General features: G+C 33.0%; 6 protein-coding genes across 6 annotated transcripts; all 6 read left to right on the plus strand.

Moving 5' to 3' along the window:
• Positions 1 to 3969: 3969 nt before the first annotated feature.
• LOC128162972 (uncharacterized) lies at positions 3970 to 28605 on the plus strand. Its single transcript, XM_052826423.1, has 6 exons — positions 3970 to 4205; positions 15779 to 16039; positions 19336 to 19455; positions 20242 to 20490; positions 26703 to 26795; positions 28423 to 28605. Exons 1-6 carry the CDS (start codon positions 4121 to 4123, stop codon positions 28602 to 28604), a joined length of 990 nt encoding a protein of 329 aa, XP_052682383.1. The 5' UTR covers positions 3970 to 4120; the 3' UTR covers position 28605.
• A 7399-nt stretch (positions 28606 to 36004) lies between these two features.
• LOC128162120 (uncharacterized) lies at positions 36005 to 67747 on the plus strand. The gene is made up of 9 exons (XM_052825318.1): positions 36005 to 36014; positions 36391 to 36408; positions 39565 to 39825; positions 43124 to 43243; positions 45018 to 45266; positions 56420 to 56512; positions 61410 to 61588; positions 64644 to 64782; positions 66255 to 67747. Exons 1-9 carry the CDS (start codon positions 36005 to 36007, stop codon positions 66344 to 66346), a joined length of 1161 nt encoding a protein of 386 aa, XP_052681278.1. The 3' UTR covers positions 66347 to 67747.
• LOC128162975 (uncharacterized) lies at positions 53630 to 54866 on the plus strand. Its single transcript, XM_052826426.1, has 2 exons — positions 53630 to 53759; positions 53998 to 54866. Exon 2 carries the CDS (start codon positions 54003 to 54005, stop codon positions 54864 to 54866), a length of 864 nt encoding a protein of 287 aa, XP_052682386.1. The 5' UTR covers positions 53630 to 53759; positions 53998 to 54002.
• A 3326-nt stretch (positions 67748 to 71073) lies between the features above and the next one.
• LOC128162977 (uncharacterized) lies at positions 71074 to 91708 on the plus strand. The gene is made up of 8 exons (XM_052826428.1): positions 71074 to 71304; positions 72873 to 73133; positions 76638 to 76757; positions 78531 to 78779; positions 83438 to 83530; positions 85153 to 85331; positions 89561 to 89699; positions 91140 to 91708. The coding sequence occupies exons 1-8, from the start codon at positions 71220 to 71222 to the stop codon at positions 91229 to 91231; spliced, it is 1218 nt and encodes a 405-aa protein (XP_052682388.1). The 5' UTR covers positions 71074 to 71219; the 3' UTR covers positions 91232 to 91708.
• Positions 91709 to 103884: 12176 nt separating this feature from the next.
• On the plus strand, positions 103885 to 114618 carry LOC128162973 (uncharacterized). The gene is made up of 7 exons (XM_052826424.1): positions 103885 to 104064; positions 105625 to 105885; positions 106525 to 106644; positions 107398 to 107484; positions 108870 to 108962; positions 110556 to 110734; positions 111492 to 114618. Exons 1-7 carry the CDS (start codon positions 103980 to 103982, stop codon positions 111651 to 111653), a joined length of 987 nt encoding a protein of 328 aa, XP_052682384.1. The 5' UTR covers positions 103885 to 103979; the 3' UTR covers positions 111654 to 114618.
• A 123-nt stretch (positions 114619 to 114741) lies between these two features.
• Positions 114742 to 121065, plus strand: LOC128162974 (transmembrane protein 19-like). The gene is made up of 6 exons (XM_052826425.1): positions 114742 to 114943; positions 115552 to 115662; positions 116606 to 116743; positions 117358 to 117615; positions 118290 to 118505; positions 119768 to 121065. The coding sequence occupies exons 1-6, from the start codon at positions 114859 to 114861 to the stop codon at positions 119932 to 119934; spliced, it is 975 nt and encodes a 324-aa protein (XP_052682385.1). The 5' UTR covers positions 114742 to 114858; the 3' UTR covers positions 119935 to 121065.
• The last annotated feature ends 831 nt before the right edge of the window (positions 121066 to 121896 follow it).

The following is a 121896-nucleotide window of genomic DNA, read 5'->3' on the forward strand; positions in this document are numbered from 1 at the left end:
CGATAAATTCAGCCATTTTCAACGCATTAGTTTTAGTTGAGCAGTATATTTTTTGTTGTTGAAGCTTATTCCAAAGAATTCACAACAGATACTGACAATGAATATTACATAAATTACATTTTATTGAACTTCAACCGATCAATGGCACAGTTTCTTCTACAAGTGTGCATGTGTTTTCAAACACACAAAAACTTTAAATTTACGATACAAATGTGTTAAATTTTCGACTGACCTATGATTTACAATGTACCTTATTTCGTACCTCACTCAGTCTGTAGAAACATAAATTTTATTACAGGCACCTCAATATTCATCAGACAATATTTACTGCAGATGTTGACGCTTTACTTGCTGCTGACTTTCTCTCAAACACGCTAATCGACGTCGGATTGTAAAATTCACGTGCAAATCGAGTCGCCATTTTAAATGTTTATAAACTACATTTTACGATGTTTCAAAGATTTTTAGTTCAGATTTTTTTTTACATATGCTGTAAAACGTCTTATGGATTTCACGGCGTGTCAGCTCGTCTATCTCTAATTTGCAGCAAATGCTAGCTTTTTTGTGAGAAAAAACATGCGATATTCCATATACATTTATGGTACATAATGAACGGTAATGTAAGAGAGCATCTTTTCTTTGGTTTGGGGGCATTTTTTCACTAACAGATAACATTATTTACATATGTACGTAAACATCGCCCCGTTTGTTCTCAAATGATTCTTAATTCGCGAGTACAACTCTATTATGAACTTTCTTCGACATTTGTTTCCAAGTGTTAGCACCATTTTGTCAACATGCATTTACAAATAGGCGGGCCTATATAAATGCGCCAGTTTGTTGCGACTCGCAATTGAAATACACTCCGGTTAGAAAGTGTCATCACTTAACACAATGCTACATCGGCCGTAGCGTATACATTCATGCTATATTTGCGATAAATAACGAAACATGAAGGCAAAAAAATGTGCTTCATAGATGACTGTAGAATTCTGCTGAGCTACAGAAATATAGCTTTCCGAAAATATTGCCGGGATTTGCGAACCCTAGATCTATTGTTTAGTACATGCAAAGAATAAAATCAAAGAAGATAGGCGAATAAAGCGTGTAAAATGCCCATATGAGGAATGATTAGATACGGCAAAATTAAAATATCATTAAATCTGATACTTTTTTAAAAAATAATTAAAAACAATGTATATTTAACGTAACATCGGATTGTAATCTTTAAATATTTTAAATATACTTGCAATATATTGATTTAAACTGGCGTATGCGTGTCAAAACCTCCTAATCGTGTAATTTTTATAACTTCAATTCATTTTCTTTCATAGAGTGGGTCTGAGCTCAATAATTTTTTTTACAGTCTAAATGTGGTTTAATGGAATTTAATAAACCGATTGGACTCAACAAAAATGTGGAGAGATGACCCACTACAGTTCAAAAATGTCATTTTGTAGCTCAACAATTGAAAGTTTTAGAAATATAATACAAGTCCGAAAATTCGTGGTCATAGTCTCATATAGCATTTAAACAACGCACTTTGTTGTGAATGAAATGGCTCACCATGGTTAGAGCACCAGCCATTAGGAAACTTTATAGAACTTGGGTTCGATACCACCAAAACTTAAAAATTTATTATTTTTTTCTTATCTTTTTGAAATATTTCAAACTGAATATAGTTAGAAATTACCATTTTTTAAACTTGCATAATAACATATCAAATATATTTAATTGAAAAAATGCTTAATTTGAAATTGTATTTTACAACTAAACCAAAAGGGCAGTTGCGCCATCTTATCCCCCATCTTCTTTATATACACAGCTGTACGGTCAGAAAAACGTGCGTTTAGCTTGAATTTTGTTTGTTTGGTGTTTTTAAAAACTTATTTTGTATAATTAATCAATATTTGTTGTAAGTTTACTAGAACAGTTTAATGTAGCAAGTAATTTATGCATGTTAAAGTGTACTGAGAAGCGATAAAATATACATGTGACTTTCCCGAATTCATTCAAATGGTTTGAATAAATCTATAGCTAAATACAATAGAACAAATGTTTAAAACGTTGATTAATGAAACTGCCGCGACCGAATGTTGTATGATATTTTTTTAAAATTTTCATTCACTTTCGTTGTGAGCAAATGGAAATAATCCCCTAAAGTCGAAGATAAAATATTGATTTACTCTTCTGTTTCATGATGACGTGCATTCCAAAAGCAATACCAGTTTTATCAAACAGGTTCTTGTAAACCCATTCCGTTTTCTTTACACCTTAATGTATTAACTGACTATGAGGGAAAAAAAAGCAAATGTGATGATCCACAAGACTGCAACTTTTTCCCCGTGAAGAAAATGAGGGAAAATGCTGTCGAGAGGGACAATTAATATACTATATGTATGCCCAAATAGTTAGTAAAAATAAGTATTTTATCATACCAAAGCTTTATTTGTTCTCGTTACTTTGAGAAATCTACAATATATTTAAAGCACAATAGTCCAATCCACACTTTTCAAAAGTTGTTCCCATTTGCGGGGCCAACCCAAAGGTCAAAAAGGAATAAACCAAAATTCCCCTTCTTCAAACAATCAAATATTTGGGCGTACTGTGATGAAATCGCTTTGGATTTGATTTATTCATTCAATATGTGGTGGCAACCATTCAAAAGGGGTTTTAATGTCAACTGATATAGATACAAACATATTGATACAAAATATAGATACAAACTTCTATACGACAAAGACTACTGTGATAAATCTTTGGGTCTTTCCCAAAAGATGACGACCAAGAGACACAGCATTTGTAAAGTGTAGAGTGAGATCACAGCTACGATTTCCACAGAATTATCCATGTAGGAAACTCACGACTAGTTGTGCGAGTAAGCGTTAAGTATTAGTACATGAATGCGATACTGGCCGCGGTTTTCGACAAAAATAATTATCATACATCACTCATTGTTACATGTAATATGCCACTTTCAAACGACGCCACCGTCTAACAGTACTTTCAGTACTTTGATTTTGTTTTACAATTCACATATGTAACACCAATTGCGAGGATAAATGATCATTGCTAAGGATTCACGTAAGATCATGTTTATTGTCACTATGGGGTTTGATCATGTGACCTGCCCGTATGTTTATTCCGATATACATCCAAAATTGATACCTTATTTCTTAAAGAATGTCATCAAAACTCCTACAACGTTTGTATGTTTAACACTATGTATTTCATGACACATTTTTATTACAGGGTCAATCTGATGAATATATGAGAGTATACGAAAACGGATCGTAATTATTGAATTTTCAAAGAAATATAAATATAATGAGCAAAATTATAAATTTGTTATCTTATTTTCAAAAAGGCGATCATTTTAATGAAGCGCATTAACTCGATAAAATAAATTCAAAATCTATAGAACAAGTAATATGATAATCTAGCTGTCAATTCTTGAATAAAAACGACATCGATTTTAATTCATCCATTAAAATTTTTTTTTTAATTGAAATGAAATTTAACGAGTTTGATAAACATGCCACTGAAGAGAAATTATCTTTTGTGGAAAAACTTTAATGACCCTGAAAATATTCTTGGCATTTTGTTGTATTTAATATTTACTTGAGCAAGCCTTGTTTGCACAGCATTTTATACCCGTAATCAGGTAACGTAGCATAAGGATTACGACCCGTTTATAATGTTTATTTTCCATTAGCTACATGTACATCCAGAGTATTTCTTTTTTATGTACAACAGCTATTTGGAACAATTCATTGGTTTATCGACACGCTTGTAAATAAGAAAGTAAATAAGAGGAAGTTTTTATATTCGCTAATAATGTAATACGGTGAGCTTACGAAAATATTCATTTGGTGATTATATCATAGATACAAGGACATAAGAGAGCTATCATTTCAATTTCCTTATTCCTTCCTTTTCTGTTTTATCCGCTTCCATAATATTTTTAGATTAAGATTGTAAAAACCAAGTGAAACAACACATGGAAAATAAAGTATTTTTCATGTGAGTTGTGATATGGTCCATTAAAGATTTATTTTACTTTCTGTCGGCAAAACTTTAGATTAAAAAAACATTTGAGACTGTGAGGTTTAGAAGAATAATGAGTTTTAGTGCATTCATGACGAAAGCAACAACGGAAGTGCAGCAAATTACTTTGGTCACGTTCATTTTTATTTTACACCAAGGTAAGTCTTTATGTTAGATATTAGAGAAGTTTAGCAAACCAACGTGTACGCGTACGTGTACGTAAAGAAAGGAAAATATGTGCATTACGTCATCAGTTTGTGTAATGACGAATTGCTACACGTATGTACCCGAATGAACATACATGTAAATTGCAAAGTACCTGTAAGGACGAACTTGTAGATTCTGTTTCCTTGTTGCCTATTTATTTTAATAAATATGATAACATTTCTAAAGCCTAAATATTTAATGCGAATACTGATATCTGCAAGCATAAATTTTCATTACAAGTTTAATATGTTATTGGCATTTTATATGCAATGGTTGGTTATCTTATTAATTTGCGATTAATAAAAATATGCAGATAAGAACAATGATATTTATTAATATTAACACATGCAGACTTCTTAATTCTCGTTTATGACCAGCATTCTGAGGTTAGTAGGAGAGGATATCTTTAACTACATACACAGGATGAATGACCATCTTAAAGATAGCTTAAAGGTGCTTAAAGGTAGCTTAAAAACAATCGTTAAGCCAACTTTAAGCAATATGTGCTGTTTAAAGGTGACTTAAAGAAAGCGTAAAGATGGCTTAAAGGCAGCCTAAAGACTGTCTTTAAGCCACCTTTAAGCAACCTTGAAGGACAACGTATAGGTCGTTAATGTCAAAACTTTTTTAAGCCACCTTTAAGTCACCTTTTAGCCACCTTTAAGCCATTAGAAAAATTTAATCAATATTGTGCTTAATTTACCAGCAAATGTATTACCTTTATGACAGAAAAGGTATTAAAAACGGTTTTAGCTCTTGAAAATGAAATGAAAAAAAAATTCAAAACGCCCATGTTGAGGATTGAACCCGGGACCTCTCAGCGCCACTGTAACTCATATCTTATAGGTCGTTTTTATATCCTATAAATTAGTGGTTATTGATTCAATGTAATGAGTGTGTATTTTTTCCTTGGAAAATTTTGACTTCCATTCAGTTTGTAACAATCAATTGTTATATCTAATTTATAAGGAACAAGATACAGTATTGGCATTATTTGGCCGCAAAATTTACGATACTTTCAACGTCTTTGTCTGCGTTATTGAAGTTGTGCATTGTACTATTTCTGTTATTAGCGAAATCCTACAGGCACTAATATGACGTCATTTTTCATTATGACGTCACTAATGTGCGCTAAACATGGAATGCTCATTTAACGTAGCTCGCGGGTTTGCTGACGTCACAATAGGAATCGACGTAAAGAATTGACCGTCATAGTAAACTCATAATTTTATTTTTTAAATGACAAATGAGATATTTAGAAGTATAAAAGAAAATATTTTAAAAAGCTTATATGCGGTTTATGACTGTTTATACAAAGATTTATAATATCAAGTGCTGAAAATTTAAAGATGTCACATACATTGTCACATTTTGTTTTATAAAGATAAAGAATGAGTGTGCGTTAGAAATCTTCCATTTAAAGTCATGTTTTAAAATAGAATGTATGCATGAACTTCGCTTTTTTTTGTTTACAATTATAACTTCCGTAATTTGTGCTACCGATTAAATTCTTAAATTTCTTTTGGCTTGAGATAACTGTTTTATTCGATTATTTACTTATAATGTCAGTAGTTGCCTGGCATTTTATTTTTGCATTGATTGACTCAGAGTTTCATAAAAACAAAATAGCAATTTTCTGTATCTTACAGCCTTACATTAATTGCATTTGATAACATTCACAATAATGTCTAATAAGCATTTACATGTTCTAAAATGTGTTAAACAGATAGTCTTGTCAATAAATGCATTTCAATTTTGGTGTTATAAGAAGTAAGGAAATGATGACGTCAGGCTAACGTCGTAATGAATATATAAGGTTTTGAGAAATCTTTAAAATCTTTAAAGTTTTTTTGACAAAAATTGGCCGAGAACACATACTGATATTTTTTTATGAATCGATTCATAATTATCTCCTCTGTTTTTGTGTTGAGTATGATTAATTTCGTCTGAATCGTTTGGAGTATAGTTTTGTAATGCATTTCTCGGTTAAAATGTGCATTTTACTATATATTTCATTGAAATGGCGTTGCTTGATTTTATTAATGACACTGTATTTGAAACACGATAACATTATTACCGCGAACACGAATCTTAAATAAATTTTAGAAATAAAACAATAAAACCTATGGATCACGTGGACAAATTTTCAAGGTAGGTTTTCTCACAAGCAGGTAAACCCGCGAGCTACCTTAAATGCGTTACAATTTGATGTTTTATGAGTAGTTTTCGTTAAAATAAGACACTTTCACATGCGAAAACCACTTTTATAGTTTACGTACCGGCTCATGATTTCATCATTTATTCATACACTTGAAATGGTGTTGGTTGTCACGTGTGAACAATATGAATTTTTAAGAAAATGAATACAAAAAATGATATCTTACTGATGTCAATAACATTTTTATCTATTGTTATCGACGTCAACAACGCTATCGACGCTGAGTGAGAAGCTGATTAGTAGAATGCATTTAAAATTGACAAGTTACTATTTAGCCCTAAATATTGTTCCACTGATTCTTAAATCATGCATACAGTACAGCTTACGAACACGGACGGTGCGACACGGCTCAACAATGTGTAACACCCAGTGTATACATATATATATGTAAAAAAAAATGGAGGATTCAAGAACAATACTTTTTGGTTTTATTTAGTTATTTTTAACAGACTTGACTATGTATTAATTTACTAATTAAAGAGAAACTAAAGGGGAAAAAAAAAGAAAATAACAACAGCAAATTACAAGACAAACAACGCTTAAACCTATACGAGGGTCAATAAAAAAATACGAAGACTTTTGTCATAGCTATGTTACTTAACGTCATATCATTACTAAATTTGGTAGACTGTTAAGTATGACTTTCATGAAAAATATATGATAGACAGCCACATTGTCTTCGCATTTTTTGGTTGACCCTCGTACAATTGTTCCGGTGGATATCGCCGACATATTGAAAGGCTTAATCAAAACACAATATATGGTGGCATATCTCTGCCCCTTGTGTGGAAGTTATTTTTCTATCAAATATGTCGACATGCAAGAACATTTATCGACATGCAAGATAATTATGTTAACATGAAACACTATTATGTAAACATGCAATAAAATTGCAACCAGATAAGAATTATACAAAATCTCAAATATCACCCACCTGTGACATCCAAGAAGCTACACGCTACCTTTTTATGTCGACATGCAACTTATTTACGTCAACATGCAAGATAAATATGCTGACATGCAGCTTAATTATGTCAACATGCAACTTATTTATGTCGACATGCAACTTATTTATGTCAACATGCAACTTACTTATGTTGACATGCGAGATGAATATGTTGACATGCAACTAAGTTATGTTTACATGCAAGATAAATATGTTGACATGCAACTTATAAGTTGTATGTCAACACAACTAAGTTGCATGTCGACATAAATATGTTGCATGTCAACATAATGATCTTGCATATTAACATAACTTAGTTGCATGCCGACATAAATAAGTTGCATGTTAACATAAAGAAGTTGCCTGTTAACATAAATAAGGTAGCGTATCTAAAATCTTAGATGTCACATGTTAGCAATATTTGAGATTTTGTATAACTCTTATTTGATTGCAGTTTTCTTGCATGTCAACATAGTTATGTTGCATGTTGACATAAATATCTTGATTGTCAACATATTTATCTTGCATGTCGACATAAAAATAACTTGCACACAAGGGGCAGAGATATGCCACCATATGTTTAAGTCACTTTGTAACTATAATATAAGATCGTATACGCAGTAGTCTGATCAATTTAAATAGCGCGTAGAATTATAACGGTAGAACATATATTGTCTCCCGTAATATTTTCTCACGAACTTTCTTCAACGAAATCAAGCCCTGAGGTTATAAAACTTTTTCCAAACTCGCACTCCAACTCGTACTCCGTACTCCGAGTATGTGATCCACTGAGTATGACTCTAAAAACCAAGGCTATAAAAGTTTTGGAGTACATGCTCCGCTGAGTACTATTTGGAGTATGCTCCAAAAGCCGATCGATGAAATTTTACGTCTCTGGAGAAAGACAGAGATCGGTAATTCATGTAAATAGTCCTGGCATGTAGGCAAACTATACATGTATTCAGATTAATTATTCATCAACAAAATGTAACACATAATTTACATGTACATATTAACTTCTTCATCTGCAAGCATGGATATGTGTCTGCATCTTTAACTTTTTGAGCAACAAAGACAATAAATCCAGTGTAATTGGTAAAATTATCAACAAATTGTGTTTTTGTCAAATCTCTCTCTCTCTCTCTCTCTCTCTCTCTCTCTCTCTCTCTCTCTCTCTCTCTCTCTCTCTCTCTCTCTCTCTCTCTCTCTCTCTCCACTGAGACTCAGATAGTGATTCATGGATGTGATGATTAATTATAATTATGTTGTAAGGAACGATATGAATATAAAAGAAAGAAGTGAGAATTTAGACGGATATGAAGAGATCTAGAGTATTTTAACATAGAATTTAGTTCGATACATCTTAAAGGGACTTGGACACGATTTGAGATCAACAATTTTATTTTTATTTTCTATGTATAAAATGGTTTACTGGCGCATTTTAAATGATTGACCAAGATAGTGAATGTTAAAGTCAAGTTACAAGCGAGATACAGAAGTGAGAAATCATTGTAATGTAAACAAATCTCGAGTCTTATGGTGGTTTACCATGAATATAATGTAGAAAATTACCATTTCTTAGAGAAAATGACTTGCAAAAAACAATTTCAACTAATTCAATATCTTCATAAATACAATTATCAACAAAAGAAAGTTATACTTTATTAAAACTTACACCAATACAACATATATGTAAACAATGACAATAATCAAGAGAATTATGAACTCTGTATCTTGTTTATAACTTGATATTTGACTTTCAAATTTTGATATAGCATCAAAAACTTCTATATTTATCAGTTTAAATATTGAAAATTGAAAAATAGAATTAGAAAATTTTAAGTCAAATTGTGTCTAAGTCCCTTTGGGTTTTCTTGGCTTTTAAACGATTGTGGTATTTTACATGCCAGGAAAAGATCAGAAACGACGCCAATACAAAACTGGAAAGTCACTGCCCCAAAGTGGATATCTCTTAAGATATTTAGTTAGCAGTTCTTGTATTAGGAAAAACAGGGAAGAGTTTAATTCAAAAATAGAAACATATACTTGCGAAAATCACAAAAATACTGAGAGGATCCGTGTATTTCCAAACTCATATAGTATAAGTATACTAAGGAAATTATATGGGTATTCCAATTTGATTGCAGCATACTATATTTGCCTTAATTCTTGTGAGAGAAAAACATCTAATATCTTGAAGGGTGGAGTGGGGATGAGGTATGGAATTGCATCAATGAACATAAGCCAAAAGCCAAGGCCACACGTAAAGTTTCTCATTTCAATATTTTTGGGAATGTGCACGAGAGTTTAAGAAATTTCACTAATTGAAATATTTTTGAAATTTCCAATATGAGGACCACGTTAAAGCGAAACTACGTGTTCAAGGAAACTGTGTACTAAAGTTGTTGTAACCCTTTTAGTGGGGTTTTATTGATGGTTCAAGTTTTTCTCACTTAGTCAAGGCTTGAAAATGTGTGTTTAGTATTTATACATACACGTACTGTGTCATTTTTAATCTTAAGTAATGTCATTTGATATTTTTAAGCAAGCCTTTTCCTATTCATCTTTGAAATTTGGAAAACATGTGTTAATTTTTATGCATTTGACATAAATATTTGGTTACTTTTGATAAAAAAGGAATAACTATATGAATTATCTAAATAGTTACTTGCTAATAAAATAAAACAATTTAAGAGATGAATATTCCCACAGCTAAGCTATATAGAGAAAACTCTCACATGAAAATGCGAATAAGCTATTTTATCACAAGTAGTACATGTATTTTTAATCGATTGCATAGAATAACAATAATTCTCTCTCTCTCTCTCTCTCTCTCTCTCTCTCTCTCTCTCTCTCTCATAAATTCTAGCTTCTATCATGCGGGTTATGATTAATTAAAGTGTTACTTTTTTTTTTACATAAACAAGCTTTTAATTAACTGTAAATTACTCAAATTCTCAAGCAGAATATATACGTCGATCATACTTAATGTTTTCTATAACTGTGTATTTAAGAATAGAATTTGATGTCATAACACCAAATTTTATTTTTAAATATTCATATGTGGAAAGATACTAATATAATACTTATAAGTATTATGGGGTTATTTTGATAATGTTGGTTCCAGTTCGCCCATACTCTTAAATTCACCTCCATCATATCTAGATATGTCATTAATAAAATGGTATAAACTTTCCATTTTAATTCATATACATGTATACTGTATACAAGTATATGATTAAATTATAGCGTATAATACAGCAACGTTACAATATGAAAAATATTATATGTTTGCACTGCATTTTATTTAGATTAAATGTCTTTGAGTACGACTTTGAGAAAGCTTCATAGCTTACTCAGAAAATCGCCGTTTTGTACTCAGCCGGAGTACGAATATGAGAATGAGAAAGCTTTATAACCTCGATACCTTGAGTTCGAGTACGGTTTGGAGCACGGTGTACGATTTGGAGTACAAAATCGTACTCAAGAAAGTTTTATAACCTCGGGGCCAGATCTCTCATTCTCATTCCCTTCATACAACATGTTGTTTCTTGTTTTGAAAATATTTCCCCAATACGATATCTTTCAGATAAAAAACTACATGAAGGAAGCAATGCATTCTTTGAATTTGAAGGTTTTTCGGGGGGGGGGGTGTTTAACCATGCTTTCGTTATTGCTCACTGTACGCGTAGCTCTTATAAGTAAGTACGGGTAGGTCTGATTTGCAGATGAATATCTGTATGTGTAGCTTTGAACATTATATTGAGCTGTATTATTTTTGTTGAATGAAATTACGTTTTGTAAGACTCGTTTTTTTAAAGGCAAAATTTTTTTTTTTTTTTAAATCGGACACAAATGTATACAAAAAACCCAAAGCCCATTGATTTGTAAAATTATTTCCCGTGCTTGCGCGGGATGTCATCTAGTTATCTATACTACTATATAAAATAATAGAGTCGAGTTTTGGGGCTTTAATACCGAGAAATCGGAAGAGAACTGTCTTTTGTTTTATATAGTTTAACATCATTGGCACTTGAAGATTACCAATGTGTTTTTATATCCTCAAAATCAAGCTTCGCTAATTAATAATCAACGATAAGTCCTTTTAAAAATTCGGAAATCATCTGGATTTTTTGGATTTTACAATCTTGCGCATGCGCATTACATTCACACTAAATCATGGGAGGCTCTTTACTTTATGTTTCCACAATATCACGTTTGAATGGAGAAACTGAAACGATATTACAAATACGTGTAAATTTTCATTGAAGCTTTGTCATATACCGTAGATTCCTTTTTTTACGCGAGTACTTATTTCCGCGATTCAAGGATTCTCCATCAAATTCCGAGAACATAAAACAGTGATTGCCGAAATTTTATCAAAGTTTCATGTAGTTTACATATGTCGGAATATTAAAAGCGAGATTTTATAATTCGCGAGACGAGTTTCTCGCGATTTTACGCTGATATTAATTCCTCGCGTTTAATTAAGGAATTTATATTAGTTTATTCTGTTCATCAAAGGAAATACGGGAGATAATTCTAACTCGGTGCATTTAATTAGAAAAAACCCGTGAGTTCCGAGTGTCAACATGGTGGCGAGTAAAACACGTTTATGAAAAAGTGTTGAATTCTTCATTATTATAAAAAAAAGTTTTAGATGAAAGGTATTTACAGCCTCAAAAAGGTTTGTTATAAATAATTTGACTGTTATTTTTAATGCAGCTTCATTATTTTTCTCAAAAAATCGTTTTGGAGCGATTCTGCAATTTGTTGCTACATTACAGGTATATGTGAGGCGTTTAATTGTGGTGATGTCCTCTCCCGAGACACAGTTAGATTATTCTTACCAGGTAGAGTGTAGTAAAATCTATAGTATTTCTGTAGTCTTAAAGCTTAGTTATGTAAATGCAAACAATACGTTAATGTCCGATAAAATATGCAATGTCAACCCGTGCACGCACGGGTCTAAGTCTAGTTTTTATATTAATTAAAGGTTTTGATATCAATTGCGTATACAGTAAGTATATTATAGATAAAGTTTCTAGTTCCACTTGACAATATAAATACTTGAATCCAAATACTTGTGCTAGGACTCCGCTTTTAAATCTTATTAACCCAAAACCTATATAGTTGTTTTCAAAATAGCACTCGTGTACATATAGCAGCTATGTAAAAGGATGTGGAATGTCGATTAAAAACTATTAATTACAAATTGCTGCACCAAAAATATTTGTTTTCATCATTGCAATTTTTTGAAGTGATGAGTTCATTCATGAATACAATGGTCATTCAATTGGGTTAACTTACCATTACAAACCAATGCTTAATTATAGAACTACGCATACAGTAAAATTCTAAATATATGCTTAAAATTGCGTTACGCGTACAGTATGAAATAATGACAAATCATGATATTCTGAGGATTTTTTATAATTTTATTTCCAATGATATCAAATTATAAGATTATTCTCTTAAAGTATACATTTACAATATACCTCCACATGTCCCCTATTCAGTCGTAATATATTAATGTATTTCGTACAAAATAATCATTTCAATTTTGGAATGTGACCTTGGATATTGATTGTCATGTTGTATATTTTATTTGATAAAATGAAATATATCAGAAAGGACACTACACTGTGCATGTGGTATATTCGTTTTTATAGAAGGAATCGTAGAATCAGTGGATCGGTATATAAAGTTCCTTCCGTGATTTTGTCTTAAAGTTTTTGACTAAGTCTTTATAAGACACTTTAAAAGTTTAGATAAAGTTCCTTCCATGATCTTGTCTTCAGGTAGTGGCGTCGGAAGTAAATTGAAGGTGGGGGGTGGGCTAGACTAATCCTCAGAAATCTTGACAAGGAAAAAAAAATAATTCCCCAAATTATGAAAATCCTAATCCGTGGGGGGGGGGGGGGGGGGGGGTGTAGTATACCTATGACTCAAACTTATCATTATTTTTCCAAGGTAAAATTAGAAACAATTATCATTGATGCGATAAAAAGGTGGGGGGGGGGGGGTTGAACCCTTCTATGATGATATGTACTTAATGGTTAGTTCTAACTTTGCAAAAAAGTGGGGGAGCTAAGCCCCCCTCCCCCCGTTTTCGACGCCTATGTAAGGTTTATCAGACTTTTAAAACACTTAGATAGAGTTCCTTCCATGATCTTGTCTTAAAAATTTCCACTTCATCTTTATCAGACAATTTAAACATTTAGAAAAAGTTTCTTCCGTGATCTTGTCTTAAAATTTTTGACTTTATCTCTATCGGACACTTTAAAAATTTTGTTCATCATTTATTTGAAGAAACTGAGAGAGAGAGAGAGAGAGAGAGAGAGAGAGAGAGAGAGAGAGAGAGAGAGAGAGAGATGTCATTTGTAATTCACTAATATGTTTTCGTTTAAAGTAATGCACATTGTAATAGAATCCAACAAAGCAGTTTCAGTCCGCGTACTATACCTATCAATCAAGTTAGCCCGCGAGCTGCACCACGTGCTCTTTCCGTGGTAAAGTTTTTCAAGTCCGAAGAAAATAGAAATATGTTTGACAATAATTCATACAGTCCTTTTTAAATTATTTTACATCAAACTGATCATGTTGATTGCTTTTAGCTATCAATATATCATTATTGCCGATTATTCCTTTAAAAGTAATACTTGTTTACCCTGTGATAATAACATTTACACGTACAGGTACACATTACAACTGCTAAACATGAGCTGGTACGCGTAGTTCTAACTTGTAATCTACACGTACAAGTACACGTACACGTTGGTCTGCTAAACCTCTCTGTCATGACTAGATAGTTTAACTGTACTGTATTATTTAACATTTTCTGACATTTTGCACCTAAAATTTTAACATGTGGATTTATAAAAATAAACAAAAGTTATAATGAAAATCTTAATATCATATAGCAAATAATTTTGAGAGATAATAATTCATATCAACTTTTTTTTTTGTTTCATAAAAGGAAGGTTTTCATTGTCTGATTAGTACTGAACTATGTTCATATTAATTGTGTAAAATATAAACTCCACATTTTAATCGTGACACCCAATGTAACCATCTTGGTCCTAAACATTTGCTTTTCCATATCAATTACAACAATTATAAATGTTCACAATCATAACTTCGATGTTCTTCAGAAGATATTACTTTAAATTAAAAAAAAAACCACTTTCTCGACGGGGAAAATATAATAAATTATAACAATCTCAGGACTTGTTTATATTGTGAAATATTTGATATTAGTGGGTAACTATATAAATCTTAAAAGGAAATTATAGCTTATTGTTGACACCTCTTTAAAAATTGCATTTTTGCATCTTATGGTGAGATCGATATTGAGATTACAGGCCTTAAAATCCGCCGACCGCTTGTTGATTTAAAACAATAATAAGGCAGTATTTCCTAAGAAATTTGGCTTGCAACTAATGTGCATTTAACTTATCAAATTCCTGTGAAAATACGGTTTGTCATAAGATTTGTTAGCCATTTGAGTCATAGATGGGCATTGTTTCTTAGGTGAAATATGACCAACTATTTTCTCGCTTTACAGACAATTTTATTTTTCGATTCCTTTCAGGCAAGTTCGGTTACAGAATAAATTGTTTATGTGTCTTATGTTCGAATAAGTTAGATATGATATATTTATATCTATATTTCTTTTTGTAACTTCTAAACATGTCTACGTCAGTAATTTGGTATACGAAATTTAAAATTGTCACATAGTAGGCGATTAATCATTCAATTGAATAAAAGTATCATATCTATGTAGTGAAGTTCCAGTAATGAATACATATGAATCCATGTGAAAACAAACGTCAATTTTAAATTGTGGCTATTTCTCGGCCATCGAAAAATCATTTTTCTTCAAATCAATTATGAAGTCATAACGGTTCTAGCATCAAATAGGCACTTTGGAATTATTTACTAGATCTTAACCTGAAGAAAAATAGAATAAGGAATAGCATGCCTTTTTTATATTCTTTCTAAATTATATCCCTTTAAAGATGGGCTGGCCCGAGTTAAATTAAACTTTAAGTTTTTTTTATTTGTAGGATGATGCGTGTATAGTTTGGTTGAAATTTATATAGTAGTTCTTGATAAGTCAAAAATATGAAAAGGTTAACAGACAGACGGATAATTGGACAAACGAACATTATAAAATAGAGACATGAAAAGTTAACTTATACTTTCAGCTCAAGCTCAAAATGGATATATAAGCATATTCCAGTCGCAAATCAAGAGAAGATCCTTAACATACTTTGGACTATTTAATAACATTTATCGAAAAATAATGAAATTCAAGATATCTTTGGTGCATTTATCAGATTAATCTTATTTTGCAGGACTAGTAGGGTCTGAGTACATTGTGAATGTAGCGTCTCAATCCACATGGTTAAATCGTGGGGACAAGTATGTGGCGTACTGCAATATCCCTGGCCAAGATCCCCTCGACATTATCCAGAACTTGAAAGTCAGGTGGTTCCACAACGGTCGGGCCCTGACCAGTCTGTGTGAGTTCCTGTCATCTGAACTCGCCCAGAGGTATTCCTGCAGAGTTCTGTCACCACAGCAGAACAACATCAGCCTTAAACTCACTGTATCAAGTGAGTACGAAATAAACCCTGCAATTTAAAAGATCAGATTGACACTTTGGAATCGAGAGAGTTGAATCAAATTCTTTGGGGTAACAAATTATCTAAAAGGAAAAAAAGAATTGCGTCGATTTGATTTCGCACAATTCTGTAGATATCGGATACTGTGGCCTCCTTATTTTACGCGAGTACTTAATTCCGCAATTCAACTGTCAACTCACGAAAGCATGAAATCTCGAAAGCCAAATTTTTATTGTATTTTTATGTAAGTTTACGTATGTCCGAAAAATGAAAGCGAGATTTTAAAATTCGCGAGTTGTGCTTCTCGCGATTTTACGCGGATTTTTATTCCTTGCGTTTAATTCTACAGTATGTGGAACATTTTATCTGAATCTAGTTGGTTGGTTTGATTTGTTGAAAATAAAATGCAGAACCTTTGATATTGTAATTAAGGTCTTCCGTTTCCAACGGAAGACCTTATTGTTATTGCTTTGTTCCTTTTTTCCTATTATTAGGGTCTTCCGTCCAGCCGAAGACCTTTCTATTATTCTATTGTTTCTTTTTCACTTTTCTTATTATTCTTTTTTTTTTTAACGGTTTTGTGCAGACGATTTCTCAGGACGTCTCGATCGATTTCATTCAAAATTTCAATATAAACGTGTTTTTATCTAAAGCTGATACAATTTTTTTTATTTTTGAAAAAACACTTCTGGTCAGAAGTTATCGTCCGTTTACGATTTTAAAAAGTCAATTTTGTCTGTCGGGTTTCTCAAAAACAAGTAAAGATAAAAGGCTGAAAATTTCAGAGATGATAGATCTACCGTTTTTTTTTCTGGTGCACCTTGGTCAAGAGAATGTCCTACGGTTACTTCCGGTCGTCATCGGAAGGACATTTTAAAAATTGAATTTTTCGACTTTTTTCTTTTTTTAATATTTCTTTTTGAGTTTTTTACACCTTTGATGACCCTTTTACTGATTCAGAATATGTAATTTGTTTTAAAATCGATTAAGGCATTCTCGAGAAATTAAGCGTCAAATTTCTGAAGCGAGAGTCCGAGTAGCTCAGTCGATAGAGTCGTGGACATGGCCAAGGCGACCCGGGTTCAGGCCCCGAGTGCCGCAATTTTTTTTTTACTATTTTTCGCTTAGATCAACAGTTTTATCTTTGAATTGATAAGTTTGATCTAATCTATTCAAAAATCAGACGGAAGACCCACTCGTTGCTCGCAATAAGATCGTGTCTACTTATTTTGTTTTTCTTCCTATTTTTGTGCACGCGATTTCTCGAAACGGCTCGTCTGATCTCAATCAAATTTTCAGATATGATAGATATTGGTCTGAACCTGATTGGAAATTGTTTGTGTTGATGGCGTCACATCCGTTTTTGAGATATGGAGATTTTTCTAATTTTTATATGGGTATTTTGTCTTCTGTCGTTCTCCTAAAGTATAAGATTTATTAAGCTCAAATTTCTACAGTTGGTAAAGAAAAGATTGAAGTTTTGCATGATTGTTGTTTTGTATGTTTAGCACTACTGGCGCCAAAGCTCGCTAGAGCTCGAAAATTGACATTAAAAAAGCGTCGTAAATTTTTGTGCTCTTCTCTCTTTATCTCTTTTCTGGAAAATATTTTAATAAGACATGTAATGTGAAAAAGGTTTATATTTACAAGACCTTTTAGCTGATATAAAAAAAGGGGCTGGCCCCTCATATTAGGGACCTAGAAGGCTCTAAAGTCTTTTACCCATAGCTCTTCACCGAGGGATATTTTGTAATAGATTATTGAAGCAAATTTGTTTATCTTACATTTATGAAGCCTAGTACTATAACGATTTTCTCATGTGTTACGTAACTAAGGGGTTTTAGGGGTCAAAAGTCCAAAACTTTGATCACCTAATGGCTATATCTCAAAAAAAGAAAATATTTTGAAAGCACAATAAAGAAAAGATGCTCAAAATGATGTACTTAACAACATGCAACCTTAAAAATTTGGCTCAGTGGCCCCAATTAGGAGATAAGGGACCGGCCCCTAAAACATTCTTTCTCAGATATCTCAAGAATGGTAACGAATTTCTAAACACTTGTTGAACAAAATGTCTTTATAATCAAACGACCTTTCATTTGATACCATAAAAAGGGGCTGGCCCCTAATATTAGGGACTAGAGGGCTCTAAAGTCTTTTTCATATAGCTCATTACCGAGGGATATTTTGTAATAGATTATAGAATCAAATATGTTAATCAATCAGTTATGTAGCTAACAGTATAATGATTTTACCATGTGTTACGTAATTAGGGAATTTTAGGGGTCAAAAGTCCTAAACTTTGATCACCTATAGCTCAAAAAGAGAAAATATTTTGAAATGCAGTATAAAAGAAAAGATGCTCAAAATGATGTACTTAACAACATGCAACCTTAAAAATTTGGCTCAGCAGCCTCTAAAAGGAGATAAGGAACTGGCCTCTATACATTCTTTCTCAAATATCTCAAGAATGGTAACGAATTTTTAATCAATTGTTGAGCAAATTGTCTATAAAATCAAATGACATTTCATCTGATATCAAGTAAAAGGGGCTGGCCCCTTAATATAGGGACCTAGAGGGCTCTAAAGTCCTTTTCCTATAGTTCTTTTACCGAGGGATATTTAGTGATAAATGATAGAAGCAGATATGTTTATCTTACATTTATTTAGCCTAACAATATAACGATTTTCTCATATTTTACGTAATAAGGGCATTTTAGGGGTCAAAAGTCCAAAACTTTGATCACCTTTATCTAAAAAAGGAACAATATTTTGAAATGCAGTGTCAAAGAAAAGATGCTCAAAATGATGTACTTAACAACATGCAACCTTAAGGATTTAGTTCAGTGGCCCCAATAAGGAGATAAGGGACCGATCCCTTTAACGTTTTTCACAGATATCTCAACAACTCAGGAATTTCTAAACACTTGTTGAACAAAGTTCTTACACCTGAAACAAAATAGTATCTGGCCCTTAAAATTTAGACCATCTTTTTCTGATTTAAATCATGTTAAGCTGTTAAATAGCAAAATCAAGATCGAACATAGATCTCAAGTTCTAAAATCAGACGGAAGACCTCCTCGTTGCTCGCAACGAGATCGTGTCTAGTTACAATATTATTATTACACTTGTGCATTTATGCAATGTTGCAATATCATGATGCAGATTTCAACATATCATTGGGATTTTACAATAAACAGTATCTGCCCTTATGATAGGTCTTTTTGTGTACAGGGAGATTTTGATCAAGGATTCTTTAATATTGACAAGAATTTTTTTTTTGGTAGATGTTCAGAAAGCAGATGCAGGGAATCTAACCTGTGATGTGTATGAGAAGATCAAGGAGAATAACAATTGGGTCAGGGATAAATTGGTCGCCATAAAGTCACTGCCTATACAAGTCAGAGGTAAGAAGTAAGCTTCAAACGTTTACAAAACCTTCTAGAAAAGCTAATGGTAGGACTTAGGTGAGTCTACTTTAGAAGTACTGTAAACCAGAGATATGATTGTAAAACTGCGACCTTTTCATAAGCTTCTGTAGGATGTGATTTAGGAGAAATCAAATCTAGAAGTACTTTAAACAAACATTTATTACTCACTGTCAGACCTTTTAAAAAATACATTATCTTCTAAGAGGTTTGCAGTAAAAAAAAATCATCAAAATTTGTTAAGGCATAATATGGTGTGCATTATAGTTATAGGCAGGGGTGTTTATAGATAGAGAAATATTTTTCGATTAATTAACAGTCATTTTTGCTCTTGCTTCAATAAGTTATATTGTACAATTATAACCCTATAGAACCTATTAAGACTATTAATGCTTCCATAAATTACATTGTACTAAAAACCTTCTGTATTTTCATACGTTATGTTGTACTATCACTTTTATAGCACCTATCAAGACTAATTTCAGAAGTAATAATGATTTTTTAACATTACAGATAAAATTGTTTTTTCACCGTTACAGACCCAAATCATTTATTTTTACTATAAGAGCGCCTAATTTTGTATTTTCACCAATAAAGAGCCTAATTGTATGTGCGTGTGTGGGTTTTTGTTTTTTTACATTAGAGGGCCTAATATTGTATTACGACGATTAAAGGGTATAATTATGTGCGTATTTTTACTATTAGAGAGTTTTATATTGCATGTCTACCATAACAGACCCAAATATTGTATTTTCACCATTACAGAGCCAATCAAAAGTATGATGTTCAGGTTTGGCGCCAACAAAGACGAATATCTCACCCGAGACAACAATGAGGCCATTCACCAAATGGAGGTCTTATCTGGCAAGTACGCCCCCTCTTGTGAGGCGATGGGTGGCATGCCAAAAGCCAATATCCAGATCATGATGGGCGACCAGATGATGCAGGGGAAGATCATGGACATAGAAAACAAGATGGGCACGAAATTTGTAGCCGATGCGACAGATTTCAGAGGTCAGTAGCTAACTTTGGTATTGTGATGGGGTTAGGTGTGTGTGGAGAAATGATTACTAGCCAACCCAACTGGTTGGGATCTTTGGGTCTTGTGGTATTGTTCAGGCCTTAAAAGCTGGCTTGTGTCTGTCCTTCTCTTCCTTTAACAAATTAGCGGCTCGTACGGCGGGCTATCCACTGTGGAGAATGTAACAAAATAAATTCAGGTGGTTTAATCTAAGTGGATTGATATTGGGTTCAGGTACTGTGGTTTCATCAATATTCTTTGAATGCCAATATTCTTTCATTTTGTTAAACAGTTCATCCACAAATTTTTTTTGACGAAATGCAACATCAAATATCAAAGGACTATGTGCGGTATGGTCAAATATCTGCCCCCGATTTCAACCAATCTTTAAATAGTATCGTATAAAAATGAAATCTTCATAAATCATTGTAAAGAGGATGCCTATAACTTCAATAATTATTTTAGTCACATTGCTCACTCCCTGTTTATCTATGATGTCACCTAAATGACCTAATTCCCGCAAATTTGCAAACAAATGAATATATTCTCATTTTTGCTCTATATTTTGCATTCGGAAGTATAGAGGGCAGGTCTGCTCAAGTGCGATTTTAACATATGTTTTTCTTCAGATAGTTATACATATTATACTAAAAAATGGTACTTGAGCAAGCCTGCGCTCGATGTTTCCCAGTAGAATAACCATTGGAAAACACCCATATTTTGCTACAAAACATCAATTTATCAAAATAATGCAATATTCATGACGTCATTTCTACATTATGACGTCACTGTGGTGATAACCTTTTACACTTTTATTTCCAATATGATTTTAACTATCTTTCACCTTATTTTAAAGCTCTTTCTAAAACTTTGATTTTGGGGGGCAAAAATTGCATAAAACCGCACTTAGTCCTTTCTGGGACATGAAAGCGCAAAAGACTGGTACTTCTCCCTGGTTTCCGACTGCTATGCAAACGAGAGTTATTGACTCCCTCAGAATGGAACACCAGTCTATCGCGGTATTCAATTTCAGCTGGAGGCCGAGACAATGTTGAAACAGTATATTGTCTTAAGGTACAACACACAACATCAAGTGACCACAGCGGGCCCTGAACAAGCAACCTTTCAGATACAGCTTTAACTCCTATGACCAATAACCCAGAACAAGTTCATTTGCCATAAATTTGTATTACATGTACAGATCCTTGAATTTGCCTTCTTTTTTTTTTTAACTAAATCACAAATATTGATGCCCATGAATATTGATAAAGCCACATTATCAAGAAAGGATAACTTGCTGGTCAAACTCGTTTTGATCCTTTTGTCTTGAAATTACGCAAAATTAGACCAGATTACCCCTTGATTAGTCCCAGCAAGTTCCCCTCCCTATTTCCTGGTACACTATTAAAAAAGTTAAATACTTGCTTAAAAAGTATTGTTTATAAACAATTAGTTTAAGATCATGTTATCCTTTTGTTGTTTTTTTAGCTCACCTGAGCTGAAAGCTCAAATGAGCTATTCTGATCACATTTTGTCCGTCGTCTGTCTATCCGTCCGTCAGTCTGCAGCTGTCCGTCTTTCTCTGTCCGTCCGAAACTTTTAACATTTTGAACTTTTTCCCTCAAACCGCTCGGCAAATTTCAACCAAAGGACTATGTGCGGTTTTACAGTACCCGCAACGTTATTTTTTACAATCCTATCCTATCGTATCGTGTATCAATCCTATCGTATCGTGCGTGTATACTGTTCTATCGTGCGTTAATTCTATCCTATCGTGCGTGTATACTGTTCTATCGTGCGTTAATGCTATCCTATCGTACGTTAATCCTATCAGGTTTATCGTTTAATTTCAACAATTCTTCCGTTTATCCTATCGTGTTAATCGTTTCGTGCCTTTTCATAAGCAAGTAAATTTATTACTAAGTTGCAACTCGTTCGGTGCGCCGTATACGAATATTTATATAACAAGAATTGTAGAATCCTATCCAACATTCTGTCAGGATAATAATTTTTTTAATTTTTTAGATCAAAATTAACCAATATTATATGTAAATCATATCTGTTAACATTGAAAATGAAAAACGAAGTTCTTAGGAACAAGGTAACATATTTACCTGTATATCGAATATATTTAATCGTACGCAGAGTGTATCCCTGCGTAAACATTAACTTGTATGCAATATAATTTTGTTGCATCATATTTTACAGAAACAAAACTATTGATGATATAATTTATATTTAATTAAAACCTGAGTTGTATTTTGAACCCGTTATTTTCCGTGTAATAATTGATTTCAGGCTGAATTGTTCTCGGCAATCAGCTAGGGTGTGTGGTAATGAAAACAATGTTAACAAATCGTACGCAGAATGTGTATCTGCGTAAATATTTAACTTGTCTGTAATAATTCGTTTTTAATGCATCATTTTCTTATACAGAGAGAAATGTACTTATGATAGATTTTATATTTACTCGATATATATAGAGTTGGATTTATATTTTATTAAACCCGCTATTTTCCGAGTGATTTAATCTCGGGCTGAAATATTCGCGGTGATTGGCTAGGGTGTTCGGTAATGAAAACAATTTTAACAATACAGAAAATTTATTGATCATTAAACCTCATAATTTTAGTTGAAAAAAAATTAACTGGTCATTTTTATACATTCTATAAATGATGCAGCAATGATTAACAACTCGGCAATTGTTACTGAAAAGAAATTCCACGTTAATCTTTATTTGTACGTGTTCTCTCTCAAATTCTGCCATTATCAGTTTGTTCGTAAATATCGTTTAAAGCGATCATACGTTTATCATGAACATCGTTTATCTTTCTTATCGTGTATCAATCCTATCACATCGTGCGTGTATACTGTTCTATCGTGCGTTAATCCTATCCTTTCGTGCGTGTATACTGCTCTATCGTGCGTTAATGCTATCCTATCGTGCGTGAATCCTATCCTATCGTTTATCTTGTAAAAAATAACGTTGCGGGTACTGTATGCATTTTTTGCCCCCAAAATCAAAGTTTTAGAAAGAGCTTAAAAAATTAGGTGAAAGATATTTAAAACCATATTGGAAATAAGGTATAAAAGGTTATCACCACAGTGACGTCATAATGTAGAAATGACGTCATGAAAATTGCATTATTTTGATAAATTGATGTTTTGTAGCAAAATATGGGTGTTTTCCGATGGTTTTTCGACTCGGAAACATCGAGCGCAGGCTTGCTCAAGTACAATTTTTTAGTATAATGTGTATATCTATCTGACGAAAAATATATGTTAAAATCGCACTTGAGCAGACCTGCGCTCTATACTTCCGAATGCAAAATATAGAGCAAAAATGAGAATATTATCATTTGTTTGCAAATTTGCAGGAATTATGTCATTTAGGTGACATCATAGATAAACAGCAAATGAGCAATGATAACTAAAATCAAGATTAAAGTTATAGGCACCTCTATACAATGATTTGTGAAAATTTTATTTTTATACGATACTATTTAAAAATTGGTTAAAATCGGGGGCAGATATATTTGACCAAACCGCACATAGTCCTTTGGCACATTTTGATGGGAAGGCAAATATAAATTGTTACGGACCAGTATATTCGTATTTGCTGTAAATAATGCTGCAAAACAATGCATATTTTAGAATTGACGATTGCCGATCAGCCCTGGCTTTTATTTTGTCCCGGCCCGTTTTACCATTTTACCAAGACTCGTATTCCATACTTCTAAAACGAGGTTCTTTGTTTAAAACAGCCATGACATTATGATAAACGGGTCGATCTGACAATGATGAATTTGTTATGCAACAGTTCGCGTACCAAGGGATGCAAATAACATTGGTGCCGATTTTGTGAAGTAAATTGAGGCTAAATATTTCAATGCGATGACAGTTTTCACATATGACGGTGGTGTTAACTTGAATTGATTTTCGTTTCGTTTTCATTATTTATGGTTTGTAATCGGGAAACTATCGTTTGTATTTTGTAATTTTTACGTATCAAATCAAACAGAGACTTCGGTAAATCAAAGAGTTAACTGCTTACCTGAGCGAATTAATCAAAATCTGGCGTATTAACAAAGTACTAAAATACAATTCATTCTATCGGTAATTCGGTATGATCTTTTGCGTAATGTTGAGATGCTCAGCATTTTCTCGAGTTTATTAAGTTTAAATAGAGTTTAATATCCCTGACAGAAATATGTAGATATATACATGTATATGTTTCATTTTGAAAAATAAATTGTGCTCTTTATTTGTTATAGTGCATGTTTCTTATGTTTAATTGTTTACAATTACTATTTACTATCCATATTTGAGTGTTAAGCTTCGTATTATAAGCAAGATACAGAGATTAGATCACAATTCTATGTTTGTACACAGATCTGAGACCATTATTTTTTCTATTTTAAATGCTGAATAGGAAGTACTAAGTTAAAAATCTTATGCTGAATGTAATAAACTCCTGAGGCTCAAACCTAGCAGAATTGTGAGCTCTGAATCTTGCTTATTATTTTACGATTGACGCTGAAATTTTCGTTAATCATTAGAAATGTCTCGCTAAATGTGAGATACTCGTACAAAAGATTTAAAGGATGATATGCTGGATATAACTACTCTCGGGGGCTCCCTCTTTATACAATGAATAATGTGAACATTACATCAATTTTGATAGTTTTTCAGACACGAGTGAATAAAAACGATACCGTTAAAACAGTTTCCATAGGTCTGACACATTTCTGTTGCGGGGATAAAGAAAATATTGCTATTCTTAAGAAAAAATTACAGCGGAAAATTATCCTGGTTTGTAGCCATTTGTAATTTTTGAATAAAGATGAAAATAATGGGTGGGCCTCAGTAAAATAGAGAGATATGCCTGTCAATATTGTAACATTGATTTTTATAGTTCTTTAACACGTCACGTGACAACATTTTTCATTCCAGTGTATTCATCAATCAAGTGTGAGTAAAGTTATAAAAGTCACACGAGTATACGCGAGGTAAACAACAATCGTTTAATTATAATGGAAAAGAGAAATTAAATTTTTGAATGTTTTTAATTGAGGAGTTGAGTGCATTAAGGTACAATCTTCTTCTTCTCATCTATAGAATATTTAAAATAAAATACAACATCTATTATATTATATTTTTAAAAAAAATACAATAACTAGTAAGTAGTTTAGGAAGAAAATGTACCTTTATGCTCTCATATATATTGATCGCTTTATAAAGTGGGGGAAAAGGGGGGAGAACAAAAATATGGGGAATTGGACGTTAACAGTGTACCCTTGCCAAATGTTTAGTTTTATATCTTGCTTAGGATTTTCATATTCTGGGTAAAAATAGTATTCCATAAAGGTACAATGTCAAAGATTACTTGTATGCAAAAATAAGTGTAAATTTTGAATACTTTACAATATTTATGTTTTGTTATTCTATCGCGGGGCCATATGGCACAATATCTTTTGAACGTCCATTGTTGCTCAGGTGAGCGATGTGGTCCCATGGACCTTTTTTAAATTACTGCTAGTTTGTTATAATCTGTACATCATATATATCATGTAATATATTATAACATTGAATCATGATTTTTACAAGTATACACTCTCATAACTGCAGCGGTGTGTGCATACAAATTGAGTAACGCGCTAACGCGCGTTACTCAATTTGTATGCACACACCGCTGCAGTTATGAGAGTGTATACTTCCAAAAATCATGATTTGATGCTTATATTTACATTTTTTTAACTTCTTGCCTTGTCTGCAAATGTGATTGATACCTTAAAATTCCTATCTTATCCTAAGGGTTAGTTAATATTAATGGAAGAGCCACAGTAACAGCCACAAGCGTGAACTGATTTTCGCTTGTGACGTTGCAGTTTAAAGCGTTCAACGTTTGTGACGTCATAATAAAACTCGTCAATTTGACCTTTGACTACTTGTTGCATTTAGAGGCATTTAAAGATCACAGAATTTAATAGAAAAACACAGTAGAATGTAAATATATACTTTTTATTACCAACATAATACTGTTACTTTAACAATAATTGGAATAATTAAAAGATGTTATGAAAATGCTCATTACGACAATTGTTACTTATTTTGCATTAAATAAACATCCGTGTGTTGCTTGGATACTTTTAATAAGTGATTATATATTAAATTGAGATAGAAATTTGAATGTTGTTTTGTGCAGGCAACAGCCAAATTAATGTAACGTGTACTGCAGAAGTTGAAGGACTACCCAACTCAGAAATGCAACTAACCTATCGAGTAGTAGTCAGACAAAGTAAGTAGCTCTTTTAAATCATGTTATATTTATCAAACTGTAGGAATATGTCAATAATTTTTAAGCAATAGAAAATTTTTGTCAGTGAATACAGCGTTATTAAAAATTATCAATTAAATGTTTTCTTTTGTGATTTAAAGGTAGCGAATTATTAGAAAAAATGTTCTGCAATGTTTGATTTCTTTATTGATTTCAATAATCAAATAAAACATTTTATTGTTTATATTTACATTTTTTCTTTCACAAATTATTGAATAGATCATAAAAAGTAGGTACATGTAAAAGTAAATGAATTCTTATCAATGTACATTGGTACTTTAAATAAAAGAAATAGCCAAGTATTCTTACAATGTATACGGATATTTCAGACTGCCTCATCATGATTTTTTTGTTCAGCCCAGGATTTTTTTTTTTGGGGGGGGGGGGTTGCTCACCCCTGCAAATGTTACTGGCCTTTAAATTTAAACCACGTGGTTTTATTTTACCTTTTCAGTTTTGCAGTAATCTAGGTACTTGTAGTAAAATATAAAATCTATACGTTTATTGATTTTAAACATTAACTCCATTAATTGGTGGATAAAGTGAGTTTTAGAAATTAATGTGACAATAGAAAATATATTTTTTTTGCTCTCGCAACAATTAACATGCTTAGTAGCAACCCCCCCCAAGGATTAACTTTAAATCTGCGCCTGATCAATTAATAGCATCAGTAGTGAAACAGACTGTATTATTTTATGCAAAATGTTTTTTGAATTGGCTCGATATACTTAATTTTAATTCAAAACAGACACGCATTCTTTTTTTTTTAAAGAAATTTAAAAAAAAGAATTTTAATGCAGACCAAAAGCATCAAACATGGCTATGATTGTTTTATTTTCAATTACGAGTAGAATGGTTGAACACGAATAATAACTCTGTTCTGAAAATCATCATTTAGTTTAAATAACCGCTAGATGATGAATAAAGACAATATCCTAATATACGTTCATGTTTAAACATAAATTAAAGTAGGATATGATATGAAAAACGACCAGTATTTACGTATTTTGAGAATATTATCCGAACACATATACTTCCGCTCGAAATTTTACAGGAATTGAACAAATCTTGGGGAAGTCTCGTCTCGTTAACTTTCATTCGAGCACCTTTGGATTAATTACACACTTAACAACGATAGAGAAAACATTCTGAACACAATTGCAGCGGTGTGCTGAAGGTTTTGAATGATCGTTAAACTGGTTAGAACTCCATCCCTAAGAAAAAAAGGAAACATATTTAGTTGATGTAAATAAAAATTAATAAATGCAACTGCTGTAGGAAACAACGAGCAAAATTTGCATCTGTTGTCAATTACTAGTTCCAGAGTAAAAAAAGGAGAGAGTTTAAAGATACAGCGCTTTTGAAAATATTATATATGTGTTTTTCAGACATTTAGTTTAATATTTGGGATAAGAAGAATTGACAGAGTTGTGTGATAACTGAAACTGAAATTTGGGTTTCAATGACAATTGATAGATACTTAATTACCAAAGGAATAGTCCTACATATGGACATACAATATAAGTTACTGAAATTATACTCAGTTAAAAGAAAACAAAACTGTTGAATAATTCTGTTTTCTTTACAGGAGATCCTAAATTCAGGTGTACCAATACATCTGCTGCTGTTAACAACAAACGACACAATATTACATGTGAAGTGTATGATCTTGAGGGTATTTCTTGTAACAACATCTTGTGGAAGCGAGGAGACACTGGTGAAGATTATATTCCAGACAGCTATTTCAATTTCAATCCGGTGTCAACCTGAAAAATATCCTCGCAACCTTAAATTGCCATAATACTAAACCGCTTCGCGAATATTCTCACATGATAAGCGGTAAGTGCGCTGTTTTTCTTTAAATAAAAAAAATCATATTTTGTCATTAGTTTAATTGCTTCTGTCTATCAGTACTTTCAGTACTTTGAATACATTTCATTTCATATCGTGTGTTTAGGGCCAAGAAAGCGCAACTTATTAAATGGCTAGCGTGCCTTACTGTGCATTGAGTTTAGTTGGTAATTGAAAGTTATCTGATATATGTCTCCTGTATCATATTGTTTTGTGAAACTAAATATTTCCTGAGGGAAGCGGTAGACATGAATGTTAACCATGACAAATCGATATCAAGCAGAGGAGAAGCTTTTACTTGCGTTTTGTTGGACACTTAAATTTCAATGTCAACGTTTACTTTCACCTAATCCTGACCAGAAACAAATTGGGGTGAAAAACGCTCATAAAACAAAAAGGAAGACTATATATATAAGCTTAATTCAATATAAGTCATTGCATTTGTAATGGTCTGAACAGACATAAAAAAGGTAATAAAATATCCGAGTGTATTCACATGCATGGACATATTTTTCCTCAATTTATGTAAAACATGCATCAGAATAAAAGAAACCGCATCATGAATATCGGGTAAAAATATGTCATTTTCTGTTCTTTTCTGGCCTCATCATTTGAAAGGTTTGGTCATGCAAATAAGCTTATTCCAGTTCAAGACTTTAAAACTAAAACTCTCTCTCTCTCTCTCTCTCTCTCTCTCTCTCTCTCTCCATATGGCAGCTTGATAAACCCTCCAACTCAAAATAAGTAAACAAACTAAAATACCAATAGATCATTGAATGTCCTACATGACATTTGACCTCGAACCAAGGTAACGGATTGCTAAGGTCCACATAACTCAAACAATGGTCCCAACTCAACATAAAACAGCTGCATCGCCAGGATGATGCTATAAATTACGATAAAATTATTTTCCACAATTCCATTCATCGCGTTAATTAATTATTTACTACCAAATGCGCGATATTAATTAATTTGATACCCCCTTGGGGCAACGTGTGTACACGCTTTTTCAAACCAAGCAAAGGCATTTGTGTTACGTCTTGTTTTGTATACTGTATATATGTACAATGTAGTAAAATGTAAGCCGCCATGGCTTGGCTATTTATCACGAGGTGTCAGCGCTGAACTTAAGGAGGATAAGTATACGCTGTAATATTTACTACCTGTTAGAATTACCGAGGGGGGGGGGCTGAAATATCAGGTGAAGAGGCTGCCTTATAATCAAATATCTGAAGTAGAAGAGAAGTACGGTTAACTATTTTGAAAAGCTTGAAGTGCAATTATTTCCGGAGGAAATAGGTGATAACGGAAGTATTTTAAAGAACACAGCCGAAAAGTTCAGATATGACAAAATTCATCTCTGGGGTTTGTCAATCGTTTGGAATAGTATTTCATAGATATCTACATGTAAGTCAATGAAAAGAGGAAATATCTGCATGGGGGTGGGGAACCAAACTTGATCAAGAATTGTATTATGGTAAAGCATACATCATCAGCAAAGAGGTTCTAAGCATTGAACACAGAAGACATTGCTAATAATGATACTATTTCCTTCATAATATCACAAGTTTTGTCTTAAGCCACAAGTGCACTTTCACAATATCTACAGTTAAAATGGAACTTGACACTTTCTATGACAGTCTCCATGTAGATTTAGTTTTAAATTGACAGCATATCAGACGATTTTTCCCCGCTAACCCACAATCTATTCAACGAATTTGACTTCAACCACCAACCATTTATAATAAGCATTGTCCTTGTACAAACAAACCACATTGTCATCTTATGCAATTATCAATTTCATCGATTACAATATTTTCATTCCATCAATTATCAAATCATCATTCACTATACCTATTTATTTTTCTACCACCAATCATTAATATTCCAACCATCTTGCAACGGCTACTTTGGCATTTAAAATACATGTACCTTGAGCCAGTTTATCGTCAACCATTTAACATGCATATTGATAAAATGAAATATATCAGAAAGGACAATATCTTATATAAAGGTACACCAACGCTCTTACAAAAAGATCTTAGTACCATAAACCATTCTTATCATATATTAACAAATATTTCATTGAACTAATACATCGAACCATTAACCAAATTAATCCAAACCACTTCGCCGATAATCAGGATACATTGATATATACGATGATCGAGTCGATCGGCGCCATCTGAACGTCAATCAACATGAACTGTGGTGTTGTAAATATTCGAGGGTATCAATTTTCGTGGATATAAAAAGTAATAGTTTCGAGGATACGTAAATTCTTGGTTATGTTTTACCAATCAATCAATTTTACTCTTATGTGTGTTTCTTTATTCAATGAACATTTGATTCAACAATAAAATCCACGACTCTTGTTACCCAACGAATGATGATAAAACCACGGCCTATAAAGGGCAGCCACCGTCATCGCTACCAATGTTAACCATTTCATTACGATCGTGAGTCTGAACCTTGAGTGCACCTATACTGTAGCACTAACTGTTTACAGTTTAATTGAGTACTTTAGCATGACGTTCAATCAAAGAATGTGCTGCTGGGATTTCAAAATTGCGCAACTGCTCTAAAACTCTTAGTATCAGAATGTCACCATTGGTCTGACCATGCAAGACCTGTTTCCATGCAACGATGTGCAAATATAGTCAGGTGCATGCATTTTTTTTCAATTATTATGTCATGCAATTCTTATATCTGTATTTTACGGAATCACGGAATTTCAGATAGAAATGTTGATCGAAAACACTTAAAATAGGGGCTTGGTCGAGGCGCCATTTCTCCGTGGTATCAATACTCACGCAATACAGTTCCTTGTGCGATAACGTAAATTCTAAATGGCAACTTTGATTTGTCATTTTCTGATTTGTACTTTAAAAGTACACGAATAATTAGCTTGTTAGCACTCCGCGGGTTTTTTTCTGGGTTTTTTTTTTTGGCATGTATCGTTTTAGTTCTTTAAAAACTACGAATTTGTAGAACTATAAACGAAATAATGAAAAAATCGTTTTGTTTTTTTTATCATAATCATAACCATTATACATATATTAAATTATGCTTTCAAACTACATATGTATACCTCAATTTTAAAACTTATAGGTTGATACATGAAAGGAAATGTTACCATGTTCTCTCTCTCTCTCTCTCTCTCTCTCTCTCTCTCTCTCTCTCTCTCTCTCTCTCTCTCTCTCTCTCTTGACTATTATTATTTATTCTAAAAGAAAGATTTATGTTAAATTCTCTTGAAATAAATTGAAATATGAGATAGATATGTTTAGCGCGGTGCTTTATGATCAATTTTGAATTCAATATTATTGGTACGAAATATTCGGTACATCGTATATATAATTTACGAATATAGTTCATGGTGCGCTCTTTATGTTAAACTCGGTATATCAAAATAGAAATTAACTCGGTAGTTTTTATGAGCTTCATTTTTCAGTATTGTCATTGTAAGAAGATTTACAATTGTGTTTAATACGGGTACCTGTGGAGATAACAGATGCCCCCGCTGAGCTCAGGGGGCTGGGTTACGGGGGTTCATACAAAGGGATTTCTTTTTAACCAGCTACCCCCAGTCATTGAATACCGTAATGTTTCGTAACCTCCGAGGCACTAAAAGCTGTAATGGTACACGCTATAGTTTATCTGTTCAATTACGTAGTCATCAAGTCGAGAGAAGTGACAATAGAGCTACCTTAAATCCCATTTAACAAAAAAGAATCCAGTTGTATTTTCATGAGAAAAAAAGAGATTATGACACAGAATAGTTAAGGTGTCTTTTTTTACCAATACAAAGCAGAATTATTTTTACTGTCAGGCGTGGCTGCTGCCACACGTGTTTGGCAAATGCTTTGGTCTCTCCCACTTGAACGCGCATATCATGAAAACATATCCACGTGCATATGTAAATTTTTTGCATTTTCTTAGATTACAAACAGGGTTTCAAATGAAGTAATCTCGCTAATTAATGGTCCAATCGCAAAATGATCATATAAAATATTGACTTGCAATTAAGGGACGTATGTTTTTAAAATCAGGCAACATCAAGAGAGAGAGAGAGAGAGAGAGAGAGAGAGAGAGAGAGAGAGAGAGAGAGAGAGAGATGGTTAGAAAAGTACAAAAAGCAGGAAGTCTTTTATTTTTTTTCATTTTTCGTGCGATGAAATTAATGTACGGAGGGTATAATAAATAAGGAATTACATGTCTATCAACCTGTCAACAAGTTTTACAACAAGTGTGTAATTTTATTGATAAAGATGTGCAAACCCCGCAGACATATCAACAACATGGAACGAATAATGATTTGATTGTTTGTGGGGGATTATTACGGACGCGCTTAAATTCTGCTTAATCCGCGATAAGGAATTATTTTCTGTCAAAATAGCTACAAGCAATTCTTAAAACAAAAATTACATGTCACCCCTTCTCCGTTTATTTATAGATATAATGTCAAATTCCTGTTTGTTTGTTTGTTTGTTTTCTTTGGGCTTTTTGTCTTTTTTTCTGTAAATATACTTATGCAGCATATACTGCGTGCCTGTGCTGGAAAAATTCTTTGGAGCAAGGATATATGCAACTGCGCTGATAAGAGAAAGAATTCTGCGAAATTCCAAGCCTGTACAGTATACATCTAAACTTGGGGAAGGATTCAAGAATTTAAAATACATACATGTACGTACATACGACAAAACGATATTAAATTACTTTTTTCTAAATTTTATTTCAAAGTAAAGTTATTTATGATAACCAAAGGTTGTACAACTCAGACATGCAGATCAATAATCAATAGAAAATATCAGCGAGATAGATAAATTTGAAAAAATATTTATGAATACTTTATTTTTTTCAAAAAAAGTAAAAAAAAAAAAGGTGTCTATTAATGATTCAATTTTTTTTAACAGGTAATTGTAAACTAAAGTTAATAAATTTTCCTTTAATAAACCTTCTTTCCATCACAACCAATCTTAAATTATCAGAAAAATCGAGGAGTAAATATCTTCCTGCGGCTTTCAGTATTGATCGGTATGCATGCATACGAACTATACTACAGCTGAGTCGCGGTTGTATACATCTATGCATATGTGAAGTAATCTATATAATACGTATCCCCGACCTGTATGTTCAATAATGAGTATATCCATTACTTCTGCAGTGTGTGACACGGAATAAAAAACACACACAAAAATTTCTTCGCTTTTGGAGCTTTCCCGGGTTAGAATCGTCTATCCATTTAACCTATAGGCCTAAAATTATAGGGGGCGCTACTGTGACGTCACACAGCGTGGAAGTCACCGTGTGTTTTTGAACAGGGACTACGCATTTTGCGACGAAAGCGAAAATGGGACTACAACAATTTTATTTGGCCATATTTGGTTTAATTTTTATGCAAGGTAAGTTAATAGTTCGTGTTTTACGAATAACACTGTGCCGGATAATTATGCCAGTGCCAAGGTGGCATTTTTGCACCCGCTTAAGATGCAGTTTCGGAAAAATCCATGTATACCAAATGATAGACCATTGTCTAGAGAGTATATAACCACTTTTGTTTTTAGTGTGTTTCACCTGACAGGTGAGATATTTACCTTTAAACATTAATATCCCGTCGGAAAATGATAATTCCCATAGGAGAATTGACTGTCCTACAGGAAATATTGACAATCCTATAGGATTTTTAAAAATTCCTCTAGGAATTATATTTCCTATAGGAGAATGGTAATTCCTGTAGGAATTTGATTCAAACATGTAGTTTTCCTATAGGATATTAAGTTTTCCTATCGGATTGAATCAAATCCTATCGGAATTGAAATTCCTGTAGGAAGTTCTTGTTTTCCGATAGGAAATTTCAAATTACCTATAGGAATATTGATTTTCCTATGGGAAAAATTATTTTCCTATAGGAATTTAATTTTGAAAGGTAAATATCTCACCTGACAGGTGAGATACACTGATAACAAAGGTGGTTGTTAACTCTTTAAGCAGTGGTCTATCACATGGCATATTTGAATTTTTCGATATATGCAGCTTAAGCAGGTGCAAAAATGCCACCTTGGCACTGGCATAATTATCCGGCACAGTGTTTAATGTTTTGCGCATGTTATCTTTTGGACGTGGACTTTGTACGAATCTCACCTGTGAATTCGACACACCGGTCTATTTAAGGGTGACGCCATGTTTTTGGCGGAAATCCCATTATCAGATTTTGACTTCTTTGAAACCGTGAATGGAATATTTGAAAGAAAAAAATAATCAGGAACGGCAGAAAAACTGAACAACTTACTCACTGACTTTAGACCCGTGTAGATAGCCAATTCATGTATTGATTTTACTTTCGATATATCTTTTTTTTGGGGGGGGGGGGTGTTTGACCATGCTTTCGATATTGCTCACTGTACGCGTAGCTCTTATAAGTAAGTACGGGTAGGTCTGATTTGCAGATGAATATCTGTATGCGTAGCTTTGAACATTATATTGAGCTGTATTATTTTTGTTGAATGAAATTACGTTTTGTAAGACTCGTTTTTTTAAAGGCAAAAAAAAAAATTTAAAAAAATCGGACACAAATGTATACAAAAAAACCCAAAGCCCATTGATTTGTAAAATTATTTCCCGCGCTTGCGCGGGATGTCATCTAGTTATCTATACTACTATAGAAAATAATAGACTCGAGTTTTTGGGCTTTAATACCGAGAAATCGGAAGAGCACTGTCTTTTGTTTTATATATTTTAACATCATTGGCACTTGAAGATTACCAATGTGTTTTTATATTCTCAAAATCAAGCTTCGCTAATTAATAATCAACGAAAAGTCCTTTTAAAAATTCGGAAATTACATGTATCTGGATTTTTTGGATTTTACAATCTTGCGCATGCGCATTACATTCACACTAAATCATGGGAGGCTCTTTACTTTATGTTTCCACAATATCACATTTGAATGGAGAAACTCAAACGATATTACAAATACGTGTAAATTTTCATTGAAGCTTTGTCATATACTGTAGATTCCTTTTTTTACGCGAGTACTTAATTCCGCGATTCAACGATTCTCCATCAAATTGCGAGAACATAAAATAGTGAATGTCGAAATTTTATCAAAGTTTCATGTAGTTTACCTATGTCGGAATATTAAAAGCGAGATTTTATAATTCGCGAGACGAGTTTCTCGCGATTTTACGCTGATATTAATTCCTCGCGTTTAATTTAGGAATTTATATTAGTTTATTCTGTTCATCAAAGGAAATACGGGAGATAATTCTAACTCAGTGCATTTAATTAGAAAAAACCCGTGAGTTCCGAGTGTCAACATGGTGGCGAGTAAAAAACGTTTATGAAAAAGTGTTGAATTCTTCGTTACTATGAAAAAAAGATTTAGATGAAAGGTATTTACAGCCTCAAAAAGGTTTGTTATAAATAATTTGACTGTTATTTTTAATGCAGCTTCATTAATTTTCTCAAAAGATCGTTTTGGAGCGATTTTGCAATTTGTTGCTACATTACAGGTATATGGGAGGCGTTTAACTGTGGTGATGTCCTCTCCCGAGACACAGTTAGATTATTCTTACTAGGTAGAGTGTAGTAAAATCTATAGTATTACTGTAGTCTTAAAGCTTAGTTATGTACATGCCAACAATACGTTAATGTCCGATATAATATGCAATGTCAACCCGTGCACGCACGGGTCTAAGTCTAGTTTTTATATTAATTAAAGGTTTTGATATCAATTGCGTATAAGTAAGTATATTATAGATAAAGTTTCTAGTTCCACTTGTCAATATAAATACTTGAATCCAAATACTTGTGCTAGGACTCCGCTTTTAAATCTTATTAATCCAAAACCTATATAGTTGTTTTCAAAATAGCACTCGTGTACATATAGCAGCTATGTAAAAGGATGTTGAATGTCGATTAAAAAACTATTAATTACAAATTGCTGCACCAAAAATATTTGTTTTCATCATTGCAATTTTTTGAAGTGATGAGTTCATTCATGAATACAATGGTCATTCAATTGGGTTAACTTACCATTACAAACCAATGCTTAATTATAGAACTACGCATACAGTAAAATTCTAAATATATGCTTAAAATTGCGTTACGCGTACAGTATGAAATAATGACAAATCATGATATTCTGAGGATTTTTTTTATAATTTTATTTCCAATGATATCAAATTATAAGATTATTCTCTTAAAGTATACATTTACCTCCACATGTCCCCTATTCAGTCGTAATATATTAATGATTGTATTTCGTACAAAATAATCATTTCAATTTTGGAATGTGACCTTTGATATTGATTGTCATGTTGTATATTTTATTTGATAAAATGAACTATATCAGAAAGGACACTACACTGTGCATGAAAATCCTAATCCGTGGGGGAGGGGGGGTGTAGTATACCTATGACTCAAACTTATCATTATTTCCATCTTTTCAAGGTAAAATTAGGAGCAATTATCATTGATGCGATAAAAAGGTGGGGGGGGGGGGGGCTGAACCCTTCTATGATGCTATGTACTTAATGGTTAGTTCTAACTTTGCAAAAAAGTGGGGGAGCTAAGCCCCCCTCCCCCCGTTTCCGACGCCTATGTAAGGTTTATCAGACTTTTAAAACACTTAGAAAGAGTTCCTTCCATGATCTTGTCTTAAAAATTTCCACTTCATCTTTATCAGACAATTTAAACATTTAGAAAAAGTTTCTTCCGTGATCTTGTCTTAAAATTTTTGACTTTATCACAATCGGACACTTTAAAAATTTTGTTCAAACATCATTTATTTGAAGAAACTGAGAGAGAGAGAGAGAGAGAGAGAGAGAGAGAGAGAGAGAGAGAGACATTTCATTTGTAATTCACTAATGTTATCGTTTAAAGTAATGCACATTGTAATAGAATCCAACAAAGCAGTTTCAGTCCGCGTACTATACCTATCAATCAAGTTAGCCCGCGAGCTGCACCAAGTGCTCTTTCCGTGGTAAAGTTTTTCAAGTCCGAAGAAAATAGAAATATGTTTGACAATAATTCATACAGTACTTTTTAAATTATTTTACATCAGACTGATCATGTTGATTGCTTTTAGCTATCAATATATCATTATTGCCGATCATTCCTTTTAAAGTAATACTTGTTTACCCTGTGATAATAACATTTACACGTACAGGTACACATTACAACTGCTAAACATGAGCTGATACGCGTAGTTCTAACTTCTAACCTACACGTACATTTACACGTACAGGTACACATTACAACTGCTAAACATGAGCTGGTACGCGTAGTTCTAACTTCTAACCTACACGTACAAGTACACGTACACGTCGGTCTGCTAAACCTCTCTGTCATGACTAGATAGTTTAACTGCACTATATTATTTAACATTTTCTGACATTTTGCAGCTAAAAATTTAACATGTGGATTTATAAAAATAAACAAAAGTTATATCTTAATATCATATAGCAAATAATTTTGAGAGATAATAATTCATATCAACTTTTTTTTTGTTTCATAAAAGGAAGGTTTTCATTGTCTGATAAGTACTGAACTATGTTCATATTAATTGTGTAAACTATAAACTCCACATCTTAATCGTGACACCCAATGTTACCATCTTGGTCCTAAACATTTGCTTTTCCATATCACTTACAACTATTATAAATGTTCAAATCATAACTTCGATGTTCTTCAGAAGATATTACTGTAAATATAAAAACTACTTTCTCAAAGGGGAAAATATAATAAATTACAACAATTTCAGGACTTGTTTATATTGTAAAATATTTGATATTAGTGGCTATATAAATCTTAAAAGGAAATTATCATTTCTTGCTGACACCTCTTTGAAATTGCATGAATCTTATGGGTCAGATCGATATTGAGATTACAGGCGTCAAAATCCGCAGACCGCTCGTCGATTTAAAAAAAAAGGCAGCATTTCCTAAGAAATTTGGCTTGCAACTAATGTGCATTTAACAGATAAAATGCCTGTAAAAATACGGTTTGTCATAAGATTTGTTAGCTACTTGAGTCATAGATTGGCATAGTTTCTTAGGTGAAATATGGCCAACTAGCTTCTCGTTTTACAGACAATTTTATTTTTCGATTCCTTTGAGGCAAGTCTGGTTACAGAATGAATTGTTTATGTGTTTTATGTACGAAAATTTAGATATAATATAAGATTTGGCGCTGTTTTCTTTTTGTAACTTCTAAACATGTCTTCGTCGGTAATTAGGTATACGAAATTTTAAATTGTCACATAGTAGGCGATTAATCATTCAATTGAATAAAAGTATCATATCTATGTAGTGAAGTTCCAGTAATGAATACATATCAATCCATATGAAAACAAACGTAAATTTTAAATTGTTGCTATTTCTTGGCCATCGAAAAATCATTTTTCTTAAAATCAATTATGAAGTCATAACTGTGCTAGCATCAAAAAGGCACTTTGGAATTATTTACTAGATCTTAACCTGAAGAAAAATATATTAAGGAATAGCATGCCTTTTTTATTCTAAATTATACCCCTTTAAAGATGGACTGGCTTAAATTAAACTTTACGTTTTTTTATGTGTAGGATGATGTGTGCATAGTTTGGTTGAAATTTATGCAAAAGTTTTCGATAAGTCAAAAAAATGAAAAAGTTTACAGACAGATGGTTAATTGCACAGACGTACATAAGAAAAAAGAGACATAAAAAGTTAACTTATACTTTCAGCTCAAGCTCAAAATGGATATTATATAAACATATTCCAATCAAAAATCAAGTGAAGATCCAAGACATACTTTGTATTATGTATCAACATTTATCAAAAAATAACAAAATTCCAGATATCTTTAGTGCATTTATCAGATTAATATTATTTTGCAGGACTAGTAGGGTCTGAGTACATTGTGAATATTGCGTCTCAATCCACATGGGTAAATCCTGGGGACAATTATGTGGCGTACTGCAATATCCCTGACCTTGGGGCGCTCGACATTATCATTAACTTGAAGGTCAAGTGGCTCCACAACAATCAACCATTGACCAGTCTGTGTGAGTTCCTGTCATCTGAACACGCCCAGAAGTATTCCTGCAAAGTTCTGTCACCACAGCAGAACAACGTCAGCTTAGAACTCACAGTATTAAGTAAGTGTGTGAAATAACCCTGCATTTTTAAAGATCAGATTGACACTTTGGAATCGAGAGAGTTGAATCAAATTCTTTGGGGTTACAAATTATCTAAAAGGAAAAAAAGAATTGCGTCGATTTGATTTCGCACAATTCTGTAGATATCGGATACTGTGGCCTCCTTATTTTACGCGAGTACTTAATTCCGCGATTCAACTGTCAACTCACGAAAGCATGAAATCTCGAAAGCCAAATTTTTATTGTAGTTTTATGTTAGTTTACGTATGTCCGAAAAATGAAAGCGAGATTTTAAAATTCGCGAGTTGTGCTTCTCGCGATTTTACGCGGATTTTTATTCCTTGCGTTTAATTCTACAGTATGTGGAACATTTTATCTGAATATAGTTGGTTGGTTTGATTTGTTGAAAATAAAATGCGGAACCTTTGATATTGTAATTAAGGTCTTCCGTTTCCAACGGAAGACCTTATTGTTATTGCTTTGTTTCTTTTTTCCTATTATTAAGGTCTTCCGTCCAGCCGAAGACGTTTCTATTATTCTATTGTTTCTTTTTCACTTTTCTTATTATTTTTTTTTTACCGATTTTGTGCAGACGATTTCTCAGAGAAGTCTCGATCGATTTCATTCAAAATTTCAATATAAACGTGTTTTTATCTAAAGCTGATACAATTTTTTTAATTTTTGAAAAAACACTTCTGGTCAGAAGTTATCGTCCGTTTACGATTTTAAAAAGTCAATTTGGTCTGTCGGGTTTCTCAAAAACGAGTAAAGATAAAAGGCTGAAAATTTCAGAGATGATAGATCTACCGTTTTTTTTTCTGGTGCACCTTGGTCAAGAGAATGTCCTACGGTTACTTCCGGTCGTCATCGGAAGGACATTTTAAAAATTGAATTTTTCGACTTTTTTCTTTTTTTAATATTTCTTTTTGAGTTTTTTTACACCTTATAGTGACCCTTTTACTGATTCAGAGTATGTAATTTGTTTTAAAATCGATTAAGGCATTATCGAGAAATTAAGCGTCAAATTTCTGAAGCGAGAGTCCGAGTAGCTCAGTCGATAGAGTCGTGGACATGGCCAAGGCGACCCGGGTTCAGGCCCCGAGTGCCGCAATTTTTTTTTTACTATTTTTCGCTTAGATCAATGGTTTTATCTTTGAATTGATAAGTTTGATCTAATCTATTCAAAAATCGGACGGAAGACCCACTCGTTGCTCGCAACAAGATCGTGTCTAGTTATTTTGTTTTTCTTCCTATTTTTGTGCACGCGATATCTCGAAACGGCTCGTCTGATCTCAATCAAATTTTCAGATATGATAGATATTGGTCTGAACCTGATTGGAAATTGTTTGTGTTGATGGCTTCACACCCGTTTTTGAGATATGGAGATTTTTCTAATTTTTATATGGGTATTTTGTCTTCTGTCTTTCTCCTAAAGTATAAGATATATTAAGCTCAAATTTCTACAGTTGGTAAAGAAAAGATTGAAGTTTTGCATGATTGTTGTTTTGTATGATAAGCACTACTGGCGCCAAAGCTTGCTAGAGCTCGAAAATTGACATTAAAAAAGCGTCGTAAATTTTTGTGCTCTTCTCTCTTTATCTCTTTTCTGGAAAATATTTTAATAAGACATGTAATGTAAAAAAGGTTTATATTTACAAGACCTTTTAGCTGATATCAAGAAAAAGGGGCTGGCCCCTCATATTAGGGACCTAGAAGGCTCTAAAGTCTTTTACCCATTGCTCTTCACCGAGGGATATTTTGTAATAGATTATTGAAGCAAATTTGTTTATCTTACATTTATGAAGCCTAGTACTATAACGATTTTCTCATGTGTTACGTAACTAAGGGTTTTTAGGGGTCAAAAGTCCAAAACTTTGATCACCTAATGGCTATATCTCAAAAAAGAAAATATTTTGAAAGCACAATAAAGAAAAGATGCTCAAAATGATGTACTTAACAACATGCAACCTTAAAAATTTGGCTCAGTGGCCCCAATAAGGAGATAAGGGACCGGCCCCTAAAACATTCTTTCTCAGATATCTCAAGAATGGTAACGAATTTTTAAACACTTGTTGAACAAAATGTCTTTATTATCAAACGACCTTTCATTTGATACCATAAAAAAGGGGCTGGCCCCTAATATTAGGAACTAGAGGGCTCTAAAGTCTTTTTCATATAGCTCATTACCGAGGGATATTTTGTAATAGATTATAGAATCAAATATGTTAATCAATCAGTTATGTAGCTAACAGTATAATGATTTTACCATGTGTTACGTAATTAGGGAATTTTAGGGGTCAAAAGTCCTAAACTTTGATCACCTATAACTCAAAAAGAGAAAATATTTTGAAATGCAGTATAAAAGAAAAGATGCTCAAAATGATGTACTTACCAACATGCAACCTTAAAAATTTGGCTCCGCAGCCCCAAAAAGGAGATAAGGAACTGGCCCCTATACATTCTTTCTCAAATATCCCAAAAATGGTAACGAATTTCTAATCAATTGTTGAGCAAATTGTCTATAAAATCAAATGACATTTCATCTGATATCAAGTAAAAGGGGCTGGCCCCTAAATATAGGGACCTAGAGGGCTCTAAAGTCCTTTTCATATAGTTCTTTTACCGAGGGATATTTAGTGATAAATGATAGAAGCAGATATGTTTATCTTACATTTATTTAGCCTAACAATATAACGATTTTCTCATATTTTACGTAATTAGGGCATTTTAGGGGTCAAAAGTCCAAAACTTTGATCACCTTTATCTAAAAAAGGAACAATATTTTGAAATGCAGTGTCAAAGAAAAGATGCTCAAAATGATGTACTTAACAACATGCAACCTTAAGGATTTAGTTCAGTGGCCCCAATAAGGAGATAAGGGACCGATCCCTTTAACGTTTTTCACAGATATCTCAACAACTCAGGAATTTCTAAACACTTGTTGAACAAAGTTCTTACACCTGAAACAAAATAGTATCCGGCCCTTAAAATGTAGACCATCTTTTTCTGATTTAAATCATGTTAAGCTGTTAAATAGCAAAATCAAGATCGAACATAGATCTCAAGTTCTAAAATCAGACGGAGGACCTCCTCGTTGCTCGCAACGAGATCGTGTCTAGTTACAATATTATTATTACACTTGTGCATTTATGCAATGTTGCAATATCATGATGCAGATTTCAACATATCATTGGGATTTTACAGTAAACATTATCTGCCCTTATGATAGGTCTTTTTGTGTACAGGGAGATTTTGATCAAGGATTCTTTAATATTGACAAGAATTTTTTTTTTGGTAGATGTTCAGAAAGCAGATGCAGGGAATCTAACCTGTGATGTGTATGAGAAGATCAAGGAGAATGAGCACTGGGTCAGGGATGAATTGGTGGCCATAAAATCTCTGGCTATACAAGTCAGAGGTAAGAACTAATCTTCGAACGTTGACAAAACCTTCTAGAAAAGTTAATGGTAGGCTTTAGGAGAATCTACTATAGAATTACTGTAAACCAGAGTTTTGATTGTAAATCGGTGGCCTTTTCATAAGGATGTGAGTTAGGAGAAATCTTCTCTAGAAGTACTTTAAACAAACATTTATTACTCACTGTCAGACCTTAAAAAAATATTAATTTCTAAGTGGCTTGCTGTAAAAAAAAATCATCAAAATTTGTTAAGGTATCATATAGTGTGCATTATAGTTACAGGCAGGGGTGTTTATAGATAGACAAATATTTTTCGATTATTTAACAGTCAGTTTTGCTCTTGTTTCAGTAAGTCATATTGTACAATTATAAACCTATCGAACCTATTGTAACAGGAAAAGGTTGGTTGAAATATAAATGCTATAAATGATTATTTTCCCTTTTGTTAAATGACGTGGGCTCTGTACCTTTAATCAGTTGACAAAACAATGCAATGTAAAAGTTATAAAAATATTTATTATACTGATAATACAATGATAAACAACGCGAGTACGCGAACGGCACCTTCCTAGAATGCGGAAGGTTTATCTTTTTTCAGGTTGGCGCTTGGCACTGGTATTATCCTACGCAGATAACAATTCAACTATAATTGTAAGGACAAAATAAATATAAGGACTATAGTACGCATATATCGGGTGGAACAGGCTTACACCTTAGATATGGGAAGGTGCACAACGGGTAGGTGCTTCTGTAACTAAGATAAACAATGACAAGGAAGTGAAGGGGCACTACGGTAAAGATGGGTATAATATCCTCTGGAAATAACTGGAGAAGGTGCAGTAATAAATACAATTCAATTAAATATTCACCTTCCGCACCTTTGAAGTGTTAAGGTTAAGGTGCTGCTGGGCCATATTTGGCAAAGAAGTCGAGTGGTAACGGGAGCAGAAGACAGAAGGAAGACACGATTTCTACCAGTACCTCATTTATATAGTCTATATTTGCCAGCCAATCAGCGCGCAGCTTGCATTATGCGTCAGAATATGCTGACGAAAGATGAAGGGAATACGGAGTACGCTGGTTTGCGTTTGCGTAAAGTATGGACGAAATAACAACAAAAATGATTAAATTAAGTAAAGAAAACGGTACGGTAAGCATTAATATGCAATGTTCTTCATTTATATCGATGCTATTGCATCATTTACGGTGTATTAGACTATTATATGAAACGTAATCAAGAGACACATGGTTTCTGTGTCAAAACATGGCGTACACTCGTAAATACGGAATACACATTATTCCATAAATTAATCATATCATTCTATCCGTAGTATTGGAAATAATGGCATATAAATAGATAATATATATTTTGTGTACACCGTATAAATACAGGAACTGGTTATTGGTACAGGGCCATACCAATTTCATAACACTATTAAGACTTTTAATGCTTCCATAAATTATATTGTTCTAAAAACCTTCTGTATTTTCATAAGTAATATTGTACTATCACTTTTATAGCAGCTATTAAGACAAGTTTCAGAAGTAATAATGAATTTTCAACATTACAGATAAAATTGTTTTTTCACCATTACAGACCCAAATCATTTTTTTTAACCATAAGAGAGCCTACTTTTGTATTTTCACCAATAAGGAGCCTAATTGTATGTGCGTGTGTGTTTTTTTTTTTACATTGGACTAATATTGTATTACGACGATTAAAGAGTATAATTCTGTGCGTAGTTTTACCATTAGAGAGTTTTCACCATTACAGAGCCAATCAAAAGTATGATGTTCAGGTTTGACGCCAACAAAGACGAATATCTCACCCTAGACAACAATGAGACCCTTCACGCAATGGAGGTCTTATCTGGCAAGTACGCCCCCTCTTGTGAGGCGATCGGTGGCATGCCAAAAGCCAATGTCCAGATCATGATGGGCGACCAGATGATGCAGGGGAGGATCATGGACATAGAAAACAAGATGGGCACGGAATTTGTTGCCGATGCGACAGATTTCAGAGGTCAGTAGCTAACTTTGGTTTTGTGATGGGGTTAGGTGTGTGTGGAGAAATGATTACTAGCCAACCCAACTGGTTGGGATCTTTGGGTCTTGTGGTATTGTTCAGGCCCCAGAAGCTGGCTTGTGTCTGTCCTTCTCTTCCTTTAACAAATTACCGGCTCGTAAGGCGGGCTATCCACTGTGGAGAATGCAACAAAATGAATTCAGGTGGTTGAACCTAAGTGGATTGAAATTGGGTTCAGGTACTGTGGTTTCATTAATATTCTTTGAATGCCAATATTCGTCCATTTTGTTAATGAGTTCATCCACAAAATTTTTCTTCGAAGTGCAATATCAACTATCAAATTTTCGGGACATGAAAGCGCAAAAGACTGGTACTTCTTCCCGGTTTCCAAATGCTATGCAAACGAGAGTCATTGACTCCCCCAGAATGGAACACCAGTCTATCGCGGTATCCAATTTCAGCTGGAGGCCGAGACAATGTTGTCATAGTACCTTATCTTAGGGCACAACACACAACATCATGTGACCACAGCGGGCCCTGAACAAGCAACCTTTGAGATACAGCTTTAACTCCTATGACCAATAATCCAGGACAAGTTTATTTGCCATAAAGTTGCATTACATCTACAGATCCTTGAATCTGCCTTCTTTTTTTTTTTTTTACTAAATCACAAATATTGATGCCCATGAATATTGATAAAACCACATTATCAAGGAAAGATAACTTGCCAGTCAAACTGGTTTCGATCCTTTTGTCTTGAAATTACGCAAAGTTAGACCAGATTACCCCTGGTTTAGTCCCAGCAAGTTCCCCTCCCTATTTCCTGGTACACTATTAAAAAAGTTAAATACTTGCTTAAAAAGTATTGTTTATAAACAATTAGTTTTAGATCATGTTATCCTTTTGTTGTTTTTTTAGATCGCCTGAGCTGAAAGCTCAAATGAGCTATTCTGATCACATTTTGTCCGTCGTCCGTCTATCCGTCCGTCAGTCTGCAGCTGTCCGTCTTTCTCTGTCCGTCCGAAACTTTTTACATTTTGAACTTTTTCCCTAAAACCGCTCGGCAAATTTCAACCAAATTTGGCACATTTTGATTGGAAGGCAAATAGAAATTGCAAAAATGAAAGACTGATCTTTATTCAAAGCGGAGAAAACATTGAATCTGTAGAAAAACGGGGGTGCATTTTTAGAAATCTTTTTCTCAAGAACTACTGAGTCAAATTCAATCTAATTTAGCGTAAGTAAGCCTTATGGAAAGGAAAATATAAATTGCAAAAATTATGGGCTAATTTTGTTTCAAATCTGAGTTATTACGAAAATAATATTTAAGGAAATCAGTTTATTGCTTCGGGTTCGGTAATCCACGAGTCTTGGTAAAATGGGTTGGCAAAACCGGGCCGGGGCAAAACAAAAGCTTGGCAGTTATTAATCTGTCAATCTCATTATAATTTTCAGTATATGTTACGGACCAGTAAATTTGTATTCGCTGTAAATAATGCTGCAAAACAATGCGTATTTTAGAATTGACAATTTCCGATCAGCCCTGGCATTTATTTTGTCCCGGCCCGTTTTACCATTTTACCAAGACTCGTATTCCATACTTCTAAAACGAGGTTCTTTGTTTAAAGCAGCCATGACATTATAATAAACGGGTCGATCTGACAATGATGAATTTGTTATGCAACAGTTCGCGTACCAAGGGATGCAAATAACATTGGTGCCGATTTTGTGAAGTAAATTGAGGATAAATATTCCAATGCGATGACAGTTTTCACATATGACGGTGGTGTTAGCTTGAATTGATTTTCGTTTCGTTTTCATTATTTATGGTTTGTAATCGGGGAACTATCGTCTGTATTTTGTAATTTGTACGTATCAAATCAAACAGAGACTTCGGTAAATCAAAGAGTTAACTGTTTACCTGAGCGAATTAATCAAAATCTGGTGTATTAACAAAGTACTAAAATACAATTCATTCTACCGGTAATTCGGTATGATCTTTGCGTAATGTTGAGATGCTCAGCATTTTCTCGAGTTTATTTAGTTTAAATAGAGTTTAATATCCCTGACAGAAATATGTAGATATATACATGTATATGTTTCATTTTGAAAAATAAATTGTGCTCTTTATTTGTTATAGTGCATGTTTCTTTTGTTTAATTGTTTACAAAGTTATAAAAGTCACGAGTTTACGCGAGGTAAACAACAATCGTTTAATTATAATGGAAAAGAGAAATTAAATTTTTGAATGTTTTTAATTGAGGAGTTGAGTGCATTAAGGTACAATTTTCTTCTTCTCATCTATAGAATATTTAAAATAAAATACAACATCTATTATATTAAAAAAAAATACAATAACTAGTAAGTAGTTTAGGAAGAAAATGTACCTTTATGCTCTCATATATATTGATCGCTTTATAAAGTGGGGGGAAAGGGGGGAGAACAAAAATATGGGGAATTGGACGTTAAAAGTGTACCCTTGCCCAATGTTTAGTTTTATATCTTGCTTAGGATTTTCTTATTCTGGGTAAAAATAGTATTCCATAAAGGTACAATGTCAAAGATTACGTGTATGCAAAAATAAGTGTAAATTTTGAATACTTTACAATATTTATGTTTTGTTATTCTATCGCGGGGCCATATGGCACAATATCTTTTGAACGTCCATTGTTGCTCAGGTGAGCGATGTGGTCCCATGGGCCTTTTTTAAATTACTGATAGTTTGTAATAATCTGTACATCATATATAATGTTACGATTCCTGGGTTGAGACTATATCATCATTTATGTTAAATATTTGTGTGTTGTTGTGACTTACTTGTTTTATTTACATTGTTATATAAATCCTTTTATTCCATTGGAATACAGACTTGTTTACTTTCGTTCGGACTAACCGCCATGCCTGCGGTATATTACGGACTTTGAGCCCGATGTTTAAAACTATTTAAACTCTTTATAACAAAATAATGACAATCGAAATGAACGATAATAATTGATGTTATTTAACTTTATGAATGGTAATTTTGTATTATAATGTAAAAATGTTAAATGTCATGTATTTTATGTCGGTACAACGTTATCATATAATTATTATGAGATAAAATGCGCCAAGTTAGTTGACGCTTATGACGTTGACGTTGTCAACGTCTCAGCATAAACATAACAAGTTAGGGCATAAAAAGACGGTGTTTTGAAAGCAAAGTCCAGTTGACGGTGAAGAGCAACTCGCTTGACAGTGGTATGTATTGACATTACCAAGTCTTTTAGCTATTACGGTAAAGTAATATAACTTTTGTATTAGGGCGTCCTGGATTGGTTCGTCGCTATACTTAAAGGAGATAATAACGTTGTACCAATCGTACTGTATAATAGTAATAATTATACGTGTTTTTATATGGAACCATTCGTTCGTTGCAATAAATGGTAAAACTTTATACGGAGTATTTAATTTAGTTTCGGCAAGTTGAATATAATAAGTGAACCAACGATTTCTATAAACTGTGACCAAAGTTAATTCTTTTTGAACCTTGACGCAAGATAATAATTAAACAGCGGCCCATAATTAAGTTTAAGCGTTTACATGTACCCTCGGTTCGTTACATTAGTGGCAGCGGTGGGATCAGCTGTTTAAAAACTGCAACACGTTTACAATTACGACGATGTCAAGGAACGAAGAAGAAGTTATGAAGGAAAACGATCATATTGAAGAACCTCACCAAGGACAATTTATTGATGGTACACCAAGCAGAGAAGTTCTTTTACGGGTCAATAACAATAACGACCACAGCATAATAGGCGATAGTACCAGTGTAAACCCATGTGCGCAAGATAGTTTGCGTGTGATTCTCGACGAAATAAAATCTTTGAAATCACAAATGAACTTGTTACAAAATCAAGTAAAACCAACCAGTGATGACAAGCGACCGACAGACCAAAATAATGTGCGTTTTGGCATCAATACCATGTACGAGGATGAACATACGCACAACGCATATCAGCCGTACAGAACCACATCTATGCCGAATTCGTACGATGAACCTCGTAACTATGATTATTCCAGAACAAGTTCGTCATATCCAATGACATCAAGAAGTTCTATTAATCACGGACACGACGAATTTCGCACAACCATGCGTCCATTTGAAACTATTCAAGAGAGAACGCACGATCGTTATGAACACGACGTACCTTACGATGGCTACTCAAGACGAGCACCGGAACCTGAATTCAGACGAACACAGGAACCGAGAGGAAGAAAACCGGCAACATTTGATGGTACTATGAATTGGAATGATTACATAGTGCATTTTGACATGATCGCTGAACTCAACTACTGGAACGACGAAACTAAAGCACTAGAGTTAGCTACGAGTCTACGGGGACCGGCATTAAGCGTTCTGAGTGATCTACGACCAGAGTATCGATATAGTTTTCGTCACCTCGTTTCTGCACTATCGGCAAGATTTGAACCAGAAAATCAGAAAGAGATTTACAAGACACAGTTAAAGAGCCGCGTACGGAGAAAAAATGAATCTATCACGGAATTGATGCAAGATATCAAGCGACTTGTAAGGATTGCTTACCCAAACGCACCCCTAGATTTCCGCGATCAGATTACCAAGGATTCGTTCATTGAAAGTTTAAATGAGCAAGAGATGGAATGGTCAGTGTTCCAAGGGAGACCTAGAAATTTAGAAGATGCAGTACGACTAGCATTAGAATATGAGGCATTTCAACAAGCTCGCGGAAGACGAAACAGAATCACGGTACGGATGCAGAGAGAAGAACCGATGGATGCAAATATCAGAAATGATGCACACCAAATAGCTCTCATCAGCCAGAACACAGAAAAAAAGTTCAACAAGAGAGGTCCATGTTTCTACTGCAAGAAGGATGGTCACATCAAGAGCGAATGTAGGTTACTACAACGACACCTGGAAGCAGAGAAAAACAAGAGTCAAAGAAAATCGGGTCACACAAGTTTTAGAAATAAAGGGATCAAGTAATAACTCATTAACACTTGATGTCTTTGTTTACAATTTGAAAATAAACTCGATCATTGACACTGGTTCGTCTATCACAGTCATTCATCCAAAGAAATATTATGAAATAGACAGATGTATGAGACCAAAGTTAGAACCAAATTATAGTAATTTAAGAATGGCAAATGGTGACCTTGTTGTCCCAGAAGGTCAGACTGTACTACAATTCAAAATCAAAGGGGAAATAATCGAACACAGAGCAATAGTTGCTGACATTGATGCACAAATGATACTAGGCTTTGATTTCCTCAGAGAACATAATTGTCAGTTACACCTTGGGGAAGGAACTCTTACACTTGGTGACCAGAAGCTAGTATGCGACACTGTCAGTGATCAAAGTAGTGTGTTTAAAATTTCTATTCAAGAGACTTTATCTATTCCCCCAAGAAGTGAGATGATAATTGAAGGAAAAGTTCACCCAAATCTAAATGATAAAGAACTCCTCATAGATGGAACGAAACGTGACCTTCAACAGTCCGGATTGTTAGTTGCAAGATGTCTAGTAAAACCCAAAGAATGTAAGGTACCCATTCGTGTAATAAATGTTAGTGACCAAGAGCTGAAAATTTACAAAGATACTTCTGCAGCTATAGCTGAAATAGAACCAAATGTAAGTGAAGTACAAACCAAGAATGACACCAACAGAGAGCCAGATGTAGACACAAGCTTTACAAATTATATGAAACCATTATGGGACTCTTGTACCAAGAAACTTTCTAAGGAACAACAAGAATTGGTAAGGGATCTTTTGCAGAAGCACATTAAAGTATTTGCAAAATCAAAGACAGACCTAGGGAAGACAAATATTGTGTCCCACAAAATTAACACAGGAGACGCAAGACCAATCAAGCAACAGCCTAGACGGATACCTCTTCATAAGAAAGAAGCAGCAAGAGAGGAAGTGCAGAGAATGCTTAAAGCAGGAATTATAGAACCATCATCTAGCGCTTGGAGTGCACCAATCGTACTAGTAACCAAAAAGGATGGTAGCATTCGATATTGTATCGACTATCGGAAACTCAACGAAGTAACGCAAAAAGATTCATACCCTCTACCACGTATAGATGATTCACTTGATGCATTAAGAGGATCACAATGGTTTAGTTGTTTAGACCTAGCAAGCGGTTACTGGCAGGTAACGATGGACTCTAAAGATAAAGAGAAGACAGCATTTGTTACCACACATGGTTTTTACCAATTCAAGGTCATGCCATTCGGCTTATGTAATGCGGCAGCCACATTTGAGAGACTAATGGAAAATGTATTAGCGGGTTTGAACTTCGAAATTTGTCTCTTATATATCGACGACATAATTGTTTATTCCAAAGATTTCCACAGTCATGTAAATCATATAGATGCAGTACTTCAACGATTACTAGAAGCGGGATTAAAGGTTTCTCCGAAGAAGTGTGATTTCTTCAAAGACCAGGTAGCTTTCCTTGGTCACATAGTTAGTCAAGAAGGGATATCAACCTCTCCAGATAAAGTGAGCGCAATTAAGGAATGGCCTGTACCAAAATCAGTCACAGATGTGCGAAGTTTCTTGGGTACATGCTCATACTATCGAAGATTCATAAAGAAGTTTACAGATATAGCCCGACCTCTACACAAACTGACAGAGAAAACAGAAAAGTTCAGTTGGACCCCTCAGTGTGACGAAGCATTTAAAAACCTAAAGATAGCCCTCACATCAGCACCTATCTTAAGGTACCCGAACCTGAACTTACCCTTTGTGTTAGACACAGATGCTAGTGCATTTGCTATGGGTGGAGTTCTATCTCAGATAGAGGATGGAATAGAGAGACCTATCGCATACTTTAGCAAGTCATTTAATAAACCAGAAAGAAACTACTGTGTTACTAGACGAGAACTTCTGGCAGTAGTGAGTTCAATAAAACATTTCCATCATTACTTATATGGAAAAGACTTTCTGGTTAGAACCGATCATGGAGCACTAACCTGGCTCCTTAGCTTCAAAAATCCAGAAGGACAAGTAGCCCGCTGGCTAGAGGTACTACAAACATACAACTCCAAGATTGAACATCGACCAGGAAAACAGCATGGTAATAGTGATGGACTAAGTCGTCGTCCATGTTCACCTTGTAATCACTGTGATAAGAAAGAAATAAATTACCAGAGCATAGAACCTGAAAGTAATCCAATACTGAAGTTAAGAGAAGATCAAATGAGCACTCAAAATTGGTACATGACGAAGTCACCAGAAGATCTACAAAAAGAGCAGAACACAGACCCATCATTAGCCAAAATCATCAAGTGGAAGTTGGAAGATAGAAGACCAACCTGGCAGATTGTTGCAAAAGAGTCGACAGAAGTTAAAACATACTGGTCGCAATGGAAACGCCTAATTATAAGAAACGGCGTGCTTTACAGGGCATGGGAAGAAAACGAGCAAACCTATCACCAGATAGTGGTACCAGGGGCCTGCGTCACTGAAGTAATGAAGTTAGTGCATGACAACCCCACAGGTGGACACTTGGGAGTAGCCAAAACCACTGAGAAAATCCGAGAGAGATTCTACTGGGCATCCTATAAAGAGGATGTGGTGAAGTATATCAGATGCTGTACTATATGTGAGGCACGGAAGAATCCGTCAAGGGCAGCAAGAGGAAAACTTGGTCAGTATCTAGTTGGTGAACCTCTGGAGAGGGTAGCCATAGACATCCTTGGTCCTTTACCACGGACTGAGAAGGGTAACAAGTACATTGTTATCATATCCGACTACTTCACAAGATGGATAGAGGCATATCCAGTAAAAAAAACCAGGAGGCAATAACCATTGCAAAGGTTTTTACAGAAGAATTTATCTCGAGGTATGGAGTTCCACTCCAGGTCCACACTGATCAGGGCAGGCAATTTGAGTCAACATTATTTCAAGATTTGTGCAAGATGTTGCGAATAGAGAAAACAAGAACTACACCATACAACCCTAAAAGCGATGGATTAGTCGAACGATTTAATCGTACCCTGGAAGACATGATTAGCAAGTACGTTCAACCAAACCAAAAGAATTGGGATGAAGTTTTACCTTTAGTGATGCTCGCATACAGATCCTCTGTGCACCAGACCACAGGATACAGTCCTGCCAAATTAAATCTGGGAAGAGAGTTGAAACTGCCAGTTGATCTTGTGTATGGCTATCACCCAGGGGAAGACCAGTTATATGAAAATTACCACGACTTTGTCGAGAAAATGAAAACCAATATAGGAGTCATCCACGAAAAGGCCAGGCAAAAATTGATTGAAGTAAATGAAAATCAGAAAAGAAAATATGACACCAATACAAATCAAAAGCAGTATACACCTGGACAACATGTATGGATTGCGTCTAAAGCCAGAACCAAAGGGAGAAGTCCGAAACTTCAAAACCATTGGACAGGACCCTACATAGTACTAGGCGCTGTATCCGACCTCGTGTATAAAGTCAAAAGGTCAAAAACGGAAAAACCAAAATATATTCACCATGATCAGATGAAATTATTCCAAAGTGAAATAAATGAAAATAAATCCCAATAAAGCGCGTTCGATAAAAACAGTTATAATTTATTTTTGTTAAAAATTGTGCGTGAACCAATCCAGTGACCTTTGTTTCTGATAACATTTTATAATATAACCAATGAAGAAAAATAATGATGATTGTGAAGTGACAATAACTTTATTTTATTTCAGTACCAATGATGTTGTCTTGTAAAACCTGCTTCAGGATGTACCCTACATGGCGCCAACTTAGCAGACACATCAGAGATAAGCATGACAGTCAACCAGTATTGTGCAAATACTCCCAGTATGGATGTGTTTTGGCCATGTCCAGATCAAGAAAGAGCCAATTACTGGCTCATGAAGCAAAGTGCAAATATCACCCAGTCAATGGTGGACCGACAAGAAACCATAGAATTCATCCGCAAGTTGAGAGAGATATGCCAGGGACACCAGTTCAGGATGAGCGGCCTGCAATCCAACTGGTTGAGCTACCTACCGCCCCGTCACCGAGGTCCTGCATATCATTATTCAAGAACACCTCACCTCTGCTTTCTCCTCTAGCTCAGTCGCCACAGCCAAACCATATTCAGGATCAAGAAATGCGGGAGATTGACCCACCAGCAACTATCATCAGCTCTATGGATGGGATGAACGAGACCAATGAAGAATGGAGAGATCTGCAACCTATGGATAAGGAACAGGAAGGAACAAATACCTATGACCACCTCCATCTGGACCCAAGATTTTTCTTCTTGGGTGCTCCATCCAGTTACAGAAAAGAACATTGTGCTGAAGAACTTATCAAGGTTAGGGAGAGATCCATTCGTACGGGGACCAGAGCAGTATCATTTTTTCCCCCAACCCTGGATCACATCAGGAAGGAGGAAACAGCCATCCTACCTGATGGGACCACCTACCAATTGCGTTCCTTCTGGTATCGTACATCGACGACAACTAAATGTACAGCAACCCAGACGGAGGAGACCATCAACTCATCTTCATCTGTGAAACATGATGCGCAAACTCAGTGTTCTGTCCATTTGCAACTTGCTGATTGAGTGAACCAAGTAGAAACGAGGACGTTTCATTTAAGAGGGGGGTAATGTTACGATTCCTGGGTTGAGACTATATCATCATTTGTGTTAAATATTTGTGTGTTGTTGTGACTTACTTGTTTTATTTACATTGTTATATAAATCCTTTTATTCCATTGGAATACAGACTTGTTTACTTTCGTTCGGACTAACCGCCATGCCTGCGGTATATTACGGACTTTGAGCCCGATGTTTAAAACTATTTAAACTCTTTATAACAAAATAATGACAATCGAAATGAACGATAATAATTGATGTTATTTAACTTTATGAATGGTAATTTTGTATTATATTGTAAAAATGTTAAATGTCATGTATTTTATGTCGGTACAACGTTATCATATAATTATTATGAGATAAAATGCGCCAAGTTAGTTGACGCTTATGACGTTGACGTTGTCAACGTCTCAGCATAAACATAACAAGTTAGGGCATAAAAAGACGGTGTTTTGAAAGCAAAGTCCAGTTGACGGTGAAGAGCAACTCGCTTGACAGTGGTATGTATTGACATTACCAAGTCTTTTAGCTATTACGGTAAAGTAATATAACTTTTGTATTAGGGCGTCCTGGATTGGTTCGTCGCTATACTTAAAGGAGATAATAACGTTGTACCAATCGTACTGTATAATAGTAATAATTATACGTGTTTTTATATGGAACCATTCGTTCGTTGCAATAAATGGTAAAACTTTATACGGAGTATTTAATTTATTTTCGGCAAGTTGAATATAATAAGTGAACCAACGATTTCTATAAACTGTGACCAAAGTTAATTCTTTTTGAACCTTGACGCAAGATAATAATTAAACAGCGGCCCATAATTAAGTTTAAGCGTTTACACGTACCCTCGGTTCGTTACAATATCATGTAATATATTATAACATTGAATCATTTGCAGACAAGGCAAGAAGTTAAAAAATGTAAATATAAGCATTAAATCATGATTTATTGAAGTATACACTCTCATAACTGCAGCGGTTACTCAATTTGTATGCACACACCGCTGCAGTTATGAGAGTGTATACTTCCAAAAATCATGATTTAATGCTTATATTTACATTTTTTAACTTCTTGCCTTGTCTGCAAATGTGATTGATACCTTAAAATTCCTATCTTATCCTAAGGGTAAGTTAATATTAATGGAAGAGCCACAGTAACAGCCACAAGCGTGAACTTTGATTTTCGCTTGTGACGTTGCAGTTTAAAGCGTTCAACGTTTGTGACGTCATAATAAAACTCGTCAATTTGACCTTTGACTACTTGTTGCATTTAGAGGCATTTAAAGATCACAGAATTTAATAGAAAAACACAGTAGAATGTAAATATATACTTTTTATTACCAGCATAATACTGTTACTTTAACAATAATTGGAATAATTAAAAGATGTTATGAAAATGCTCATTACGACAATTGTTACTTATTTTGCATTAAATAAACATCCGTGTGTTGCTTGGATACTTGTAATAAGTGAGTATATATTAAATTGAGATAGAAATTTGAATGTTGTTTTGTGCAGGCAACAGCCAAATTAATGTAACGTGTACTGCAGAAGTTGAAGGACTACCCAACTCAGAAATGCAACTAACCTATCGAGTAGTGGTCAGACAAAGTAAGTAACTCTTTTAAATTATGTTATATCGGTATTTATCAAACTGTAGGAATATGTCAATAATTTTAAGCAATAGACAATTTTTTTCAGTGAATACAGTGTTATTTGAAATTAACAATTAAATGTTTTCTTTTGTGATTTAAAGGTAGCGAATTATTAGAAAAAAATGTTCTGCAATGTGTGCTTTCTTTATTGATTTTAATAATCAAATAAAACATTTTATTGTTTATATTTACATTTTTTCTTTAACAAATTATTGAATAGATCATAAAAAGTAGGTACATGTAAAAGTAAATGAATTCTTATCAATGTACATTGGTACTTTAAATAAAAGAAATAGCCAAGTATTCTTACAATGTATACGGATATTTGAGACTGCCTCATCATGATTTTTTTGTTCAGCCCAGGATTTTTGGGGGGGTTGCTCACCCCTGCAAATGTTATTGTCCTTTAAATTTAAACCACGTGGTTTTATTTTACCTTTTCAGTTTTGCAGTAATCTAGGTACTTGTAGTAAAATATAAAATCTATACGTTTTTTGATTTTAAACATTAACTCCATTAATTGGTGGATAAAGTGAGTTTTAGAAATTAATGTGACAATAGAAAATATAGTTTTTTTCTGCTCTCGCTACAATTAACATGCTTAGTAGCGACCCCCAGGATTAATTTCAAATCTGCGCCTGATCAATTAATAGCATCAGAAGTGAAACAGACTGTATTATTTTATGCAAAATGTTTCTTGAATTGGCTCGATATACCCAATTTTAATTCAAAACAGACACGCATTCTTTTTTTTTTAAAGAAATTAAAAAAAAAGAATTTTAATGCAGACAAAAAGCATCAAACATGGCTATGATTGTTTTATTTTCAATTACGAGTAGAATGGTTGAACACGAATAATAACTCTGTTCTGAAAATCATCATTTAGTTTAAATAACCGCTAGATGATGAATAAAGACAATATCCTAATATACGTTCATGTTTAAACATAAATTAAAGTAGGATATGATATGAAGAACGACCAGTATTTACGTATTTTGAGAATATTATCCGAACACATATACTTCCGCTCGAAATTTTACAGGAATTGAACAAATCTTGGGGAAGTCTCGTCTCGTTAACTTTCATTCGAGCACCTTTGGATTAATTACACACTTAACAACGATAGAGAAAACATTCTGAACACAATTGCAGCGGTGTGCTGAAGGTTTTGAATGATCGTTAAACTGGTTAGAACTCCATCCCTAAGAAAAAAAGGAAACGTATTTAGTTGATGTAAATAAAAATTAATAAATGCAACTGCTGTAAGAAACAACGAGCAAAAGAGCTAGAGCCACGAAGCATCAAAATGTGCCTTAATTTTTTCACAAAACTCAAGTTTGAAACAATACAAATTGTAATTACTTATAATGTAGGGCACAATATTCTGCTTCTATGCATATGGAATTTTTTCTCTTCAGCCCCACCGTTCAGCACATGCGCATCATCAAACATACTATGATCGTTAAAAATAGCTGAAAATTGTAGATTTTACTGCAGTATTTCCCAAATTTGAATGTGGCCACACAGTACCTCTTTGAAACTTTTAAAACTGAGATATATTGCATAAATGCTTCTGCCTGCAAAATTTCGTAGAGGTACTCAAGTGTGGCCAATGTGTATTTTACAAATTTTGTGAAAATTTTAGTAACAGAAAATAAAACTGACCACTCTATTTTAGGGTAATTATTTGCTTACATTTTATTGAAATAGCAGAATTTAATTGATAATGATAAAGAATTATTTGTGATTATTTACAAAATCATCATTTTATTAAATATTTGAGGAAGAAATGCATATAAACTGAACTTTAACATGTTTTATCTAGTACTTTTATACTGTGTATTCATGCTTACATCGTGCATCATCAATGACGTCATAGTTTGACGTTTGCGACGTCAGTTGAATCTGTACATGGAATCTTGAGTTCTTTTAGTATTTTGCCAATAGAATTTTCCAGTAAAGTCTGCATTTTTAAAAAACATTATTTCTATGTACCACGGTATTATTCAATTGCAGTAGAATATGAGATACATGAACAGAAAAAAAATTAAAATGGCAAAGTTAACATTTTACGTACATAAGTAAATATATATTCCTTTACCTTTATGTAGAATAAGCGATAACATGTATAAGTAGCTAGTTGTGGGTTTTTTATCAAACGGTGAAATGCATTAAACGAAAGGAAAGATGCAAGCGATTTTTTTTTACACAAATACGTGTTCCTGAATACCGCGGGAGAAAGACAGTCGACATCACGTGTAAACATGTACATAAATGATAAGCTTAACTTCTTCGGTCAAAAAACTTTATTATTTAATTCCTAAGTACAGCTGTAATTGTATTTTAAGCCAGCGTCCCTTGCATAAAAAAAATTGCCAATGCATACGTCTTTTCTTTATCAGCCACCTATTGATCAGTGTTGATTCGTCGCGTGGTCAATGTATTTCCGGTGAACCGTTACCTTTCTTAAAAGATCGATTGTGTCTGTTTCGATGAAGACGGCTTTTGGTATACACAGCTTAAAATACATTATCAGCATGTGCACTATATAGAAGTCTAATCCTAATTGCGATGTCTTTGTTGATAATTTGTCCAATAAAATAAAAAATCACCCTAAATGTGTGTACATCGGTGACTTACTTTTGCCTATAAATTCTCGATTGATATCATCTTTGATGATTTTATGCATATTAAATCTAATTAAAGTTTTTCTTGTATGGCATATAGAAAAAAATTCAGATTGCCGGGCCCTTTCTTTTAAAAAAACAACGATTAGTGCAGGGAGATTTAAAACAGTATTTGTTTTCATTCAACCCCCCCCCCCCTTCCCTACCCTCTGAAAAAATCGATTTACAGCCGAGTTCACTACAAATCTATATATATGATAACACAAATTCTACATGCTTGCTATGAATTCGACTTTTCAAGACAATTTTACGACATTATTTATGTGCTACTGCTTGGTGTTTTAAATAAAAATGTTCATTTTAACCTATCTTCGCTTCAAAATAGTAAACCCACATCTCTCTCTCTCTCTCTCTCTCCTCTCTCTCTCTCTCTGAAATATGATCTTAATTCTCAAGACATTTACGGATAGCTTATCACTTGTAACAATTCTCAAAGGACATGAATATTACTAGAAAAAATGAAATGTAAATGAATAGACGTTACGGCATTTATAAGGAATAATCAACTCAAGAATATTTTTAAAGAAATCGATATTCTTTTTTTATTTAATTAATGAACATTAAAACACTGCTGTAATGTCATTCCCTTGTTCCAGCAGTCAACAATTGTACTTGTGACAGTCCGATATATTAGAGAGCTTCTAAATATTTGACCATTACCAGTGGTTAAAATACTGTTATTCTTTAAAATTGGGCTGTCTCAGGAATCAACAACGATATTCAATGGAGTGATTTAAGTATTATATATGCCTCAAACACTTCTGTATGAAAAAAATATCACTGTTCTCGGCCCTAGAACAGGCCTCGAAACTGTTTTATATTATTTCATACAGAACTGCTTTCGGCATACTAGTTTATTCATTACATATACACAGTCGCTAAAAGGTTTGATTTTTCACTTGAACAGTTCGTGAACGGTGAGCGCACAGTGAGTGCGCTCTAAACGAACGGCGAGTGCACGCTGAGCCGAATTCGGATAGCGCTTATGAACGGTGAACTGTGAGCGAACGCAGAGCGCAAACGCAAGCGCAAAGTGAACGTTGAACGATAGATGTACTCTATGTGAACGCAAGATGAACGATTTATTCGGAGTGCCCCGGGCGGTATTGTTACATTGTGTTTTGTTGGTAATCAGGAAATAATAACAATAAACTACATGTTTGTATTATTATCAGCCTAAATATAATATTATCTGACTAAACAATAGATGAACACTTAACGAACGCAGTGAGTGCAAGGCGAAATCTTTGTGAACGCACGGTGGGCGTTTTGTGAACGATGAGCGGGAACGGAGCGGAGAGCGCAAGTAAACGCACGGTGAGTGCACATGAACGCTTGGTGAGCCCACGGGAAAATAGGAAAATAAAACATTTCAAAGGAATGAATCCTCAGTTATACATTGCGCATCATCAGCATTACTTCAGGCAGTTACAAATTGCAGAAAAAAGAACTTTGAAGACACCGACATATTCACATGTGCCGCCGTTATATTGACCTTAAGCACTGGTCCCTGTAATATTTTTTAATCTTTATTGTAAATAAGCTTTTCATGCTATTTTCATCAATAAATTTATTTTCATAGATTAATTATAATGTCTACATGATAATTTTATTTGTTTTTTGTTTATTTTATTAGATTCAAGTCATACGTAGTTTTATCATTTCATGACGTTACTTACCAAAAATGACGTCTGTTCTACATTTTTTATCGAAACAATGCCATATTGTAAACTCTGTTAATAAAAAAGTATAATAGATATCGAAAAAAGAAAAACAGTTATGAAAAGCTAAGATTCTACCCTATATTTTACCAAAATATGGTAATTTTTAATGATAGGGCAATTTTTGATGCTTCGTGGCTCTAGCTCTTTGCATCTATTCTCGTTTACTACTTCCAGAGTAAAAATAGGAGGGAGTTTAAAGATACAGCGCTTTTGAAAATATTATATATGTGTTTTTCAGATATTTAGTTTAATATTTGGAATAAGAAGAATTGACAGAGTTGTGTGATAACTGAAACTGAAATTTGGGTTTCAATGAAAATTGATAGATACAAACTTTATTACGAAAGGAATAGTCCTACATATGTACATACAATATAAGTTACTGAAACTATACTCAGTTTAAAGAAAACAAAACTATTGACTAATTCTGTTTTCTTTACAGGAGATCCTAAATTCAGGTGTACCAATACATCTGCTGCTGTTAACAACAAACGACACAAAATTACATGTGAAGTGTACGATGTTGACGGTATTTCTTGTAACAACATCTTGTGGAAGCGAGGAGACACTGGTGAAGATTATGAGCCCGGCAGCTATTTCAATATCAATATAGCTTGTACGGTAAGCCAAACTCTGGCAATTAAGATATCAAACATTCAGGTAAAAAAAATTAATTCAAATATTACAAGAATATTATCTGAATGTTTGAAATATTGAATTTTACTTCTTTTAAAAAATATTGAATATTTTGAACGTTGATAAAACAGCTGTTGTTACTTCTTTAATATATTGTAAAAAAAAAACCTGGAGTGTATTATTTTCACTGTGGCTTTACGAATTGATCCCGAAAATGATGTTTCCTATAGGCCCTGACTCTTTCGTTTCTTAAAGCCTTACCGCCCCAGGGATACAAGTCCACCTGAAAAAATAAAACAATCAATCCTTATGATTTACATAAATACCTCGGATAAATATACAATTCACATTGCATATAAACTTAATAATAGGATTATGGATTACAATTAGTCTTCATAAAACGAAAATCGATACTATTTTCAGTGATTTCTTTATTTTGTATAAATTTATATTTATCGATTAAAATGTGCTTTTCAAATGTAAATCGTTTTACACCTTGTTGATTGGTTTTATTAGCTAATACAAAATTTCAGCTTTACAGAATGTATGCGTACGGTATAATTTTGAACATTTTGTTTATATTCGAGTATTAGATCTTGCAGTCTACTCGCAACTTATTCTTTTGGGCAGGAAGTAACCGATAGCAAGATAAAAACGACGTTGGAGATTCTGCAGGTGACGGCGGAGTATTTTAAGACACCGTTCATGATCAGTGTCATTTACAATGACACACTGTCCCACACAAAAGAGTTCCAGCTTATAATTCCGGAAGCTAGTAAGATTAGTTAGTCTTTTTAGAAATAGAGAAATATAGCTTGTTGACTTGATTTTCGTTCATGTTTTGTATCTTGTGAGCACACACAGCCTTTTCCATGCATATTCATCATCGCAAGTCAAGGTTTTATAGGACGCTGATTGGATCGCGAAACCCTTGGCTTGTGAAGGTGATATATATTCAAAGTGTAATGCATAGATGAAAGAGAGAGAGAGAGAGAGAGAGAGAGAGAGAGAGAGAGAGCAAAATATCAAATATATGCAAACCGCAAAACCTTGGCTTGTGAATGTGATCTATATTCAAAGTGTATCTGTAATGCATAATTAGGTCGAAGGGAGACTGTAATAACGTACTACAATTTTGGGAGTGTTGAATTGTTTACCATAAGGGAACGACTTTTCCAAATATTCGAACTATGAAAAAAGACAATAACAAACTGTCAAACATCTCAAAATTCCATAAAGCGAAATACAAATTTAAAGGAGAGGAAGACGGACCTCTAAAGAAAAGGTGGGGTCATGTGCAGGTAGAGGTAATCAAAAGAAGTATTTGAAATTGATCGTAATCAATTACATTTTCAAAGTAATCGGAAGTAATTTTCAATTGAGTCTCCCTTCAATTACAAGTAATTGAATGTATTTAAATACATTCCAAAAATATAACGTATTTTTCATTACTATTCAATTACATTTCAATTACTTTTTTTCAAGTTAAAAATTTAAAACAGGTGTCATATTCAGTTCAGTTCTTCATTAGATTTAGTATTTAAGCAATATATTTTATCAGTACAAGTATATGTAAACAATTATATGCATGTACAGGTACATAAGTTTAACAGGAGAATGACCAAAATTTAATAATAATGTTTATAAGTTGCATATCTGTTTTAAATGGGCTTGTTTTTATTCACTAATTAAGTGTCTCATTATGTTTGATCTGTTCATACAACATGACACTTTAGAAAAGGTATAATTTGCTCAAGCCTGAAGCCCTGTCATACACCAGAACAAATGTATTGAAAAAAAAATTGCATAAAAAGTCCTGCTCAGAACAAAAAAATAACCCCAATGACACTGGATTTAGTTTTTAATGTTTGTATGAATACAATTAAGGAAACTTACTATTTGTCTTGACCTCATGCTCCTATGCCTTGCAGGCGCCATTGTTGTTTTTGTGAAATCAAACGCTTTACAGATCAAGATTTACGGAAGTTGCTTTTCGGAACTCTCGAGAGTCATTATGACAACAGCGTAGTTAAGTTTAGTGTTCCGAGAGTATGATGTAAAAGTTATTGTTATATTCAGTAGTATATTCTCACTATATAACTCTGTATAGATGAATAGTCAATAATTTAATATTAACTTGTCCGAAAAATATTGACCGGTCAATATTTTTTTGATATTGACCGGCTAGGAATAATATCTAGAGAACATTCCTTGTATTTCAAATAATCGCCTCTGATTTGTTGCTTTGAAAACGATGACGTAAATAACGTCTTTTTTCATAGTTCGAATATTTGGAAAAGTCGTTCCCTTATGGTAAACAATTCAACACTCCCAAAATTGTAGTACGTTATTACAGTCTCCCTTCGACCTAATTATGCATTACAGATACACTTTGAATATAGATCACATTCACAAGCCAAGGTTTTGCGGTTTGCATATATTTGATATTTTGCTCTCTCTCTCTCTCTCTCTCTCTCTCTCTCTCTCTCTCTCTTTCATCTATGCATTACACTTTGAATATATATCACCTTCACAAGCCAAGGGTTTCGCGATCCAATCAGCGTTCTATAAAACCTTGACTTGCGATGATGAATATGCATGGAAAAGGCTGTGTGTGCTCACAAGATACAAAACATGAACGAAAATCAAGTCAACAAGCTATATTTCTCTATTTCTAAAAATACTAACTTATCTTACTAGCTTCCGGAATTATAAGCTGGAACTCTTTTGTGTGGGACAGTGTGTCATTGTAAATGACACTGATCATGAACGGTGTCTTAAAATACTCCGCCGTCACCTGCAGTATCTCCAACGTCGTTTTTATCTTGCTATCGGTTATCTTGCTATCGTATGAATTTATATTTATCGATTAAAATGTGCTTTTCAAATGTAAATCGTTTTACACCTTGTTGATTGGTTTTATTAGCTAATACAAAATTTCAGCTTTACAGAATGTATGCGTACGGTATAATTTTGAACATTTTGTTTATATTCGAGTATTAGATCTTGCGGTCTACTCGCAACTTATTCTTTTGGGCAGGAAGTAACTATTTCTAAGATAAAAACGACGTTGGAGATTCTGCAGGTGACGGCGGAGTATTTTAAGACACCGTTCAGTGTCATTTACAATGACACACTGTCCCACACAAAAGAGTTCCAGCTTATAATTCCGGAAGCTAGTAAGATTAGTTGGTCTTTTTAGAATTAGAGAAATATAGCTTGATGGCTTGATTTTCGTTCATGTTTTGTATCTTGTGTGCACACACAGCCTTTTCCATGCATATTCATCATCGCAAGTCAAGGTTTTATAGAACGCTGATTGGATCGCGAAACCCTTGACTTGTGAAGGTGATATATATTCAAAGTGTAATGCATAGATAAAACAGAGAGAGAGAGAGAGAGAGAGAGAGAGAGAGAGAGAGAGAGAGAGATAGAGAGAGAGAGAGAGCAAAATATCAAATGTATGCAAATCGCATTTTACTTCTGATTCTCATGTACCTAACATAAGGGGCCTACATATTGCATATCAATTTTAACAACAGACACCCGTCTAACTAATGATAATCATTAAAAATCATTTCATGGATTTTAGCAACACTCATAAGCCTTCAAGTACCGCAACTCACAATTTTACAAAAATATTGACGGGTACTTTATTCGAAACTGTCCCTTGCTACTAAGTGTTTTTAAGGTCATATACATTGAACAATATGGAACATCATATTATATGTTACATACCGAAGATGAACCGCTGCCATTCAATAAATAGAATGTTAACTGAAAGGTCTGGAAAGGTCACTAAATGGCATATGACACTTGTTCACCTTCTACCTTAGTGTACTTTGAATTGACTGAACGGCAGAGATTCATCATGTGATGATAATGAGAGAGAGAGAGAGAGAGAGAGAGAGAGAGAGAGAGAGAGAGAGATGTGGACGACAAAGGAGCATCGAACGATTTTCACGTCATTTTTGAAGCCACACCAAGTTCTGAATGCAAAATAGGGGAAATTAGCTTTACATTGTAACATTCTTTGAAGAAAAAATCAAAAATTGTTCATAGAATTTTTTATTACAATCTTAATAAATCACAAAATTTAAGAAAGACATTTTGGTATTTGTTACTAATAGTCTTTCTAGAAAGGAATGAATTATGGCTAAATATTTCATTTTTTCTTCCAACGAACTACATGTAGCAGAACATTTTTATAGAAGTTTTATGGAGAGTAGAATTTGTCAGATGTAGAAGGGGACAAAGAGAGATATGTACGAAAAATATAATTAGGATGCTGTATTACTAATAAGCTGAAAAGAAAAGAAAAGACAGACGATGTTTGTTTTTCAATCCACAACTTTCTTTAAATAAAAAATGACAGTCTTTTGATAAAAGCTGATAATTGAAGGAAGTATAAATTGCAATTTTGCTACGAGTGTTTTACTTTTCCCTCTCAATCAAGCTTCATTCATGGTTAAACTATGATGTGTTTCTTAATTCATACCACTCTTTATTCAAAGCCAATTTATTTCACTACAAAACAAAAAATTGGGACAGTTGAAATTAAAATAGAATTGCATGTAAACTTCGGCTTTCAATATCTTAACTGAAGTTCGATAATTGTTATTTTGTTGTAATTTTGTTATTTGCTTTCCAGAATACAGAAACTCGGGAGCGGCCCTGCAGACATCTCTTGCATTAATATATTCTATGTTCTCATTGGTGTTTTGTTACAAATACAGTGACTAGGCAACAAAAACAAAGAAAACAAATAGTAAAGTTGCAATTAAAGACCTTTTTTGTTTCACCGTGTAAAGCATAAAGTTGCATTTTAGTTGACTATGTAGCAGAGTTTCTTGTCAGATCCAAAACCCAACCTGATTTATTTAAGGTATATCACTCCTCATGTTTTGATTTCATTGCGCAGATGTTCATTATATTTTAAATGAATATGATTTTATTAATTTAAACCTCACAAAAAGATCATCATTTCATAATTACACAACATTCGTAAAGAAAATCCATTTGAATTCAAGAAACGAACAAGTTTTGGGGGGAACTATTTTCTCGTGCGGAAGGTTTTTAAGTCGAAAATGACAGAAACAAGCAATTTTATGAATTTTCAATATACTTTTCTTTTTATAATACTTTATTCATTATTCTCATTTTTAACATTTGATAGCTTTGTGACATGTTCTATAGGTTCTCTATGACTTGTACTAAACTAAATTTTGAGAGAGTGATAGACCTTTAGCATAAAATCATGCAAATATATAGAAAATGTCTGAATTTTTTGAAGCCAAATTTTGCAATAATTTTACCTTTGAAGCCATGTATCTAAAATTTGAAATCACTGACCCCCATGTTTTATTATGTCAAAATGATACTGAATACATATGTAGGCAAACTGGATTAATCTTCTAAAATTCTTGATATTCAAAATGTTTTTATTTCAAATCAAATTGTAACTATTATAAAAATTGTCTATTTTAAGTGCAAAAAGGTCATACAAACATTTATGCAGCTTCATGCAATTTTTTTTCGTAATCCCTCTATTCAGTGTGACCATTGTACATAATTAAAAGCAACATTTTAAAAAAAGAGTTTGCTTAATCGAAAATTCTGAAACAAATCCTAATCAGGCTGAAATCGCATTTTAGGTGCAAAAAGGTCAAATTTATTTGACCATAACTCAGAGGGATGAACACTGACCTCCCATTATCTTTGTATTATTTAAGTGTGTTTTGTCTACAGATTTCAATAGAATACTTCTCAAGAAATTCTTGATACAAGAAGATTGAGGAGTGGGATACCTTAAGATACCATTTTAAAAAAATAGTGTTGATCAAAATATGTGAATTTTAATAAGATTAAGAAAATGGTTTGTGATATCAAAATTTAACAGATTTTTTTAGATTCAGAAAAAATCAGTTTCTTAAATAAGCTGAAAACATTATTGCAGGGAATATCTTTTCTGCAGTAATCTGTTGAAACTCTGTGTGAAACTTTTAGATTGTTTTACTATGCTTATGTTTCCTAATGTTTTTATTATGTTTTAAAAATCTATTTTGATACGTTTTAACTTTCAAACCATCTGATTTTCAGAAAACAGACTGTATATATCACTGCGCATCTTTTTACACATTCTAATAAATTCTATTATACTTCTACGTTTTTTTACTCTCGATTTATTGTCCATTGTTGTTAACAATGTAAGCCAAGATCTATGCTTGAACTAAAACTTAATGATTTTAATATGGTCTATGGTATGGTGATAGTATATAACTACTTATGGCATTACTTATGGAGCTAATTTAAATGGGCATTATAAGAGTAATATTACATTACTGTTTATTGTCTTACTCTTCATAGGGTCGATTGGGGTTATTAACGTAAAAGCAAAAATAACTGATAATTTAAAACCAAATATACTTGTCTTAAAAACAAGTCTATAACTTAAATGCACACGCAATTTGCTTTACAATTTAATAAAGTAAGCCCACATTTTGATGACTTGTTACTCTAAACAACCACGGCAAAAATGCAATTAAATCCTGAAGAGGTCAGTAATAAATGTTGCTCTATAGTACATTGCTGTAGATTTGTCCTAACCCATATCCAAAAGTTTGCTTTTTAGCATCATCCTACCTCTAGTTACAATACTTTAAGAGCACATGCAATTGTCTTCTGAAAATCATACCATAAATTGTACAAGACAATTTGGTAAAACTTTGCTATTTTAAAATTCCCTTATTTTGACTTGTATAGCCACGGAGATCATGGTCATGAGATCATTACTGAGCCATTCTTATTTCTACATCTTATTTGCTTATTGTCTGCTAAAGTCGTAAATCGTATTTATTTTATTAGAAACCTTGGAATAATGAACAAATCAAGAAAATTGATCGCTTAACTTGAAATTCCCAACCCTATGGAAGCTGCCATTGAACTTTAATCTATAACGTCACACCATGTATTCCCGTTTGTTTTATCAACATACATGTATCATCAGTATTAGCAAATCATGATATCCGTTCTAAATGATAAGTTCTGGAGAGTTTGAAACAATATCGATTTGAGATCGTTTTATTACCTTTGACTTTCCACTTACAAAAAAAAAACACCGTCAAATGGAGCCTGTTCGTTGAAATCTAAACGCTGAGGTTAGTGTCAGCGGAATCTCCGCATAATTGTGGAAATCGTCAACAGATATCAAGGATCATAGAAGATGTAGTTATTTCGCCATGGTGATTTGGACTTTAAATAATGTATTTTAAATATCCAGATTACAATTATAACATACTTATTTAGTTAGCGAAGAACTTGACTTGGAATAAAAATTCACTCGGGTCATTTTCAACTTTAAATGATAAATAAGAAATATCTGTCATTTATTTTAAAAAAAAATCATATATTTATGCATACATGTATTTATTCTTTAGATTGACGCGTGAACCTAAACATCATCAATTTTGTTCAGTCGATTACTTGAGTAACAGAAAGGCATATACATGTACCAGCCTTTTATTCAGAATGCTGTGTATGTACATTGTATATGTAAACCAAACCTGAATAGATAGTGTGACGGCAAAAAAAATTGATTATGGGGGAATTTAATACAAAAGAGTTCAACACCATTCCGCATCCAGGAATAACGATTTCTCTAACTTCATACATGCATTAAAGCTTAATCATATAATTTATTTTCAAAACAACATGACTATGTGTGATAATTAAACCACTTTATTAATATTAATAAAATATGATATTGACTTCCCTTCCCCTTGATAACCTTGTAATTTTTATATTGCAGCTCTTGCATTTCATTTTAAACAAAAGAACACTGATACGTTTTCCCTAAATTCATTAACTGTCTACCAACTAGACATCCGTTACACAGAAATATGAAAATAAACTCTATATGCGATCTGTTTAAAAAAACCAGTTACTGTTGAATTTTGTTTATTATTTTCACAAAGCAAAACTTGACTCAACTTCATAACCTTTAAGATCTTTGAACAAAGAGATGACTAAAACAAGATTTTTATTCAGGAAGAAATTAATTTATAACGGGCCATTTAAAAATATGTCACAGATTATCGTACTTTTTAAAATCAAATGAAAAACCCATATTCAAAGAATAAATCCGTAGAGGTTAAAAATGTCCTGCTTGCCCAAAAATTATCTGTTTCTGTGAGGCCTATACTTATATTGTTTATCTGTCGGGACAGAGCTTTATAGAAATATCTCCGGGCTAGTTCAGACGACAATTACAGAAAAAAATTGTTCAATGGAACTACGTGACCTTCAAGTTCAATGTTGAAGTTCAAGGACTCGCTAATCCCAACAATGGCTGAATACATATCAATGCATTTTTCACAATAGCTAACAGTGCAGTATTTACAATCAGGCTATTGAGGTAAATATCTAGAAAATGTTTTCAAAGTCTCTTTTAAGTACATTATACATGATGACGCCATAATTGATTAGATTTATATTTATCAGTACTTAATGATTAGAAAAGATTGATATGGAGAAAAAATCAATTTCATGACATTTTATTTGAAATCATATAAAAAATCTCCCGATACTAATTATATAATGTTCAATGTAATATCAATTTATTAAAATGGTTTTTGGAGAGAAGACGTTATGTTTTCAAAAAAGGGAAAAGATCTAAGATACATTGGCAGTTTCCTTCGTCCTTCCTATAGCATCCAAAATGATTGTTTTAAATGCAACCTTCATTATGTTTATCTTAAAATAAACCCGGTGAACCTTATAAAAGCCAACCTGTTCTTAGAAGGATCACTGAAAGAATTTGTATTTCAAATTAAAAAAAATCGATTAACTCCTTCATTTTAATAGATCTTGATATTAAAGGATGTTATTACACAGACAGTTTCTTTGTAATGCATCACCCTTAGCTCATTTTTGATACACAAGGACATTTTGATCCATTTTGTCTGTGTTGAAGGTATTCATTAACAGTGGGCTATTTTTATTACAATGTTCCCCCTTTTAGAGCCCTGTTATTTATATTCCCACAAACAAAATAGACCACACATCCCCTCTGTCTCGTGAAAACATGAACCTTTCTACATGTAAGTAGAAGTATAAAATAAAGACAATATACTGATAAAGACAGAGTAACATCAGGAAATATGTCTGCACCTTAAGATTTCAAAACGGAAGTAAAGGTTTGTCAATGTTGGTTTCTCTTTAAAAAAAACATCTACTTAGTCATAAAAAGAGAAAATTTATAAAGTCTACAGTGTAAGTCCACAAGTTGCTATTTCCTTGGACCAAGTGCTATATCAAGAGCTGGCCATTAACTGCGAGTAGCATTTATGAGCTCCATTATAAATGTTCTAAACCGTACGTAATATTTTGCACTTAAAATGGGACATATAAGAGCTATCATTTCCTTATTTCCGCCTTTCCATAATAGATTTTTAGATTAAATTTGTAAAACCTAGTGAACCAACACACGGTAAATTAAGTATTTTTTCATGCGATTTGTTATTTGAACCATTGAATATTCATTTTAATTTCTGTCTGCAGAGCTTTAGATTAAAAGGAAAACATTCGATACTGTGACGTTTAGACGTTTCGAAGAATTATGAATTTTAGTACATTTATAAAGAAAGCAACAACGGTAGTGAAGCAAATTGCTTTAGTCACCTGCATTTTTACCTTCAACCAAGGTAAGTCTTTATATTAGATATTATGACTAGATAGTTTAAATGCACAGTGTTATTTATAGTTGTATTCTGACATTTTTCACATAATAATTTAACATTTGGATTTTTAAAAAAAGAAACGAAATCTTAATATTATATCTTATATAAGCAAATAATTTTGAAATAAAAATTCATATCAACTTTTCCTCTATTTCATGAAAGGAAGGTTGAAATTATTTGATTAGTACTGAGCTATGTTCATATTTATTATGTAAAACCTATACTCCACATCTTAATTTTGACATCCCATGTGACCACCTTGGTCTTAAACTTTTGCTTTTCTATATCATTTACAAGTACATATGTATTATGAATGTTGACAATTAAAACTCCGATGTTCTTGAAGATATTACTGTAAATATAAAAACTACGTTCTCGAAAGAGGAAAATATAATAAATTACAACAATCTCAAGACTTGTTATATTGTGAAGTATTTGCTATTAGTGGCTATAAAAATCTTAAAAGGAAATTATAATTGTTGACACCTCTTTGTAATTGCATTAATCTTATGGGTCAGATCGATATTGAGATTACAGGCGTCAAAATCTGCAGAACGCTCGTCGATTTAAAAAAAAGGCAGCATTTCCTAACAAATTTGGCTTGCAACTAATGTGCATTTAACAGATCAAATGCCTGTAAAAATTCGGTTTGTCATAAGATTTGTTAGCTACTTGAGTCATAGATTGACATTGTTTCTTAGGTGAAATATGGCCAACTAGCTTCTCGTTTTACAGACAATTTTATTTTTCGATTCCTTTGAGGCAAGTCTTGTTACAGAATGAATAATTATTGTTTATGTGTTTTATGTACGAAAAGTTAGATATAATATAAGATTTGGCGCTGTTTTCTTTTTGTAACTTCTAAACATGTCTACGTCGGTAATTAGGTATACGAAATTTTAAATTGTCACATAGTAGGCGATGAATCATTCAATTGAATAAAAGTATCATATCTATGTAGTGGAGTTCCAAATATGAATACATATGAATCCATGTGAAAACAAACGTCAATTTTAAATTGTTGCTATTTCTTGGCCATCGAAAAAGCATTTTTCGTTAAATCAATTATGAAGTGATAACGGTTCTAGCATCAAATAGGCACTTTGGGATTATTTACTAGATCTTAACCTGAAGAAAAATATAATAAGGAATAGCATGCCTTTTTTATATTCTTTCTAAATTATATCCCTTTAAAGATGGGCTGGCCCGAGTTAAATTAAACTTTAAGGTTTTTTTATTTGTAGGATGCGTGTATAGTTTGGTTGAAATTTATACAGTAGTTCTTGATAAGTCAAAAATATGAAAAGGTTTACAGACAGACGGATAATTGGACAAACGTACATTAGAAAAAAGAGACATGAAAAGTTAACTTATACTTTCAGCTCAAGCTCAAAATGGATAAATAAACATATTCCAATCGCAAATCAAGAGCAGATCCTTAACATACTTTGGACTATTTAATAACATTTATCGAAAAATAATGAAATTCAAGATATCTTTGGTGCATTTATCAGATTAATCTTATTTTGCAGGACTAGTAGGGTCTGAGTACATTGTGAACGTAGCGTCTCAATCCACACTGGTGAATCCCGGAGATAAATATGTGGCGTACTGCAATATCCCTGGCCAAGGGGCCCTCGACATTATCCAGAACTTAAAGGTCAAGTGGTTCCACAACGGTCAGGCCCTGGCCAGTCTGTGTGAGTTCCTGTCATCTCATCTCACCCAGAAGTATTCCTGCAAAGTTGTGTCACCACAGCAGAACAACATCAGCTTAGAACTCACAGTATTAAGTAAGTGTGTGAAATAACCCTGCATTTTTAAAGATCAGATTGACAATTTGGAATCGAGAGAGTTGAATCAAATTCTTTGGGGTTACAAATTATCTAAAAGGAAAAAAAGAATTGCGTCAATTTGATTTCGCACAATTCTGTAGATATCGGATACTGTGGCCTCCTTATTTTACGCGAGTACTTAATTCCGCGATTCAACTGTCAACTCACGAAAGCATGAAATCTCGAAAGCCAAATTTTTATTGTAGTTTTATGTTAGTTTACGTATGTCCGAAAAATGAAAGCGAGATTTTAAAATTCGCGAGTTGTGCTTCTCGCGATTTTACGCGGATTTTTATTCCTTGCGTTTAATTCTACAGTATGTGGAACATTTTATCTGAATCTAGTTGGTTGGTTTGATTTGTTGAAAATAAAATGCGGAACCTTTGATATTGTAATTAAGGTCTTCCGTTTCCAACGGAAGACCTTATTGTTATTGCTTTGTTTCTTTTTTCCTATTATTAAGGTCTTCCGTCCAGCCGAAGACGTTTCTATTATTCTATTGTTTCTTTTTCACTTTTCTTATTATTTTTTTTTACCGATTTTGTGCAGACGATTTCTCAGAGAAGTCTCGATCGATTTCATTCAAAATTTCAATATAAACGTGTTTTTATCTAAAGCTGATACAATTTTTTTAATTTTTGAAAAGACACTTCTGGTCAGAAGTTATCGTCCGTTTACGATTTTAAAAAGTCAATTTGGTCTGTCGGGTTTCTCAAAAACGAGTAAAGATAAAAGGCTGAAAATTTCAGAGATGATAGATCTACCGTTTTTTTTCTGGTGCACCTTGGTCAAGAGAATGTCCTACGGTTACTTCCGGTCGTCATCGGAAGGACATTTTAAAAATTGAATTTTTCGACTTTTTTCTTTTTTTAATATTTCTTTTTGAGTTTTTTACACCTTATAGTGACCCTTTTACTGATTCAGAGTATGTAATTTGTTTTAAAATCGATTAAGGCATTATCGAGAAATTAAGCGTCAAATTTCTGAAGCGAGAGTCCGAGTAGCTCAGTCGATAGAGTCGTGGACATGGCCAAGGCGACCCGGGTTCATGCCCCGAGTGCCGCAATTTTTTTTTTTACTATTTTTCGCTTAGATCAACGGTTTTATCTTTGAATTGATAAGTTTGATCTAATCTATTCAAAAATCGGACGGAAGACCCACTCGTTGCTCGCAACAAGATCGTGTCTAGTTATTTTGTTTTTCTTCCTATTTTTGTGCATGCGATATCTCGAAACGGCTCGTCTGATCTCAATCAAATTTTCAGATATGATAGATATTGGTCTGAACCTGATTGGAAATTGTTTGTGTTGATGGCTTCACACCCGTTTTTGAGATATGGAGATTTTTCTAATTTTTATATGGGTATTTTGTCTTCTGTCTTTCTCCTAAAGTATAAGATATATTAAGCTCAAATTTCTACAGTTGGTAAAGAAAAGATTGAAGTTTTGCATGATTGTTGTTTTGTATGATAAGCACTACTGGCGCCAAAGCTTGCTAGAGCTCGAAAATTGACATTAAAAAAGCGTCGTAAATTTTTGTGCTCTTCTCTCTTTATCTCTTTTCTGGAAAATATTTTAATAAGACATGTAATGTAATAAAGGTTTATATTTACAAGACCTTTTAGCTGATATCAAGAAAAAGGGGCTGGCCCCTCATATTAGGGACCTAGAAGGCTCTAAAGTCTTTTACCCATAGCTCTTCACCGAGGGATATTTTGTAATAGATTATTGAAGCAAATTTGTTTATCTTACATTTATGAAGCCTAGTACTATAACGATTTTCTCATGTGTTACGTAACTAAGGGTTTTTAGGGGGCAAAAGTCCAAAACTTTGATCACCTAATGGCTATATCTCAAAAAAGAAAATATTTTGAAAGCACAATAAAGAAAAGATGCTCAAAATGATGTACTTAACAACATGCAACCTTAAAAATTTGGCTCAGTGGCCCCAATAAGGAGATAAGGGACCGGCCCCTAAAACATTCTTTCTCAGATATCTCAAGAATGGTAACGAATTTTTAAACACTTGTTGAACAAAATGTCTTTATTATCAAACGACCTTTCATTTGATACCATAAAAAAGGGGCTGGCCCCTAATATTAGGAACTAGAGGGCTCTAAAGTCTTTTTCATATAGCTCATTACCGAGGGATATTTTGTAATAGATTATAGAATCAAATATGTTAATCAATCAGTTATGTAGCTAACAGTATAATGATTTTACCATGTGTTACGTAATTAGGGAATTTTAGGGGTCAAAAGTCCTAAACTTTGATCACCTATAACTCAAAAAGAGAAAATATTTTGAAATGCAGTATAAAAGAAAAGATGCTCAAAATGATGTACTTACCAACATGCAACCTTAAAAATTTGGCTCAGCAGCCCCAAAAAGGAGATAAGGAACTGGCCCCTATACATTCTTTCTCAAATATCCCAAAAATGGTAACGAATTTCTAATCAATTGTTGAGCAAATTGTCTATAAAATCAAATGACATTTCATCTGATATCAAGTAAAAGGGGCTGGTCCCTAAATATAGGGACCTAGAGGGCTCTAAAGTCCTTTTCCTATAGTTCTTTTACCGAGGGATATTTAGTGATAAATGATAGAAGCAGATATGTTTATCTTACATTTATTTAGCCTAACAATATAACGATTTTCTCATATTTTACGTAATTAGGGCATTTTAGGGGTCAAAAGTCCAAAACTTTGATCACCTTTATCTAAAAAAGGAACAATATTTTGAAATGCAGTGTCAAAGAAAAGATGCTCAAAATGATGTACTTAACAACATGCAACCTTAAGGATTTAGTTCAGTGGCCCCAATAAGGAGATAAGGGACCGATCCCTTTAACGTTTTTCACAGATATCTCAACAACTCAGGAATTTCTAAACACTTGTTGAACAAAGTTCTTACACCTGAAACAAAATACTGTGGTTTCATTAATTTTCGTGGGTATCAATTTTCGTGGATTTTCTGAAAACCACAGTTTCAAGGATACGTAATTCCGTGGCCAGTGATCCTATCAATACAAAATGTTAGTTGAAATTGAACTTCAATGAACATTTAATTTCGTGGATCAACTTAACAACGAAATCCACGAAAATTGGAATTCAACGAATATTGATGAAACCACAGTAGTATCCGGCCCTTAAAATGTAGACCATCTTTTTCTGATTTAAATCATGTTAAGCTGTTAAATAGCAAAATCAAGATCGAACATAAATCTCAAGTTCTAAAATCAGACGGAGGACCTCCTCGTTGCTCGCAACGAGATCGTGTCTAGTTACAATATTATTATTACACTTGTGCATTTATGCAATGTTGCAATATCATGATGCAGATTTCAACATATCATTGGGATTTTACAGTAAACATTATCTGCCCTTATGATAGGTCTTTTTGTGTACAGGGAGATTTTGATCAAGGATTCTTTAATATTGACAAGAATTTTTTTTTGGTAGATGTTCAGAAAGCAGATGCAGGGAATCTAACCTGTGATGTGTATGAGAAGATCAAGGAGAATGAGCAGTGGGTCAGGGATGAATTGGTGGCCATAAAATCTCTGGCTATACAAGTCAGAGGTAAGAACTAATCTTCGAACGTTGACAAAACCTGCTAGAAAAGTTAATGGTAGGCTTTAGGAGAATCTACTATAGAAGTACTGTAAACCAGAGTTTTGATTGTAAATCGGTGGCCTTTTCATAAGGATGTGAGTTAGGAGAAATCTTCTCTAGAAGTACTTTAAACAAACATTTATTACTCACTGTCAGACCTTAAAAAAATATTAATTTCTAAGTGGCTTGCTGTAAAAAAAAATCATCGAAATTTGTTAAGGTATCATATAGTGTGCATTATAGTTACAGGCAGGGGTGTTTATAGATAGACAAATATTTTTCGATTATTTAACAGTCAGTTTTGCTCTTGTTTCAGTAAGTCATATTGTACAATTATAAACCTATCGAACCTATTGTAACAGGAAAAGGTTGGTTGAAATATAAATGCTATAAATGATTATTTTCCCTTTTGTTAAATGACGTGGGCTCTGTACCTTTAATCAGTTGACAAAACAATGCAATGTAAAAGTTATAAAAATATTTATTATACTGATAATACAATGATAAACAACGCGAGTACGCGAACGGCACCTTCCTAGAATGCGGAAGGTTTATCTTTTTTCAGGTTGGCGCTTGGCACTGGTATTATCCTACGCAGATAACAATTCAACTATAATTGTAAGGACAAAATAAATATAAGGAGTATAGTACGCATATATCGGGTGGAACAGGCTTACACCTTAGATATGGGAAGGTGCACAACGGGTAGGTGCTTCTGTAACTAAGATAAACAATGACAAGGAAGTGAAGGGGCACTACGGTAAAGATGGGTATAATATCCTCTGGAAATAACTGGAGAAGGTGCAGTAATAAATACAATTCAATTAAATATTCACCTTCCGCACCTTTGAAGTGTTAAGGTTAAGGTGCTGCTGGGCCATATTTGGCAAAGAAGTCGAGTGGTAACGGGAGCAGAAGACAGAAGGAAGACACGATTTCTACCAGTACCTCATTTATATAGTCTATATTTGCCAGCCAATCAGCGCGCAGCTTGCATTATGCGTCAGAATATGCTGACGAAAGATGAAGGGAATACGGAGTACGCTGGTTTGCGTTTGCGTAAAGTATGGACGAAATAACAACAAAAATGATTAAATTAAGTAAAGAAAACGGTACGGTAAGCATTAATATGCAATGTTCTTCATTTATATCGATGCTATTGCATCATTTACGGTGTATTAGACTATTATATGAAACGTAATCAAGAGACACATGGTTTCTGTGTCAAAACATGGCGTACACTCGTAAATACGGAATACACATTATTCCATAAATTAATCATATCATTCTATCCGTAGTATTGGAAATAATGGCATATAAATAGATAATATATATTTTGTGTACACCGTATTAATACAGGAACTGGTTATTGGTACAGGGCCATACCAATTTCATAACACTATTAAGACTTTTAATGCTTCCATAAATTATATTGTTCTAAAAACCTTCTGTATTTTCATAAGTAATATTGTACTATCACTTTTATAGCAGCTATTAAGACAAGTTTCAGAAGTAATAATGAATTTTCAACATTACAGATAAAATTGTTTTTTCACCATTACAGACCCAAATCATTTTTTTTAACCATAAGAGAGCCTACTTTTGTATTTTCACCAATAAAGAGCCTAATTGTATGTGCGTGTGTGTTTTTTTTTTACATTGGACTAATATTGTATTACGACGATTAAAGAGTATAATTCTGTGCGTAGTTTTACCATTAGAGAGTTTTCACCATTACAGAGCCAATCAAAAGTATGATGTTCAGGTTTGACGCCAACAAAGACGAATATCTCACCCTAGACAACAATGAGACCCTTCACGCAATGGAGGTCTTATCTGGCAAGTACGCCCTCTCTTGTGAGGCGATCGGTGGCATGCCAAAAGCCAATGTCCAGATCATGATGGGCGACCAGATGATGCAGGGGAGGATCATGGACATAGAAAACAAGATGGGCACGGAATTTGTTGCCGATGCGACAGATTTCAGAGGCCAGTAGCTAACTTTGGTTTTGTGATGGGGTTAGGTGTGTGTGGAGAAATGATTACTAGCCAACCCAACTGATTGGGATCTTTGGGTCTTGTGGTATTGTTCAGGCCTTAAGAGCTGGCTTGTGTCTGTCCTTCTCTTCCTTTAACAAATTAGCGGCTCGTACGGCTGGCTATCCATTGTGGAGAATGCAACAAAATAAATTCAGGTGGTTTAATCTAAGTGGATTGAAATTGGGTTCAGGTACTGTGGTTTCATCAACATTCTTTGAATGCCAATATTCGTTCATTTTGTTAAACAGTTCATCCACAATTTTTTTTGACGAAATGCAATATCAAATATCAAAGGACTATGTGCGGTATGGTCAAATATCTGCCCCCGATTTCAACCAATCTATAAATAGTATCGTATAAAAATGAAATCTTCATAAATCATTGTAAAGAGGATGCCTATAACTTTAATAATTATTTTAGTCATCATTGCTCACTCCCTGTTTATCTATGATGTCACCTAAATGACCTAATTCCCGCAAATTTGCAAACAAATAAAGATATTCTCATTTTTACTCTATATTTTGCATTCGGAAGTATAGAGCGCAGGTCTCCTCAAGTGCGATTTTAACATATGTTTTTCTTCATATAGTTATACATATTGTACTAAAAAATGGTACTTGAGCAAGCCTGCGCTCGATGTTTCCTAGTCGAATAACCATTGGAAAACACCCATATTTTGCTACAAAACATCAATTTATCAAAATAATGCAATATTCATTACGTCATTTCTACATTATGACGTCACTGTAGTGATAACCTTTTACACTTTTATTTCCAATATGATTTTAACTTTCTTTCACCTTATTTTAAAGCTCTTTCTAAAACTTTGATTTTGGGGGGCAAAAATTGCCTAAAACCGCACTTAGTCCTTTCTGGGACATGAAAGCGCAAAAGACTGGTACTTCTCCCTGGTTTCCGACTGCTATGCAAACGAGAGTTATTGACTCCCTCAGAATGGAACACCAGTCTATCGCGGTATTCAATTTCAGCTGGAGGCCGAGACAATGTTGAAACAGTATATTGTCTTAAGGTACAACACACAACATCAAGTGACCACAGCGGGCCCTGAACAAGCAACCTTTCAGATACAGCTTTAACTCATATGACCAATAACCCAGGACAAGTTCATTTGCCATAAATTTGTATTACATGTACAGATCCTTGAATTTGCCTTTTTTTTTTCTTTTACTAAATCACAAATATTGATGCCCATTAATATTGATAAAGCCACATTATCAAGAAAGGATAACTTGCTGGTCAAACTCGATTTGATCGTTTTGTCGTGAAATTACGCAAAATTAGACCAGATTACCCCTTGATTAGTCCCAGCAAGTTCCCCTCCCTATTTCCTGGTACACTATTAAAAAAGTTAAATACTTGCTTAAAAAGTATTGTTTATAAACAATTAGTTTTAGATCATGTTATCCTTTTGTTGTTTTTTTTTTAGCTCGCCTGAGCTGAAAGCTCAAATGAGCTATTCTGATCACATTTTGTCCGTCGTCCGTCTATCCGTCCGTCAGTCTGCAGCTGTCCGTCTTTCTCTGTCCGTCCGAAACTTTTTACATTTTGAACTTTTTCCCTAAAACTGCTCGGCAAATTTCAACCAAATTTGGCACATTTTGATTGGAAGGCAAATATAAATTGCAAAAATGAAAGACTGATCTTTATTCAAAGCGGAGAAAACATTGAATCTGTAGAAAAACGGGGGTGCATTTTTAGAAATCTTTTTCTCAAGAACTACTGAGTCAAATTCAATCTAATTGAGCGTAAGTAAGCCTTATGGAAAGGAAAATATAAATTGCAAAGATTATGGGCTAATTCTGTTTCAAATCTGAGTTATTACGAAAATAATATTTAAGGAAATCAGTTTATTGCTTCGGGTTCGGTAATCCACGAGTCTTGGTAAAATGGGTTGGCAAAACCGGGCCGGGGCAAAACAAAAGCTTGGCAGTTATTAATCTGTCAATCTCATTATAATTTTCAGTATATGTTACGGACCAGTAAATTTGTATTCGCTGTAAATAATGCTGCAAAACAATGCGTATTTTAGAATTGACAATTTCCGATCAGCCCTGGCATTTATTTTGTCCCGGCCCGTTTTACCATTTTACCAAGACTCGTATTCCATACTTCTAAAACGAGGTTTTGTTTAAAGCAGCCATGACATTATGATAAACGGGTCGATCTGACAATGATGAATTTGTTATGCAACAGTTCGCGTACCAAGGGATGCAAATAACATTGGTGCCGATTTTGTGAAGTAAATTGAGGCTAAATATTCCAATGCGATGACAGTTTTCACATATGACGGTGGTGTTAGCTTGAATTGATTTTCGTTTCGTTTTCATTATTTATGGTTTGTAATCGGGGAACTATCGTCTGTATTTTGTAATTTTTACGTATCAAATCAAACAGAGACTTCGGTAAATCAAAGAGTTAACTGTTTACCTGAGCGAATTAATCAAAATCTGGTGTATTAACAAAGTACTAAAATACAATTCATTCTATCGGTAATTCGGTATGATCTTTTGCGTAATGTTGAGATGCTCAGCATTTTCTCGAGTTTATTTAGTTTAAATAGAGTTTAATATCCCTGACAGAAATATGTAGATATATACATGTACATGTATATGTTTCATTTTGAAAAATAAATTGTGCTCTTTATTTGTTATAGCGCATGTTTCTTATGTTTAATTGTTTACAATTTCTATTTACTATCCATATTTGAGTGCTAAGCTTCGTATTATAAGCAAGATACAGAGATTAGTTCACAATTCTATGTTTGTTCACAGATCTGAGGCCATTATTTTTTCCATTTTAAATGCTGAATAGAAAATACTAAGTTAAAAATCTTATGCTGAATGTAATAAACTCCTGAGACTCAAACCTAGCAGAATTGTGAGCTCTGTATCTTGCTTATTATTTTACGATTGACGCTGAAATTTTCGTTAATCATTAGAAATGTCTCGCTAAATGTGAAATACTTGTACAAAAGATTTAAAGGATGATATGCTGGATATAACTACTCTCGGGGGCTCCCTCTTTATACAATGAATAATGTGAACTTGACATCAATTTTGATAGTTTTTCAGACACGAGTGAATAAAAACGATACCGTTAAAACAGTTTCCATAGGTCTGACACATTTTCTGTTGCGGGGATAAAGAAAATATTGCTATTCTTAAGAAAAAATTACAGCGGAAAATTATCCTGGTTTGTAGCCATTTGTAATTTTTGAATAAAGATGAAAATAATGGGTGGGCCTCAGTACAATAGAGAGATATGCCTGTCAATATTGTAACATTGATTTTTATAGTTCTTTAACACGTCACGTGACAACATTTTTCATTCCAGTGTATTCATCAATCAAGTGTGAGTAAAGTTATAAAAGTCACACGAGTATACGCGAGGTAAACAACAATCGTTTTATTATAATGGAAAAGAGAAATTAAATTTTTGAATGTTTTTAATTGAGGAGTTGAGTGCATTAAGGTACAATCTTCTTCTTCTCATCTATAGAATATTTCAAATAAAATACAACATCTATTATATTATATTTTAAAAAAAAATACAATAACTAGTAAGAAGTTTAGGAAGAAAATGTACCTTTATGCTCTCATATATATTGATCGCTTTATAAAGTGGGGGGAAAGGGGGGAGAACAAAAATATGGGGAATTGGACGTTAACAGTGTACCCTTGCCAAATGTTTAGTTTTATATCTTGCTTAGGATTTTCATATTCTGGGTAAAAATAGTATTCCATAAAGGTACAATGTCAAATATTACTTGTATGCAAAAATAAGTGTAAATTTTGAATACTTTACAATATTTATGTTTTGTTATTCTATCGCGGGGCCATATGGCACAATATCTTTTGAACGTCCATTGTTGCTCAGGTGAGCGATGTGGTCCCATGGGCCTTTTTTAAATTACTGATAGTTTGTAATAATCTGTACATCATATATATCATGTAATATATTATAACATTGAATCATGATTTTTTTAAGTATACACTCTCATAACTGCAGCGGTGTGTGCATACAAATTGAGTAACGCGCGTTAGCGCGTTACTCAATTTGTATGCACACACCGCTGCAGTTATGAGAGTGTATACTTCCAAAAATCATGATTTAATGCTTATATTTACATTTTTTAACTTCTTGCCTTGTCTGCAAATGTGATTGATACCTTAAAATTCCTATCTTATCCTAAGGGTAAGTTAATATTAATGGAAGAGCCACAGTAACAGCCACAAGCGTGAACTTTGATTTTCGCTTGTGACGTTGCAGTTTAAAGCGTTCAACGTTTGTGACGTCATAATAAAACTCGTCAATTTGACCTTTGACTACTTGTTGCATTTAGAGGCATTTAAAGATCACAGAATTTAATAGAAAAACACAGTAGAATGTAAATATATACTTTTTATTACCAGCATAATACTGTTACTTTAACAATAATTGGAATAATTAAAAGATGTTATGAAAATGCTCATTACGACAATTGTTACTTATTTTGCATTAAATAAACATCCGTGTGTTGCTTGGATACTTGTAATAAGTGAGTATATATTAAATTGAGATAGAAATTTGAATGTTGTTTTGTGCAGGCAACAGCCAAATTAATGTAACGTGTACTGCAGAAGTTGAAGGACTACCCAACTCAGAAATGCAACTAACCTATCGAGTAGTGGTCAGACAAAGTAAGTAGCTTTTTTAAATTATGTTATATTTATCAAACTGTAGGAATATGTCAATAATTTTTAAGCAATAGAAAATTTTTATCAGTGAATACAGTGTTATTATAAATTATCAATTAAATGTTTTCTTTTGTGATTTAAAGGTAGCGGATTATTAGAAAAAATGTTCTGCAATGTTTGATTTCTTTATTGATTTCAATAATCAAATAAAACATTTTATTGTTTATATTTACATTTTTTCTTTAACAAATTATTGAATAGATCATAAAAAGTAGGTACATGTAAAAGTAAATGAATTCTTTTCAATGTACATTGGTACTTTAAATAAAAGAAATAGCCAAATCTTCTTACAATGTATACAGATATTTGAGTCTGCCTCATCATGATTTTTTTGTTCAGCCCAGGATTTTTTGGGGGGTTGCTCACCCCTGCGAATGTTATTGTCCTTTAAATTTAAACCACGTGGTTTTATTTTACCCTTAGAGTTTTGCAGTAATATAGGTACTTGTAGTCGAATATAAAATCTATACGTTTATTGATTTTAAACATTAACTCCATTAATTGGTGGATAAAGTAAGTTTTAGAAACTAATGTGACAATAGAAAATATAGTTTTTTTCTGCTTTCGCTACAATTAACATGCTTAGTAGCGACCCCCAGGATTAATTTTAAATCTGCACCTGATCAATTAATAGCATCAGTAGTGAAACAGACTGTATTATTTTATGCAAAATGTTTCTTGAATTGGCTCGATATACTTAATTTTAATTCAAAACAGACACGCATTCTTTTTTTTTTAAAGAAATTTAAAAAAAAAAGGATTTTAATGCACACCAAAAGCATCAAACATGGCTTTGATTGTTTTATTTTCAATTACGAGTAGAATGGTTGAACACGAATAATAACTCTGTTGTGAAAATCATCATTTAGTTTAAATAACCGCTAGATGATGAATAAAGACAATATCCTAATATACGTTCATGTTTAAACATAAATTAAAGTAGGATATGATATGAAGAACGACCAGTATTTACGTATTTTGAGAATATTATCCGAACACATATACTTCCGCTCGAAATTTTACAGGAATTGAACAAATCTTGGGGAAGTCTCGTCTCGTTAACTTTCATTCGAGCACCTTTGGATTAATTACACACTTAACAACGATAGAGAAAACATTCTGAACACAATTGCAGCGGTGTGCTGAAGGTTTTGAATGATCGTTAAACTGGTTAGAACTCCATCCCTAAGAAAAAAAAAGGAAACGTATTTAGTTGATGTAAATAAAAATTAATAAATGCAACTGCTGTAAGAAACAACGAGCAAAATTTGCATCTATTGTCGTTTACTAGTTCCAGAGTAAAAATAGGAGAGAGTTTAAAGATACAGCGCTTTTGAAAATATTATATATGTGTTTTTCAGACATTTAGTTTAATATTTGGAATAAGAAGAATTGACAGAGTTGTTTGATAACTGAAACTGAAATTTGGGTTTCAATGAAAATTGATAGATACAAACTTTATTACGAAAGGAATAGTCCTACATATGTACATACAATATAAGTTACTGAAACTATACTCAGTTTAAAGAAAACAAAACTATTGACTAATTCTGTTTTCTTTACAGGAGATCCTAAATTCAGGTGTACCAATACATCTGCTGCTGTTAACAACAAACGACACAAAATTACATGTGAAGTGTACGATGTTGACGGTATTTCTTGTAACAACATCTTGTGGAAGCGAGGAGACACTGGTGAAGATTATGAGCCCGGCAGCTATTTCAATATCAATATAGCTTGTACGGTAAGCCAAACTCTGGCAATTAAGATATCAAACATTCAGGTAAAAAAAAATTAATTCAAATATTACAAGAATATTATCTGAATGTTTGAAATATTGATTTATACTTCTTTTAAAAAATATTGAATATTTTGAACGTTGATAAAACAGCTGTTGTTACTTCTTTAATATATTGTAAAAAAACAACCTGGAGTGTATTATTTTCACTGTGGCTTTACGAATTGATCCCGAAAATGATGTTTCCTATAGGCCCTGACTCTTTCGTTTCTTAAAGCCTTACCGCCCCAGGGATACAAGTACACCTGAAAAAATAAAACAATCAATCCTTATGATTTACATAAATACCTCGGATAACTATACAATTCACATTGCATATAAACTTAATAATAGGATTATGGATTACAATTAGTCTTCATAAAACGAAAATCGATACTATTTTCAGTGATTTCTTTATTTTGTATAAATTTATATTTATCGATTAAAGTGTGCTTTTGAAATGTAAATCGTTTTACACCTTGTTGATTGGTTTTATGAGCTAATACAAAATTTCAGCTTTACAGAATGTATGCGTACGGTATAATTTTGAACATTTTGTTTATATTCGAGTATTAGATCTTGCAGTCTACTCGCAACTTATTCTTTTGGGCAGGAAGTAACCGATAGCAAGATAAAAATGACGTTGGAGATTCTGCAGGTGACGGCGGAGTATTTTAAGACACCGTTCATGATCAGTTTCATTTACAATGACACACTGTCCCACACAAAAGAGTTCCAGCTTATAATTCCGGAAGCTAGTAAGATTAGGTAGTCTTTTTAGAAATAGAGAAATATAGCTTGTTGACTTGATTTTCGTTCATGTTTTGTATCTTGTGAGCACACACAGCCTTTTCCATGCATATTCATCATCGCAAGTCAAGGTTTTATAGGACGCTGATTGGATCGCGAAACCCTTGGCTTGTGAAGGTGATATATATTCAAAGTGTAATGCATAGATGAAAGAGAGAGAGAGAGAGAGAGAGAGAGAGAGAGAGAGAGAGAGAGAGAGCACTATATCAAATATATGCAAACCGCAAAACCTTGGCTTGTGAATGTGATCTATATTCAAAGTGTATCTGTAATGCATAATTAGGTCGAAGGGAGACTGTAATAACGTACTACAATTTTGGGAGTGTTGAATTGTTTACCATAAGGGAACGACTTTTCCAAATATTCGAACTATGAAAAAAGACAATAACAAACTGTCAACCATCTCAAAAATCGATAAAGCGAAATACAAATTTAAAGGAGAGGAAGACGGACCTCTAAAGAAAAGGTGGGGTCATGTGCAGGTAGAGGTAATCAAAAGAAGTATTTGAAATTGATTGTAATCAATTACATTTTCAAAGTAATCGGAAGTAATTTTCAATTGAGTCTCCCTTCAATTACAAGTAATTGAATGTATTCAAATACATTCCAAAAATATAACGTATTTTTCATTACTATTCAATTACATTTCAATTACTTTTTTTCAAGTTAAAAATTTAAAAAAGGTGTCATATTCAGTTCAGTTCTTCATTAGATTTAGTATTTAAGCAATATATTTTATCAGTACAAGTATATGTAAACAATTATATGCATGTACAGGTACATAAGATTAACAGGAGAATGACCAAAATTTAATAATAATGTTTATAGGTTGCATATCTGTTTTAAATGGGCTTGTTTTTATTCACTAATTAAGTGTCTCATTATGTTTGATCTGTTCATACAACATGACACTTTAGAAAAGGTATGATTTGCTCAAGCCTGAAGCCCTGTCAAACACCAGAACAAATGTATTGAAAAAAAAATTGCATAAAAAGTCTTGTTCAGAACAAAAAAATAACCCCAATGACACTGGATTTAGTTTTTAATGTTTGTATGAATACAATTAAGGAAACTTACTATTTGTCTTGACCCCATGCTCCTATGCCTTGCAGGCGCCATTGTTGTTTTTGTGAAATCAAACGCTTTACAGATCAAGATTTACGGAAGTTGCTTTTCGGAACTCTCGAGAGTCATTATGACAACAGCGTAGTTAAGTTTAGTGTTCCGAGAGTATGATGTAAAAGTTATTGTTATATTCAGTAGTATATTCTCACTATATAACTCTGTATAGATGAATAGTCAATAATTTAATATTAGCTCGTCCGAAAAATATTGACCGGTCAATATTTTTTTGATATTGACCGGCTAGGAATAATATCTAGAGAACATTCCCTGTATTTCAGATAATCGCCTCTGATTTGTTGCTTTGTAAACGATGACGTAAATAACTCTTCGCGACTCCAAAACAAGGTGACGTCATAATAGACAGTCATGCAGTCAAGGCAAGTAAACAACGGACGCGCAATGCGACGGTTTACTATCATAAAAGATATAAGGATTTGCGAATTACTGTGAAGTAAAATCAAGTAGAACATCTATGTGTTAATTCTTAAGGTCGGCGGAATATCACCAGTGACCGTTTGATGCTGAGGATATTTTGGAAATGAACTTTGCACAAAATTGAATTCGTGAATTCTTTGTTGAGCTGAGAAAATTACGGCGATCTGTTTTTAATTATTTTCTTAATTTTGGTTTGTTTCTTCATATAACAAAACAAATGTTGACTGTGTTTTCGAGCAACATTGATTATATTAGCCCCCTTGGGACGAAAATATTGCCCTCCGGCCGCTTCGCGTCGGGCAATATTTCGTCCCTCGGGGGCTAATATAATCAATGTTGCCCTCAACCCCAGTCAATATTTGTATAATATACGATGCGTCCATAGAAGGAACTTTTTCAGACACTTTCTTGGACAAGACGTAGTGTCTCAGTTTTGTTGGGTGCTAACTTTCATGTACCCAATTAAGGCATTTTAAGTAGATTAAGCGACATTTCCTCTTGGGTATACCCAATAAGAAAAATGTACCCAATTAGTACCAATTAGGTATAAAAAAAACCCCAATATATGCACTCTCGTAAACACGGACATACGGACTGACGGACGCAGAGGAAAGCTATAGTCCCCTCCGGTGAAACCGGTAGGGGACTAATAAATGCAACTGCTGTAAGAAACAACAAGCAAAATTTGCATCTATTGTCGTTTACTAGTTCCAGAGTAAAAGAAGGAGAGAGCTTAAAGATACAGCGCTTTTGAAAATATTATATATGTGTTTTTCAGACATTTAGTCCAATATTTGGAATAAGAAGAATTGACAGAGTTGTGTGATAACTGAAACTGAAATTTGGGTTTCAATGAAAATTGATAGATACAAACTTTATTACCAAAGGAATAGTCCTACATATATACATACAATATAAGTTACTGAAACTATACTCAGTTTAAAGAAAACAAACCTATTGACTAATTCTGTTTTCTTTACAGGAGATCCTAAATTCAGGTGTACCAATACATCTGCTGCTGTTAACAACAAACGACACAAGATTACATGTGAAGTGTACGATATTGAGGGTATTTCTTGCAACAACATCTTGTGGAAGCGAGGAGACACTGGTGAAGATTATATGCCCGGCAGATATTTCAATATCAATATAGCTTGTACGGTAAGCCAAACTCTGGCAATTAAGATATCAAACATTCAGGTAAACAAAATTGAATTCAAATATAACAGGAATATTATCTGAATGTTTGAAATATGAAATTTTACTTCTTTTAAAAAAATATTGAATATTTTGAACGTTGATAAAACAGCTGTTGTTACTTCTTTAATATATTGTAAAAAAAAAACCTGGAGTGTATTATTTTCACTGTGGCTTTACAAATTGATCCCGAAAATGATGTTTCCTATAGGCCCTGACTCTTTCGTTTCTTAAAGCCTTACCGCCCCAGGGATACAAGTACACCTGAAAAAATAAAACAATTAATCCTTATGATTTACATAAATACCTCGGATAAATATACAATGTACATTGCATATAAACTTAATAATAGGATTATGGATTACAATTAGTTTTCATAAAACGAAAATCGATAATATTTTCAGTGGTTTCTTTATTTTGTTTAAATTTATATTTATCGATTAAAATGTGCTTTTCAAATGTGGATCATTTGCAACGATGTTTTACTCCTTGCTGATTGGTTTTATTAGCTAATACAAAACAAAAAATTCAGCTCTACAGTATGTATGCGTAAGGTATAATTTTGAACATTTTGTTTATATTGGAGTATTAGATCTTGCGGTCTACTCGCAACTTATTCTTTTGGGCAGGAAGTAAATATTTCTAAGATAAAAACGACGTTGGAGATTCTGCAGGTGACGGCGGAGTATTTTAAGACACCGTTCAGTGTCATTTACAATGACACACTGTCCCACACAAAAGAGTTCCAGCTTATAATTCCGGAAGCTAGTAAGATTAGTTGGTCTTTTTAGAATTAGAGAAATATAGCTTGATGGCTTGATTTTCGTTCATGTTTTGTATCTTGTGTGCACACACAGCCTTTTCCATGCATATTCATCATCGCAAGTCAAGGTTTTATAGAATGCTGATTGGATCGCCAAACCCTTGACTTGTGAAGGTGATATATATTCAAAGCGTAATGCATAGATAAAACAGAGAGAGAGAGAGAGAGAGCGAGAGAGAGAGAGAGAGCAAAATATCAAATGTATGCAAATCGCATTTTACTTCTGATTCTCATGTACCTAACATAAGGGGCCTACATATTGCATATCAATTTTAACAACAGACACCCGTCTAACTAATGATAATCATTAAAAATCATTTCATGGATTTTAGCAACACTCATAAGCCTTCAAGTACCGCAACTCACAATTTTACAAAAATATTGACGGGTACTTTATTCGAAACTGTCCCATGCTACTAAGTGTTTTTAAGGCCATATACATTGAATAATATGGAACATCATATTATATGATACATACCGAAGATGAACCGCTGCCATTCAATAAATAGAATGTTAACTGAAAGGTCTGGAAAGGTCACTAAATGGCATATGACACTTGTTCACCTTCTACCTTAGTGTACTTTGAATTGATTGAACGCAGAGATTCATCATGTGATGATAATGAGAGAGAGAGAGAGAGAGAGAGAGAGAGAGAGAGAGAGAGATGTGGACGACAAAGGAGCATCGAACAATTTTCACGTCATTTTTGAAGCCACACCATGTTCTGAATGCAAAATAGGGGAAATTAGCTTTACATTGTAACATTCTTTGAAGAAGAAAAAATCAAAAATTGTTCATAGAATGTTTTATTACAATCTTAATAAATCACAAAATTTAAGAAAGACATTTTGGTATTTGTTACTAATAGTCTTTCTAGAAAGGAATGAATTATGGCTAAATATTTCATTTTTTTCTTCCAACGAACTAGCAGAACATTTTTATAGAAGTTTTATGGAGAGTAGAATTTGTCAGATGTAGAAGGGGACGAAGAGAGATATGTACGAAAAATATAATTAGGATGCTGTATTACTAATAAGCTGAAAAGAAAAGAAAAGACAGACGATGTTTGTTTTTCAATCCACAACTTTCTTTAAATAAAAAATGACAGTCTTTTGATAAAAGCTGATAATTGAAGGAAGTATAAATTGCAATTTTGCTACGAGTGTTTTGCTTTTTCCTTCTCAATCAAGCTTCATTCATGGTTAAACTATGATGTGTTTCTTAATTCATACCACTCTTTATTCAAAGCCAATTTATTTCACTACAAAACAAAAAATTGGGACAGTTGAAATTAAAATAGCATTGCATGTAAACTTCGGCTTTCAATATCTTAACTGTAGTTCGATAATTGTTATTTTGTTGTAATTTTGTTATTTGTTTTCCAGAATACAGTAACTCGGGAGCGGCCCTGCAGACATCTCTTGCATTAATATATTCTATGTTCTCGTTGGTTTTTTGTTACAAATACAGTGACTAGGCAACAAAAACAAAGAAAACAAATAGTAAAGTTGCAATTAAAGACCTTTTTTGTTTCACCGTGTAAAGCATAAAGTTGCATTTTAGTTGACTATGTAGCAGAGTTTCTTGTCAGATCCAAAACTCAACCTGATTTATTTAAGATACCATTTTAAAAAAAATAGTGTTGATCAAAATACGTGAATTTTAATAAGATTAAGAAAATGGTTTGTGATATCAAAATTTAACAGATTTTTTTAGATTCAGAAAAAATCAGTTTCTAAAATAAGCTGAAAACATTATTGCAGGGAATATCTTTTCTGCAGTAATCTGTTGAAACTCTGTGTGAAACTTTTAGATTGTTTTACTATGCTTATGTTTCCTAATGTTTTAATTATGTTTTAAAAATCTATTTTGATACGTTTTAACTTTCAAACCATCTGATTTTCAGAAAACAGACTGTATATATCACTGCGCATGTTTTTACACATTCTAATAAATTTTATTATACTTCTACGTTTTTTTACTCTCGATTTATTGGCCATTGTTGTTAACAATGTAAGCCAAGATCTATACTTGAACTAAAACTTGATGATTTTAATATGTCTATGGTATGGTGATAGTATATAACTACTTATGGCATTACCTATGGAGCTAGTCTAAATGGGCATTATAAGAGTAATATTACATTACTGTTTATTGTCTTACTCTTCATAGGGTCGATTGGGGTTATTAACGTAAAAGCAAAAATAACTGATAATTTAAAACCAAATATACTTGTCTTAAAAACAAGTCTATAACTTAAATGCATACGCAATTTGCTTTACAATTTAATAAAGTAAGCCCACATTTTGATGACTTGTTACTGTAAACAACCACAGAAAAAATGCAATTAAATCCTGAAGAGGTCGGTAATAAATGTTGCTCTACAGTACATTGCAGTAGATTTGTCCTAACCTATATCAAAAAGTTGACTTTTTAGCATCATCCTACCTCTAGTTACAGTACTTTAAGAGTACATGCAATTGTCTTCTGAAAATCATACCATAAATTTACAAGAAGATATTGTAATACTTTGCTGTTTAAGAACTCCCTTACTTTGACCTGTATAGCCACGGACATTATGGTCATTACTGAGCCATTCTTATTTATACATCTTATTTGCTTATCGTCTGCTTAAATCGTAAATTAGATTTTTATTTATTAGAAACCTTGGAATAATGAACAAATCAAGACAATTGATATCTTAACTTGAAATTCCCAACCCTATGGAAGCTGCCGTTTAACTTTAATCTATAACGTCACACAATCTTTTCTGATTTGTTTTATCAACATCCATGAAGCATCAGTATTAGCAAATCATGATATCCGTTCTAAATGATAAGTTCTGGAGAGTTTGAAACAATTACGATTTGAGATCGTTATTTTACCTGTGACTTTCCACTAAATTACAAAAAACGTCAAATGGAGCCTGTTCGTTGAAATCTTAACGCTGAGGTTAGTGTCAGAGGAATCTCCGCATAGTTGTGGACATTGTCAACAGATATCAAGTATCAAAGAAGATGTTTGCCGTCGTTATTTCGACATGGAAATTTGGACTTTAAATAATGTATTTTAAATATCTCGATTACAATTATAACATACTTATTTAATTAGCGAAGAGCTTGACTTGGAATAAAATCATAAAAATTAAATCGGAGTCATTTACAACTTTGAATGATAAATGAGAAATATCTGTCATTTATTTTATTAAAAAAATCATATATTTATGCATGCATGTATTTATTTTTTAGATTGACGCATAAACCTTAACATCATCAATTTTGTTCAGTCGATTACTTGAGTAACAGAAAGGCATATACATGCACCAGCTTTTTATTCAGAGCGCTGTGTATATACATTGTATATGTAAACCAAACCGGAATAGATAGTGTGACGGCAAAAAAAATTAATTTGGGGGTGATTTTGATACAAAAGAGTTCAACATCATTCCGCATCCAGGAATTACGATTTCTCTAACTTCATACAATTCGTACGTGCATTAAAGCTTAATTATGTAATTTATTTTCAAAACAACATGACTATGTGTGATAATTTAAACCACTTTATTAATATTAATAAAATATGATTTTGACTTCCTTTCCCCTTAATAACCTTGTAATTTTTATATTGCAGCTCTTGCATTTTATTTTAAACAAAAGAACGCTGGAACGTTTTCCCTATATTCAATAACTATCTACCAAATAGACATCCGTTACACAGAAATATGAAAATAAACTCTATATGCGATCTGTTTAAAAAAAAGTTACTGTTAAATTTTGTTTATTTTGTTCACAAAGCAAAACTTGACTCAACTCCATAACCTTTAAGATCTGTGAACAAAGAGATAACTAAAACATGATTTTCATTCAGGAAGAAATTAATTTATAACGGGCCATTTAAAAATATGTCACAGATCATCGTACTTTTTAAAATCTAATGAAACACCAATATTCAAAAAATAAATCCGTAAATTCTTGCTTGCCCAAAAATCATCCGTTTCTGTGAGGTATATGCTTATATTGTTTATCTGTCGGGACAGAGCTTTATAGAAAAAAACTCTGGGCTAAATCAGACGACAATTACAGAAAAAAAAAATTGTCCAATGGTTGACCGTTGTGGAACTACGTGACTATTAGACTATTAGATTTATATTTTTCAGTACTTAATAATTAGAAAAGATTGATATGGAGAAAAAATCAATTTCATGACATTTTATTTGAAATCCTATAGAAAATCTCCCGATACTAATTAAAGCGAGTGCAGTTCGCCGGCGCTCAACCGAAGCGAGCTCAACCGGCAAGGCGTGTGTGAATAGAAAAATCGGACTATTTGCACATTCATTCAACGGATTTTTTTGGCGTCAGTAAATCGGACCAGTAATGCATTGTTTTAATCGTCCCAGTAGTTCTCTGTAATTATGGTTTCCCATTTCACACTCGCACGAGAATAAGATAAAAGACTATGTACATGCATTGTAAATAACACAACGCCAATTTCCATTACTTTTAAGACTAACGGAGTTATCGTCCTTTCGAGTGACGTCACAATGAAATATAAATACCAAAATCTTCTCAAAATCTTGCAGAGCTAACGAATCGAGACATTTCTTCAGAGATAGGAAACAGCTGTAACTTTCTCTCATTTAAATGAATGCTCACATTTATTTTATTCACTGTATTTACGGTAATTTCCAGGAACGTTTTTTTAAATGGGGCGTGGCACCATCATTCAAAAAATCTTCACAAGCAAAAAGAAAAAGAAAATTCTCAAAATTGTAAAATTTCTAATCGGGGTGAGGAATGGGGAGTGCGTGGTATGCCTTTAGCTCTTTAGCTGCTCAAAAGTGTCTTTATTTTCACTACTATTTACGGTATAACATGCTACCGGGAGATCCATTTTCCTTATGTGGTCAACAAATTTTTTTATGCGTACATTTGATTTCTTTTTAAACGGGGGATGGGGGATTCTGTGATAAGTCAATTTTTATTTGTTTAAGAAAAATGTCTGCTGCAAGAAAAGAGGAAATATTATGTTAAAACATTATGTTAAAATCTTTATTATTCAACAACATTTTATCTGAGATAAATTCTATACTGGCGTGCGACCAGTATATAAACAATCTGATTAAAATCAGATTTTTGATCCGCTCCGACAAATTCTGATGTCGCTACACTTTGTTCAGCGACTATCAGAATTTCGGAGCGTTATTAAGATCTGATTTTAATCAGATTGGTATATAGATAAATAAAAATCTTATGAATTATGAATAATAAAAATTTTACTGGAAAATTGGTATTTTATTTTATTTTGCATTCTTCATTTACGTGTACTTTACGTCACTACTTTTATTTTTATTGATTTATCATAAATCATTTTTTATCACCTGCTGCGCTCGCCCCAACGGTCGCACCATAAGACATATTATAATGTTCAATGTAACATCAATTTATTAAAATGTTTAAGAACATTCTATGTTTCGTTTTTGGAGAGAAGACGTTATGTATTCTTTATAATTTTTTGTCAAAAAAGGGAAAAGATCCAAGATGAATTGGCAGTTTCATTCATCCTTCCTATAGCATCCAAAATGATTCATTATGTATATCTTAAAATTAAACCCGGTGAACCTTATAAAAGCCAACCTGTTCTTAGAAGGATCACTATGGCATGTCAAACGTTGCAATATTCGATCTTTTCCATTTTTATTGTATAATTTTCTATTTGTATTGTATAATTTTCTATTTGTATTGTATAATTTTCCATTTGTATTCTATAATTTTTCATTTGTATTGTATAAATTTCATTTGTATTCTATAATTTTCTATTTGTATTGTATAATTTTCCATTTGTATTGTATAAATTTCATTTGTTTTCTATGATTTTTCATTTGTATTGTATAATTTCCATTTGTATTGTATAATTTTCAATTTGTATTGTATAAATTTCCATTTGTATTGTATATTTTTCCATTTGTATTGTATAATTTTCAATTTGTATTCTATAATTTTTCATTTGTATTGTATCCGAGGGATTGTTTATTTGTTTTGTTACGAAGGTTATCATTGGTTAAACGTTTTATACTATATTGTTGGAAAACGAGCGAGATCTTCCGGATGCTGAACGCAAACTGGTCCCCTTAACATAACTTGTTTAAACACGTCATAGGCGTTGGAACCGGGGGGGGGGGGGGGGCTATGGGGGTATAGCCCCCCCCCCCCCCACTTTTATTGCAAAGTTAGACCTAACCATTAGGCACATAGCATCATAGAGGGTTCAGCCCCCCCCCCCCCCACTTTTTCTCGCAGCAAACATAATTGAACTGAAATTTTCGAATTAGGTTTTGTCAAGATTTCTGAGGATTAGTCTAGCCCCCCCCCCCCTTTCAATTTGCTTCCGACGCCACTGCTTGACGTGGTGGTTTATTTAGCGGCAGTGATGCTTGTGTGAGGATCGCCGTATTGGACAACTTTGGACTGTTCTGGTTTTTTCAGGTAAACAGGTCATTGTGATAAAAGATATACCAAGACATTATACACATGTAGCTGGTTAACCGAACGAGATTTTTCAAACCTGGTATAGACCAGTAGGGACGTACATACATGTACGTCTCTCGATAGACTTACTGTCAATGAAGGGACAGGGGCAGATCGAGACACCTTATACAGTCATTATATATGTATAATGCCTTGGTATATCTTTTATCACGATTGCCCTATCTGTTTACCTTAAAAACCAAGAATAGTCCCAAGTTGTCCAACACGGCAAGCTTCACACTGGCGTCACTGCTGCTAAATGAGATCACCACGTGTTTAAACATGTTAAGGGGACCAGTTTGCGTTCAGCATCCAACATTCCGCTGGTTTCCCCACAATACAGTATAGAACTTTTAACCAATGATAACCTTCGTAACAAAACAAATAAACAATCCCTCGGATACAATACAAATTGAAAATTATAGAATACAAATTGAAAATTATAGAATACAAATTGAAAATTGTACAATACAAATGGAAAGTTGTAGAATACAAATTGAAAATTGTTCAATACAAATAGAAATTATACAATACAAATAAAAAAATTATACAATACAAATGAAACATATACAATACAAATGGAAAATTATACAATACAGATAGAAAATTATACAATGCAAATGTTATTTATACAATACAAATTTAAAATTATAGAATACAAATGGAAAATTATACAATACAAATGGAAAATTATACAATACAAATGAATATTTAAATAATATAAATGGAAAAGATCGAATATTGCAACGTTTGACATGCCATAGATCACTGAAAGAACTTATGTTTCAAATTTAAAAAAGTCGATTAACTGGATATTAAAGGATGTTATTACACAGACAGTTTCTTTTTAATGCATCACCCTTAGCTCATTTTTGAGACAGAAAGACATTTTGGTCCATTTTGTCTGTGTTGAAGGTATTCATTAACAGTGGGCTATTTTATTACAATGTTCCCCCTTTTAGAGCCCTGTTATTTATATTCCCACAAACAAAATAGACCACACATCCCCTCTGTCTCGTGAAAAACATGAACCTTTCTACATGTAAGTAGAAGTATAAAAAAAAATATACTGATAAAGACAGAGTAACATCAGGAAATATGTCTGCACCTTAAGATTTCAAAACGGAAGTAAAGGTTTGTCAATGTTGGTTTCTCTTAAAAAAAACATCTACTTAGTCATAAAAAGAGAAAATTTATAAATTCTACAGTGTAAAGTCCACAAGTTGCTATTTCCTTGGACCAAGTGCTATATCAAGAGCTGGCCATTCACTGCAGGTAGCATTTATGAGCACCCTTATAAAAATAATTCTTATTCTTAAAACGTGAAACGTTTATAAAGTATACAATGTAAAGTAAATACTGGGTCAGACTTTTCGACTTACGTTTAAACATACCTAGTATGGTAATTAAAACACATAATTCAGGCATAAAGAATAAGTATCTACATAATTTGTACTAAAAAAGTTAGTCATTTATTTGTTTTACAATTCACATATGTAACACCAATTGCGAGGATAAATAATCATTGCGAAGGCTTCACGTAAGATCATGTTTATTGTCACTATCGGGTTTGATAACGTGACCTGCCCGTATGTTTATTCCGATATACATCCAAAATTGATACCTTATTTCTTAAAGAATGTCATCAAAACTCCTACAACGTTTTTATGTTTAACACTATGTATTTCATGACACATTTTTATTACAGGGTCAATCTGATGAATATATGAGAGTATACGAAAGCGGATCGTAATTATTGAATTTTCAAAGAAATATTGATCGTGCATGTACTAACAAATAACAGGATACCATATTTTTATCATATATAGTTCCGGTCACTATCTTTTGTTTAAAAAAGGGATAGGTTTGATACTTTCATTACAAAAAAATTACTTACATTCTACAGGCGTTATCTCTTGTTCCGGCGGTCCGTTATTTGATGCTCATTTAAATATTGTTACTGCGTTTCTGTGGGATAGTTCTTTTTTAATAGAATTAATATTATGCATATTTTTATGAATTAAAAGTAAATTTGCATGTAGAAATATGTTTTATGCCTTTTAAAAAATATCACATATTTTTGTTTTACACGTAAATGAAAAATAAGTCATACTTAGTAGATTGTCGTGTTTGTTGCGTTTTTATCGAGACTATAATCTATTCGGAAAATTCCGGAGTTCTTCATTCTTTTCAAAATAATGCATCGGGATCGGTATGCCTGACATACTAAAGACCTGAAATACTAAAGACCTTTACTGTCATTAAATTTTATATAAATGATATATTTGAATTTCTATGTGCCGTGTCAAACAAATGGACTTTGTGCGTGTATTTATTATATTTCCACGTAAATATAGTAGAAAATATCATGAAATGACATCCATATCAATTATTTACGCAAAAATATGACAGAAATGAAAATTTGAATTGACTGGAAAATTTGAACTAATCAATTTCTATTTTATCATGTGGTCCCTTGAAATCATATAAACTAATGCATTAAAGGAAATTTTTTTAAAATTACTACAAACCGGGAAAATCAAAACAATTATATCAAGGTAGATAATTTAAATCATTAGATTTATTCAATTTTGTGATCCAAGAGAAAATCCACAAGTTGGACGGTATCCGTTATACAAGGTTTATGAAAACCCCGTAAACTCCCTAACTGCTGAATTAATAAACAAAGTTAATATTTGCATACCGATAACAAACACAGGCACCTGACGTAAGCAATATTTCTTTTTACAATAAGATTCCAAGTACTCTAACAATAAAAAGGTTTGTCACGGTCGCCATCATGATTTTTTAGACCGACTTATCTGACACGATTTTCTTGCAGCGATTCATGCAAAATTAATAGGTAAAAATAAATCCGTTCGCCACTTACTACTTTTTTGTGTAAATTCGTGCATCACCTACACGAATTACGATACAACCGTTCCGTTCATTAATTAAGAATCATACTCCGAAAATCAGAGACATAAATAACAGAGATTGGCAACTCCGCCATTAGGACGTAAATGTTCCGGGACCAACCTTACTTTGAGAACTACAAGTGCAACAGCAACCTTGTAAAAGTCATTAAATTTGAACCTGATAGTGAACACGAACCTGTAAATATGTTTAAGCATGTTTTATTTATGAAACATATACAAAAGGTTTAAGTCTTTATTTAGCTTTTCACAAAATAATAGTAATGGTAATGCATTACTTTACTCATGTAATGATAATGTAATACATTACTTCAAGAAAATTAAGTAATGGTAATGGTAATTTAATGCCCTAATTCATGAAGAATTGGTAATGTAATGCATTACTTTACAATGTAATTCACTCCAAGCCTGATTCCAACTTAGCCGGACAACATGAACCTTAACATTTGACTTGGTTCTTCAATCGATAAGACTGTAAATATTATTTGATGTATTGATCACCCAAAATGTATAATCTATATAGATTTTGCTTACAATGCATTTTTCAAAATTTTAATTCAGTTTAATTAAAGAGCAAATGAACGAAAAGGCAAATTCAGACTTGTTTTTAATTTCTTTGTACAAAATTCCTTTTGAGAGCAGCAGTCATACCGCAGGTAGACTGGGAGCCAATGAAGAACCTATTTAAAGGGTACCTGCAGCCCAGCCGATGTGAAACATATGTTAAAGAGTTTATTTACCAAAATTTAATGCAGAAAACCGCATCGAAATCGGTGCAAAAATAACGGAGTTACGCCTCTTCAAAGTGGCTATTTTTACCTGCTTTGGGAAATTTAATCAAGAGAAAACAGAATTAGGCGATAACGAGGCTTCAGCGGAAGTGACGTCACGAGGTCAACGGGAGGGAAATTTCCTTACAAAGCTATACAAATTAAATTCGATTTTTCAGCCAAAATGATCGATATAGGTCTAATGTTTTGACGTATCTTGTTGTTTTAAGTATTGTAGATATAGAAATTTGTATCCGTTATTATTTTATTACAATCAGATTTCTTTTTAAAGGATTTTAAAATTTGTTATTCTCGTCGCCTTTTTACCATGTTTACCGATGAATACGATATCTTGAAACGCTTACATGGGCTGATTTTATGTTCATTATTCATTTTTTGATTACATAATATCTTTCACACACGAGTGATCCGAGAAAATGACACAGGTAAACAGGTAAACTAACGAAGCCACTGCTCCAGACACACGTGTATCTGGGGTATGTATACACAAGAAACACGAGTCTGGTGAACAAAGAGAGTTTCACACCTCTAGACTGGTAAATTGATTTGTGTATAATTAGCTACTCAATTGTTAAAAGATAAAACAGAAAAATAAATTGAACTGTGTAAAATCAAGCATTCGTCAGCTAAAACATGTGTATAGTCCGTCAATCAGTGATTAAAGAATCATGCATGATATACTATTAAATAGTAAAACTAATGTTCGAAGTAAATGCCTTTATTGTTACTTATCTAATCACTTAAATAATGACCAACGTTACAATTCAGCAATTAAAACCTTTTTTATGTGATCAAGTAATTATTTCGGAAGTAATTACGGTAGTCTTTATAATTTCTTATTTTATAACGTGCAACTTTCTTTCGAGCGCTATGGTCAGTAATTAAACGCTTTAAATACATGTAACTCCGTATAGCTTAAATTGTAATACTGACAATGAATCATCATGAAATCTGAATAAACTGGAACATTTTGACAAAGGATGTAAATAAATGTAAAATTAAATTCCATTATCGTATTTTTAAAAGACAGACTTAATCATGCAGCCATCTTGGACTTTCGCCTTGATCCGTTAATAATCCCGTGTATGTTTGTTATAGAATGCATACTATTTTGATTTTTATTGGTCCGATATCAATATTATTGAATAATCGGGCGACACCATGTGTAATTTTATGCCTTATACGAGGAATAGACCCCGAGTTACCTTTTACGAAATATCATTATGTATTATCAATATTATTAATCAGTTAATAATGTCACTGAGAAATCATTCGAAAGAATGGCAATATTAACAAAATATGTTTCTTATAACAATAATGCTTTGATTAATTGTCATTTTGCTTCATATGGTGTGCATTTATATGTAAAATGTGTTACACATTTGACGAAATTCATGAAGCAAACAATTATCCGAATTCGGCATTTTTGTTCGATAAAATACAGGTTAAACTCAAACAACAGTATAATTAGTCATCCAGGGTTGATAAGGAAATAAAACAACAGAAAAAAATGTTCATATAACGATAAAACAATGCAAGAAAACGAACAGTTTTCACACGATATTCCTGTTTCTCATACAGCGGCGTTGACCCCGTGACGTCACAGTTCATCTCGCGCCAAATCGGCTTGATTCAAAACTCGTTCAGGTGTGAAATCGGGTTTTCCCCAAATATCTCGAAAACTACTTATGCGATCGCTGTAAAATTTTCAGGATGATGTTTTTACACATAGATCTCCATTATATCAAAAATTGACCGGCACTGCAGGTACCCTTTAATATGTAAGACATCTGTGTACAATCCGTCCTAATTTCAACTTCGGCTTGCGCATGAAGTTCGGTAGTATTCAGGTGAAAGATTGTCAAAATAAAATTCACAACTTTTCAAAAATGGTACATTGCATTTGGGAACATTACATTCGATTCAACATTCAACCTCTTCTATTGATTAATGAGCTCAAACACCAACTGAATCGTCAACGGCGTTGTGCATTCAAGCAACTACGTAAGTCATTCCACATTTGAACCAGAGCAAGAATATTTTGATCAATAAAACTCTTTGTTTATTTTCTAAATAGAATTAAGTTTATACACAGAGGACTTAAACAGATTTAATGCGTGTTTTTATAATATATATTTACTGATATGCATGAAATCTTTCTGCACTATTTTCTTACACGTAGACTCAATTCATGTGTTCTACGCATGCCTTCCGGTTTCTGACTTTGGCTGACAGTAACCTATTGGAGGGGGTCCCGTGCCCCGTCTAAAAATGATGAGTTGAACTTTGTATTGTACAAATCAATGTGTTTTTCATTGCTTCATACTATGGCAATGATCAGACAATTACCGTAAAAAATGCTTACAGTAACGAACTCGATTCTTTATAATAATAATAGTAAAATGTTAAACTTCAAAACAAGTTGCTGAAAGTATATTAGAATTTACCATGAAAAGTAGTACAACCAACTTTTATTTTCTTATTTGTGGTGTGTTTTTATGAAAACAACCAATGATTCATACAACAATTATATTTTTTGCGGCCCATTTGACGCTTGCGTGAAGATGATTCTTTGTATTACATTGTAGCAGGTAATTACACTTTAGGTAGAAAGGTTTTCTTTCAAATTCGCATTTGTGTATTATACGTTGCTACTGATGGAAAAATGCAACCCATTAATTCTTAAGCTATTGAAACTTTATAAGTATCTTTAGGAGACATTCCTTCCGCCCAATATATAGTTATTAAAATTAGTTATTTTAAAAATGCGATCATTTCTATGGTTTTTCATGGTTCATAGTTTCAGTACTTTGTATGCAGTCTAATACGATTCCATAATGCCATTAAACCACGAGAGCGATAGATTTTCACCAAGTTTATTACTGCACCTCAAAGAAAGTCTACGAACATGAAGATATGATAGAACGAGCAGCAACCAAGAAAAGAAACTACAAGTGAGAATGCAATATTGCAATCCAATCTTTACCATCCTTATTTTTAAAAAAAACAAGAAGCAATAATGCTATTTAAGATTCTGTTGAACAAAAATTCGAATCAATCTAAAAGAATAGTTTATACAGATGAGTAAACATGTGGCTTTGTTGGTACTCGAGTGCCAAATGAAGCGCATTAACTCGAAATCCAAAGACCAAGTAATATGTACATTTAGAGGTAAATTCTGGAAGAAAAACGACATGGACTTTTTTTAATCCATTTAGAAAAAAAATAATTAAAATGACATTTAACCTGTTTGACAAGCATGCCACTGAGCGTAATTATCTTCTATGAAAAAACTTGTTAAGGACCTTAAAAATATATGTGGCATTTTAATGTATTTAATCTCCACTTGAGCAAGCCTTATTTGCAAAGCATCTAAAACCCGTAATCAGGGAATGTTGCATAGGCATAACGACCCGTAAAAACTGTTTATTTTCCACTAGCTAAACCCATGGTATCTCTTTGTTATGTAAATGGTTATTTGGAACAATTGCATTGGTTAATTCACAGACCTGTAACAGTTAATTTCATAAATGTAAATAAGAGGAAGTTTAACTGTCGCTAATGATGTAATGCGGTGAGTCTATCTTCACACTGAAACGTAATTTGTTGTGATAAACCATTTACGGAAATGTTCACTTGATGATTATATCAAAACAACATTTAATACAATTTTTTCAATTTGTTTATAATCATAATTTGTAACACTGTTTCAAAACGTACGTAATATTTTGCACTTAAAATGGGACATAAAAGAGCTATCATTTCCTTATTTTCGCCTTTCCATAATAGATTTTTAGATTAAATTTGTAAAACCTAGTGAACCAACCCACAGTAGAATTAAGTATTTTTTATGCGATTTGTGATTTGAAACATTGAAGATTCATTTTATTTTCTGTCTGCAAAGCTTTAGATTAAAAAAAACAAACATAATTTATGTTCGATACTGTGACGTTTAGACGTTTCGAAGAATTATGAATTTTAGAACATTTATAAAGAAAGCAACAACGGTAGTGAAGCAAATTGCTTTAGTCACCTGCATTTTTACCTTTAACCAAGGTAAGTCTTTATGTTAGATATTATGACGAAATAGTTTAAATGCACAGTATTATTTATAGTTGTATTCTGACATTTTTCACATAATAATTTAACATGTGAATTTATAAAAAAAGAAACGCAATCTTAATATTATATCTTATGTAAGCAAATAGTTTTGAAATAAAAATTCATACCAAATTTTCCTTTGTTTCATGAAAGGAAGGTTTAAATTATTTGATTAGTACTAAACTATGTTCATATTTATTATGCAAAACCTATACTCCACATCTTAATTGTGACATCCCAAGTGACCACATTGGTAGTAAACTTTTGCTTTTTTATATCATTTACAACTACATATGTATTATGAATGTTGACAATTAAAACTCCGATGTTCTTCAAAAGATATTACTGTAAATATAAAAACTACTTTCTCGAAAGAGGAAAATATAATGAATTACAACAATCTCAAGAATTGTTTAAATTGTGAAGTGCTATTAGTGGCTATAAAAATCTTAAAAGGAAATTATAATTGTTAACACCTCTTTGTAATTGCATTAATCTTATGGGCAGGTCGATATTGAGATTACATGCGTCAAAATCCGCAGACCGCTCGTCGATTTAAAAAAAAAAAGGCAGCATTTCCTAAGAAATTTGGCTTGCAACTAATGTGCATTTAACAGATCACATGCCTGTAAAAATACGGTTTGTCATAAGATTTGTTAGCTACTTGAGTCATAGATTGGCATTGTTTCTTAGGTGAAATATTGCCAACTAGCTTCTCGTTTTACAGACAATTTTGTTTTTCGATTCCTTTGAGGCAAGTCTGGTTACAGAATGAATTGTTTATGTGTTTTATGTACGAAAAGTTAGATATAATATAAGATTTGGCGCTGTTTTCTTTTTTTAACTTCTAAAATGTCTTCGTCGGTAATTAGGTATACGAAATTTTAAATTGTCACATAGTAGGCGATTAATCATTCAATTGAATAAAAGTATCATATCTATGCAGTGAAGTTCCAGTAATGAATACATATCAATCCATATGAAAACAAACGTAAATTTTAAATTGTTGCTATTTTTTGGATATCGAAAAATCATTTTTCTTAAAATCAATTATGAAGTCATAACTGTGCTAGCATCAAAAAGGCACTTTGGAATTATTTACTAGATCTTAACCTGAAGAAAAATATATTAAGGAATAGCATACCTTTTTTATTTTAAATTATACCCCTTTAAAGATGGACTGGCTTAAATTAAACTTTACGGTTTTTTTATGTGTAGGATGATGTGTGCATAGTTTGGTTGAAATTTATGCAAAAGTTTTCGATAAGTCAAAAAAATGAAAAGGTTTACAGACAGATGGTTAATTGCACAGACGTACATAAGAAAAAAGAGACATAAAAAGTTAACTTATACTTTCAGCTCAATTAGCTCAAAATGGATATTATATAAACATATTCCAATCAAAAATCAAGTGAAGATCCAAGACATACTTTGTATTATGTATCAAAACTTATCAAAAAACAACAAAATTCCAGATATCTTTGGTGCATTTATCAGATTAATATTATTTTGCAGGACTAGTAAGGTCTGAGTACATTGTAAATGTAGCATCTCGATCCACTTGGGTAAATCCTGGGGATAATAATCTGGCGTACTGCAATATCCCTGGCCAAGGGGCCCTCGACATTATCCAGAACTTGAAGGTCAAGTGGTTCCACAACGGTCAGGCCCTCACCAGCCTGTGTGAGTTCCTGTCATCTGATCTCACCAAGAGGTATTCCTGCAAAGTTCTGGGTATACAGCAGAACAACATCAGCTTAGAACTCACAGTATTAAGTAAGTGTGTGAAATAACCCTGCATTTTAAAAGATCAGATTGACAATTTGGAATCGAGAGAGTTGAATCAAATTCTTAGGGGTTAGTTATTATCTAAATAAAAAAATAAGAATAAAATTGCGTCGATTTGATTTCGCACAATTCTGTAGATATCGTATACTGTAGATTCCTTATTTTACGCGAGTACCTAATTCTGCGATTCAACCGTTTTTTATCAACTCATGAGAGCATGCATGAAATCGCGAATGCCGAATTTTTATTATACTAGTTTCATGTAGTTTACGTATGTCCGAAAAATGAAAGCGAAATTTTAAAATTCGCGAGTTGTGCTTCTCGTGATTTTACGCGAATTTTTATTCCTCGCTTTTAATTAGGAATCTACAGTATGTGGAACATTTCATCTGAATCTATATTCGCGCGTTTAATTCTACAGTATTTCATCTCAATCTAATTGGTTGGTTTGATTTGTTGGAACTAAAATGCGGCTGAACCTTTGATATTGTAATGACAAGGTTATAATCACACGTTTGCATGTATGCAATATTGCAATAACAGATTTCAACATATCATTGATTTTGTGTGAAGGGAGATTTTAATCAAGGATTATTTAATATTGACAACAATATGATTGTTTTGTAGATGTTCAGAAAGCGGATGCAGGCAACTTGACATGTGAGGTGTATGAGAAGATCAAGGTGGGTGACCAGTGGGTCAGGGATGAAGTGGTGGCCATAAAGTCGGTGCCTATACATGTCAGAGGTAAGAAATAATCTTCAAACGTTTACAAAACCTTCTAGAAAAGCGTATGGTAGGATTTAGGAAAAATCTACTTAAAAGTACTGTAAACCAGAGGCATGACTGCAAAACTTCGACCTTTTCATAAGCTTCTGTAGTATGTGATTTAAGAGAAATCTTATCTAGAAGTACTTAAAACAAACATTTATTACTCACTGTAAAACTTAGAAAAAAACAACATTATTTTCTAAGTGACTTGCAGTAAAAACAAATCATCAAAATTTGTTAAGGTATAATGAAGTGTACACTATATCTATAGACAGGGGTGTTTATAGATAGACAAATGTGTTTCGATTATTCAACAGTCATTTTTGCTCTTGTTTCAAAAAGTAATATTGTACAGTTATTACCCTTATACATTTAGAACCTATTAAGAATATTAATGCTTCCATAAATTACACTGTACATGTACTATAAACCGCATGAATTTTCATAAGTTATATTGTACTATCACTTTTATGGCACCTATATCAGGACTAGTTATAGAAGTAATAATAAATGTTCACATGTATTTTTACGATAAGAGAGCCTAATTTTGTATTTTTTACCAATAAAGAGCCAATTTGTGTTTGTGTGTGTTCTTTTTTAACATTAGAGGGCCTAATATTGTATTTTTACGATTAAAGAGCATAATTTTGTGCGTATGTTTTTTTCATTATTAGAGAATTTGATATTATTATCATAAAAGACCCAAATATTGCATTTTCACCATTACAGAGCCATGCAGAGTGATGCAGGGGAGGATTGTGGATATGGACGACAATATGGGCACACAGTTTGTTGCCGATGCGACAGAATTCAGAGGTCAGTAGCTAACTTAGGTATTGTGATGGGGTTAGGTGTAGAGAAATGATTACTAGCCAGTCCAACTGGTTGGGATCTTTGGGTTTTGTGGTAATGTGTAGGTCCCAAGAGCTGGCTAGTGTCTGTCTTCATCTTCCTTTAACAAATAAGCGGCTCGTACGGCGGGCTATCCACTGTGGAGAATGAAACAAAAGGAATTCAGGTGGTTAAACCTATGTTGATTGAAATTGGGTTAAGGTACTGTCGTTTCATCAATATTCTTTAAATGTCAATATTCGTTCATTTTGTTAAAAAGTTCATCCACAAGTTTAAATTTTTTGTCGAAATGCAATTTTCGAGACATGAAAGCCCAAAAGACTGGTACTTTTTCCCGGTTTTCGACTGCTCTGCAGATGAGAGTCATTGATACACCTGGAATGGAACACCAGTCTATCGCAAATTAACTCCCATGCAGTGTAAGCCGGTATCCAATTTCAACTGGAGGCCGAGACAATGTTGACATAGTACCTTGTCTTAGGGCACAACACACAACATCAAGTGACCACAGCGGGTCTTGAACCAGTAACCTTTGAGATACAGCCCAGGACAAGACTTTCTTGCCAAAAAATAAGATTATATGTACATATCCTTGAATCTGCGCTTTTTTTTTTTTTTTTTTTTTACTAAATTACAAATATTGATTCCCACGATTATTGATAAAACCACATTATCAAGAAAGGATAACTTGCCAGTCAAACTGGTTTTGATCCTTTTGTCTTGAAATACGCAAAGTTATACCAAATTACCCCCGGTTTAGTCCCAGCATGTTCCCCTCCCCATTTCTTTGTACACTATCAAAAGAGTTAAATATTTGCTTAAAAAGTCTTGTTTATAAATAATTAGTTCTAGATCATGTTTCTCTTTTGTGGGTTTTTTTTTATTACTGATAGTTTGTAGTAATTCTGTACATCCTTTACTGTGGAATCATTAGATTTCGTGGTGGCTCAATTTTCTTTTAATTCGTGGGTACCTCTCATCCGCGAATTAACATCCTCCACGAATTGATAAACTAGGGTACTAAAGTCGTATTTCCTCTGTAGGTTTAAGAGAATACACGAATGACCTTCACACGAACCTGTAAAATTTAAGCAATGCACGAAAATTATACCCCACGAAATGTAATACATGTAAGTCTACAGTATAACACGTAGTATATTACTTTTTATTACCAGCATAATACTGTTACTGTAACAATAATAGAAATAATTAAAAGATGTAATGAAAGTGTTCATTACGACAGTTGTTACTTATTTTGCATTAAATAAACATCCGTTTGTTGCTTGGGTACTTGTAATAAATGAGTATATGTTGAATTAAGATAGAAATTTGAATGTTGTCTTGTGCAGGCAACAGCCAGATTAATGTAATGTGTACTGCAGAAGTTGAAGGACTACCCTACTCAAAAATGCAACGAACCTTTCGAGTAGAAGTCATACAAAGTAAGGAGCTCTTTTAAATTATGTTATATTTATCAAACTGCAGGAATATGTCAACAATTGTTAAGCAATAGAAAAATTTTGTTAGTGAATACAGTGTTATTAAAAAATAACAATTAAATGTTTTCTTTTGTGATTTGAAGGTAGCGAATTTTTAGAAAAAATGTTCTGCAATATTTGCTTTCTTTATTGATTTTAATAATCAAATAAAGCATTTTATTGTTTATATTTACATTTTCCTTTAACAAATTATTGAATAGATCATAAAAAGTAGGTACATGTAAAAGTAAATGAATTCTTATCAATGTAAATTGGTACGTTAAATAAAAGAAATAGCCAATTGCAATGTATACGGATATTTGAGTCTGCCTCATTGTGATTTTTCTGTGCAGTCCAGCATTTTTTGGGGGGTTGCCTACCCCTGCGAATGTTATTGTCCTTTAAATTTAGACCACGTGGTTTTATTTGACCCTTTCAGTTTTGCAGTAATCTCGGTACTTGTAGTCGAATATAAAATCTATACGTTTATTGATTTTAAACATTATCTTCATTAATTGGTGGATAGAGTGAGTTCTAGAAATTAATGTGACAATAGAAAATATTATTTTCTGCTCTCGCAACAATTAACATGCTTAGTAGCGATCCCCCCCCCCCCCCAAGGATCAATTTTCAATCTGCGCCTGACCCATTAATAGCATCAAAAGTGAAACAGACTGTACTGTTTTATGCAAAAGTTTTCTTGTAATTGGCTCAATATACTCAGTTTTAATTCAAAACAGACACGCATTCATTTTTTAAAAAAAAGTGTAATGCAAACCAAAAGCATCAAACATGGCTATGATTGTTTTATTTTCAATTACAAGTAGAGTGGTTGAATACGAACAATAACTCTGTTCTGAATATCATCATTTAGTTTAAATAACCGCTAGATAATGAAAGAAGACCATACCCTGATATATTTTCATGTTTTAACATTAAGTAAGATATGATATAAAGGACGACCAGTATTTACGTATTTTGAGAATATTATCCAAACACTTATACTTCTGCTCGAAATTTCACAGGAATTGAACAAATCTCGGGGAAGTCTCGTCTCGTGAACTTCCATTCGAGCACCTCTGGATTTATTAAACACTTAACAACGATAGAGAAAACATTCTGAACACAATCGCAGCGATGTGCTGAAGGTTTTGAATGATCGTTAAACTGGTTAGAACTCGATCCCTAAGAAAACAAGGAAACGTATTTAGTTGATGTAAATATAAATTAATAATTGCAACTGCTGTAAGAAACATTGAGCAAGATTTGCATCTATTGTCGTTAACTAGTTCCAGAATAAAAAGGGGAGAGCTTTAAGATACATCGCTTTTGAACAGATTATATATCGTGTTTTTTAGATATTTAGTTTAATATTTGGAATAAGAAGAATCGACAGAGTTGTGTGAATACTGAAACTGAAATTTGGTTTTTACTGAAAATTGATAAATACAAACTTTACTACCAAAGGAATAGTCTTACACATGTGCATATGCGTTACTGAAACTATACTCAGTTCAAAGAAAACAAAACTATTGACTATTTCTGTCTTCTTCACAGGAGATCCTAAATTCAGGTGTACCAATACATCTGCTATTGTTAACAACACACAACACAATATTACATGTGAAGTGTACGATGTTGAGGGTATTTCTTGTAACAAGATCTTGTGGAAACGAGGAGACACTGGTGAAGATTATGAACCCGGCAGCTATAACAATATCATTGTAACTTGTAGGGTAAGAGAAACTATGGCAATTAAGATATCAAACAATCAGACAATTTTTTTTTCATTCACATTTTTAAGAAATATTATCTGAATGTTTGAAATATTAAATTTTACTTCTTTTAAAAAAAAAAATATTGAATATTTTGAACGTTGATAAAATCGCTGTTTTTACTTCTTTAAAATATGGTGAAAAAATCTGAAGGGTATAATTTCCATTGTGGTTTTACAGATCGATCTCCAATATGATGTTTCCCTTTGGTCCCTGACTCTTTCTTTTTTCTGTAAGCCCTACCGCCCCAGGGATACAAGTACACCTTCAAAAATTAAACAATTATGCCTTAATAATTAATTAATAATTAATTAATGCGGCAATAATGGGTACTCGAGCTTCCTGTAAATCGAAGGTCATGGACAAGGTTTAATTTTAGCCAGAAGTAAGTCGATATTGATGAGAATAAAATAAAAATAACTCCTCAAAATAAATAAATGAACAGTCGATTATGGATTACAATTACTTTTCAAAAAGTAAGAATTGATAATATTTTCAGGGATTTCTTCATATTATATGAATTCATATTTATCGATTAAAATGTGCTTTTCAATTATGAATCATTTGAAACGATGCTTTACACCTTGTTGATTGCTTTTATTAGCTAATATAAAAAAGTCAGCTTTGAGTCTGTATGCATACGGTGTGATTTTGAACATTTTGTTTATTTTCGAGTAATAAATCTTCCGGTCTACTTGCAACTTATTGTTTTGGGCAGGAGGTAACCGATAGCAAGATAGAAACAACACTGGAGATTCTGCAGGTGACGGCGGAATATTTTAGGACATCGTTAAGTGTCATCTACAACGACCCACTGTTCCAGACAAAAGAATACCTGCTTATAATTCCGGAAGCTAGTAAGATTAGTTGGTCTTTTTAGAAATAGAGAAATATATCTTGATGACTTGATTTTCGTTCATATTTCGTTCAAGATGTAAAACGTTCTGCAATTTTGGAAGTGTTAAATTGTTTACGATAGGGGAACGACTTTTCGAAAATTTCAAATTATGAAAAAGGCAATAACAAACTGTCAACCATCTCAAAAATCCATAAAGCGAAATACAAATTTAAAGCAGAGCAACACGGACCTCTAAAAATAAAGGTGGGATCATGTGCCTAGAGGGAGTACTAGTAAGCATCCCCTGCCGACCTGTCGCATCCGCCATGTCCTCATTGTCAAGATCATGAAAAACGAAAGAAACCGTAGTCAGTCCGCTGTATAAATAATGGTCTGACAAGTATGAAAAACGAAATTAAAAACATGATTAGTTTTGGTTAGATTAAGTGTTTTTATCGCCATACACATTGAATGATATAAAAGCTATTAAAAATATATAAAATCTTAAAATAAATTTCAAACAACCAAATTATCTACATGCAGCTGACGTAAATTTTAAGAATATTAATATGAATCATTGTATTATGTGTTATATGCCCAAGATGAACCCCTGCCATTCAAAAAATAGAATGTTAACTGAAAGGTCTTGAAAGGTCACTAAATGGCATATAACACTCTAGTGTCTTTTGAAATGACTGAATGGCAGATATTCATCATGTGATGAGAGAGAGCGAAAGAAAGAGAGAGAGAGAGACAGAGAGAGATACAGAGAGATGGACGACAAAAGAACATGGAACAATTTCCACGCCATTAATGAAGGCACACCAATTGCAAGTTCTGAATGCAAAAAGGGGTAAATAGCTATACATTGTAACACTCTTTTGAAGAAAAAAGCATTTTAAAATTTGTTCAGAGGATTTTTTATTACAATCATATTAAATCACAAAATCTTAAAAGTTTATGTCTGCAACTGAAGCTTTATTATAAGTTTGAAAGAGGCATAGACATAATATTTTTACACAAAACACAAAATTCCGAAATGTATCCTACAAAAAGGGTAACGTTAAGCGTCATCCAAGGACGCAACGCGTAAACCGTATTTTATTCTCTACACCACCTGTTGTTGAGTAGAAGAGGAGTTCCTTCTGAACAAGAACAGGATACTTCAGTATGTTGACAGCATAAAAGGTAAACTGTTAACTTATTTGAAAACGCAACAAAATAAACATTAATGTAAAATCCAACGCTTTTGAATACATTTATTTGCTATATTTGTCTTTTATCGTACATTTAGATCACTTACAGAATAATGTTTTGGCTTGGTCTGAAAATTAAGTCCAGCATTCCGACTTGAATGTGATGGACGGTGTGTGTGAAGACGGAAGCAATATCAATTTGGTTAATGATTTATAAAAATTGACAGTATAGCATTTCTATGTAAATTGTTAAGTGAGAAAAACACCAGAAATGTAAGTAATGTTTCAGTTTTGATGAAGTAAGGTTTGTATGTTACATGTATGCATGTTATTTGACTAAGGTTACGATAACCAGTTTTTGGACTTATTATAATAAATTAAACTTTCAGCTATTTCAACTTCGAAACGCAAGTATTATTAACATTCATCTCTCGTTGGTTATTTTGAGTTAGCGATGAATTTTGAGAAAAAAAGTTACTTTGTGAGGCAATTTGATTTTTTTTTCATATTTTAGCGTACCTAAATTATAGCATGGAGGTCGTATGTCGATGGTGTCATATATTTGTATGTCCGGGGAAGAAAGGAATCTGGTCGGAATCTTATAGGAAATTTTTGATAGAATTTTAGCTATTTTGACATAGTTTAGAGCAATCGATGTCTCCATCTATTGTCATTACATTTGAGATTATCATTTTAAATATGTCTGTAAATTCTAAATGGAATTGAACGTTGAAACACAGTACATAAGACATTTGATTAAAACTGAATTTTACAATCTCCAAAAAAACATTAAATCAATCACGACTCTCCTTTATTGGGCTTGGTCACAATTTGAGCTCAACATTTTTTTTTTCTTTTTTTGGTTCATTTTTTGATTCATAATGTATCTCTAATAGTCAATCATCAATTTACATGTATGACGGAAAGAAAAGAGTTCACAGTTCATTGTTACGTAAACAAAGTTAAATTTCAGGCCAGGTCTTTTTTAAATATATTTAGAACTGAATTGAAAATGACGCGTTAAAAATAGATTGAACGCAACAAACACTTGTAACCATTTATGTGTGTTTATTATAACAAACATGCAAACCGAAACAAAAATCTACTTGAAATGGAAGTTTTGATATCTAAATCAACTTGGCTTTACATCCATATCAAAGATGTTGGATTTAATTTTTTTTTTTAATAAAAAATCATTTTGCGTGACTTTTTTGAGAGAGGGTGTTCTCAGCTAAATGGCGATTTTTTAGTCTTTATATATACTATGATTGAAGATGAATATTTATTAATTATATTCTGAATTGTCCATTTCATTTCATTTAGAAGAATGATTCGTAAAGGAGTTTTACTATACTAAACCCTCTGTCTTTAAACTACATGTACTTCAACCTTTGCCTTCTCAGAATGTAAAATAAAAGGAATGTTCTTTCTAGTCAGTCAATATTTTGCGTTGAGTTTGATCTGATGATCCGCGCTAGGCGTAATTTGCTAATCTTAGGCTTTCAACTGAAAACAGGGTTCGATTTGCGGATGATTTTATTCTTTCGATACAAAAATTTTCTTTGATTTCTTACACAATGGTATTTAAAAGCACTATATAGGCCTACATGTATATAAAAGTTCTGATTTCATCTTATTTTATTGAAAATTGTGAAAGTTTAACAAGATAAAAGGACAATTATTTTCTGGAGATTTTGCAAAGCTAATTTACTTGTGAAGTTTCTCTTGCTATCACTTAATTAATTAATTAATCACTATTTTCACTTACATTTTTTCTTTACTAGTTTTGATATACTGGACCAGGTATATAATTATACATATATAAAGTGATTCATAATTGTTATACAGCCTTCAACCAAGATTTATATTTCATATGAATTATATATTTGAGATTTTGATATATTTTTGTTTTGTTTCCTTTTATGTGATTATTACTTTTTCAACCATGTTATTTGTTAGATTATAAAAGTGGAGGTGGAAAGCAGTGGGCCGAATAAACGGGGGGTCGAACTCTGTTAACATCAACACCGGTCTGAAAGTGAAAGTAGAAAATGTGGCTGTTGTTACTGAGCTTAGTTGCGCCTCTGAGTTTGATTTGTTGGCTTATCACAATGTTCTATAGCTATGTGCATAATGGTAAGTATGTTGTTTGTCAGTTAAACTGTGAATGCACTGTAGACAAATAGAAATTGTTCGGGAAAAGGCCTTCGTATTGCACAAGCTATACAAGTAGATCAGAGTCCGACATGTTATTTTTTTAATATAAAAACTATTAATATGAACAAAAATAACAAACCATTATGTATGTCTCTTAATAGCTTGAGCATCTGGTTCTTTTGTGTGTGTGGGGGGGGGGGGGGGGGGCGGTGTGGTGTGGTGGTGTTTTGTTTTGTGCTTTACTTACAGTGTGAGTGTAAAAAAAAAATCAGTTTCGTTGTGGGTTTTTTTCATAATTAAAAAAACACTTGGTGATTACATGTGTCATTACATCTGTAATATGCCTTTATCTGGTTTTCCATTTCTGTTGATTATCATTTAATTAAATGATATATTGTCTAATTTATCATTACTGGTCGGCAAGTTAGCTGTATAAGAATAGTACGTACTAGGCCTACTTTTAAACTCTTAAGTAAAATGATTTTTTAAAGAATCATATCCATATCATGATATGTATACCAAAACATATAACTTGTACATGATTATACACATCCATCTGATGACCTTCTGCATTTTGTCTTATTTAGACACTGTGCCGGTTTCTCCAGTGCGATGGATGATAGCCATAGTAGCACCAGTTGTCATAGCAACCTGGGGACTGAAGAGAAAAAGTCTGGATAGATCAGGTGCTATAGCAGGTATGAAAAAAAACATGAAAAAATTTATTAGCTTTTGAAGGGGGAGTAAATTATTTTATCAAGTGAAATTTTCTAATAGTCAAACATTCTTCTTCTTCTACCATATATCAATGTATCAATGAGGCTCATCAGGATAATTGATTCATGCTGCTCTTTTGTAGGAAAGAATTGAAATAGTTATACTCTGTCTAAAGTTTCTGTTTCCACCGCTTGATATTTCATTAATCATAAATACCTTTGATTGTGCCCAGACTACATTTATCCACTAAATGAAAGAAGTCCACATTATCTGTTTTGTAACGCCCCCTCTACCGCTTCAGAATTCAATACACAGCCAAAAATAGAAAGTCTACTGGGATTTTGCATTGCAAACCCATGAAAGTACCTGGATGATAATGTTGAAATATTATGTGAGGTATTCTGAGTGAGTTCTGAATGTAGATCTAAAGGATGTAAAATTTTCCCATTATAAATCTCCGTAAGAAATCTGTTTTCATTCCTATGAATTTTTCCGGGTGAAAAATGATAATGTGTCAATGAAGATAATTATTTTTCCCTTTCATCAATTTCAATAGACTGAAGTACTTCTTTCACAGATATGTGTATTTTCATAAAAAAATCGCCCAAATGTGACGGAAACAATAGCTTGGAACAGACTATAGGAGAAATGTGATGCATCAGCAATTGTTTGATTAACTTCATAACAGATTATGATAATCTACCATCTAGAACTTCCCCAAAGAATAATCTGACATATAAAAGCAGTAGTCATGTCTGCATTTACTCCGAATGGGATTATTGTTGGAAATGACTACTTAAATGTATCTTACCAAAACACTTGCGATTCAGAAACACTTAATTTTATAAATTAATCTATGGATAATACGTGTAATATCTATTGTTCATGACATTGTATAATTATACAATCATCTTTTATTTCCAGGTCTGGTGGTTGGTTTCATTCTCACCATCAGCAATCTGTGTTTTTTCTCATCTCTTCTAACATTCTTTGTAATGGGGTCAAAGGTTACCAAGTTCAAGGCTGAGCAGAAGAAAAAAATGGAACACAACTATAAAGAAGGTCAGTATCTATAGAAATTATTTGGTACCGGTAAATATCATAAATTTATTAAAACATTATGTCTTTGTGGTTTTTGGTAATGGAGTGATTCATATTATTGTACACAGGGTTAATTTCGCCCCATGTTATTTTTGCCCTTCTTCACTTGCAAACAGTTTTGTTCCATCTTGAATTCGTCCAAACAAAGTTGTATTAAAAGTGAGATAATTTGAGACATTGGAATTCGCCCAGTCTTAAATTTGTCCACTGACAAAAAGGGCAAATGGAGCCAAAATAAATTTCTCTGTATACAGTAAACTTATGCCTAGTACCTGGTTTTGAATGTTTGAAAGTTGTTCAGCATTCAAGTATGTCAGGGGTTGTATTTTGTCACTTACTTAGTACCGTACTTATTCTAGCTGTCAGCTTACTTAGTGTTGTGTGTTGTGTCTTTCAGACATGCACCATTATAAATTTGGGTATTTCTACTCATTTGTACCAAATATCAAGTCTAATTTAAAAACAGCTTCATTAGCATTAATTTTTTACAACATGTATTTTCATTAGGGTCATGACATTGCAACAACATGAATTGTGTTTAGCTAAAAAAAAAACCCAAAATTTATTCCTCACAGGGGGCCAAAGGAACTGGGTCCAAGTTCTATGCAATGGTGGCATGGCGGCCATATTTGGCCTACAGTACATGTTCCACGTGGGCTGTAGGGAGGTGGTGATTGACTTCTCCCACCACTACTCGCCCTCCTGGCTCGCGGTGTCCGTCCTGGGGTCCCTCGCCTGCTGCTGTGGGGACACATTCTCATCCGAGCTCGGTGCTGTGTTCTCAAAAAATACTGAGCCCAGGCTCATTACCACATTCAGGAAGGTCCCTAGAGGTGTGTATGAATAAAACATGGTCTTTTCTCTTTCTCTCTCTCCCTCTCTCTCTCTCTCTCTCTCTCACACAAAAAGAGCCCTTCCGTAGCTCTGGAAAATAAAATACCCCTCACAAATTGAATATCTTTACTGAATATAGTAATAGATAGCTATTGGAAACACACCTATTATGAATTAATGCTTAGAAAGACGTGTTATTTCCCTAATCCTTAACATGTTATAGAGTCATGGGATGAATAAAATATTACATGGAAATTAAGTCCCTGGCCCTTCACTACAGGTTTAATTTACTGCATGATCTGTACTGCAATATGTGGAGTTTTTTCATTATAAATTATCAGGGCCAACAGAAGATGAAATACATGTATCCTATTTCAATCCTGAAAAATATATATATGATATGGAGTCATAGATTTGCTAGCTAGATTAACTTTGATTATACCAAGTTGCATAAAAAATGTTTTTGCCTATTTAAGTCTTTAATTATATGAAAAAGATTGTAGAAAGAGAAATAATCTGTTGTAATACAAATTTACTGTTTCTATCTGGTTTTTGAAATCAGATCAAGATGAGAAAATAATAACCTGTTGAAGTCAATTGAGGAGCTAGAAAACTAATCACTATTTATTTGTATCATTTTGCTTTGACAATTTCTGGGTATGACTATTTTCAGGGACCAATGGTGGCATCACCCTGATAGGAAGTTTGTTCAGCATGGTTGGAGGGGGACTTGTGGGTCTAGCTTACTACATAACACAGATTTTTCTACTCAGAGAATCCTTCCTAGACAGAGGACCCCCTCAGTGGCCTCTCCTGATAGTGGGGCTCCTCATGGGGATCATTGGTTCAACGGTAGACTCACTTTTAGGAGCCATTTTCCAATACTCAGGTGATTTTTTTTACTTAGATATTATTTTACAGTGAAATTTACGCAAAAAAAGGGAATAATTTTTCTGGTTTTGTCTCTGCAAGATATGCTCTAAAATCAACTGCAAACTTTTTTGGAGTTATCTTTCTTGAAATAAAAGATTTCCTCTGATCATGCAATGAACTATACTTATATATTCTTTTTTAAAATAAAGATTATCACAAGCATGCTCAATTTTCTTCAGTTCTAATGCACAATATTGTAAACACTTTGATATTCATTTCGTCTGTTTATTCAATACTATCATACGAAATAGGAAATGAATCAAATGGATTTCACATTAGATGTACATGTAAGAAACTATGTCTTGTGATCATGGACTGCGGCAAAAAAAAAAAACAACACAAAAAACAAAAATCATTATATTTTGCTCATTAGTTATTGGTTAAAAAATTATGATATCGGATTACATACGCCAGTTTAAAAGTAGATCAAAAGTGGGGTTTTTTTTATTCTCGGAAAAGGAATATTATCTTAACAACAACAGCGAGGTTGTGTTTCTTCTGCATCCTTTCACTTTCAGATTGTGCTCGAAATACAATACATAAATGTCTAGTTAAATATTTCAACCAAACTATGTCAACCTATATATAATATGTAGATAATAACGTGTGACCAGTATGGCGAGTCGGTATCGAACGAAAAAAAAGGTGGGGGGAAGGAAACTCTACTTTGAAAAGGAAAACTTCTCATTTTAAAAGTTGACTTTAATGATAACTAGAAGAACTTTTTAATTCGTCACTGTAATAACAAGGGGTGGCGAAATGGCTATAATATATATATATATATATATATATATATATATATATATATATATATATATATATATATATATATATATATATATATATATATATATATATATATATATATATATATATATATATATACAGTACATGTAGCTGAACAAAAAAAAAATATTGGGCTGACAAGTTATCAACATGTACGACCACAATTTAAAGACACATTAATTAAAATTTTTCAAAGTTTCATATTTTCTTTTTTTAGGAAAAAGTGCAAAAATAAGTTTCTTCAATATATTCCCATAGTATATATTTTATGCATGGAAAGTATTTATTTAACTATGTACGATGTATCAAATTTCTTTTAACATTTTTTTTAAATGAAGAATTAGTTTTCTCTATTCAAATCTTGGGATAAAATTGGAATACTCATAAACGTAATTACATGCATATCATTTACTTTCCCATTTTAATGCATAGGTTTCCATCGGAAGCGGAACTGTGTTGTTGAACATTCCGGAAGTGACGTAGACTATATTTCCGGGATGGAACTTTTGGACAATCATAGTGTTAATCTATTGTCGTCACTGATTTCTGCTTTGATTTCACCCAAAATAGCGTTTGAACTATGGCGTTTATGCAGCTGAGTTGTAAACAAGGACGGAAGTTAGCAATTTTACAAAATTATTTTTTTTTAAACCAAGGAAAAATAGGTTCAGAAATTACTGTGCCAAATGTGTTTTAAAAAGATCTCACAATTGATGTTATGACAGACCATTGTTAGCTGTAAAATTCTTCGTATTGCAGTTGTTATTGACATGCGTGGTGTTTTGACGCTTTTTAAAAGTTATTATGCAGTGTATTTAAAATATCTTGTTATGTACATGTAATCATATATTTATGTATGTGCAATTTTATTTACATGTACTATGTGTGAAGTATATATTAATCATTATACATGTATATCTGACACATCATAATAATGATATGCATGTAATAATAATATAAATCTATTTGTAGATTACATATACACGTAGTTATTGTTTTGAAATTAAAGGTCTAATCTTTTAAGAGTTCAGATTAATCTCTGCCAACACTACAATCGATATGAAAATAGACTGAAGATTCGCTCATTTTATATGGTACTCGCTACACAAACTGTAGCGAGTAAGCGAGCGGATCTAAAGATTTTATTTTAATTAAATTGTCAACATTTCTAACTAAATATTCCCTTTACTCTGACTTAAATGTTTTGCCATTCTGAGAAAATCCTCTTTGTATTTTGTGTTTGTGTTATTTTTATTACCAATAAAAACGTATGTGTACATTGTTGAAATGTGTGAAAATTTAGAAAAAAAAATCTCCACGTTGGTTTTAGGTAGAATGGAACACCTCCATATTGTGACAAACTTCCTATCAAAATAAGCAATAAAATCTAATGATATGATCTTTTTATTGATCACCCCCCCCCCTTCCAATTTTAATTTAACAGCGTTGTCTTTTATAATTGTTACCTTTCCCAAAACTTTTAAAAACACACTTTTTGGTCAAATATTGTAAAATTATGAACTTTAAAAAGGTGATTGTATTTTCATTTTATAATGTACTTTTATTCACATTGATAAGTGACCCATACCACCTTAAAAACTGTAACCAACCATTTCATTTTACTTGGAATTTCCAGTAAATAGTTTCATTTTAAAATATCCAAGTCGTCAATGATTCTTTTGTGAACAAATATTAGATCTGTAAATTATTGAATAAATATTCATAATCAATTTTACTTTTGGTTATATTTTCACAGTACCCTCTTGAATTAAAAACTTATTTCGTTATTAATATTAAGAGGCTATCCATGTTTATAAAAAAAATGTGGGCATGCCTGCTTGAAAATGGTAACGGATTGAGAATTTAAAGTTAATTTCACGTATACCGGTATTAATACATGTATCAGTGTTTTTACAAAGTTTTTTATGCTTCAATATACTCATAAAAGCGTTTATTCCGTTCATGGTAGCGATGAGTTTTATCTGAGTTCATTCATTATCAGTTAAAAGCGATGGTACACGCAGGAAATCTGCAGTTAGTTGATATTTTTAATGTTCTCTTTTTTTTAATTGTAATTTTTTTTAACAAAATGATGGAGTATGTATGGTGTAGAGAAATATATGTTCATAGGAAAACCAATTTATACCCACAGTTTGGTATTTTGTTTGCGTCTGTGAAAATAAACTTTCAGCTGCGTATCTTTAATTGATCAGAAAAAAGAATAAATGATTTAATCAAATTTGAAAATTAAAATTCAATTTGTTTCGATGCGTTTGCATACGTGTGCTTATTTTGTTAATGCAAAATTAATATGTGATTAAACACACTTGAAACGTTGAACGTTTCAAACCGAAATATGACTAAAACATTTAAATATGAAAAAAAGTATTGACCTAAATAATTTACGTTAAAAAGGTTTAAAACCCACGTGGTACACGTGTTTTTACTTCCTCGAACCGGATTTCGTTTTTTGTAAATCGAAAACGGATATTTTTTTTTTTAATTTCATTGGGTCAAAAATGTAACACACAAAGCAAGAACTTCAAATAAATAAATTAATA

Source organism: Crassostrea angulata, chromosome 9, assembly GCF_025612915.1.
Source record: "Crassostrea angulata isolate pt1a10 chromosome 9, ASM2561291v2, whole genome shotgun sequence".
Classification (NCBI taxonomy): Eukaryota; Metazoa; Mollusca; class Bivalvia; order Ostreida; family Ostreidae; genus Magallana; species Magallana angulata.

Coding starts and splice junctions, on each gene's coding strand:
- LOC128162972 (XM_052826423.1), top strand. CDS start 4,121: ATGAGTTTTAGTGCATTCATGACGAAAGCAACAACGGAAGTGCAGCAA. Junction 4,206..15,778: donor CATTTTTATTTTACACCAAG/GTAAGTCTTTAT, acceptor CTTATTTTGCAG/GACTAGTAGGGTCTGAGTAC. Junction 26,796..28,422: donor TCGAGTAGTAGTCAGACAAA/GTAAGTAGCTCT, acceptor TTTTCTTTACAG/GAGATCCTAAATTCAGGTGT.
- LOC128162977 (XM_052826428.1), top strand. CDS start 71,220: ATGAATTTTAGTACATTTATAAAGAAAGCAACAACGGTAGTGAAGCAA. Junction 76,758..78,530: donor TCTGGCTATACAAGTCAGAG/GTAAGAACTAAT, acceptor TCACCATTACAG/AGCCAATCAAAAGTATGATG. Junction 85,332..89,560: donor ATATCAATATAGCTTGTACG/GTAAGCCAAACT, acceptor TCTTTTGGGCAG/GAAGTAAATATTTCTAAGAT.
- LOC128162973 (XM_052826424.1), top strand. CDS start 103,980: ATGAATTTTAGAACATTTATAAAGAAAGCAACAACGGTAGTGAAGCAA. Junction 108,963..110,555: donor TCGAGTAGAAGTCATACAAA/GTAAGGAGCTCT, acceptor TCTTCTTCACAG/GAGATCCTAAATTCAGGTGT. Junction 110,735..111,491: donor ATATCATTGTAACTTGTAGG/GTAAGAGAAACT, acceptor TGTTTTGGGCAG/GAGGTAACCGATAGCAAGAT.
- LOC128162975 (XM_052826426.1), top strand. CDS start 54,003: ATGATGTTGTCTTGTAAAACCTGCTTCAGGATGTACCCTACATGGCGC.
- LOC128162974 (XM_052826425.1), top strand. CDS start 114,859: ATGTGGCTGTTGTTACTGAGCTTAGTTGCGCCTCTGAGTTTGATTTGT. Junction 116,744..117,357: donor GGAACACAACTATAAAGAAG/GTCAGTATCTAT, acceptor TATTCCTCACAG/GGGGCCAAAGGAACTGGGTC. Junction 118,506..119,767: donor AGCCATTTTCCAATACTCAG/GTGATTTTTTTT, acceptor TTTAATGCATAG/GTTTCCATCGGAAGCGGAAC.
- LOC128162120 (XM_052825318.1), top strand. Junction 56,513..61,409: donor TCGAGTAGTGGTCAGACAAA/GTAAGTAACTCT, acceptor TTTTCTTTACAG/GAGATCCTAAATTCAGGTGT. Junction 64,783..66,254: donor GCTTATAATTCCGGAAGCTA/GTAAGATTAGTT, acceptor TTTGCTTTCCAG/AATACAGAAACTCGGGAGCG.